A 144,179-nucleotide genomic window follows, 5' to 3' on the forward strand; every position below is an offset into this window, starting at 1 on the left:
CAAATTTGGTTTTATTTCCACAGTTCTTCTTACCGAATTGTTAAGCTAACTAAAAACTTTTGAGTGTTTCTGACAGAAGGGCTTTCTTAAATATTTAGCTTGGCAAATAGAAGCCAACCAGGCATATAATTCACAAATTTTCCAATGGTTTCCACTGCCAAAGGCAATGGCCCTCATTCAATCTTAAGTGAGAACCTATAAATTTTAAAGAATATTAATGACATTGAGATCCCCAGGAAGACGGTTATTTACCCCTTTGACCAACATGAGAATATAAAGTAAATGATTAGCGAAAGACAAGTGGAATGTGTATTTACATGTTATGATATATGCAGGGGTAAAATGAGTGGTACAAATGTATTTTTAATTTGAGTGTATTTATTACTTGTGAAAGGGAAGACTAATTATACTGTCTCCATTCTGGCTTTCTGAGAGGGGTGCCTGGGGAAGCTCGCCACCCCCTTGCATTGCTTCAGACACTGCAGGCTGCTGCTCCGCTGGGGTGGGCTTCCAGAAGGATACTTGAAGGACAAAGGGGAGACAGATTTAGCTTCCCTTCAAATTGCTAAGCCAGGTCTGTGCATAATTGCGACTTCCTCCCGCCACTTCTCAGCCTCCCATCTGAGGCCATAATTCAGATCTTGCTCGGTGGACATCAGAGGGGCAGCCCCCAGGAGATGAACGTTAGGTGTGGCGAATCTGTCCACTGAGGTTTTAAATCACTGGGCTAACGCCGATGTCGCCAGAGTCCTGGGCTGTGCGTAGGCCCCGTGGTATTGGAGTCATGGTGAATTCTAATCACAGGCTCCGACCGGAATCCAAAGGCAGTTGCGAACTTGAGCCAGGGCAAGCAGTGACTGTTGGTGGCTGACACGGATGCCCGATTAGGAGGAGAACTCAGAAAAGAAGCAGAGAAGGATCAAGTGGAAGGATCCCCTGGCGGAAGTTGTTCCCTTGTCTCTAGAAACTCAGGCCTCTAGTGGCTTACTCCTCCTCTCTGCCCTCTGGTCCTTGTCAGCCTGGAGATCTCTGCAGATATGTGTGAGGTAAGGGCTTCCAAGCGATAGTCAGGGTTCACAGGGCACAGCAGAACCCTCTGGGGAGCTCTGGAAAACCCCAAAGCCTGAGGGGTACCCTGGACCATTTATAGCAGAATCTCTGGGATAAGGTTTAGCTGATGCCACTGGGCAGCCAAGGCTGAGAATCACTGTCCTAGGTTGTGGCTGATCTGCACTCTTGCTTGCTTTCTCCTCTTCAGGAGGAATTTTACTAGGGCCTGGTGGGGAGGCACAGGGGCACTTACCAAAGGCAGGATCTCTGGAAACCTTATTGCAGGTTTGATGTTCAAGCCCCCAAATCCAGAAACTAGATTTTATTCAGATTCTGAGAGGGCATCTATCCTTTGGGTACAGACTCCCATTAGTCAAGGTCATGAGACTGATGTATAAACCCAGAAACCCGGTGTGCTACATAACAGTGACCAAGATAAAGGTACAAAACCTGGGCTTCCTTCATCGAGATGAGCTGGTCTTTCTTGGAGCCAAGTTATTTTCTTGCAGCTGCGTTTTCTATCTTCCCCCTAGACAGGAAGCTGCCCCCAGTAGGTGAAGTGGGTCAGGCCATTTGTCGCAAACAACATGTTCATTCAGGGAGGGCCTTTGCAGAATAGTTTGATTTTTAGCTCTGCTTTCCTACATGCCTGATAAAGTCAAATTTGCTTAGGAAAAATGGACCATGCTGGCTTCCTTGGGCTTCCAGGCTGCCTGGATGTCTCCTGGATACCTCCTTGAACAAGTGGCAGAGAAAGGAGGAAGGAGAGAAGTGGGAGAAGGGTGGCTCCTTGGTATATGTGGATACATTCCCGGACATCGCTGTTTCTTCGTGTGGGGAAACCACACTGAAACCAAAAGCAGCGAAGAAGCCACACAGGCGGGTGGGGCCCATGGGAGGTCACAAGGAAGCAGGAACACAGGAGAAGCAGAAGCCAGGAGGCAAAGAAGGCATGCAAACACTCAGAAGGGCGCTGAAGAGAGACCGGTCTGGTGAGGACAGAGCTGATGTGCAAAATGGCAGGCGTGCTCTGCTGGGTCGGTGGCAGAGTCTTAGACTTGACTCTGGAGAGGTCGTTCAATGACAGACAGCACATTCGCCCCACAGCCTGTGGCTCAGGGACGAGTAGAAGGCTTTGCAGGCTTCCCGCGGGGCGTCCCCTGTCGGATGCGGAGCTCCTTCTCCAGAATCTGCTTTCTGTTTTCATGCTTTCTACCAGGACTGCACACGATTTCCACCATCCCCGCTCTGGACGTGGGCATGAGCATGGGCTGTGGGCAGGGCTGCGAGGGGCCCGGCGGGGCCAGGTGTGTTGGGGTTGCATGGTCCTAAGCTGCTTCCTGGGGGTATCCTTGTTGGAGACACCGGCAGACAGCAGCTCCACACAAAATAACGCTGGTGGGCATGGGGTGTGCCGGCTGCCCTAGAAAACAAATAAGAAAAGCTACCTTTTGCATTGTCTCTACACCGATCCTATTCAATAATAGCTATTACTAATAGAATAAATGAAAAATGCATTCCTTTAACACCGGACGCTCACGGAGATGTGCATCTTGAGCTGATTTGCAAATGCGAGGTTCTAAGTGGTGCGTGGTTGGAAGCAGTGAGCTTCTAATGTTATGCTGCTGCATGGGCAGCAGCCGAACCCATTAATGAACTAATCCTAGACTCTCCAGTGGAGGCCGTGGGGGCTCCTTGTGTGCTGCACTTTGCATTTCAGCTAAAATCAACAACGTTAAAAGAAAGAAGAATTTAAATGGATTAGGCTGCTGGTCTCCCGAATCAGACACTGTGCTCGGCAATTGCGCGAGAGGGGGATGCGTGTGGAAGATCTCCGGGCTCTGGGAAAGAGGCTGAAATCTTGCTTGCCATGCACTCACTGGGCAACCTGCCCCTTCCCTCACCAGCAGTGGGGTCAGAGGTTCTGACCCTGTGGCCAGACCTCCCTGTCCTACCACTCACTAGCTGCGTGATCAAAGGCAAATGACTTAGCCTCTCTGTGCCTCAGTTTTCTCATCTGTGAAATGGAGTAGGGATAAAACTTATATATGATGGCTGCACTGAGGGTTAAAACGAGTTATTTCCAAGCAGGACTTAGAAGCGCTTGGCACATAGAATGTGGTTTGTTATGCCAGTTCATGAATTCCACAAATATTTATGAAATATCGGGGGCACCTGGGTGGCTCAGTCGGTTAAGCATCTGACTTCAGCTCAGGTCATGATCTGACGGTTCCTGAGTTCGAGCCCCAGATTGGGTTCTGTGCTGACAGCTCAGAGCCTGGAGGCTGCTTCGGATTCTGTGTCTCCCTCTCTCTCTGCCCCTCCCCTGCTCACACTCTGCCTCTGCCTCTCTCTCAAAAATAAACATTAAAAAAATTTAAATATCTACCACGCACCAGGCAAAATTCTTAGTGGTTGGAATTTAACTTGAGCACGTGTAAATTCTTGCTCGCGTGGGGTTCACATTCCAGTTGGGATGATGAGAAAGAAGTGATTTTGGATTATAATTAGCACTGTGAAGGAACTCCCAACCTTAGACAGATGGGTCACAGAAAGCCTCCTGGGCATAGGACGTTTGAGAGGAAGCCTGGGCGGGTAGTCCCCTGGGGACGGAGTGTGGGCTATCTTGGGAGTGGCAGGAGGCTGGCATGAGGGGTAAGATCAGGCACCCCGGCACCGTCTTGCTGGAGAGGCAGGGGGCCGGGAGACCATGGTGAGGCGCATGTGGCATGCCCCTGTGTTCTCTTCCTTTCCGCTGCATCTCGGAGAAGATCCCAGCAGACGAGCTCTCTGAGAGCCGAGTACACTCCCAGCTCTGGCTCGGGGCCAGGGAACTGCCTGGTAAAATTGCCTTTTCAAATTATCTGTGGGCTTCTATGGAGTGACGTTTCAGGAAGTGACCTGCCAAATACATAATTTAAAACCTGCTGTAGTCCCATGGCGAGGGCACTGTGCACTTCATTGCCTGTTCCCTTGGTGGGGGGACCCACGAGAGCCATGTCTTTCAGGCCTCTGTTGTAGAAAAAGCAGGTCCATGGCCTCGTTGGTTTTTATGGACAAAGTTCTCCTTGATGGCTTTTGTTCCCCTCTTTGCTCTGGCCCCACGGGAAGCTCAGAGCCACATTCTGCATCTCCCTGTGGACACTGCAGATCTGTGTGACCATGTGTTAACCTCATTTCTGGCTCTAGCACTGACTTCCCTACTCTTCTGTTACCCAGATCCTTCATCCATTTACTTCGTCCTTCTGTTTTGTGAGCACCTTTTGAGAAGAGAGTGAGGCAGAGAGGAAGGAAGGGGCACCCGGCCGGGGATGTGGTCAGGAGTAAGATGCTCCTGCCATGAAGGTGGACGCCAGGTGGGGGCATTCATCTTCCAGGGAATTGGCCTGGCATGTGGGGGTGGTGTAGGGGGAAGATCTGGCGGAGAGCTTCCACCCCCGCTTTACCTGCAGCTGGTAAGCCTTGGCAACGTGTACTGGAGCCTCTGACCGGTGCCTTCTGGAGTTGGGATGTCTTGCTGTGTTTAACGGATTGTTCTATGGTTAAAGGTACGCATTAAAAAAAATACAGTATGGCCTCCAGAGCCAGTCAACCGCTTCAGCAGGCATTCAACTGAAGAAAGAGTATCCACCAAAGATGGCAGAAAAGGTGGCTGTGCGGCACTTACCAGGAGAAGGTAGGGTGGTCTCCAATGCTGGGCCTGACTTAGGGACCTTCAAGGATATTTTTGGCCCCACCCCAAATTCCTATGTGTGATGCTGACTTTGAGACCTAACTGCACATGAGTGCTGACCCCGCTGTCTGGGCAGACGGTGGCGGGGTGAGGATGGTAGAAAGATAGAAGGGATGCTGAGTGTGTCACAGCCCCGCTAGGCTTTATTATTCCCCAACGGAGCTGTCCTTAGTGACCCCCTTGGGGGAGGGGTGGTTAGCCCTTGCCAACTGGGCTCTGACGCCCACGATCTTTCCTCCAGGGCATTGCAGGCTGTTCTCAAGCCAACTTGGGTCAACAGGGCATCATAGGGCACTTGTTGGAAGGGGGGCTTGAGGCTGGGGGCTGGGGTGGGTTGTCTTGGCTACAGACTGTGGATCTGATATGGTCTCCTTCTACTGAAGGAACTCCATTATTCCTGTTCCTCGGCTGTGGGTCATTCAGCAAACTCCCTTGTGTTGTCCATGCTAAGCCCACCTGATGTCAGGGTAGAAATGGCTTACAGTGGCACGTTCCCACTGCTTAAGGTATGTTCTTCCTTCCCAAAAGAAGGAGAGGTCACCCCTGGGGTCTTGGAGTCAATGAATACAGCTGAGGCCGGGGAAAGTCCAGAAGTTTGAGTGTCTGAAGATGGGCCCATCAGCCTTAATTTGCACTGCATCACATTTGCAAGTTGCAAAATGGAATTTGCAATTGCTTTTTGGCAATGTTCAAATTAGCACTTCTTAGCATATTAATGAACTACTTTTTTTTTCATTATGTGACCAATTTTAATGTAAATAGCAGTCTCAATACAAGGATTAGGTCAGTGTTTCAGGAGAATAAAGTTCCAGAGCTTTTCGTGGAGGCTAAGAATCTGGCTTGAGGTGGGCATGGCTTCGGCACAGAATGTGCAGAGTTTTTAGACCCCATGGCCTGGCAGGTGTCGGTTCCAGATGAGGTCTGTGGCTTCTGGCTCAAGAGATTGGACACCATGTCTGAAAAGGCCGGGGACTCAGCTCGCAGGGAAGGAGAGGACATTCATCTCCATGTCCCAAACAGAGGTTAAATGTAGGCCGCGTGCACCAGATCCCTTTCGCTGCTACAAAGGGAGCAACTTTCTTCAAAATAGGTGAAAATCCGCAATGACAGGGTTCTATGAGAATTCTTGTATTGATGGTTTCTTGTACCAAAGCTCCTCTGGGATATGTGTCAAGTAGTCAGTCCCAAGTCCGGGGAGCACACTGTCCATAAGTCACCCAAGCATTTTCTGGAGCCTCGTCAAGAGAAGCTGGAAGAATTCCTCCCTCCCAGGATCTTGTAGCTCCGGGGCAAGAGCAGTCCAGTGATGGGACCCAATGCTCAGAGCAGAAGAAGCCAACAGATGGGACTTTGATACATGCCTGGAGACCACAGAACCGTGCACTGTCTGCAGAGCCGGCGGTCAGAGAGATGGGAGGTCTCAGGATGGGCTCCCCAAACACTGGAGCCAGAGAGACAATGGAGCCCGAGACATCTGCCTGGTCGGTCTTCAACTGGCCGCTCGGTGGACTGCAGACTGTGGCCTGGGTCCTCTGGGAGGGACAGTGACCTTCTGTATCAGAGTGACACAGCCACTCCAGGCTTTCAAACACCAGAATGGACCCTGAGTTTTCTAGATGGCAGTGCCTTCTTGGTTCATTATTCAAAATGAACTGATTATTCATCCTTAGCTTGAATTACCAGCTAAATAGTATTTTCCTGCTGAGTGTACATTTGTAATGCTATCCATTTCATCCTGCGTGATAGTATTACGTTCCAGGGGCTTCAGGTACCTATTCTTTACTATCTATAGATGGGTGCGTGGGTGTGCTGATTGCATTTTAAAAACAAGAGCTTGTGTATCTGATGGATCTGGAAATAATCAGTAACTAAGGTAGCAGAGGGGAAAAAAACCTCCAGCTCTTGATGAGTAATTTTAAAACTGTGAATACTTCACAGCTTGATAGATTCCCAGAGAATCTATCCTTCAGTCACAGTGCCTCCCAAAATGTAACCGGGCCAATAGGTGCTTTTTTTTCCCCCCCAGAGACCTTGGGAACACGGTAGACATTTGTTATCTGGGAGAAGCGATACTTCCACCTCTTATCATTCCGGGAACTTCTCAGTAAGCTTTATGTGTCCATCAGTCCATCAGTGAATAGTTTGCCTTAGCCAAGTGTCTTCCAGGAAGACCCAAGTCAGACGGGCCCATCAAACCACTGATTATCATGGTTCACATAACTGAAAAATCCCAGGGGGCCAAGCTTCAGGTAGGGCTGGATCCAGGGGCAAGGACATTGTCAGTAGGGTTTACGTTTGATTTCCTCTCCCTTGACTCCATTTCCAGGCAGGTTGGTCTCCTTTTGTGTGGCAAGATGGCTGCCAACAGCCCCAGACATTTATGTCCTGTCTCAGAGGCTCCAGTGGAAAGATTCTCTTTATACACAATGACCTATTATTGAGTCAGGCTGGCCCTGAGTGGGTCCTACACTCCCCTCCCCCGCCCCCCTGGAGCCAGTCACAGTGGCCAGTGGAATGTGATGTCCTTGTTGTCACCGTCTGGGTCACCCGCATATTCCTGAAGCTGCTGGCAGCTTCAGTTCTACCCAAGACCACACGGATTGAGCAGGGGGGAGGAGAGAGTCTTCAGGGAAAATTGGGATGCTATTTCCAGCCAAAGGAGGGAAGCGGCTGGGCAGGCAAAAACAACAGATGCCCACCCCAACAGCTTTTCAGTTAACTATTCACAGAAGTCCAGGAGCAAGTTATATCCAGAGAACAGAAAAGGAGTCTGATTCTACTGATTTAACTCTATTTTCTCAGTGAGTGGTTGGCCCACAGTCTGTGGGTTTCCTTTTATATGGATGCTAGTAACTTTCACCCTTATTTGCAAGCCCATGGCATCTGCTGAGCTCACCTGGCAGAGGCTGTGAGCTCCCTGGGCTGGGGACAGACTGGACAGGACACCTTGCTCTCTCTGTCCCTGGCTGGGGGTCAGGCCGGGTACCTCCCTGGGCTCCGTCTCCTCCAGCTTCCAGAGTGCGGAGTCCGAACCGGGCTCTAGGAAGAGTCCTCACCAGTCTTTTGAATATTCTTTTTCTGAGACACGGCTGCAATCCCCGGTCTTCATGTCCCAGACTTTGGCTGCCGGGGTGATTTCTGGAACATGTGGCTCATTAGGTGGCTGTGCAGCTAGGCTCTTCTCCTTGGGCTCTGGCAGCTTCGACCATTTGGGTCCTGGCAATGCTGGAGGAAGCCACACCTCCGATCTCTCCATTCAGGGGCCATGGCTGGGAGACGGTCTCTCTGTGTCTCTTACCGCTCCTGATCCAGTCTTGTCTTTCTTTCCCTTCTCTTCTCCATCCTTCCCTCTCTCCTCAGCCCCTCCATCTGATGGGGCTTGGAAAAATTGCTGGTGGCCTCTCAGCCCCTTAATTGGTGCCACTGGGCGGCCACGGGCTGGGGTGCGGCACAGTTGGGTCTGGGGCAGGGGGTGGAAGGAAGAGCTGGGAGAAGGAGCCAGAGGCCGCCCTTCCACTACTGGGACCCCGCAGTCCCAGCATGCCACCTCGGGGCTCCTGGACGGTCTAGTCTTTGGCTCACTGGGCTGCTGGCTCAGCCAGGACGCGACCTGCATGGTGTCCGACCTCCCTTCCCCGCTGCCCATTCAGGGTTCTCCATCCCCTCAGAGGCCGGGCTGAATCCCGTGAGGGCGATTCACAGGCAAAAGGCTGTGGACACCTCCTTCCCACTTATTAGGGCCGAATCGCTCTGATGAAGCAGCAACGGCCCGCCAGAGCCTCATTATTTTGGGCTTCATTGAAATGCGCAGAGAGCCATCCCTAGTACTTTATGTACTAAACTTAACCACAGTAATGTATTCAAATCATTCTGAATTTATCTAGACTGAGCACCCTTTCATCGTCCTCCTCCTCCTCCTCCTCCACACTTTTTTTTTTTTTTAAAGATAGCAAATGTGCTTTTTGAGACAACAGCTTAGGGCCACCTACTCTGTACGGGAGGGGACAGGTGGCCCCTTCCAGCCCCCCTTCTCAGCAGTGGCCACCCAGGGCTTACCTCATGGCGTCTGGGGACCCGTGGTGCTGTGTCCCGGGCCGTGCCCTACCCTAGTCACTCCTTCCCCACATCCCTGCCCTTACCGGAAACCCGTCTGTGAGAGAAGGGAGTGCGGAGGGCGGAAGAGCCCAGAAGATAGACTGTGCCTGGGAGGTAGGAAACTGGTTCTCACCCCAGTTTGGATGCTGATTTTTGGGGGGATTTGGGGACACTCTGCCCTCTTCTCCGGGCCTCAGTGTCCTTGATGTGAAAACTCATGAGGGTGGTGAGGGTGGTATCTTGGAACTGGGTCAGGGGCTTGTAGGCTGGGGTCCAGGCATGAGCCTGGGGTGGTCCTCAGACCTCTTGGGATTGTAAGGGATATTGTGCTTTTCCCTCGGGTGGGGGAAGTCTATAGCTTTCACTGGATTTTCAACAGGCTCTTGTCTAGCAAGGGACTAAGATGTCAACAATTACAGGCACTTGGGACCCAGGCACCTCTGTGTGTATCTGTCCAAAGTCCTGGTTTTACAGACGCCACTATAGAGGCTCAGAGAGGGGATTGGCGCGAAGCTGGGCTTGGTTCTGGGGGAACTATTGGAGACTGATCCCGGCGGAGACCCAGCTAGGCCCTGCTGGACTCCCTCCTAGAACCTTCCAGAAGGGCTCTGGGGGTCCCAGAGGAGAGGGGACGAGAATGTGAGTGAAGTAGGGACCACGTACACACCAAAGCTTTTGGTCAAGGTGACCGGAACTGTGTGGAATTGGTCAGTGGTCATCATCTGTTGTGGGTTACTACCTCCGTGTCTGCCTCCCAGCCACAAAACGGAAGCTGTGGTCCATCCACCAGGGCACTAGGACACAGTCGAGGACACGCGGCTTCCCCTGGATGTAGACTGGACTCTTCATTTCTGTTGCTATTGGCTCCTAGACAGCTGCGACGGACTTCGGTGTCCCAGGGTCACGGCCACGTGAATACGTTGAGCTGCCCTGAGTTGATGGAGGGATGGCACCTGCTCTCCCCTCCCAGGCAGGATCACCTGCTGTTCCTTCAGCGGACTCTGGAATTTCCCTCCTGTGCTCTGTTTGGCCATATCTCTTTGGCTGGAGATATACCACTGTGGACCACGCTGTGTGGTCCTGTGGCTTCTTCTGATGTAAAGCAGCTGAGCCCCCCGCCCTCTTACCCGGGCTCCTCCTGACCTGAATTTGTAAGTGGCTGTGCTGCAAACACCCCCATGGCTGTCTGTGCAGCTGCAGGTCAGCCTGGTCCCAACCAGGGGACCCTGCATCTGTTACCATGCCTGCTTGCCTAGAAGCCACGCGTCTCTGAAGCCTTTGCCAGCCGGAAAGGCCTTTCTAAGGCACCTTTGCTTAGTATTTGTCCCCAGTCCTTGAGCTAAATCATGCTTTCACTTTCCAGTCATGGAGGGAATATTAATATGGAGGTTTTTTTTTTTTATAATTTAGTTAAAAGATGTAGGTCTTACCGTCTTTCAAAAGCCAAAGGCAAGCTTGCTCTCTGGTTGTGGGGGTGTTATTCTCCACAGCAGAGGAAGAAGTTCTGTGTGCTCACCATTAAATACAATTTTATAATGAAAATTTTGTCTTATGAAGGTGAAACTTTGAGAACATATTAGAATTCTCATTTTTTTATGCACAGCAATCAAATGACCTTTCCTATACTGCCACATAAAGTATGGATTTAAAGTTAAATGATCCAGTCAGCCATTGAACATTTTCTTAAAGAGTAATTTCTTCTGTAACTATGGATGTTTACATATGGTTTTCTTTTTGGTATTTACCTTTTAAGAGTTGAAGAAAAACTGACATTCTTTTTTGGAACTGTATTTTAATAGCCTTTGTTTATTTTTAATATGTAGCGTTCCAGGCCCTTGCTCTAATGATTTTTTTCACACTGCATTGATAATTAAATTCATTCATTTTCCCAGCTGCACAATCCCTTTAAATAAAAAGTTATGGGTAATAACACCTCTTACGCTCAAAGTACAGAGGAGAAAAGGGCATCTCAGGAGCTCTCTGTCGAGGGGGAGTCACACACACTGCGCGGGTCACGGGTCATGGCGGAAAAAAAGTGTGTGGGTTCGTGGCTAGTTGGGGTTTTCTTAATTCCCAGATGATGGCCCAGGGGCTTTGATTTTATAAAACTGGAAAATACGATTTTCCCCCCTCTATGCTCACAAAAACGTAATTTATCCCCACGTATCCTGTTCAGAGGGTTCATCCATGGTTTGTATTAATCACGTCATCAAAAGCACTCAACATGTTGGTGTCTCTTAAACGGTCGGAGATAGTTCGCCTGCCGTAGCCAAGTAGCATCTGTAGAAGGAGGCAGTAAAAGTGAGCTGAGATATTTAGTGACACAAAAAGAACCATGTAGATTTGTGAAAATGTGAAACTGTGATCATGGAACAGGCTCTTGAAGTAATGAGAGAAATCCTTCGTTCCTGGGCTGGTGATCACTTACTTGTAGCCTCTGCAATTTCATGGATGCTATAAGGATTTGGTTTTTACACATTTTAATTTAGTCCAGAGATGTTCCTATTTTAATTATCCATACACAAGGGCACAGTATCTTTCTACGGTTATTGCTATACGTTACATTTATATATAGCAATAGCAATTTAAAAAAAAAAACCAACAAAATGCTTTCACCTAGATGACCAAAGGGTTATACTCATTTGTTTTAATGACACTGTGTGGACCTTTGCATTCTTAAATAGGATTTTTAAATACACGGGGTGCAACCGCTCATGGATGTTCACACAGATAGTTTCACAAGAGAATAGAAAGAGAATTTGTTCAATGTCCCTTTTGTGAAGGGGTGGGAGGCACAATCCCCAGATCGTGATGCCTGGGGCCCCCGGCTTTCCTCGTGGAAAATCAGAGGGCACGGGATCGGAGAACTTGAGAGCAAATTGATTCCCACTGAGCCACTCACTATCACCTTTCAATAGAGAAAAAGCCATTTGGAGAAATGTGATATTTTAACTATTGTATTGGGCTCAATCTGTAGATGCAAGGAAAGATAAGAGACAGAAAAATATAGATAATATATAAAATAAATATGTATATCAATACATGCTTCAGTGTATTTATACTTATGTATATTTATAATATACAATAAGTTATATATGTATAAATTTTTGTATACAATATAGTAAAAGTATATCTGTATAAAGAACAATCCAATGGAAGCAAATGTTGACAGAAGAAAAATTGAAACCACCCAGCTCAGGTGCTATCGTAGTGCTGTGAAGCAGTGATTCCCTTACCCCCGAGGGGTGATGCTGCCTCCTTCCCGGGAGAAGCAGCACGCAGAAATGGGTCATATTTAAGTGAATCCCAGCAACCCCTTCTCCCGAGAGGTTGTGGGCTAGAGAGGGGTGCTTCCTTTTCTGGCAATTCTGCAGGAGTGTGTGGAGGCCCTTCCCAGAAGCCCCCGCCCCCCACTGTCACATGCCCAGAGGAAAGTCTTTGGTCCCACAGAGCAGTCCCAGGCCCCCTGGCATGCATAGTTCAGCTTCTCCCTGCTGAAGGCCACTCTGACCTTCATCTCTGCCCACAAGTCCCATCTGTGTAATGGGGAGACACCTGGCTCGGGTAAGGGGAAGAACAGAAGAGTTCATATGTGAGCTGCCAGGACCCTTGGAGGGAGATCCTAAACCAGAATCACAAAATGGACATCTGGGGGTGTTCTAATCTACCCACAGATGTGTTCTCCTTGGTTCTCAGATTATTGAAAACCAACACGAGTTTGTGCTAACATTTAATCATTGGAGATTTTATATAATTATCTGGAGTTTGGGCTTCTTTTGAGCGTCTGGAAGTGCCAGGAACCTTGGGTCCTTATATCCATGCAGATCAATCCATTAGGGATGATCATCTTCCCTTTCAGGTGGCCCGGGTCCCTCGCCCTCACCCCAGGTGCCCACATCCCCTGTTCCCTGGGTCTCGAACCCTTGGGCTCTCCCACCTGGCTTATCTGTCTGGCCCTTCTGCCACAGCAGGTATTTTTTTTTATAACACTGATGTCTGTGTGGGGACAGTTGGCCACCGCCTTGGACCACCCTGCCTCCTCTCCTCTCCTTGTGGGATTTGTAGCAAGTGACAACTGGTTAAGAGTGTCAGCCATGTTGCACGGAGGTGGGAGCTTTCAGATTGTCCACTGAGACCATGCTTTTTCAGCCCAGACGCAACCATACTTCTGAGGATGCGATCCAGCCTTCTGGAAGGACCACAGTGGCTAATGTGTAAGGGGCTTACAGCATAGCTCCCTTGCCATCTGAGACAGCTGAGGTGCAAGGTTAGATCCATGCACCTGCCTTAAGTAAGAGTGCGTTCCTTCTGCGCTTAAAGATGCTGTTGCCTGTGGGGCCCCTGCGTGGCTCAGTCAGTTAAGTATCTGACTCTTGGTTTTGGCTCAGATCATGATCTCACGGTTCATAAGATCCTTGCTGATCCTGCTTAGGATTCTCTTTCTCCTCTCTGTCTGTCTGTCTGTCTTACAAACACACGAAATAAATACAATAAAAATATTAAAAAAAAAAGGTGTTGTTGCTTCTGACATTGGCACTTGCTGAGGTCTGGGGTCTCACCTGCTGTTCCCAAGGATTCATGTTTTTTCTTTCCCTCCAGTGGTGGCACAATGCACGTGCGTGCGCATGCATACTCAGGGGGTCTCCGGGCATTCTTGTCTGGTGCAAAGGGAGGAGCCCAGGACGTGATGGCTCTTTGCAACATCACCCCAACAGCTGGCACATAGCTGGAAGGCCCTGTTTATGGTCACTCTCTCCTGCTGGCCTAGTTCCTGGAGGGCAGGGCCTGTGTCATTTTCATGGGTGTATCTCTAGCACAGACTCAGTAACTGGTGTTGACTAGGTGCCTGGATGGATAGGCTAATGGTGAGTTGCTTCTGTCTTCTCTGCGCAGCAGGGGCAGGAGGTGGAAGAGCAAGCTTGTGAAGCAGGTGCACAGTGGCCTGGGCTGGGGGAGGTGTGTCAAAAGGGTCCAGGGGCCAGGGTCATAGCCTTGACTCTGCTGCTCTTCAGCCACTGCCCCTCCTAAAAGAAGGAGGGCCTGAATCAGATTTTTAAGGTTCTCTTGCCTTTTGAACCTCTTCATTCCCCTCACCTCTCCTGAGCCCCTGCACTGTCTGCTCAACATAACTGCCAAGTCTGACCCTGGAACACAGTTTTCTTGAGGGCCTTCGAGACCTCACACCGACTTGGGCTGGAGGGACTGTCACCTACCTGTCAGTGGGGGCTACAACGTCTTCATATCCGTGAGGACTCCCTATCCTGAAATCGGACACATGTCCTCTCCTCGTTCTCTGCCTCCTCCAGGAAGCGCCCCCACCTGAGTCCCAGTGCAGCCACTGTTGGTGGTAGGACCCAGCTCCTGTAAGAAGGGGCCTGGACCTCAAGGCTCTCCTGTGCAAGTCCGCAACGAGAAGGTGTTTGCCAGGCACGCAAGAGGAGCATCTGGCCTGGGCCGGCTTTGGTTTTACTGGAAATCCACATTCAAAGGCTTTGTTTTTCGCTCATTGTGTCTAAGGGGAAACGAAGACTACCTCGGCATTTGAGACCCAGCAAGGACAGGCTGTCCCGTAACATGCTCAAAAGGGTCCCCGTTCAGGCTACAAAAGAAAAGGATTCAGAGTGGGTTTTGAAGGGACGCACAGGGCAAGGGAACAAAACCCTCTGGCTTTAGACAGAAGTGTGGATTCCCTAACTGTGTCGACAGCACAGGCTTTCTGAGAAAAAGGAATTGGAAAAAGCCGAGTACCAGAATGCATAGGATGAATGAAGTAATTCTTGGCTAAAGGTCTTGGAGGAGAGAAAGCCTTTTCTTGTGTTGAGACTAAAGGCTTCCTGGAAAGGTGTCAGAATAGAAGTTGGAGGGTTACAAACTCAGGTGCTGACCCAGGCCAGATGGGATGTGGTGAGGACCCCAGGCTGGCGGTTTACCGCTCCCGTCTCTGCCTGGCTGGGCTCTACCAGAATGGTAGCTAAAGGAGGAAGGACCAGGCACAGGTTAGTCTCTATGCGTCCTGGGAGGTTCACTTATACACATCTCTCGGTCATCCCCACGCCTGCTACCCCACTCCCAAAACTGTCGGTGCTTAGTTAACCTGGAGTCGTGTCTGTCTGGGCATCTAGGTTTTTCTTGCCTTGTGCTGTTAAGAATTTACTGTGTATTTTACTCCCCACACTTCCCCCCTGCATGCACACACACGCACATAGACTGACCTGACTGTACGTCTCCCGGGGCGAGGCTGAGGCTCACGGTCCCCCCACAGTCCCCAGGACTGGGCAGTTCAGGAAGGACCCGTGCACCCCTCCTTGCAGATGGCCTGGTGAGCTCGATGAATACTTGACCTTCGAGCTTTTGAGGGCCTGAAATTCTCATAGTGAGGGTTATCCAAGACACAGGAGCGACTGTTATAAATACACGGTCCCAAATTTGAAGCAAACATCGGGTCCAAATACTCTGGAGGGGGTCAGAGCTCCAGGCTCTCCAAATCTGGCTGTAGGGTTATGATTTACTGAAACACAAGAATGTTCTGCTTTTACTGCTCAGAGGTCTCCATCCCCAGCTATTTGTTTTACACATTTTCCCCATTAGAAAATGAAGCAATTAGAAGACAACCCGGATTGTTTTGCATTTAGGGTTTTTCACATATCTGCTTGGTAATTTCATTTCTGTTGCAGTTTGGGCTTAACATCTTTAAAGAGCCTTGTTTGGATTTGTCTGGGTAAAGTTTTCCAGTTCAAAGTATTGTTCAAGCAGTAAGCAGATGCTTGGCAAAACTCAGATCTATTAGCCTTGCCGTTCACACCTGCAGTTTCGCTCCATCCAGGTGTGGGGTTAACACAAGCACCTCAGGCATTTGCAAAGATTCTTTAGGAAAAAAGGAAAAAAAAAAAAACCCCAAGATCTTCATCAGAAATTACGTTACTAGTAGTAAAACCTAAATTCACAGGGATTTATAAAAAGAGATGTCTTTTAAATGCCAGGCAAGAGATTTGGAAGCATTTTGGCAGATTGGGATGCATGGGACCAACCTGTTCCAGGTTCTTCTTACATTAATAAATATTCATTTTGTTTTGTTCTGGGGTGTGTGTGTGGGGGGGGGATATTCCGAGTACTTAGGCAGAGGGTCCTTTTTGTAGAAGTAAGATCTATTTCTACAGCAAAAATTGCGGGTTCTTCAGTATCAGGGATTCTTTTCTAAAAATGTAACTCTTTCCTAGCAATTCAATCCTCGGATGGGATGCATTCCGTTATGTCCTCTTCCTCCCGCATGCAGCGAAGCAAAGCCAGGTGTGAACACGGTGCACTCTCTTCTTCTCAGCCACCTTTGTTTCTTTGGAGGGGCACGCAGAAAAAGCTTCATTCAATATTGATAGTGTTTCGATGTGTTAAAATCAACGGCAAGTCAGGAATCTTAGATACAATGTGTATAAATGACATTCCCGCCCCCCCCCCACCCCAGTTTCACCTCTTTGGACCGGAAGAGTCAATATTTTAAAGGGATTTTCTTCTCTCTTCAAAGCCTACCGTCAGCCTAGCTATCACACAGAGCACATCCAATTGGTACCGAAATGGTTCCTCCTGAAATGTCTGTGAAGATGACATTATTATCATTAAAAAAAGTCTATTTTCCACTTGTGTTCAATTTAGAAAATTTGGGGGTTGAAAAAAACCCTTAAAATAATTTTCCTTCATCTGGCAGAGAGTAACACTGCTCGTAATAGGTAAAAATAAATGCTTTGTCATTCTAACAAATATGTTAAACCAGACCAGCAGATATATTCCAAATATATTTCATTTAACTTTATTTGAAAGGCAGAGAGAGAGAGAGAGAGAGAGAGAGAGAAGGAGAGAGAGTGTGTGCTTTAGTCGCAGCTGTCTCCAAAGAGTTTGGGCACAAATATTCTTTCATTCCTTTGCATGATTTCGATAAAATTAGGTCAAAGAAATGTTCATTTGAAAACAGTGCTTTGTCATATTATCTACAACACATGTCTAGCAAATTTATGAATCCAGCATTCATCGGCGTGAAGTTCCAAATCCTAATGAATGGTTTAGACAGCATTGTCATCAATTTTCCGCAGGTGCAGCTGAGGCAATCAGTCACTTCAATCAAAAGCCTCCGTCAACTTGCGTGGCGCTGTCATTTTTTACACTCGGATTGCTGAAATTAACAAAAACCATCCCTCCCTGGATGCCTGTACACCCGCCCGCCTTTGGGTGGCGCTTTTGAGCAGCGCTTTGCTGCGAGCCAAGCGGAAGATTTCACAGCATTCTTTTTTCCTTTTTTCCCCCTTTATACTAACATAATATTTCTTTTGTGATATTATGGAGATAAAATTGCACTGTGTGTTTTAACACACATTACAACAACCTCTTAAGGCAAAAAAGTAAATTCAGGCAAATAAGTTATAGAAAGTGGAAAGATTTGTTGCCCGGGGAGGGGGGGGGGGCGGCGCCCGGTAAGACTGTGCTGGGAAGGCTGCAGTTACCTTTATGGTTGTCAGGATCTGAACTTCTCTGCCAAACAGATTGTAATTTGGGCTCTGAACTTTGCACTGGTTGCTTTAAGAATTAAAATTTAGGAAGCAGGCCACCTTGCATTTCCTTTGAGGTTGCCTTTCCCTTGCTTCTTACAGTGTCTGGACCTCTTCTCCAAGGCAGACTTTATTGGCCTCCGGATAGACACCTTTTATTACAGTATGGGTGATGAGAATTATATTCCTACCTTTGCAACTACTGACCTGCTTCTCCTCAAAGGGTTAATTGTGCCTTCAGATCCTCTCACTTACTTTAAAGGACTCTGAAAGGACCCAAAGAAGGGAACGCTTTGGCTTTTTATATCATTGAAAAATAACCTTGTTTCCAAAACTCTACAGTCCTGGCAATATAAAGAGATATTCTGCGTATGCCAAAGACCAACATTCCTGTCTTTACCCCGAGAACACCACCAGGTGCCTTGTAAATCTTTAAAATATATGGACAGACAGAAAGCACTTAGCATCCGATCTTCCATGATGAATAGAGTTAACCTTTGTAGTTTGCCAAAAGTCAGTAAGTTTTTCTTTCCCATTTGTTTCGGGAGAATCAGGAGTACGAATGCAGGTAGGACCAGATAAACTCACATTGTCTTGGCCTTTTTTTGCTTTACGACAGCAGTCAGATTGCTCACAGCAGCCGGTAGGAGAGATGTGCTAATATTAACTTATTTAAATCACCGGGTTACCTTTATTGGCAGAAGCACTGTGTACTTATTAAACTGGCTTGAAAAATATTTAGGCGCCTCTCCCTTGCAGATGTCACTGATGGTCAATTACCCCAACATTTCTGTGGCCACGCTGAAAAATGACACGTGGTTTCTGAAGAATGCAAATTCTAAGGAATATAATAAAAATGTACTTTTTAATAACTAGTTGTGTCACTTTGCAAATGGCTTTGATGTAGGATTCCTGCCTGCATAAAGTCGAAGTTACATCTGTGTCATCCATACCTGCGTTTATGATCCCTTCCCTGAGAGAGCAATTAGGGGCTGGTGGAGGCTGGAGTGTTAGCTAATATTTGAAACTACATGTGCGTCTGCAGCTAAAGGGGGGAAAAAGGGCTGTGATCATCTGTGAATAGAGAAGAGAATTCTAACAGCTCCCACCTTTTAGACACTTGATGAAAAATGCAGTTGGGGGTGCCTGGAGAGTCTCGAGGGGTGCCTTTTCCACTGAGAAATGAGGACTGGCACATGCAGCCAGCCGGGCTTGCTGGAGGGGAGCCTACCTTGTGGCTCCTTTTGGTGGAGTTTAAAGTTAAATGGTCCTGTCTGCTGCTTCTCTTGTTTTGTCACTTATAAAAGATCCCTTGAAATGCACCGTTACAGTTTCCTTTTAGTTGATTAAAACAGAACCAAACTAGTCAGTGTGCATTTCAGGTACCTCTAATTTCTTATAAGGGCCCATGGAATAGATCTCTTCTTTATTTTTTTATTACCAAAATATAAAAGCATTTGACTTGCTATCACTCTTAATGTAACTGCGGATCTTGTCGTAAAAGGTGACGTGAAATCGAGTGTCCATCAATCAAGCAAACGGATGCACAAGAAAGAACCAACCGCACACAGAGTCACAAAAACGTAGCGTCTTAAAGGAGATGCTTTTGTACCATGCGTGTGTGTTTCAATATTCTGCTTTCCATTAGGGTGTCCTCTGTTTCTACAGAGCAGGCGAATATTTCCATATTTGATTTTTCCTTTCTCTTACAATCCAGAAGAGAATTTCTTTGTTGTTGTTGTTTTCTTTCTAAAAGGAAAGAAATTCACATTGTCCACCCCCCACCCCCACCCCAGGAATATATGTGGGGAAGAGATTCCAGCGTGTTTTAACTAAGCATGCAAAATGTTTTATTAATCAGAGCAATAGAGTAGAAATGAAAGCACTACGTCTTTAAGAGTGCCTGGGCGTCCAGGTACACGGGGAGATGGGTAAAACCGTCGACCAAGCACAATGTACGTAGACAAATGTCTTATCATTGTGTGACGCGTGAAGGCCATGATAGATGGCTTCTAACAACAAAGCGTGGCCACCGAGACAAAATTAGTGTTGTTTTAATTACCAGTGTCTGTAATGTTATCTATCCATAACTGCCTGAAATAGACCGTCACAGAGGGTCAAAAGGCGACCCCAAAAGAACACTTCCGCACTGAGCTTTGTCGGCTCTCCAGTCACAGCAGCGCGCTTAGGAAAAAGTTTAATGCTTCACTCGAAACATTTACTTATGGCAAAAAATTGTTTCTTGTTTAGGAGAAGTGCCTTTATCTTTTTCTTTCAAAGCGAAGAAACAAGCAGATCTTATTAAATGCTATTTGGAGGTCAGAGTAATGGGCAGAAAATGGAACTGGCCTTGACATTCTTCAACGAAAGTTTACACTCTTGGAGCGGTGTTTTTTGTCAGTCACAAATAGCATTATGACACTAATAGGAAGGAAGATTCTTTATTTTTGAAACCTCCTTGAGCTGAGATGGGCCGCTCTTCAGACATTAGTAAGTGTGTATATTGTGAAGATGAAGTATCCCTTAGTTTCTGAGCTTGCGGGAGATGAAAGATAGGCCAGCTTTTGAAAATGGCCTGCGTGGCACATGCTATAAATGAGCAGGGAAAGCAATCGAGCTAATAGATTACAGTAATTATCCAATCTTTGGCTAGTTTGTATTGGCAAACTATAAATACAGTACACATTAGAACAAGGTGCTTACAGAATGTACATGAAAGGTCATTGTAATTTGCAAGTCGCTAGTCATTAGAATATGCTAAAAACCATTGCTTCAGGGCTCAGATTTTAATGATGAATACATTGATTATTAAGTAGCAGAGGAAAAATGTACAAGAGCTGCTGTGGTGTAATGATAGGTCGCTTTATTTTGGGAAGGAAATCAACTCAGCTTCAGAATGCATGCATTGAGGAATATAATTGCAGTGAGGAAAATTCCTCAGAGGAGCTTGGCACATATTAAAAGCAAAAACTTGAGACATGTTTGTGATAAGATTACTAATAAATCTCTGGTAAGTCTTAGACTCCTGACAATAATACAGCAACAGAGTACTTCATCTTCTCCAAGCTTTAGAATTTAAGATCAGTCACAAACAATCTAAATTACGACGGATGCTAGGCAGATGCAGTACTGGACGATGTTGCTCGTCATAAATCTCTCGTTCCTTATATGCAAATTAAACTCCATTTTAAAAGATAATTTTTCACATGGTGATCGCCTTTATTTGCAAAATGCTGGTGATTTTTAATGGGCAGAGGAGAAAGCCAGGCTCCAGATCTGGGAATGATTTCGTGCGAGAGGGGCGGCAGGAGCTCGTCATCCGGACACTTCAGGTGGGGCACCGCCGGAGACTTTGGGGAGAAGTTACCAAACCCGGGAGGCCTGCACACAGCCTCGGGGTGCCCGGCAGCTGCCTCGGTAACTGACCGCAGGGGCTTCCGGGGTTCCACCCTTGCTGCAAGGCTTTCGGACTTTTTTTTTTTTTTTAATTGCAGAGTAGGGTATCAATTCCCGCGAGTTGTGGGAAGGGGGCGTTTTCTCCCACAGCACCCCCCCCCCCCAGCGCTAGCTCTACCCCGCAGAGCGCCTGCGCCTTGCACCCCATGGTAGGTGTCCCAGCAGGCGAGTGATCCCCCACGTGGCCTTCGTAAGCATCGTTTGCACAAAGGGAAGGCGCCCTGGAAATGGGCCTGTGGTCCTGAGCGGTGTGCCAACAGCCATTACTTTCTTGTGTGTGTGTGTGTTTGTTTTTGTATTTTAGAGGGACAGCAGCTTACATCTGTGTCGGGATAGAGGCGGGGGTGGCGGGGTGGGGAGGGGTGGCTTGTTTCTGCGAGTCACAGCCTGCACTCTTGAAATGTTTGTCTCTCCAGCACTGGCTTTGTACCGCAGGGCAGTCAGTGGGAAACTTGGAAAGAATAAAAATGATCGTAGAAGAGTAGGGAGCGCCTGCCTTTTGTGGGATGTGTCATTCTGCTACGTCACCCATCGATGCCTCAGGTTTATAGGAAATGCTGGGCTCTTGGGTGGAGCCAAGGGGCAGTGAGTGTGGAGGCCTCTTCGGGTCCCCAGGGGCAGTGATGCTGCCTGGCGTAGATCTGGTAAAAGAGCGAAGCCAGAGGCTTGCATACCCCACCGGGCTTGCCAGGGCAGCTCGGCAGAGGGGTGCTGGGGACGGTTTCATTCTTCAGGCACCTCCAAAAATTGTCAGGACTGAGGAACAAGGTGTCCAGCATATCCATTCCAGGCTGGAAGGCTGGCAGGTGCCTGTCTTTCCCTGGTGCCGTGGGGATGAGAGTCCCACTTATTTTTTCCATTGTTTTCTTGGATATATACTGGCAGGTTCCAGGGAAGTGTTGTGAAGCCTTTGTGCATCTCTTTGTTTATCTGTCATTCTATCCCCATACCATGCATGTACACACACACACACACACACACACACATACTTCAAGTTAACGGACTTTAAACAAAAACCTAGTGCTGTTGATCCATGCTGATAAAAACCCTTGCCAGAGAGGAAGGGACTGGCGGCTCCTCAGGGGCGGATGCCGTGAGAACCAGGTGGCGAAGCACATCCCTCTGGGTCCTGTGTAGCCAGTGATTTCATCAGCCTGTGCATTAAGCGGCAACACTGCACAAGGGTAAGAATATAAATATGCTTTACAATTCTCAGCTCCCTATCATAAGAATACTTCCTGAGTGGATGTAAATTTACAACAGGTGCTTATCAAATGTGAAAATGCTTGCAAATCAGAAACAAACTTTAGGGCTGCGAACATATTTCAGGGATGGCTTTTGCAAGGGCTGTGCTTGACGCTGAGCAATAACGTTCTTCCTCTTTAGTTTCTACATGAAGTGTCTTTCCATGGTTTGCCACAGGGAAAATTATGATGGCTGTGCCTCAGATTCTGGTGTGAAGATGCAAATTTGTTTAATGACATTCGTATTTACACTGGGGCACAAATACAGCCAATATGTCCTGAATGCACAGGAGAGAAATTTACTTTGGGGACTAATATTTTCATTAATTGCATGTTTCTACCAGAAGGCAGGCATCCTCTACACATCTCTACGGAGTCAGTGATAGAAATGTTTTCCAACCATCCCGTTCCTGACAACTAAAATGGGTTTTCTCCATAAGCAAGGGGATGGCTTCTTTTCCCGGCTTGCCTGCTCTAAGCAGTGAATGCTTCAGTATAATTGGGCTTTGCATGTTTTTTTTTTCCTGAATTGCACTTTTTTTTGTAGCTTTAAAGGAGTCCCCACCCTTTCGCCCCCCCATCTTTAAGGTTTGCTCGCAAGATGTGCTTGTTATGCGCAAAGTAATTAGCCTGTTACAGAGATATTAATTAACATGTTGGAAATGTTTCCTTTATTAATGAGAAATTCACACATTCTATTTAAATTAATTTGTATAGTTTAAAATTAATTTATTGTGGCCTTTGATGACCTCAAATCTACTAAGACAAAACTGGAGTATTGTACTAACTGTTAAACCATTCATTAAACATTTTATGCAAATAGTGTTTGTTTATAAACAAATTAACTGCAAGGATTTTCAAAACAGGTGCTGTGTTGTGAATGCGTACTAAATGATGTGGTACTGAAAGAATTAATTAGACCTTCAGATGTAATTAGTTGCAATAATTTGCGTGATTAGCGGCTTGGTTAAGAAGTAAGACACACGCATTGTGATGCACGAGAGTCACTGCAGTGGTTTTGTCTTTCATATGGTGAGGATGAGCCTTCCCCATGTTTAGGAAATTTTTCAAAAAATTGCTGACATAGCTGGAGTTAATTGCCAAGTGTCCTGTGGGGGAAAATGCTTTTTTTTTCTCCCCTCTTTCTTCCGTGGCTCCTTGCAATGTGTGCCACAGGATGCGCTGCTGTTCGTTTGCACCTTTATGAATTTTTAAAAGAGAAAGTTGTTAACCCCAGATCTCTTGAGCCCCAGAGGAAATGACGACACTTAACACTTTGAGGGTTAAAAGATAGAGCACAATAATTATAAGCAAATGAAACATGTCCTGCATTTCAAGATCGGCTGTTGTCGCTCAGGGAATAGCTGTGGTTATTTTGTTGACGCCGCTGAGGAAGCGTCTTGCCTTTCGTCCAAAGGATGGGTCACTGCGGCGAACAGTTTAGGCTGATGGGCCATGGAAACTGGGAATCGTCACTGCTGATGGCTTGTTTACAGGATGCTGGTGTTACAGAGGCAAAGCCACAGGGATGCCTGGACCACAGCATGCCTCTGGGCTTATTCTCCCGGGCCATGTTGCAAGGAGATGGTTGTCCAAGTCTCAGGGACCCTCAGACCCCTGTCATTTCTGCTCAGGGTTTTTACGTAGCATGATCTTATGTTGAATCCTGGTGACAAAACGGACTAAGATTGTTTCATTTGTTCATTCAAAAATATGTTTTATGTGCTCTGGGGATGTGATAGTGATTGATACAGACGAGGTTCATTTTGATGGGGCTTCATGGAGGGCAGAGACAAACGGATGGTATGCTTCAGCTAAGTTCAGCTGTGATACAAATATAAAGAAAATTAAACACAGTAATCTGATGGCAAATGACCGGGAAGGAGTGAGACTAAGTCTCCATGGGTTCTCGGGGGTTCTGAGTGGGTTCTGCTTGCTCGTAGGGTTTGATCCATTCTGTTGTGGTAGGAAACCTCTATAACCGTTAATACATGTGAACTCATTTACGTGTGGGTGTGTTACATGACACCATATATATGCATAAATACCCAGCATGGGGCATCCTGGAAAATAGTAGGTGCTCAACAAATCACTGATGGATATGAATCTGAATCTTGCTTGATCAGGTTCATGGGCACATTGCTATGATTTCTACAAGTTCTGGAGAAGAGCTTGGATGACTGCTTCCCTTTAAGTCATATAATTCCTTTTGCAGAACCTCTGAGCGGCTGTCATTCCCATGCCCTTTCCTAGGCACTGGGGACATCCTTTGCTGTAAGAGACAGGATAGAGGTAGTGGGTGATTGGTGAAGGCATGGGCCTGGGGTGCATTTGTTAAATGTGTGTGTGTATGTGTGTGTGCACATGTGTGCATGTGCAAGTTGTGCCCTGCTATTCCTAGACCCTATTAAATTGCAGAAGGACTTTCACATTTTGTAGAAGGCTCCTCAAGCAAGGGAGACTTGTGTTAGCTAGCCCCTCCACTACCAGGCCGAAAGTCTTTGAGCAGGGCTGGGTTGATGTCTGAGTTCCCTTCTAACTCTAGGAATCAATGATTCGAACCTTGACCTTGGAGAGATTGAAGATTTGGGGACAAAAACTTAGGCATTTCCCTAAGACCAGAGCTTCCCCTCCTCGGAATCTCTTGGTGGGTTTGATTCGTTCATCCTCATTTTCAGCTGGCGTTTGCAAAGCAGCCTTTGAAATAGGTCCTTTTTGGATGATGTTTGAACTTGAACAAAATTAGCATTTGTGTGTCATCAGTAGCTGCCGTGCATCATTCTGGGCAGTGAAGGATGAAAAGTCAAAGAATGTGGGCCTCTTGATTAAAATGAACAATCAAGGAAAGTTCTGGAAGATGGATACGTATAGCCGGCCTGTTAATTTATGTGGATTCGATTCCAATTGCAAAGGGACATTTTTTTTCCCCCTCTGAAACTTTTAAGAAATTAGGTTTTAAAGCTGAACTCGTGTACCACTCAACTTAAAATAGAAGAGAATTTGATTTTATGTGGTGCCTTTCCCATTCTGGTACTCTATAATATTGCAAGTTGAGAGCTCCTGGTGGCAGGGTGTTGGGTAGGCAGGGCCCTTTTGAATGATTCCTGAGAAGCTGATGAACGACCTTTGCTCAACACTTGGAGAAGCATTTCCTGTGGGGGTTTTATAGCGTCTCTGCTCTGAGCTTTTGTACTTCTGTCCTACACTGGCCCCGTGATCCCTGACAAGCATTTACTGAGGTCTCAGGAGCTCTGTCCACAAATACCACCACATCCTGCAAGATTCAACCTGAATGTTGTCTCCTAGCCCCCACTCCCAGATATCACTAGTAATTCCTCCCTCTGAAATAACCTCTGTGGCAACGTTTGTGTATGATCACCATCTGTTTGTGTGTGTCCTTGGGAGAGTAACTGGCCTTTATTGCACCCATACTGCGCCTCTGCAGTGGGACCGCTATCAGGATCGCCCGAAGGTAGAGAGAAGGGGAGCGCAAACCAAGTGCCCAGCACACAGGCGCCTGACTGAAGTCCGTGTGCCTCCTTGCTTCTTCTTGGGGAGGAGAGCTGACTAGTAGACACCCGACAAATGACATCCATCTCCCTCCCACAGGCTTACCTTCATGTCTTTCTCTTCCAGGTGGGAGGAGGGCTTGGTGACTGTCATGGTTGGTTTTTTTTTTTTTAATACAAATAGTTTATTGCCAAATTAGTTTCCACATAACACCCAGTGCTCATCCCCACAAGTGCCCATCCCTCTTCCCCCCCACATCCATCAGTACTCAGTTTTTGTCAGCATTCAAGAGTCTCTCATGGTTTGCCTCTTTCTCCTTCCCCCACCATTTCCCTCCTTCTTCTCCCCCATGTTCCTCCGTCAAGTTCCTCCTAATCCTCCTATATGTGCAAACATATGATATTTGTCCTTCTCTGTGTCATGGCTGGTTCTGATAATCAGATATTCTAGAAAGTGCACCCGATTGCCAGAGCTATTGCCTTTTGAGATCAGAGACATCGTTCACATGCTACAGGGAAGACCCAAATACTAATCCTATCCATTTTAGCAATGTGTCACTTCTCTGTTCTGAGCCTCAATTTCCCCCCTTGGAGAACGAGCAGTTCTTGTTCATTAGAGTTCCTTCCTTTTCTTTGATACTCTACGGGCCTATATTTGGCTTGAAACAATTATAGAACCAGGAGTTAAATTAGCCCAAGGTATTTCCTTTGCCCTCCTTATGTCCTCTCTAATTTTGGGTAACACATTTATTTTGGTCATTCTCTCTCTCTCTCTTTCCCCCTAAGTGGATGAATGAAAAAAAAAAAAAACCACAGCGTTTAAAATAGACCATGTAGAATATTTGGATTTGAGCAAAATTCTAATCAAATTATGTGCTCAGGTGATTCCTGCTTAAGCATGTTTGGGGTGAAAAAGATTTGGAAGGGGCTAGTCCTTCAGACTTAGGTAGCTGGGGCTGGAGAGAGGCTGCAGTGAAGAAGGAGGTAAGTATCCAGAGAAATCCTGTGCGTCGTTTAGGGTCTGGCTTCTTAGGACACAGAAATGGTGACTCTTTGGTGGGAGGGGTTGGGCGATGTTAAAAATGAGGAAATAATCTGAAAAACTACAATGATTAATACTAACACTCGTCTTCAAAGAGCCATGAGATCTGTAGTATCTACAAAATATATGAGGCTTCGGTTGAAGTTTTTATCAGAGAGATGTATCTGGGGCTCTATTTCATCTTCACTCAGCTGAAGGCAACCTTGAGGGCTGGATGGAAGAGGGTTGAGGTAGGCGGAGAGAGGCCTGATGATAGAGAAGCAATATTCTTGCAGAGGTGCCTGGGAAAACTTGGTGTCCTGTCTTGGCTTATGAAAAAATACAGTAGGGGAGGCTGCCAGCTTGAATGGAACAAATCCTGGGTGTTCATCTCACCCGGACCCCTTACTTGACTGGTTGATGTCTCTGAGCCTCAATTTGCACACCTATCAAGTGGAATGATGAGCTCTACTCTGAAGGATTGTTTCAAGAATAGAGAGATTATATGCAGCTGGTACTTAACCAGTGCATTGTTCCTAAATGGGTTGATGTTATCTCCTTTGGTGTTCAAGTGCCCATTCCAGCTGGGGTTTGTCCTTTCTGGACTCTCTTCACACTCTTTTGAAGAGTTAGTTGCTTTTGAAAGTACTGTAGTTATCAATGGACAGTGGTTCCAGTCCACACATAGTGTAGGTCCCAACCTGAGCATCTCCAGGTTAACATTTTGAAAAAGCGAAGAGGAGTTGGAAGTGTGTGAAGTCTAGCATTGAAGCCAACGTCAATGTCATAAAGAAGCCAAGTCGATTGATCAGTGGAGGAATTCACACACCTTGGCCCAAAGATGGGGTTTTGGGCAACGTCCAGACAGTGCCCTCACCGAGCGGTTTGCTTCTGCTTTTCTACTTGGAAATTCTTTCCACATCTGAAGCATGAGAAAGACTCCCCCGACTGTCACCTGTCATCCAGTTTCTTTTGCGACAGCTCTATGGAGCTCATGTCCCACGTTTCCTACCATTGGCAAGATGGAAGGGATGCTGGAGAAAAAGTTTCTCTGGTTCCTAAGCATCAGCAAATTTGAGTACTTGTCCAAGGTAATTGTATTAGGCAACATGCTGGTCCTTCCCTAATGATCTTTATGAGCCCCAATGATAAAGTGTGTATGTTCCAATGATTATAGGGGTTTTATTTTCATCTGTTTTTTTTTATTGCTATAAATATTTTGCATTTACCAAATAAAGTGGTTGCTATGTAGAGATCATAACTTCTGGGACCTAAATTTGCTTCAGATGATAGGCAAATTATAGACTACAATATGTGATCAAACAGCAGTATGGGGAACTTAAATAGAGTGAGCCCTGAGGACGGAGGCTGCTTAAAACTATGGGGGATGGAATAAATGGGAGTTTTAGCAAAGCTATCGCTGATTCCAGCAGATAAATTATGCTCTGCCTTTTTGTATCTCTTTGGGACTGTACTACATAAATTATGACCAAATATAATTTAGGCTATCAGCCTATATTTCTGAACATCCATCTTGTACATTTTAAGTACAAAATTACCATTTTGCAGAAGTATAAAATTGAGACAAATTTTTTTCCATCTGTGCATTTAACTTCTGCATACTTTATAGCAGCTAAAGGGTTCGAGAGGACCTCATTACCATCCAGAGGGGACGTTAGCCCCGCGACTATATAACTGTATTAAGATCTACATAAACGGGAATAAAGTTCGAGGGACAGTGGAATGTGGAATTATATATTCTTTCTTAAATGGAGATGTAACTTTTATATAAAACTGCTCATCTCTGCTTTCCTGAATAAGGGTAACTGTTTATAAATTCAAACTTGCTGATGAAGGAGTCTGTGTTTGTGAAAAGCCCCCTCAGGACGTACAGAAAAGGGCATGCTCTTGGTGGCTAAGGGGACACCCATAGGGGCCTTCCAGAGACCTCTAGGCTATTGGTCTGGACTTGAACTCTAATGTGGTTCATGGAGACAGCAGGAGCCTCCTTGGATCCCTATTCTCCTGTCCCCAAACACTGCCTACCTCGGATTTCTGAGTGATGTTAAGTGGGGACTTCGGATAGCTTTTGTGCCCGTCCATCATGGATGAGGCTCTGGGCTCTTTGTTGTGACTTCAAGCCACTGGCTTCTCAGGAGGCCGGGTGGGGGTCTGGATGGGGGCTGCACCTGACTAAAAGCGATGGAGACAGGAGTGGGGGCAGGTTAGTTCCCTTCTGTTCTCCTGGTAACTGCAGGTCTTCTGATCTCTGGCAGATCTCTGTCCAGGGCCAGAGCAGCCTACCCCATGATTTCCACAAGACTCTGGGTGACACAGCTCAGATGACCATCATTGCATTGGAGGATGACTTTTCTGGCTATCTGAGTTGGAATGGAGCCTCTTAGGATATGCACCATGGATGATGGCAGACAGGAACAAAGTAAGACTTTAGACCCTTCAGACCAACTGGACAACACTATTCAACCTTTACCTCCTTGCCCTTCACTCCCTTGGATACCATGGATAGTTCTCTTTGAAAGATCTTTTTTAATTTTCTTCCGTCATCTTTCTTTGCTTCTATATAGGACTCCTTGACTTTCCCCCTCTCTTTCAAAACAGTTTTCCTTTTATCCTGTGTCTCTTCTCTCTTAGGAGTGTGTCTCTCCAGTTCCACTTTGTCTGTCTCACTGTCTTTCTCTTTTGTGGCTTCTCTTCTTTCCCACCTTTCCCCTGATGGCCAAGTGGCAGAATGAGTGTATGTTTTAGCCAGATAAGGTGGCTCACTGATCTGTTTAGCACTCTCTACAAGTACTTTCTGTTCAAGGTGCCGTGGGAGGTACTCCAATGTTAGCCCACAGCAGGCTGCAGTGTAGGTAGAGAAAAAAAATGGCCAGGGGCACAGAGAAGACAGTAAAGGGCTCCTGTGCAGCAGGAGGTTTGGGTGGGACTCCTCTGGAACATTCAGACCCAGAACAATGACCCCAGACACTGGTAGGACTTGTAGCATGTGCCAAATAACATATTAGATTCGTTACCTCAAGAGTTTGGGGAGAATCAAATGAGATCAAAGGGAAGAAGGGCTTTGAGGAGAGGCACATACCTGGCCCTGCTTTGTAGGGGTGGCTTGGGGAGGGTAAAAATTCCAGCTACAATTACGAGGGAGCACACTGCTCCAAGAAGGCATCAATAGAAAATTCTTCAGGGATAAGATCTGATCATATCTAACATAAAGGATTTCTCATTTTCCACAGGGGACATAAGCTTACAGAGGTGCTCTTCTGAAGGGACTCAGGGTTCTCTGTAAGGCCTCCCTCCAATAGGTCTTTGGTCTTCTGAATTCAAAGTGGAAATGCACTCATCAGGGGAGTCCCAGGTTTTAATCATTGGTGAAGTGGTTAGAGGAGAAAGTGGTAAGAGGCAGAGCTGGCTGAACCCTGAGAATCAGGCTCTTCAGAGCCCTGAGGTAGCCCCAGCCTCAGGCAGAGGATGCCAACTGAATTATTTGTGTATTCCTTATGGAATAAGTGCTTATTGAGGACTTTGTGCAAACCAGGCATGTGCTACCCCAGCGACTAAGTTAGATCCAAGAGATGCAGACCACTAGATGATAAATAAGAGTTATGATAAAGACGTTAAAAATTCCACTTGGTGAGAATGGCTGTTCATGTTTTCTTTAGAAAATGACACAGAGAAATCATTTGGAAAAAGTGACAGAGTGACAGAGGTTGGTGGCCCCACTAGAGTGGGTGGCGGAAGTCCTCTCTGAGAAGGGGACTGGTAACCTGCAGCATGGAGATGAGAAGGAGGCAGCCACGGGTGGCTGACTGGCAGAGGGTCACTCACGGGGAGGGCCCAGGTAAGGATGTGACACCCCCGTCTTGGGTTACTCATAATAGTTCTGATGACAAACACATTAGAGCCTCGAATGAACCCCACTTTCCCAAAGTCACACAGATAAAAAGTGACAAAAGGGGCATCTAGAGGCAAGCTTCCTGGTCACACTTCCTTCCATTGCCCTCTCTGTGGGCAGACAGAACTTCTAAGAGGTGTGGCAGAAGAAAGCAATGGCTGTGCGTTATCTCCATGAATTTTGACAGCTGACTGATATCAAACCCTTTAAGGAGGGTATTCATTCCAATGGCCACCTCTCAGCACTTGCTCAGGGCTGTGACATCACATAACTGCAGGGCTTGCCCCGTCCCCAGTGGAGTATATGTGAATGGGGGCCTTCTCTGTGCAACAGGGGTGGAGCTACCCCATGGCTCACATGTGCCCTGGAAACAGAGTGCAAAAGAGCCAAAGGCAATTCTCAAATTCTGCTCATCCATCAGTATATTCAGCTCCTCTCCAAATCAATGGCCCAGATTCAGAATCAGTGCAAGTGGAGCTCAGCCTAGAGAAGAACAGGTCGACATGGCCATACTTATTGTGGAAAGGAGGATGGCTGACTCAGATCTTTCCTCAGATGCAAGATCTCACCCTTGGCAGAGGCTGGGTTATCAGAGCTGAGATGGACTCTCACCTCTCATAGGAAAGGGAGGAATGAACCATTGATTTGAAATGAAACATATAATGACCCAGAGATGCACCACTGGTGCTATCAGGACACTCTGTCTCCATGGTCAATTGCCCCCAGAAGCCAGACAGTAATCTGAAACCAAACTTATAAACCACCATGAAAAAGTTATAGACATTGGTCCTTATGGTGATCATATTGTTTTTTTTGAAGGCAACTGGAGATGTTCAGCCAGTTTGTACCTTTGCCTAAAGTCTGGGAAGAGTTTGGGCTGGTGTAGAGAGAGGGAAGGAGGGGGAAATGGTGGGGGAAGCAAAGGGAGTTGTCAGTGGAAACCTGGGGAACACCAAAACCCAGGGACAGGTTGACAGCTAGGATGCCATGGATGGAACTGAGCCCAGTGGTCAGGGGAGGAGGAAAACCAGAGGCCAAGGGGTAGACAGTTTCAAGATGGCAGGAGTACTTGCCAGTGGTAAGTGTCCTGAGATGTTAGCAGTAGAAGGACTGAGAAGTGTCCTTTGGATGTGGCTACAAGAAGGTCATTGGTGACTTGAGCAACTGAAACTACACACAGTCACGGGTGGCTTCTTTGCTTGGGCAGAGGGGGAACCTTGGCCAGTGATGATGCAGAGAGAGGAGAAAGGACTGCGAGAGGCAGGAAAGAGCAGGGTGGGAAAGCTAGTCTTCAACAGAAGGATGATTGTGTGGGGCTGATGGGAATTAGGAATAGCCGTGAGCTTTTCTAAATCTGGAAGAACCAGAGAGGGTCACAGTAGCATTGGGAAGAGTGAGGAGCCATTGGGGGTGCATGGGTGGCTCAGTTGGTTGAGTGTCCAACTCTGGCTCAGGTCATGATCTCATGTTTCATGGGTTCGAGCCCCGTGCCAGGCTCTGTGCTGACAGCTATCTCAGAGCCTGGATCCTGTTTCGGATTCTGTACCTCCCTCTCTCTCTGACCCTCCCCTGCTCATGCTGTCTCTGTCTCTCTCTCTCCGAAATAAATAAAACATTGAAAAAAAAAAAAAAAAGAGTGAGGAGCCATTGGAAATCAGAGATAGGAAGCCCTGTTGGGGGCATCAAGGGCAATACTGAGATGGGAGGAAGGACTTCACTTGGCATGGTGCCGTGACTTTTACCACTAATGCTCAGCCATGTGGGTTTAGGGAAAGGGAGGAAGATTCAGCAGGATTCCACCTGTGATGGTTAACAGCAGGGAGAAGATGGAGGAGGTGAGGGATTGAGCAAGGTCTGAGAATAGTGAATTTAGACCAACCAGGTGGCTCCTGGGCTGAGCTGGGAAGAGCGGCGGCAAGGAGGAGCTGCTGACGGAGGGGAGACAGGGAGCCAGTTCTAAGGGGTCTCCAGGAAGTCAAAACCAGGGTGTCTGAAGACTGGGAGGTGAGCACCTGCGGTCAGACAAGTGGATGCAGGGGTGAGAAGCAGCCGAGGTTGCAGACCACACCCTCCTGGGAAACTGGCTGTGGTGAAGGCACAGTCCAGCTCAAATCCTGGATTTCCTGTGCAAGCTTGAGTGACATACCCTACCTCTTTGATTTCCCCTCTGGACAGGAGTAGAGATGGTGCAGCTCCCATAATGGGCTTGCAGTTGTCATAATGCACAGAAGAAACATGTTGGGATTGATGAAATGACCTGTGGACTGGCCTTGGGATGTGTGATACCTGAGAAATAGGTGCTGCTGTTAGCATCATCATCATGACATAGAACCAGGGCAAGGGCTGGGAGGGTGCTCAACACAGGGAGGATGAGGAGCAGGGTGGTGCAAAGCAGTGCAGGGGTGGAACAGAAGGAGGTGTAGGGACTGGCCTGTGGGGAGGAGGGCTCACAAGTCCTTCAGGCTGGATGTTACAGAGCGGGAGCTTGCACGGCCCAGGGTGTCTGGTTGAGGCCCAGAGGAGGGTCTCTTGTAGAGCCTGGCCAGGTCTTAGGGAGATGACAGTGGTCCTGCTGGGCAGGGCCCTGTGCTGGACGTGTCTGGAGCACAGATGGCATGTGCCTGAGTGTCTTGTGAGGTGGAGATGGGCCGTGGGGGACTACTGTCCCTGTAGACCCAACTGTTTCTTCCTTCCTTGCCTCATGCCTTGGCTTCCCCATATGTGGGATAAAGAATTGGAAAAGTTGGGGTGCCTGGGTGGCTCAGTCGGGTAAGTGTCTGCCTCTTGGTTTCATCTCAGGTCATGATCTCCTGGTTCGTGGATTCTAGCCCCGTGTTGGGCTCCTCACTGTTGGCACAGAGCCTGCCTGGGATTCTCTCTCTCCCTCTCTTTCTCTAAAAAAAAGAGGAAAAGATGACTTCTTGGTACCTTTTTGTACTGCATCCTCTGATTCTGTCTTCCTGTCCTGGTGTTTTGCTGAAAAGCCACCTCTTGCAGGATGGGAAGCTCCCATTGACAAAGTCACGTGGTTCCAGGGGCAGCCTATGTTTCTCCCAACTGGATGATGGTGCTTCGTGGCCAACTATAATTCAACCCTTTGCGCAGATCAAGAATGCCGCAGTATAAAGCACAAACATTTTTGGAGAAGATATTCCCTGAAAGAGAGATGACTCTGTGGTGAATTAGACCCACAGGACAGTGGGGAGTGTTATATAGATTTTCTGAGGGCTCCTAGAGTAGGGTCTGTCTGTTGGTGCTCTTATCTGACAAAACCTAGGAGGCTGGGGAGGGCCAGAGGGCCGGTGCAGGGTGTGGCCTCACTGTCCAGGCTTTTCCTATCAGCGTCCAAGACCTTGACCTCTGCTTTGGATGGCTTCCTTATCAAGTGGGATGTTGTCCTCCCCATGCATGTGGGGACAGCATGGAGGCTGAGAGGTCATTCCTGGCATCTCCCAGCAAGGAGCGGGGAAGTGAAATACAAATTGAAAATACCTGGGTGCTTGGGTGTCTCCACTGGTTAAGGGTCTGACTCTTGGTTTCAGCTCAGGTCATGATCTCACGGTTTCTTGGGTTGGAGCCCTATGTCTGGCTCCGCACTGATTGGGATTTTCTGTCTCCTCTCTCTGCCCCTTCCCTGCTCATGCTGTCTCTGTATCTCTCAAAATAAATAAACTTAAAAAAATTGAAAATACCAATTGTCAAAGCCGAATTCTTCAGAGCTGTGTGGACTGTGCCTGAAGGCTCCACCTCTGTGGGCCAGCGCACAGAGGGCCAGTCCGTGCACTGCATCCAGAAACCAAAGCCCTCTCAATGAGGATGGGGACTACCCGCCTCTTTCTCATGCCACGCGACTCTGTGATTTTGTCTCCCATCCTGTGCTTTGTTGCAGGAGAGGGGGCCAAGTGGAGCGGGGAGCCGCAGAGGAATGCGATCTTGCCCTTGTTTGTCCAGCACCCTGTTTGTTTCCCACACAGAACAATGACCTCTCTCGGAAGCCTGCGCTTTCCAACTTCACTGAGGGTTACTTTGCAGCCCTGATTCCTCCCCTGATTATCTTGAAGCCTGTCAAGCTGTAAGGTTCTCCCTCTCCTCTTTGCTCTTTCTTCCTAATAGACATGAAACAGTCCAGTCAATAATATTTTACTTGTCTTCCCACTGCGTGTCTCTTCTTCTGATCAGTTTAGGCGGGTCTGACTGCAGAAAGTCAGAAGGGAGGTTAAGATCTGAAAAGTTCAGCCAAATGTTATCAGCCTCAGAGATGTTGCTAAGGGAAAGGCCCCCCAGCCCTTGGCGACCGGAGCCAATAATAGCTGCGATTCACTGATAGCATCAACGCCTGTCAAAGAGCCAGGCGTTTGCGGTTCGTCTGTAAACGCAAACACCTGTACCCAGTCAAGCTATGATGGTTATCCGCTCTTTCCCTGTCATTCCCATTGGTTCCTTGAAGGGGCTGCCAGGATGTTCTAAGCTGTGAGTTGATTTATAAAGTGAAGGGTCTCTCCGAAACTTTGGCACGGATGGGGAAATTGACTAACGCGCGCCTCTCCTTCAGGGGGTGACAAGGCGTTTTGACAACGGTTAAATCGACAGTCTCTTTTAATTGCATTTTTGAACCCGTGGCACCAACCGCCCGAGCTGTGGGAAACGGGGGCTGAGGCGGCTTTTACTGCCCCAACACGCTCCCCTCCAAAGGACACTTGGTGCTTGTTTGAGATCTTTGTGTGCGATGAATTAGATCAAAGTGACTAATAAATAGTGTCCGTGGAAGCGCTTCAGAACACAGTCTATACATAGCTGAGATATTTTCAAGATTGAACAAGCAAGGTTCAAACTGTGAGATGAAGAAGCAGACGGCCATGTGTTGACCCACCCAGCGGGGGCGACAGGCCATCTTCAGTGGAAACCTCACTGGCTTCGATGCTTGGGTCAGCAGTCGCGGTGACCTGGGGCCGACGGAGGACCTGAGGTCACGCCGTGCCCTCTCAGGGATTCACCCTCGGCCCTTCCACGCCAACGCTTTCCTGGGACACCAGCTCCGGGAGGAGCTCTGCCCACTTCTGCTGGCAGGGTCAGCGCTTATGCGCTCAGGTTCCACGGGGCTGAGCTACTCATGCAGCAGGGTGAAGGCTAGGCAGTCGGCTCTATCTTCTCCTCCACGTGGTCGTCTGCACGTGACTGTTCATGTGGCAAACCTGTCCACTCTGTTTGCTCATTGTGTGTCGTCAGCAGCTTGCAGCTGACTGGGAGGGACGGGAGAGGGTAAGAGATTGGAGAATTGGGTCAGAGAGGAGCGCCCAAGGGTAGTGGCTAAGGGCAAGTCTCTGCAACAGGCTGGGCTCTATCTACCATATACTGACACATCTTCTTCTCACACCTCGTGAGCTGCTGCAAAAAAATGGGTAAAGATGGTGTCATTGTGCTTGTTGTGCGGATTAGAGGGGCTAATGTATTAGGATGAATAATATAAAATTTTTCTTCGGGCAGTAATATGAGATGCATTAACAAGACACCGAGTACTGGTATTAGTGGTTAGTCCTCAGCCTGAGAGCTGTCATCCTCCACCTTCCAGCACAGGCCTCCAAGATACAAAACTCGAACTTGGACTTGAGATTTGTGTAAGAGCTCAGATATCCAGGTGACATCAATTTAAAGCAAAAAGAAAAAAAAAACAGTGATTTAATAAAAAACATCCAAACCAACTCACCTGCATAACACTCTGCAGAGGCATCTCAGGCTCCCCTTGAAATCCCGGGCAGATGGCCAGGTAATGTGACCAACCTCAAGGCCAACTTCCATGCTGTATATCTTTTGAATCAGTGTGAAGATGCTCATGATACTTTGTTGTTTATTCTTGTTTCAATTTTATTTATTTATTTATTTATTTATTTATTTATTTATTTATAGAGCGCATGTGAGCAGGGGAGGAGCAGAGACAGAGGGACAGATGGTCTGAAGCAGGCTCTGTGCTGACAACAGAAAGCCTGATGCGGGCCTCACATTCATGAACTGTGAGATCATGACCTGAGCCAAAGTCTGATGTTCAAGTGACTGAGCCACTCAGCACCCCATCTATGTTTTATTTATTTTTTAAAATTATTTTTATAGTTTCTTTATTTTTGAGACAGAGCATGAGTTGGGGAGGGGCAGAGAGAGAAGGAGACACAGAATCTGAAGCAGGCTTTAGGCTCCAAGCTGTCAGTACAGAACCCGATGCGGGGCTTGAACCCATGAACCACGAGATCATGACCTGAGCCAGAGTTGGATGCTTAACTGACTGAGCCACCCAGGCATGCCCCCCCACCAACTCCCATCTGTGTTTTAAAAGACTGCAGGCATGATGCTTCTCAGGGCTATGAGGTGAGAAAAACCAAAAGTTTGATTTTCATTTTGGGTTTTTGCCCACAGAGGTATACTGGTTCTATACTTCAATTGTTCCCCTATATTTTAATTAAAAATAAAAGGGCTACCAGGGGACAGTGCACTGGCAACATAGGCTACGGGGAGGATGTCATACTGTGCTGGAGATTCAGGTGAAATACTGTTTCCGGGGCCAGCTGGGGCTGACTGGCAAAATCTGTATGAGTTGCTGGATTGGAGCCATCTACAAGACCTCTGTGGAGGAGGCTTTGCTCTCTCTGCGCATTGTGTTTTTGATCCCTTGACTCAGGCGGTCATTATTCCCATTCGCATTGTCTGAAAGCCCTCAGTCTCCTTCTGGTATGAGGTGGATTTGTTCTCGACAGTGATGGACTTGGGCCTTACCTCTGCTCCGAAACCAAGTAGGACCTATTTCCGCAGCTGGGTGGGTGTGCTATTCTATTGGCCACTATAAAGCTTTGAGCCTATGTTTGATTTGCATATTTTGGGAGGCTTAAACTAAAAACTTAAATGTTAACAAGGGTGACAGACTCAGCTGCCTGCCTGAGACTGTCCTGGTTTTAGCACTGAAAATCCCGTATTCTGAAACTCCTCATTCCAGGCAAACCAGGAGGGTTGGCCACTGCGGGTTAAAGAGAAAAGCACCCTCACTCCTTTACATTTGGAAGAAAAAACCCAGCAGGACACAAAAGGATGAGATAGTAATACAGCCAAGTGCAAACAAAGAGTTCAACAGAATCGAGTCCAATCAGTTATTTGGGGATACAGAACGGTGGCATGAGGCAGAGGGAAACTTCATTAGTGAACTAGGTGGTCGGGGAAATTGTGGTCTATACCTTCTCCACCAATCCCTGTAACACACGCACTTTCATTCTAGACAAGTGTAATTCCTTTACAGACACGTGATTGGAGAGGGAAGGGCCCTGAATGTTCCAAGCTGTGGATTTGCTGCATGAGGGTGGATGTGCTTGGGAGCAGCTTGGAAAGTGAGGTCTCTAGGGATGGCAGAAGGGGACTTTTGACCAAAGCAGGTGCCCCCACTCAGATGTCCAGAGCGAGCCAACTTCCCAGAACGGGTTGTATTTAAATGGCAGGGCACCCCAGCCTTACGTTAGCTAATAAGGAGGTGACAGAGTATAGCCAGAACAGCCTGTATTTGAAAAATATTTTCTCATATTTGAAAAATAGCTTTTTTTTGAAAAATAAAGATTTTATTTTTCAAATCTTTCAATTAATGTCAGTTTCTAAAGTTAACATGTAGATATAAGTAATTAACACATTATTAATATTTATTCTGTGGTTGGTAATTTTTTTTAATTGACTCTTGGGGGAATTTCAAGCCCAGCCCGTGAAGATTTGCCGTGCTGGTGAGGGGCCACACAGGGGAGGCCACCTGGTGCCTCCGGGCCACGGCTCCTGCTGTCACCTGCTCGCAGGGTCACCCCCTCCCCTCCCGAGGATGCAGTCTCTCAGAGTGGAATTCACAGAGACTGCACACCACCTTGGGGGACCCTACCATGGCTGCGGAAAGCACATGGCTCCTTCCCAGAACTAGTCTCCTCGAGAACTGACCTTTGAGACCACGTCTTCCGTAGTGTCTCAGTTTTGCTTGGTTAAACATGGAAAAATGTGCCTTTGGATAGAAGCAACATCTCGTCTCAGATGCGATGCCAGCCCATTTATGAGCCTCGTTGCTCTCTGTTCGGAGTCGAGCGATGCCTGCTGGCACCGCCTCCCTAACCACGAAGAAGGGGCACTGTCCCCGTGGCGCTCCCGGGCATCTGTTGGGAAATAGCTTCCTTTGTGCCAGACAAATGAATGTTCTCCATATTTCTCACAAAAGGAAAAGGGTTACATGACGGAGGTTAAAATAACAATCTTCTCTTATTACAATGATTTATGTGTGTATAACTTCAGCAGCGGAATGTCATCTAGGAGGTCTTTAATTGGCAGACTTCAGGGACCACAGAGGGAGATGACAGAGAGAGAGAGCTCTGGAGAAATGAGAGTGTCGGCTGCCATTCCTGGCTCTTCCCCATGGAGAGGTCTAAATAAATCTCAGGGGGAAGGCAGTCAACTTTTAAACTTTTTATTAACCTGATCCCTGCTAATGAAATACAAAGGGGAGGAGATGATCTCCGACTTCAGATGATTTGGGTCTCGTGATGCGGCAAATGACTGCCTAGGGTTCTCCAGACAACGGAACACGAGTCCTCTGGCAATTTTCATTCAAAGACAACAAGGCTGCAGTTTGCAGTGATTATGACTTCAGTGAGTCACTTGGTCTCATCTTGCCACATAGGATACGAGCATGTATTTTTGGGGATGTCAAAAAAAAAACCCCACCGTATTTTCTCTTGTGAATATATTCTAAGCCCTTGGAAAAATGGGGATATTTTAAAACAGAGTAGTTGCTGCCTTTGGCTCTGTGGGGCATTTTGGGGAATGGGCTTGGCCCTACCCAGGGGCTGCTGGCTGGCTGGGAGGTGAGGAGGCTGCAGCCCCCGGGAGGGGCTTCGTGGACAGCGTGTTTTAGTGTCTGTGTCACTTTTAGGAATGCTGCGGTCTTTCTGAAATCATGACGGGTGACTTTGGAGACATCTGTGTTTATATTCCCTCAGAGGTTGCCTGGGTCTTTCCACGCACTGAACGCTACCACCTGTGACATGGTAGTTCCTAAATGGGGGGCCAGGGTCCTTCATGCAACACTGGGCTTTTGAAAGAGGTCTGAAAATGTGTAAACTTCCATTTTCCCCCCTAACTCCTAGTTTGCCAAAAATACAATGTCCTCGAGATGGATTTCCCCCAAAGCTGACCTCGAGAACAAGAATGGGAGTGCAAGCTATTTATTCGACTGGTGATCCCAGGACTCACTGGCAGGTAGAGGTAAGGAAGGGAGGTGTGATGGTTAATTTTCTGTGTTCACTTGGCTGGGGCAGAGTGCCCAGATATTTGCTCAAATGTTATTCTGGGGGCACCTGGGTGGCTCAGTCCGTTAAGCGTCCAACTTTGGCTCAGGTCATGATCTCATGGCTTGTATGTTCGAGCCCAGAGTCAGACTATGTGCTGGCTGCTCAGAGCCTAGAGGCTGCTTCAAATTCTGTGCCCCCCATCTCTTTCTGCCTCTCCCCCCACTCGTGCTCTGTTTCTCTCTCAAAAACAAATAAACATTAAAAACATTATTCTGGGTGTTTCTGGGTCTTTAATATTTAAATGCATGGAATTTGAGTAAGGCAGATTACCGTTCACCGTGCGGGTGGGCCTCATCCAATCAGTTGAAGGCCTTGGGTAGAACAAAAGACTGAACTCTCCCCAGCAAGAGAGTATTTTGCCAGCAGGTAACCTTTGAACTTTTAACTGCAGCATGGGGTATTCCCTGAGTCTCCAGCCTGTCAGCCCACCCTGCAGATTTTGAACTGGCCAGACCCCATAACATGAGCCGATAAATTTCTCTCTCCATATATACGTATATATCCTTTTTTTTTTTTAATTTTTTTTAATGTTTTATTTACTTCTAGGAGAGAGAGAGAGAGAGACAGTGTGAGCAGGGGAGGGTCAGAGAGAGAGGGAGCCACAGACTGAAACAGGCTCCAGGCTCTGAGCTGGCAGTCAGCACAGAGCCCGACGCGGGGCTCGAACCCACGAACCGTGAGATCATGACCCAAGCGAAAGTCGGACGCTTAACCGACTAAGCCACCCAGGCGCCCCTAAACGTATATATCCTATTGGTCTGTTTCTCTGGAGAGCTCTGGCTGATAGAGGAGGTTGTTAGTCCTGGTCTCTGGTCTGGAAAAGGAAGAGAAGGAAGAGCGGATACAGGTTAGGTTAGTGAGCAGGTTTCTGCCCTGGGCCGTGGGGGCTCAGCTGGATGGGGACTCCAGGAGAGTATAAAGCAAGCCACAGAGTTGCTCCCACTTCGTGGGGAGATGGCTGGAGTATTAACCCCCCAGCATCTGTGCCGTTGGCAGAGCGCTGTCCTGGGAGCATTAACTCTCTGGCACCTGCCTGCAGCAAAAACCCTTGGGACCTGTACTAGAACTCTGACCGCCAAAAAATATGGCAGGCTGTGGGAGAGCTGCATAACAAAGACTGCCATGTTGGGTGTCTAAAACTTGTTGCTATAAAAACCTTTATCCTTCAAGACGATAGACGTATACGTTTGGTGGTGATGGGTTCCACAGTTCAGGAATGCAAAAGACATATTACAGGGTATGTCTTTATGATAGGAAATATTCCATGTGTAACTTTGCCATAGCTTAGCTCTCTCTCGATTTGGCATGGTGGTCAGCACACTTCGGATGCCAGTGAGTGGGAAGGAAAGAGAATCTGTTGATGATTCATCCACATGCCTGATATGTGTGTGGATTCAGAAAAGAGTTAAACCCAATGTTGTTTGTATCTAGAGGCATGTCTTGAAGGATATAGTTCTTGGTTGAAAGCAATACTTAGTTTCTTCTCTGTAGATAAACTGTTTTCATGTTAATTTCCAAATACCTGCAACTGAGTGAACTCAGCCTCCACAATCTCTTAAAACTGACTCTGATTCTCAGTCCTGCATTTCTAGCAGAGGCTCTTCCATCCTTCCCTTCTCCAAGCCAGAACCCTGGGGCCAGGTCAGGAGCCATCATGGCATCCCATTCTTTCTTCCTTTGAAGGCTCTCTTCATCCTCAGCGCCTTGACTGTTGTTAGTATTTGAGAGGAAGAGAAGGTTGCTAGCCCATGTCTTGCATTAAAAAAGTTCCTTTGCCTATAGCTCAGATGTTTTAGGGATCTACTATGGAGAAGGTAGGCTGTTTGCCTGCCTGCGTCTCTGGGGTAATGGCTATACCGTGCCTACCTGTGAAACACTTGAAATAGCTCATACATAAGAGTGGGTAAAATGCACCCAGAGTAATCATTTCACATGTTTAATAACCAATGTGCAGACAGGACCACCAGTCTCTGCCTTGACAAGCTCCAGAGGGTGCCATCTTTTCATGATCTAATGGGCTGGGGGAATGAGACCTTTTAAAACTCAAAGTGGTTTGGGTGTTCTAATGGCCCTTGCTTTCCTTTGGTAAAAACCCGTGTGTGTATGTGTGGGGCTCATGTGCCGGTACTCACAGGGTGACGGCAGTGATCAGAAACATAATTTTCAATATTTATGATTGAAAATGTAATTTAGAAATGAAAGAAAGGGCACTTGTTCCTCCTTAGCTTGAAGTGAAATCATTGTTTTGAGGCGTGTTCTCTATACAGTTAATCTGGCCAGTGTAATTTACCACACCACGGCTGAATTGTAAGTCTGGGTCTCTATTCATCAAATAAGAATTATTTGTGCAAAATGCATATGAATTAGTGGGCGTTTGTGTGGAGCCGTGGTGACTTGATTTGAGAAATCTGGAAACAGCTCTGTGGGAGTGAGTTTAGTGAGTTGAATCTATGGCAGGTTCCATCAAGGGGTCAACAGGTTAGTTGACCACATGTGGGGCTCACATATCAGGTCTTTAGGACCTTCTCTCACCTGCCCATGAGGCACAGCTATTTGGAATTGATCAAGGGATGTCAACAAACTTGAAGGAGAAAAACCTATGTCACACTGAGGTATGTAGTTTTGGATTACACTCCGTGTGTGTTTAACTTTTTATTCTGTAATAATTTAAGATGCACAAAAAGCCGTAAAAATAGCGCTGAGAATCTCTGTTTATTCTTACGCCCAGCTTCCTCCAACAACGAGATCTTAGGTGACCATGGTGCACTGTCAAAACCAGGGGCTGACAAGGGCACAGCACTGTTAACTATGCTGTAGACCTTGTTTGGATTACCTGTGTAAGTTCTTAAATTGCATTGGTCGCCAGCATTTCACAGTTGGGTGAGGTTGCATGGGAGGCAGACTTGTGCACACAGAGCCTGTGTTCTGCAGGGAGACAGCCGGCAAGAGCTGCGTAACGATGGCCCTTCCTGGAGAGGGTGCTCCGTGATTTCCTGTGGACTCACCACTCCATACTGCATACAGCCTACTTCTTCCTTTCCTTTGGTCATTTACTCTGCTTGCTGTTTCACTGTGCAGGCACATGAGTTGGTGACCCTGTAATAATTGTGGGAAGCCCCCCAGTGGGATGCTGAGATGCCGTTCTATTCGAGGAAGGCTTTCTGCTTTAAGGTGCAGGGCCACTTGGTCCTAACGGGTTTGAGAGACTTGGCGTGCACTGGTGGCCAAACTGCAGATGCACAGAATTTTCATTAAAAGCTCTGAGTATTGCAGGAGGAAAGTGCATGTTTTGGTCATTCACAGGATTCTGCCTCTCCCCCCACACCCACTGCCCCGCCCCTGCCCCGGTGCATGCTAGCTCTCTGACAGCTGTATGGCGTTTGTTTTGAGGTTCACCTTTTTGCAAAGCAATGGGATAGATTTGGAGGCAGGCACGCCCTCTCACATTTCTCTTATGGTGGGGTTCAGTCCATAAGCAAACTAGGCACTGGATTTTGGTTCCAAGGACACTTTCCTGTCTTTCTGAGGGCAGGGACAGTGGAGGATTTGATAGAGGTGCCCAGGAAATGCTGTGCCTGGAGAGGTGTCAACAGAGCAGGGACCATTGTCTCCTCCCCAGACTCAATTCAGCCAACACCTGTGGATGCCTGTGATGTACCAGGCTCAGTGGCAGGTGCTGGCGTCGTCACAGATGGATAAGGCACAGACACCATCTCAGAGGGGCTCTCAGAAAGATCCACCTCCATCACTAATTAGACTAACAACAGGGTGCAGTGGGCGCTTTCTGATGTGATGTGACGAATTTGATGTGATGAATACTGCCCAGAATCGGAGTCTGGGGCTCTGCATCCAGCCAGCACTTGGAAAGCATGCATCTCTTGCACCACAAAGAAGGGTAACAAAAGCAGCAGGTATCATCTAGCAGCCTGTGGGGGAAAGGGGCTAGGTGGACGGTGGTGGTGGAAGTGGAGAAGGAAATGAAATGAACATCTGTAAAGTATGACAAACAGAATTTCCTTAAGGGTGCCCCCTTCTCCACAGAGCTGCTCTTCCTCCCTGGCCTCATGGTGTTAGAGGATTAGTTCTGGATTCTCTTAGTAATTAATAGCATTTAAGTTCCGGGGCAGTCAGTTTTGATTAAGCAAACATTAAATTAATCCAATCTGCAAACACTTACTCTCCAAGCACTACTTGGGGAAAGAGGCGGCTGGATGGACAGAAGGATGCATCCTCATTGGATTGCCGGCCACCTCCGAGTAGTTACAGCTGGATCAATACGGCTCCTAGAGCTATAATAAAATGGCTTCGACATGCTCATCTGTGGCTGAGAACACAGTATACACATTGATTTCCTGGCCTGATATAACCCATTTACCTATTCAGCTACTCCGTTCGGGAAGGTGGAGGGGTCCCAAGGCCCAAGGGAGCAATGATGCCTGTAAGTAGGTTAGCAGATGCTTGGGAAATGTCTTAATCGGCTGCACGGCTCTTCTCGAGGAAGACGTGTTTCCTTGAAAAGAAAAGCCCTCCTTAGAATTGTATTGGCTTCATCTGGGGAAATGTTGGGAGTTGAGGTGTCACCTTTCCCGCTCGTCAGGATTTGCCCTTCTCATCATTTAAAACTTGGGTTGTTGAACGATCGCCTTAGCTTTGTGGAGCGTCGGGGGCTTAGGCGCAAGCTCATGCCAGGCACATCTTCGCATCTGACTTAGGTGAATTTGGGGGATCTTCTAAAAAATGCACCCAGCGTTCTCGGACAGGAAGTGTGTCTTTCTGTATCTAGTTGTGCTTTCTAATATGATTTTTTGGAGGCTGTTTAATATAAATTAGTGAGATGGCATGGTGTTTCAGAACTAATACTTAATATGGTTTCATTAAATAAAGAGACTTATGCTTTAAAACCAGTCAACAGGCTCCTATAAATAATCCCATCATCCATAATCGTCAATAAAGAAAAGCTATTATTGTCACAGGCATTTTTAGACCTTCAGGAATATGCCTGCTTTTAAGTGGACACCTTTGGGCTGGTATGATTTTATGCTTTGAAAGTGTTCAGGTGGGTTTCAGAAGTCATCCTGAGTCTCTGGTGTCCCCTGGCTGTGGCCAAGTTGGTTTGGTGGCTTAGGGTAAGAAACTATTTCCTGGAGAAGAGAACAAGATGGTTTGTGGGTTTCTTTTGCCTGTCACAGCATCGGGCAAGTTGTAGGGTTTCCACTTAACACCTGATGAGTAAGGCCTGAGGGTGGAGGAAGAGGCTTGATTGTTGCACCAGAGACCCAATCCCTGGGATCCCCATCTGGGTTTTCAGCAGGTCTCCTGAGTATCACGGTGGGGGCAGATGAGCATTCCGCTGAGGAAGTGTAGTTTAGTTTAAGAGCCATGTAGGAAAATCCACAGATTAAAAAAAACATCACTGGCTACTATTTCCTTCAAAACCTCGCCCCCCCTGAGAGATCAAAACAAATGTCAAGTCTGTACCATTTCCATTCCTCACCTGACATCCTGAGCAATCTTTGAAGATCTTTTCCTTGCACTTGGGCTTCTTTTTTGAGTCGGTTTCTTCATCTAAGCAGAACCCTGCATTTTGCCACTTCAGAGTTTGGAGGTGGCTTAAGTGTTATCCCAGACATGTTCCTGCTTCTGCTTTGGCCTCATGCTGAAGGTCTTGACCAGTCCTAGAAGCCTCTCGAATGTGCTGGACATCTGCCATCTTGGTTAGCTCATCGTTTCCAAATTGTGTTCAGGGAATCACAGTCAGTAGTGAGATAGATACTCACAAACTTCCACTTGTTACAACTGGGGAGAAGGAGAGACCAGGTCAACTTTCTTTACCTCCCTTAACCAACCAGGTAAGTTTTTATTCCCTCTGTGAAGCACCTCTTAACATCTTCATTGTTCCCTGAAATAGAGTTTGGGAAATGGTGGCTTAAGGTGATGTAGAATTTATTCTTTGCCCTAGTGATGAGGGTTGATCATGTGCTGATTTGCACAGACTAACTCCTTGAATCCTCACAAAAATCCTAGGAGGCAAGGGTCTGTTATTGAGTCCCCTGTCACACTGAGGTAAGTGGGGCTCTTAGAGGTTGGTAACATTCCCAAGGTCACATGGCAAGGGTACGGTAGAGCCAGGCTTTGGTCTGCGCCCACCCCCTTCCCACCCAGGAGGTCTGCTGCACAGCCCAAGCACATGGCCACCCCACTCTTCTGCCTCCAAATGGGCCATCCCAACTCATTTCCACATCATCTGACAACCTATGTTCTGCTTAACAAGCTCTGGACACGAGGTTGAATGGCTGACTTGGGAAACCTATTAAAACAGATCCCCAACAACACATTCCTCCTTTGCTTCTAGAAGCCTCCCAAGATATACTGTGAGTGTCTTTTATTGCTGCATACATTTGTTCATATTCTCAGAAATGGCTGGGCCAAGCAAGGACAACATGCATGCTGCCATAGAGACCTCCTGTCTCCACTGTACCTGAAGCCCTGCCATTGTCCCCTGGCTGTTTGGCTTTGTCCTTGGGGACAGAGGCAGTGAGTGAAATGAAGGCTGTGTGGCGGTATCAACCTTACACCAGCTCCTTTCATCCCTTAAATGATTATAGTACCTGTTAGATGTTAACTCTGGCTTTTGATGTGGCATCCTTTTTATTAGGCTGTATAGAATGCAGCTTTTAATATCAGCGTGTGTCTTACATATATGTTCCGAGAGCACATTATGTGAGAAGGTGCTGGAAAGAAAAAAGACACCAGTGATCTTAAATGCGTCCAAGTGGCTTTATGAGATGCAATCAACCATGTATTAATTCCCTCTATCCATCATTAGTTGACTGGTGACAATATATGCAAAAGAAAACGGAACCTGGATAGTAAGGTGGTGAAGAGGTTTTATAAATTAGATTATTTGAGTATATGATTCCTCAGACAGAAAGATATTGTCCAAAGGGCTCTTTAATTATTATTCGCTTCCTTTGGTGCACAAGAGAATATTGTCAGGGCCACAAGAGCGCTTCACTGCAGCTGAATGAGAAGGATGGCTAGCCCTAAGGCTGTGTCCACACTGGCTGCAGTAGGCTGCAGGGAAGGCATCTCTACCCTTCAGTGCGAGGCGGGTACTTTCAAAGAGAAGAGGTGTTTGCTGGTGTGGTCAGTGCCCATTAGTGGCTGGGTGATTGTCCTGAGCATCCTCGGCCGCCCCCAGTCCCAGTGTGCCTCTTCGCTAAGGGCGTGTGCTCCGGCCGAGTGAGCCAACGTAACCATGTCTGCCTAACATTTAGCCTGAAAAAGCCCAGCCATCCAAGACAATTTTCCATTTTTAAAAACACGTGAGTTCTAAGAATAAAACCCGAAGAAAACAGTGACAAACAAGAACACCCTGGTTTCTAGTCCTTAGATTCCTCCAGCAGGTGACTTACTGCTCGTGTTTGCTTAAATGCAAATGCATTGGTGACAGAGGGCCATGCTGGGGTGCCTGGGCTCCCTTATCTGGAATATTTGAAGAATGTGCCCACCTTTCCTGATGAGTGTCTGGAATGATATGAAGAAAAGCTAAACTGAGAAATTCTCTCGAAGGGGCTGTGATAAGACCATCATAGTGTTGCAAAGGGGCAACGTGCCTGAGACCCCTCAGAGCAGGGCAGAAGGAAAAGCAAATTTGGTAGCTTTAAAAATCATAATGGACCTCATGGGGAAAAATTTGGTACCTTTTTTAGGACTCCCTTAAACTTAATGCATGTTTACTATTTAGAGTTTTAATTATGCATTGTGGGGGAAGGAAGCTGGGGGGCTCTGTGCTCTTTCCCATAATCTTTCCAGGCCTCAGCCTTTCCTTGCGTCCATCTGACACCAGGAGAAGCTGGCAGAGGCATCCCTGCACCCCCCTCCCCCCCACTCCTCACCAGGGCTGTCTCCTACTGTTTCAGTTTGTGAGGGTTCTCAGGGCACAGCTGACCAGCTCCTGGTCACTGAAAGGGAGAGAGTGAAAAAGTTTCTGAAAGCCAGTGTTGAGATGCAGGTAAACTGTAATCCAGACTCACTGTATGGTTGTAGTAATTACCACAAGGCTCCCTTGCCCCGAGTGTGTAGGGGCGGAGGACTTGAGCAGAGAGAGGTCTTTGTCAACGCTGCCCCAGAGGGGCTGGTAGGGGTGCATAGCTGCAACATCGGAACACCGGGAGGTATGCCCATGTGATGGGGACTTTAGCTGGGTCCTTGCACCTTTTAGGTGGCTCAGACAGCAGTCTTTATACACATCCTGGTGTTAATAATAACACGGAATTAAAATAAAAATAAAATCTTGATGCATCTAGGGGGTATAATGCTAAATGAAACAAGTTGGTCAGAGAAAGACAAATGCCATCTGATTTCATGCATGTGTGGAATTTAAGAAACAAAACAAATGAATCGACAAAGAAAAAAAATCCAGACTCTTAAATCAAGAGAACAAACTGGTAGGTAGTTGCCAGAGGGGATGGGGGTGGGGGGATGGGGCAAATAGGTGAAGGGGATTAAGAGAACACTTATCATGAAGAGCGCTGAGTAATGTATGGAAACGTCGAATCGGTCTGTTGTACACCTGAAACTAATATAACACTGTATATTAATTATACTTTAATAACAACAACAACAAAATCTGATCAGTGACCAAAAAGTAGGAACAAAATACCTGGAGATTTTACTTATTGTAACTGAGTGCCTCCTCTCCATCTATGCTCCAGGTTTTTAGCTGCCATGTTTACTGACCCTACCCATAGGGGTCATTTATGCAAATCCTCACCCCACTCCCCACTGGCGCTCTGTGCAGGGGTTGGGGGGCTCCATCGGAGGTCTCTGTATATGCTACTGAATGCTGTGATTTGGACAAGGAATCATCTCTTCGACGAACTGTCTATTTTAGCCAGACAGGTGAGGTATTAATCTATCTTACCTATTAAAAAGGATCATTCCTGCCGACCTGTGGGATAAATGGGTGTTGGGCAAGGAGAGGCAGGAAATAACACCCACTTTTGCCACCCTGCCCTGCCCCCACAGCTTCTCCACTGATGCTCTGTGATCCTTGGCCTCTTATTAAAAATCAACATTCTTTTTCTCCATGTTCATAACTAATACACACTCACAATGAAAAATTTAGAACACACACACACACATAAAGAAAATTGTAAAATTAAAATCATCTGTAATCTCAGTATTCAGAGATGGGAACCTGACCTTTTGAAGTACATCATTCCATTGTTTCCTATGCACAGACATACATGCATATCCACATATAGATTTCTGTTTAGAAATAGATCACAGTTTATATTCAGTTCTAGAATGTGGACTTTTCATTTAATCTATCAATGGCTTCCCTTGTGATGTTCAAATTCTCTTATAATATATATTATATATTCACTTACCATGGCATGACTAGGATTCTGGTCACAAATAAAATCTTGATGATTACATCATTATTTAATGGTTAATAGTTGCCTATTATGTGGAAATTCCATTCTTGTTGGGCATTTTTGTTGTATTAAACTAACTTTCTTTGATTTCAAACAGAGGTGGACTATTTAAAAGTGTTCATTAGACCCTTGCATTTCTAGCTTTTGAACTCATTTTTTATTTGACAATTCTTTTCCCATTTGATTTGTAAAAACCATTATGCATTACAAGTATAATTTTTTTTTAAATTTTAGAGAGAGAGAGAGGGAGCATGAGCAGGGGAGAGGGGCAGAGGGAGAGAAAGCTTGATGCTCAGTGTGGAGCCTGGTTTGGGGCTCAATCCCATGACCTTGGGATCATGACCTGAGCTGAAATCAGGAGTCAGACACTCAACCCACTGGGCCACCGGGGTGCCCCACAAGTAAAAAGAAAAATGTTATTTATGTTGCAATATGTTTTTATTTAATGTTATTAAAACTTTGTTATCATCAAATATAGCACACATGTAGAAAAGTACACCACATAGAAACAGGAAGCTCAATAATAATCCCATGTAAGCACCCATATAACTACCATCCAAGCTGGTGATCTAAAATCTTCCCATGCTTCTTCCTGCTCACTGCCCCCTCTTCCCTAGCAAAAGCAAAGCAAAGCAAAACAAAATGCTATACCAACTTTTATGGCATGAAGTTCCTTGTTTTGTTTCACAGTTTACCACTCAAGCATGTATCCCTAAGCACCTTTAGTTCTGTTAGTTTCTCAAACTTTATATAATGAGAACACGCACTGTGTGCTTTTGAGCGTTGTTGAGTTTGTAGATGTAGATCCTTCCTTTTCATTGCTCTGGAGGTTTCCAGTTTTTGACTATGCCACACTGAACATTTCCATTATTCTGTTGATGGGCATTTAGATAATTTCCAGTTTTTTGGTGCAATGGCTAATGTGGCCATCAGTATTCTTGTATGTGTCTCTTGGTGCACACACGTGTGCGTTTCTTTTGGGTGTATAACTAAAATGGTGCAAAAGCTTGGGTAAATTCAGCTTGGGGACATAGTGTCAAGCATTTTTCCAAAATGGTTGTCCAGTTTATACCCTCCTCGGAGTATGTAAGTGTTCCTATTGCTCTGTATCCCTGTCAAAGCATAGTATTGTTAGTTTTTTATTTTTTTAATTTTAAATTCTAGTCATTGAGGTGTGTGTCTAGTGGTATCTGACTGTGGTTTTAACTAGCATTTCCTAGATGGCTGGTGAGGTTGGACACCTTTTCACATGTTTATTGGCCATTTGGATATCCTCTTTTGTAAGAGCCTGGTCATGTCTATTCTGGCTTACCTTTTTCTTATGGCTCTGCTTTTGGTTAAGAGTTCTTTGTTAGTTTTATGTATGACAGATACCTTCTCAGGGTCTACTCTTTTTCCACTCTTCTTTTGGTGTATTTTGATGAACAGAATTTCTTGGTTTTAATGTAGTAAAATCTCCCTCAAGGTTCTAAAGACACTCTCCTATATTGTTTTTTATCAGCTTTATGAGCTTGCCTTTTAACTAGATCTACAATCCTCTGGGGAATTGCTTTCTGTGGATCGTATGAGATAGCCATTATTCGTTTTCCTTAATAAATATCTAGTGGTTACATCACCATCTCCCTTTGGCTTTGAAGTACCATTTCCCCATAAAACAATAGTTTCTAAATACCTGGATCCATGCATGTTCTTTGTTTTGTTCTCTTGCTTAAGTGATCTGTCCTTGAACCAAGGCCTTGCTGTTTCAGTTAGTGTAGCTTTATAATAATATCTTGATATCCAGTAGAGCATATTTTTCTTCCCTTTATTCTTTAAGACTGTCTTTGCTGTTTGCATTTTCACATACATTTTGGGATTAGAATGGTGGACAGAATCCTAAAATGGCCCCAAGATCTTGCTTGTGATATTCACACCCTTGTACAATCTCCTCTCCTTGACTGTGGTCAATGAAATATGGCAAAGGTGATGACGTGTCACCCCCATGATTAGGAAATACATACACACATAACACAGTAGTTTTAAAAATGTTTATTTTTGATAGAGAGTGCACACATACAAGTGGGGGAGGGACAGAGAGAGCAGAGAGAGAGAATTCCAAGTAGTCAACACAGAGCCTGACTTGGGCCTTGATCTCACAAAATGTGAGATCATGATCTGAGCTGAAATCAAGAGTTGGGTGCTTAATCAAGTGGGCCATACAGGCACCTCCAGTCTTGCTAGCAGAAAGTAGAAAGACTCTTCTCTTGGTCTTGAAGAAACAAGCTGCTATTATATGAACTGACAATGGAGATGAATATGTGGCAGGAAATTAGGCCTCAGCTCTCAATCCTATAACTGCGAGGAACTGAATCCCACCAAAAACCATATGAGCTTGGAAGAGAATCCTGATCTCTAGATGAGGACACATTCTGGCCAGCACTTTGACTGGATTCTTGTGAGACTCTGAATAAAGACCCAGCTAAGTTGTGCCTGGACTCCTGATCTACATAAAATGTGAGATAATTAGTATGTGCTTTTGAAAGGCTCCGATTGTGTGGTAACTTGTTTCATGGCAATAGAAAATATATACAACCAGCTTGTCCAACTTCTAAAGACTAACATGGTTGGAATTTTTACTGGGATTGCACTAGATATATAATTTGGGGGAAAACTGACATTTCTGAAAAATTGAATTTCTAATCTATGAACATGAAATGTCTCCAGCTCTTGAAAATTTTTATCAACAATGTATCTTAATTTTTTATATAGAGCTCTTCACCTTTTTGTTAGATTTATTACATTTGATATCTGTTTTTATTGAGGTTTGTTGTAAAGGATGTTTATAAATTTTGTTTTATCTTTGTGACTTAGAAATAAAAAAGCAACATTTTTTATTGACTATAGCAATAGTGCTAAATTCATGCATAGATTTTTACCAATTTGCAGATTCTTTTGGGTTCTCTATAGCCACAACTATTTACTTACTTTCCAACTCATGTATTTTTTTGTTTCTCTTCCTTGACTTACTGTCAGTTTCAAAAGAAAACTTTTCAGTGTTCTGTCTTTGAAAGCTGGTTCTTCCACCCCATCTTTCTGAGTCATGGGCGGTGATCTTTGATTGCTCTCTGAGCCTCCATTTTCCATTGGTCATGGCTTAGTAATTCTTCACTATTTTGTTGGCTTTGTGTTTCCTTCATTAGTTCTCAATTTTTATCACACCACCTAGTTTTTCTTGTTGCTGGAGAGAGTGTAGAACAAATAATTGATTCTACCATTATCAAAAGTTGAAGTGTCACAATAATTTTAAAACATGTTTAACACCCTATTGAGGTATAATTTATATACTGTTGTATCTGGAGAGTGCAAGTGTACAATTCCAATGAATTTTAGTAAATGTGCAGAGTTGTGTGACAATAATCACAATCCAGGGGTTGCTTGGGTGGCTCAGTGGGTTGAGCGTTCGACTTTGGCTCAGGTTATGATCTCATGGTTCTTGGGTTCTAGCCCCTTGTCGGGCTCTGTGCTGACAGCTCAGGGCCTGGAGCCTGCTTCAGATTCTGTATCTTCCTCTCTGCCTCTCTCCTACTCACACTGTCTCTCTTTATCTCTCTCTCTCTCACACTTTCACAAAAATAAAAATAAAACATTAAAAAAAACATCCAGTTTTAGATGATTTTCAATAATCTAAATAATAATAATTTCAGTAATCTAAATAATAATAATTTCAAAATCAATAATTTTCATCCAGTTTTAGAACATTTCCGTCATGCATGACTGTTTGCAATCAAGCCTCATTCCCAGCTTTCAGTCCCAGATGACCACTGACACACTATCTAGCCCATAGATTTACATTTTCCATAAGGTCCATTTAAATAGAATCATACAATATGTAGTCTTTTTGTCCTGTGAGTTTCATGTCACCATAATGATATTGAGGACCATTCATGTTGTTCTACATAATGATTTGTAGTTTTTCAGGGTTCACATTTTGGAGTAATAGTTTTATAGTTACAGTGTGCAAATCTTGCACTTCTTCTTGTACTTCCTAAGTACTTGCTGTGATACTATTATGAATGAAAGTTTTAAAAAATTTTATTTTTGGATTGTTTATTGCTGGCATATAGAAATAACAATTGATTATATATATTGATCCTGTATCCTGTGACTTTGGTGAACTATTTTATTAGTTCTAGTAGCTTTTAATGTTCTTCCAGAAGGAGATTTGCTTCTTCCTTTCCAATCTATATGCATTTAATTTTCTTTTCTTGCTTTATTGCATTGGCTAGTCTCCTGCAATGGTGAGTAGAAGATGTAACAGTAGACATCTTTGCCTTATTCCAGTTCTTAGGGGGAAATCATGAAGCTTTTCATCACTCATTATGACATCAGCTATACGTTTTCATAGATGCCGTTCATTGGGATTAAGGAAATTTCCTTCCATTCCTGGTTTACTGACAGTGATTATCATACATGAATGTGAATTTTGTCAAATTGAGAAAATTGTGTGGGTTTTTGTTGCTTTAATCTATTACTATTCATAAACCAATCTTGTGTTGCTGGGATAAATATCACTTGGAATGTTATATAATAACCCTTTTAAAAATGTAGCTGGGTTAATCAAGGGTTAATTAACATTAATTAATTAGCACCAAGAGTTTTTTCTACTTTCATTCGTAATATTGATCTTTAGGTTTTTTTTTTCTTGTGATTTTTTTCCTGACTTTGATATCAGTGTAGTACTGGCCTCAAAGAATGAGTTGGAAATATTTCCTTTTCTTGTATTTTCTGCAAGATTTTGTGCTTTTTAGAGAACCAGCTTTTTATTCCATTGATTTTTTAAAAATATTTTTCTGTTTTCCTTTTTCTTGATTTCTGCTCTAACATTTATTATTTTATTTCTTCTTCTTGCTTGAGTTTAATTTGCTCTTCTTTTCTAGTTTCTTAAGATGGAAACTTTGAGTATTTAGTTGAGGTCTTTCTTCTCTTTATTATGAACTTTTAATGCTATGAATTTACCACTAAGTGTTTATTACTTGCATTCTACACATTTTCATAGCTTCACTGAAATGTGATTGACATGTAAGAAGCTGCACGTATTTAAAACATGTAATTTGATATTTTGACATGTGTATAAATATCCAAGAATCACATTCAAGATAATAAGCATTTCTGTCACCTTCAAAAATTTAGTGGTCCTTTGTCATCCACCCACTCTTCCTTGTTGCTTCCAATTTTCTGTCTCATTATTCTGTTACTTAGAGTGAATTATTGAAATCTCTAACTATAATTATTGAATTCTCTATTTCTTCTTTCAGTTCTGTCAGGTTTTCCTTCTTGTGTTTGGGGGCTCTGTTATTAGATCCATACACATTTATGATTTTTATACCTTCCTGATGTATTAAGCCTGTTTATTATTATGAAATATCTCTTTTTCTCTAGAAACATATCTTGTCTTCGAAGAGATTTTGCTTTAATTAACATAGTCACTTTAATTGTATTGTTTCCATTCCATACCTTTCTCTATTCTTTTACTTTGATATATTTGTATCTTTGAGTCTAAAGTATGTATCTTAAAGATAGAATATAATAGAATCTTGCTTTAAAAATCCAATCAGATAATCTCTGCATTTTGTTTAGAATTTAGATCTTTCATATTAATATGATTATTGATAAGGTTGGATTTACATCTGCCATTTTGCTATTATTTTTCAGTATGTCTCATATATATTTTTATCCTTACTCTATTACATTATTTTGTGTTAAATTAGCATTTTAGTCGATCACTTTTATTCCTCTGTTTTTTAAAACTGTGTATTATTTTCAATAGTGGTTGCTCTATGGGTTTAAAATACACATATTGAGGCATCATAATTTATTTTTAGGCTAATTAGGCTATTTATTAGGCTAATACTGGCCCAATCAAAGTAAACTGTGGCTATTTTGCTTCAGTATTGCTTCATTTCCTCCTCATCCTTTGTAGAATTATTGTCATATATATTATGTCTATATGTGTTATAAGGCAATGACACAATTTTATCATTACTCTTGCATTCTTATATTTTTGAAGAAATAAAGAATAAAAAATACATTTAAACAGTCTTTTGTATTTACTCACATATTCATTATTTCTGGATTCTGCCTTTCTTCCTATAGATTTGAATTACTATCTGGGATCATTTCCTTTCACCTTGAAGAACTTCTTTTGGTATTTTGGCAGGTCAACTACCAAAAAACTTTCTTAGTGTTTATCTAAGAATACATTTAGTTTGCTTTTATTTTTGAAGTATCATTTTGCTGGATATAGGATTCTTGATTAACAGCTCTAATTTTCCCCCTAGCACTTTGAATATGTCATTCCACCTCCTCTGGCTTCCATTGTGTTGGAGACCAAGTTAGCTGTTATTCATTTTGTTATTCCTCTCTATATGCAGAGTCATTTTACCCTTGACACTTTCAATATTTTTTGTCTTTCAAGAGACTTATTACAATATTATTTATCTTATATTTGGTATAAGCTTCTTGCATCTGTAGATTGATCTTTTTCACCAAATTTGGGAACTTTTTGGAACTTATTTCTTTGAATATTCTTTTTTCTGTATTTCTCTCTATCTCCTCTCAAGTTTTGAATTCCCACTCTATGTGTGTTGGCATGCTTGATGGCCTATAAGTCTTTGAATCTCTATTAAAAAATTTCTTTGTTCTTTGTGTTCGATAAGTTCTATTTTGCTATTTTCTTTTTTTATATTAAAATTTTTCCATGTTTATTTATTTTTGAGAGGGGGGGGGGAGAGGCAGACACTGAATGCAAATCAGGCTCCAGGCTCTGAGCTGTCAGCACAGAGCCTGACGTGGGGCTGGAACTCATGAAATGTGAGAGTATGACCTGAGCCAAAGTCAGATGCCTAACCAACTGAGCCACCCAGGTGCCCCTATTTTGCTATTTTCAAGTTTACTGATTTTTTTTATTTTGCCATCTCAGATGTGATATTGGGGCATTTAGTGAATATTCATTTTGATTATTGTATTTTCACTATAGAATTTTCTTTTATTTTTATTCTATTATTTAAAAAATTTTATATTCTCTCTTTTTCTTCTTGGTTTGAGTCATTGTATTTTCCTTTAATTCATCAAAACAAATTTTTATTGAGATGATATTCACATACATAAAAGTAACTATTTTAAAGTATATAATTCAGTGGCATTTAGTACACTCACAATGTTATTCTAAAACATTTCATCACTCCAAAAAGAAATTTTGTACCCATTAAATGGTTGCTTCCAATTTCCCCTTCCCTTTGTCCCTGGCAACCACCAATCTGAATTATGTTTCTATTAATTTACCTATTCTGGGAATTTCATATAAATGTAATCATATACAATATATTGTGTCTGGTTTCTTTCACTGAGCATAATGTTTTTGAGGTTCATCAATATTATATTTCATTTCTCTTTGTGACTGAGTGATAAACATCAATGGACTTTTGGGTGGTTTCCAACTTTTTATTATTGTAAGTATTATAACTCTTACCATGCATGTCCATGTGTTTGTTTGTGTATGTGTTTTCAATTCTTTGGAGTATATTTCTAGGAGTGGAAAATGCTGGGTCACATGGTAATTCTAGATGTAGCGTTTTGGGGGATCACCAACTATTTTCCACAGTGGCTGTACCATATTACATTATCATCAGCAATGTATGAGGATTCTAATTTCTCTATATCCTTGCCGATTCTTCTTATTTTCTATGTGAAATGTGAGTGTTATCTCATTGTAGTTTTTATTTGCATTTCTTTCATAACTAATGCTGTTGAGCCTCTTTTCATAGACTTGTTGGATCTTTGTATATTTTCTTAGCAAAAATACATATTCAAGTACTTTGCCCATTTTTTAATTTGGTGTTTGTCTTTTTGCTGTTGACTTGTAGGAGTTCTTTATATATTCTGACGTCTAGAATATTATTAGAAACCTGATTTGCAAATATTTTCTCCCATTTTGTAGGTTGTCGTTTTACTTTCTTGACACTCTCCTTTGATGCGCAAAAATGTTTAATTTTTATGAAGTCCAATTTATTTATTTTTTTTCTGGGGGAGAGCACGAATGTAGCCCCTCCACCCCAAATTATGCGGTCAAGTTTCTCGCCTTTGGGACAATTACAGGGGTCAGCATATTTGAGTGCAATGGGTAAGTCTTGCGCTGGGAAAACCACCTTCCTAATCATGGTATCTCTACTGCCAGGTAAGTGGATTTTTTTTTGTTGTTGTTGTTGTTATTCATGCTTTTGGTGTCTTATCTGAGAATTCAAGATCAAAAGGTCCAAGATCATGAAGATTTACCCCTGAGTTTTCTTCTAAGATCTTTATGGCTTTGTTCTTATTTTTAGGTTGCTGGTCAATGTTTGAGTTAATATTTGCATATGGTGTAAAACAGGGCTTTTCCTTTAATTCTTGAAACATAGTGTTCTTTAATTCTTTGAACATATTTATTATAAGAGCTGCTTTGAAGTCTCTGCTAAATCCAAATCCAACATCTGAACCAATCATTAGTTTATAATGATTCCTTTTTACTCTTAGTATAGTTCATTCTTTCCTATTTCTTGACATATCTTGTGTTCTTTTGATTGAAAACTGGACATTGAAAAAAATATATTGAAATAAGATATGAAAACAAAAAAAAATATATTGTAGTAACTCTGGGTTGGCGTTTTTCTCCTGAAGGTTTTTTTCCTTAATAACTTGCTTGGACTTAGTTGGTAGAATCTGTCTTCTAAGCATGTGTAGCTAGATGTACTTTCTTAGTTTTTAAATTCTTTTTTTAAAATATTAATTCATTTTTTGAGAGAAGGGGGAGGGGGAGAGGGAGACACAGAATCCAAAGTAGGCTCCAGGCTCTGAGCTATCAGCACAGAGCCCGATGTGGGGCTTGAACTCACGAACCACAAGATCATGACTGGAGTCAAAGTCAGACGCTTAACCAACTGAGCCACTCAGCCACTCTAGTTTTTAAATTCTTATTTTTGTGTTTTAGCTTGGCTTCCTAAGAGTAGCTACTATATCTGCATAGATTCAAAGTCAGACAGTGATTTGGGAAGATGTTGTGCTTATGTGGCTTGGGCTCTTCCATGACCCCCACTATGCTGATTGATTGGTACTTAGGTTGGGGAGTGTGTTTCATGTCTAGGCAGTTTTCAACTTTGTCTTAAGGTTTAGTTTTCATTTTTTCTGGGCTCTCTTGAGTCTTCCCCACACATGCCAACAGTTCTTCAGGCAGCCACGAATGTGTGGGCAGCTTATTTAGCTCTTCCAGTATCTTCTCCATTAAATTTTTGGGTATTTCACCCCTCATCTCAAGTGGGGCTGCAACCTTACATGAACAAATCTATGTTTTTTTTCACATTAACTTCCTTCTGAGTTTGCACTTAAAATTTTTGTAATGTTTATTTATTTATTTTGAGAGAAAGAGAGAGAGAGAGAGCAAGCACAAGCAATGGAGGGAAAGAGAGAGGGAGAGAGAATCCCAAATAAGCACTGAACTGTCAGCACAGAGCCCAATGCTGAGTTCGAAGCCACAAACCAAGAGATCATGACCTGAGCTGAAATCAAGAGTCAGATACTCAATCAACTGAGCCACCCAGGCACCCCCTGAGTTTGCACTTTCACTGACAGTACCCCAGGTAGAGGTTTGCCTTCCACCCCAAAACAGGTCGGCCCCCTTTGTCAGTAGGGATGATGTTTTTCACAGCCAGCTTTGTCCTGACAAAGTCACAGTGCTGACTGATGTGGGAATGTGGACAGGAGAAGCCCTAGGAAGAAAGCCACAGGCTTCCACCGACTCAAAGTTCTAGCAGGTTTTCATGAAGAACCACTTCCAATTAGTCGTTTATCTTTGGTCAATTCCCAGTATCCTTAGCTGTTTGTATTTGATGACTTTATCCAGTTTTGTATTTGTTTTATGGGGCAAGAGGCTGCTGATCTTTCTTCTCCATCATGGCTGGAAATCCCACTACCACAACTGTTACTTGTAAGTTTGACTTTCCATTTTCACATGGTCAAATATATCACTGTTTCCTATAGTGTTATATTTAGGATTTATTTATCCCAAGATTACATTGTAATTAAGAGAAATTTTATTCTACAGTATCATGGCTTAATTTTCTATTCAAATTTTTAGTCCTTCAAATGTATTTCTTTCTTCATAAAGAGGTAGAGCTCTAGGGGCGCCTGGGTGGCTCAGTCAGCTAAGCGTGCAACCTCAGCTCAGGTCATGATCTCATGGTCCGTGAGTTCGAGCCCCATATCAGGCTCTGTGCTGACAGCTTAGAGCCTGGAGCCGGCTTCCGATTCTGTGTCTCCTTCTCTCTCTCTTCCCTTACCCCGCTCATGCTTGGTTTCTCTCTGTCTCAAAAATAGATAAAAACACTAAAAAAATAAAATAAAAGAAGTAGGGCTCTAGCTTATTTTTCCCTTTGTTGTTAGTTATTTAGCAGTCCCGTCCAATTTTTTAAATAATCTCTTTTTTTCCTGCTGATTTGAAAAACAATTGTTTGAATATTTGAGCGATATGTTTGCTTACTTGACTTTTCATTCCATTCCATTCATTTGGTTCTGTTTTGAACCAAACTTCACTGAAAGTGCCACAGTTTTTTTATTTTAATTTTTTAATGTTTATTTTATTTTTGAGACAGAGCATGAGTGGGGGAGGGGCAGAGAGAGAGGGAGACACAGAATCCGAAGCAGCCTCTAGGCTTTGAGCTGTCAGCACAGAGCCCAATGCAGGGCTCAAACTCAGAAGCCATGAGATCATGACCTGGGTTGAAGTCGGACGCTTAACCGACTGAGCCACCCAGGTGCCCCAAAAGTGCCACGGTTTTAATTATTATACCTTTAGAATAGATTCTAATGTAAAGTGTGACAAGATCCTCCCTCCTGCCTCCAATATTCCTGGTCATACGATGGATTCACATTTTTCATGCTATAAAATTAACGTGCATTCATCCACGCATTTGTCCATTCTTTCATCACACAGTTGTTTTTTGAGCTTGCGCTGCACAGGCATCTGCCACGGTGCCAGGCAGTGCAGCAACTGGGATGTGACAATGAGCAACCGCAGCATGGGGTCAGTCTTGCTGGAACCTGCCTTCTAGCATGGAGGCAGGGAAACAAAGTCAATGGACAAGTTAATAAAATAACTGAAAATCACAACACTGACTATGCAGCAAACCTTTGAGGGGGTGAGCTGGAGGGTGCTCCAGAGTGAGCCCATGCTTGCTGGGGTGGTTGGGGGGGTTCAAAGTCTGCAGGATGGGCAGCGGCCATGCAGGAGCTAAATGTTTTTATGTTTCTGGACACTTGTCCATTTGTCCCAACAGCATTCACTCTAAACTTAATCATTTTCCCATGGGGGTGGGAGCAAATAGTCCGAGCGATGAGAATGGCATGTGCGTACATACACTGTCATGGAAGAGAAGCTGAGGAGCCGAAGGAAAACCTGTGTGGTGGGTACCTGGCGCATAGGAGGGCTTGCGAAGGGGCAGGGGGTAAGCAGGGGACAGGTCTTATAGACCAGAGAGGGAAGTGTGGAGTGTGTTCTTAGTGCAGTGGGAAGCCCCTTAAGCCGCCTGCAGGACAGTGATGGCTTGTGTTTCTAGAAGCCCTCTCCTGCAGTGGGTGGGGTGGAGAAAGGGCTGTGGGAGCTGGGGGCGGGAGGACAGAACACGAGTTAGCAGGAGTTTGCATGGGTGCGAAGGGCCGGTGCTAGTGGTGTAGTCCAAACAGGCGGGAAGCAGGGTGGCGGCCAGGGGCTGGGTAGCAGGTCCCGCTGCTGAACCAGATGTGGGGCAGATGGAAAGGCAGGTGAAAAGCTTGGGGACAGTTCTGTCCCCTTGCAGATTCTGGAAATGAGCTTTTAGCTGTAAACTGGAAAAGGACAGAGGAAGAACTTGTGCTTTGGCAGCTGCCTTTTTTGCAGGCAGCTTCTACCCTGAGGTTGGAGCCTAAGCGGCATCTTGGGGGATGATTGATGCAGGGATGTGGCACACTTCATTGACGGTCCTGCGGTGTGGACAGTGAACGAGTGACTCTGAGCCTTTCAGGGGGCGTCACACACCAGGACTGGGAAGGGCCTCAGATGCAACCGAAAAGCCAATCGGTGTGAGAGGAAGACATAAACAATTGACAGAATGTTATGGGCTGCACAGAAATGTCAGGATATTAAAGTGGGTGTCTGAGAAAACAGAAAGTTGCAATCTGAAATGATGAATAAGCCACTGACAGTTGTCGCAGAATGTGTGAGAGCATGTGTGAGCAGCGAGGAAGCAGAGCTGAACTCTGGGCAGCAGGCGGTGGTGGGCACGGCGCCCAGCCAGGCCCTCCCGCGGCCCGGGATGCAGCCGAGATGCTTGCCTACGGATTCCTGTTGTGAGGCCTCCACCCTTCCGGTCACGTTCTCCAGCTTTGCTTCCCGACTGGAGTGGGAATTCCATCAGGGCAGTGTGCCAGGTGGCCTGAGATTCCTGCTCCATAGGGGTGTGTGTGCGCGTGCCCTGTATAACCCCTCCCCGTGAACGTGGGTGAGATGTGTCAAGGTAATATGCTGCATGGAAAAGGTAAAAGGATTTTGCAGATGTGACTCAGGTCCCACATGACTTGGTTGTGAGCTAATCAAAACAGAGATTATCCTGGGTGGGCCTGACCTAATCAGGCGAACCCTATAAAAGAGGGTAGAGAAGTCAGGGACTTGAAGCAGCAGAGAGGCTCTCCGGTTGGTCTGGAAGAAGCAAGCTTCTGTGTTGTGGAGAAGGGCCACTGGGCAAGGACCTGTGTGGTGGCTTCTAGGTGCTGAGGGCCTCAGTCTTATAACCACAAGGAACTAGATTTCTGCCAATGCCCAGTGAGCTTGGAAGAGGACCCCAGGCCTCGGCGGAGGTCATAGCCCTGGCCAACACCTTGACTGCAGCCCAGCGAGACCCTCAGCAGAAGACTCAGCTGAGCTGCACCCAGAGTCCTGACTTGGGAACTTTGAGATACTAACTGGGTGTTTTAATCTGCTCAGTTTGTGGTAATTTGTGTGAAGTGGTAGACGGTTTACCCGGGCAGGGACGACCTTGCCTTGTTCATTGCCGTGTCCTAGGAGCAGGTGGATGGCCTGGCCCAGAGCACATATTCAACACATGCTTGTTAGATGAATAGGTGAATGGACAGATGTTGGGTAAATGGGAGCTTGCGTGTGCTCTTGCTGATGGGGGTGGGGGGCTTGTGTGCGCACCGGTTAATATGGGGGTTCCGGCTGCCTGTGGGCTCAGCGGGAGGCTCCCTGCAGCGGCGTTCCTGACACACACTAACATGGCCTGAGGGGCATTTGCGCGGGTCCAGGGTGCGGAAGGTCAGGGTCTCTGTGAGTACTTATGCAGTGGAGCACGGAGTCCGTGTGTGGTGATTGACATGGCCCGGGCTAGTCCGAAGGTATCATGAGAGGTGTACCAGACTGGCCTAGGGTGCGGGGACTTCATCTCCAGGTGTGCTGAAGGGGACCTGAAGTTGGGAGGCCTGGGGGTGTGGGCATGGCCCCGTGGCACTGGGCTGGACTGGGGGAGCCGGCCCGCTGTTGAGAGTCTCATGTATGGGGAAAGGATACCAGTCCCGAGTCTGCCAGGAGCTGTTTAAAGTCTTTTGATGGTGGCCGCCTGGGTGGGTCAGTCGGTTAAGAGTCCAGCTGTTGAATTTGGCCCAGGTCATGATCTCTCAGTTCGTGGGATTGAGCTCCACGTCAGGCTCCTGGCTGAGAGCAAGGGAGCCTGTTTGGGATTCTCTCTCTCTCTCTCTCTCTCTCTCCCCACCCCTCCCTCCACCTTTGAAACTAAATAAGTAAACTTTAAAAAAATAAAATCTTTGGATGGCTTCTCAATGCCTTGGAATAAACCCCACTCCTTCTACATAGCAGTCAGGCCTGACATGCTCCCACCTGGCCTTTGGTCCTGGCCTTGATTTCTTCCCCTGGCCCCTGCCCTCACTCTGCTCTGGCCATCCTGACCTTTCTCTGTGTCCCCCCGATATGCCAGGTTGCTTCTGCCTGGCTGTTCCCTTCGCCTGGCTGCTTCCCTCTGGTTCTTCTCTGAGGTGGCTCCTTGCACAGTATCTCTCCAGAGAAGCCTTTAAAAATTTATTTTTAAAGTTTTATTTATTTTTGAGAGAGAGAGAGAGAGAGACAGAGAGACAGAGTGCCAGCAGGGGAGGGGCAGGGAGAGAGGGAAACAAAGAATCTGAAGCAGGCTCCAGGCTCTGAGCTGTCAGCATAGAGCCTGACTCAGGGCTCGAACCCACGAACCGTGAGATCATGACCTGAGCTGAAGTCTGATGCTTAACCGACTGAGCCACCCAGGTGTCCCAGAGAGGCCTTTTTAGACTTGTGTCAGAAGACACTCCTGCCCACTTGGGCACTCCCCACGGGTCACTCATTATTACAGTAACCGTTGGTCTCCTGCACGACAGTTATCACCGGTGACAGTTATTGCCGGTGATCCATCTGGCTTACTCATGATGTACTTCACTTGTCGGCTGGGTCAGCAGCTCAAATGTAAGATCCCTCCAGGGTCTTGTGATATAACCTGGTGAAATGGGACAATTCATAAAATGTTTCAAATTGGTCCTGGTTGAAAACACTATGGACCACACCTGTTGCTAATCAGGTCAGTCACTCACTGGGCCAAGAGTCCTCAACTGACAGCTGTACCTTGTCTTACGCCAGTGTTCTTGGGTGGTCCCAGGGAAGTCAACATCTTCCATTGAGTTAAATACACAAGTGATGCTTCATTGTTTGTTTTTTGTTTTGTTTTTGTTTTTGTTTTGTGACAGATACATTCCAGAGGGAAACAGGAATAAGTCTGGCTATCTCACGGAGGAAGAGATTCGATATGGGGAATGTGATGCCTCTACAACCTGGAAGGGCTGGAGGAAAGGCGGTCCGGGAAACGGCGCTGGCTGTCGGAGAGTCGAGACTTTGCTCGGTACCACAGGCAGTGACCGCAGATGCCTCCAGTGCACAGCCAGGTGCTTTGCGAGCTGCTGCAGAAGTTCTTATCTGCAGAGCCCACGTGCCTGCCCACTGCTATCAGGGGAGCAGTGATAAGCTTTCTGCCTTCGAAATAACTGGGTGAGTTTTTCTCATCGGCAGCACCCAGGAGGTTCCAGAAAATGTAGTTTCCAGGTTTCTCGCCCCTGTGATACAGAGGAGAGCATGGAAAGGGGGGTGGAGGGACAGTGGTGCTGTGTGGCAGTGGACAGCATGGGGTCCTGAAAGCCACAGGAGCTCTGTAAAGACCCAGTGAGTGCTTTGTCACAGAGCTCGCAGTTAACTCTGAGCATCTCTAGGCTCATAGATTAGGAAGTTCCATTCATTTCTCTGGTCTCATAACCAGATGCCAGGGAAACCAGTGTCACCCCCCTTGAAACATTGAGGAGCTCAGGAGGGCACGGGATTCCTTGTAAGTGTTAGATCAGGTCGTACCCAATGTCCTTGGCCTCATAGCGCCTTCCCTGTCACAACAGGAGGAGAAAGGTGGTCCCAGAAATGGAGAAGAGGTGGAGGAGCTGAGAAATGTCCCAATGGAGACGGTAGGCACAGTGGCCATGTGGACTTCTATGGCAACTGGGCGGCCCCAGAGAAAGTGATTCTTGAGTGAATCTTGGGACAACCCTGTGAAGTTTCAGAAGCGCGATCTATAGCCGTGCATGTGGGTGTGCGTGCGCGCCTGTGTGCGTGCACACATGTGCACATTTTAAGTAAAGTGACACAGTGAAATAAGGGGAAATTTTTATCGGGTGGCCACACCCCAACCTCCCACCAGCAAACAGACCTGTTCCAGCAAATCAGCCTCTTCTGCTTGTTTGGCTCCTGATTTAGGGTCTGCCTGCTTCCTGAGAACCTGGGAGGCAGTGCTGATGGGGGTTCAGGAGGAGTTCAGTGTCCCCGCCACGTCCACACAGCTCAGCACTGGCTTCTCCCAAGCACAGGGCCCTGACCTATCAAAGCCCTCAGGGAGGGCTTGAAGTACTTCTGACTCAAGTTCAGGTTGGTGCAAATATGTAAGCTCACTTTCTCCCTGCCCAGACATACAAGCTTGAGTTTCTGCTTCAGGTCAGAGGCTGAGGCCAGGTGAGGTGCATGGAAGTACTGTGTGCTCCCCAGACTGCAGGGGGCTCCACGGGGAGAGGCTGAAGTGGGGAGCAAAGTAAACCCAGAGGGCCTTCCCTGAGAGTCTGGAAGGGGCTTCCAGGATCTCTTCCACTGAGCCACCTTCTTCTCCAGAGCAGAGCTGTGGTTACTGAGCATGGGGTTGTGTGCAGGCAGAGGAGAGAAGCTTTGAGTCTGAGAGCCAAAGCCCTGCCCTAGGTTTTGGGCACCTTGCATGTGAACTTGACTTCAGGATGGAAAAGGTGGAAAATCCACCATGCCTCTGTCGCCTTGGTACAGCCCACGAAGGCAGAGTGTATGGAACCTACCGCATTTGTGAACTTTATCATCTTGTGACTTCCTTTCTAAAAACAAGGTCATGCCAAGTTTGTGTTCTATGTATTAAGATTGATGTCTGCTTTAATGTGCAAGAGAATGTTTGAGCTTGATTACATCCCACGAAGTGATGCCCCCTTCACTCTGTGGCTTCGCAGCTTGATGCGCACAGCCCACCCCATGGGACAGTCCTGTGGTTGGAGAGCCTCTACTGAGAGGGACCTGGCCCTCCTGGCCTCTGTCCTTCCAGCAAGATTCGCAGCAGCAAAGGCTCTGGCTGTGATTTTTCAGGGGAGAGGTTGTGTTAGTTGGGGTTCTCCAGAGAAACAGGCCGAGGGGCGACTACAGACCCGGGAAGAGGTCGTGCTCTCATACGAAGGCCGTCAGGCAAGAGAGTTCTGTCTTCTGCTTGGGAAGGGTCAGCCTCTTCATTGTAGCCAGGCCTTCAGTGGATTGGATGAGGCCATCCACATTAGGGCATGCAACCTCCTTTACTCTGTTTATTGATATTTATTTATTTATTTATTTATTTACTTATGTTTATTTATTTATTAACGTTTATTTATTTTTGAGAGAGAGACACATACAGCATGAGTGGGAGAGCAGCAGAGAGAAAGGGAGACACAGAATCTGAAGCAGGCTCCAGGCTCCAGCACAGAGCCCGAGGTGGGGCTAGAACTCAGGCTGTGAGATCATGACCTGAGCTAAAGTCGGATGCTCAACCGACTGAGCCACCCAGGTGCCCCTATTTTGAAATGCTAATCTTGTCCCCAAACACTCTCCTAAACCCACCCAGAATAATGTTTGACCAAATATCAGGGGCAGTCTGTGGCCTAGTCAAGTTGGCAAAGATGAGCCATCACAGTGTCTGTAGGGAAGGAAGTAGGGCTTCCTGTGGATGATCACTGGGTTTTACTGGGCACCAGAGCCTCAGCCTCTCATCTGTCTGGGGTAGGTAGGGAGGTCCCATTAAGTGAGCTATATTCTCAAACACCCACCTGACCTGGTGAGTGACAGTGTAGGTGTGTAAAGATGAAAGGGAAGGACTTACTGGTTTGTTTCTTCTCCATCCAGGTGGACCAGGCCAGGCCTGTCCCTGGATCTGAGCGGGGGTCACGGTACAAAGCCTGAAGCCAACTGATTTGCCAGCTCTGAGGACTTTTGTCTCTTGTATCCAACAGCAATCCATGCCCACCCCTGACCCTGACTGAGTCCTGAGCCCCATCTTCTCCCAACCCCCAACCCTAACTGACCCTGGAGGACTTACTAACTCCCTCACCCCCCATCCGTACCATTGGCCTGCCGTGGACCCATGCAGGGCAAGAACTGGGTTTGGGGGCCCAGCCTGATAGTCGGACTCAAGTAGGCAAGTACCTGAGTAACCGAGCAGTGAACACAACATAATCAAATGGGCTCTTTTTTTCCTTCTTTCCAGCAAGAGGAAAAGATGTTGCTTTCGCTATGAACTGGTATGGTTTCAGCCACACACAGAGCTGGGCTTTCAGTTGTTCCTCATACTTCGTAGAGCAGCTGGTTGGGAAATAAAACATCTTCCATTTAGATAAATAAACAACAACAGTCGGAAAGTTAATAACCAGAAAGATACACTCATTTTATTATACTCTTTCTGAAACAAAACAAGGCACAGGCAGGCTCAGGATGAGCCAGGCCTGTGTGGGAGAGCGTGGACAGGCCCTGCTGGGGTGAGCTGGGAGGTCCCGGGGGCAGGTGGGGCAGAGGAGACACTGAGGGGGGATGGGGAGCTCATCAGCTCCCCCTTGGGGCTCTGGGCCTGCCTGCCAGTGAAGGGGAAGGGGGTGGGGGGAGGGTGCAAGTCTGCAAAATGGGCTGGGCCAGGCCTCATTGTCCCCAGAGCCAGCCTTCCAGACCACTGTGACCCAATCCTACCCCTAGGACTGTTTTCCCCTGAAACGTGGCCCTTGTGAGGTTGATCTCGCTCCTCAGGTTCAAAGCCCCTGCACGTCCAACCACGTTCCCCACCCCTATTTCTGGCACTGTCTTCCGGGCTCTGCCCATCTCTGCCCGGTGCACATCATGATGTTCATGAGTGCATTCTGTGTTCTGGGATCTGTGAGCCGCAGCTTCCATGTATTGGCTTAGTGAAATCTTACAGCACCTGCACCATGTGGGTGCTGGTGTTAGTATCCTCATTTTACAGGTGAGGACAGGGAGGCCCAGGGGTTACCTGGGGGAGCTGAGCTCCAAACCCAAGCATCAGGCTCTGGCTAGAGGCTGCCAGCTACTGGGTCAGGGACAGAGGCCTCAAACAAATTTTAATAATAATAATATATTAAAAATGAGGGTATCTCAAAATGGGATTAAAAACACAGGTATGGTTGATATGATTGCCTTTAAAATATGGGCACTTTCAATGCACAAAACTGTCACGTGTGGTCACGGCACCAGTGGCAGGATAATGATTCAGTTTGTGGGAATAACATGCTTCCGAGGGGCACTGACTCCCAGGGATGTGGTTCAGGGCTGCCCTGTTAGCAGAGGCTGGAAGAACGCCTGCTCCTTCCGGGGTTGTTTCTGAGCTACAGTCTGTGTGACTGAGCCTCCTCCTGGGAAGTAGCAGAGAAACTCCCTGTCCTGTCCCCGACCCTGCTCGTCTTTAGCTGCAGACACTCAGGAGCTATGTCCATGGCCCAAACCCAACCCTGCCCTTCCCTGCCCCAACACCTTTCCTACATGGACCTCCCTCCCACCCTGTTGTCCCTTCCTCCGTCCCCCAAAGTGACTGTCAGTGTCTCATGATGTCTTGCCCTCTCCCCAGTCTTGCTGGAATTCTAGCCCCTTCCCTGACTCTGACCCAGGGTGCCCCTCCCAGGTGATGTTTTTCTCCAGTGCCCAGTCCTGTGACTTGGAGGTGACCACTCCAGCGGGGCTGTCATCTCCCAGAGGGCAGGGGCATGTGTGCGCCTGTCCTTGCTCCCTATAGTGCCCAATGAAGGGCCTGGCACGCGTGGCCTGGGTGCCCGGCTGGGTGAGAGCCCTGGGACCAGCCCAGCGGGGACTTGTCATTCTGCACGAGTTCTCAGGATGGAGACCCTGTGCACAGCCCTGGGTGAGGGCTCCTGGGAGAGGTAAATATGTAAGGCGTTGGCTCAGTCATCAGAGTGTCGGTAGATACACGCACCCACACCTCGGACAGAAAGATTCCTTAACATTTGTGAGGAGGAGAAACTCAAACCACAGGCATTCAGAGCAAGCAGGTCCCATCGGGCCAGGAAGGAAAGGCTTGTGAAGGCCTCAGGTGGAGGACAGGACTCTGGGTCTCCCTGGACCGGGGTGGTCAGCAGGCATTACTTGCAAAGGTAAGGCAACATTGGCTGCTACTTTGGGGCAAGTGCAGGAGGGGCTCTATGGGCTCTTCCCATAGCAGGTGGGGTGACTTTATTGTTTGGGCCTGGGGTGGGCCTGCAGAGTGCGCCCGTCCCCGGCTCTGCAGAAAGCCAGGGGCTGCTGTGAGTGCGAGTGGGACCAGAGGCACAAGAGTCTCCTGAGGTGGGGACGATGAGGGCGCTGAGCGCTGGGGCCACATCACTCAGGTGGCTGAGCGACAAGGGCTTGAGCCATGGGAAGGATCGATTGTCCTCAACTGAGCTCAGGAAGACTGTAGGAGAAGAGCATGGGGGGGAGCGGTAGGAGTGAAACTTTAGAGATCTGAGTGTTAAATGCCCACTGCTTTAGCAATAAGAATCTGGAGTCCAGAGGAATGTCTGGGGTGAAGGACAAGTTCAGGGACCACGAGTAGTAGGGTGTTCCCTGCAAAGACAGGTTTATTATTTGTGTCCTACAGATGGGAAAATCAAGTCCCACAGAGGCGGAGGGACCCATCGTTGGGAAGTCTCTTACAGCCAGTGAGCAGAGCCTCCAGGATTCGATTGTGGTCCGGGTGACCCCTAACTTGACCACGGTTCTCTTGACCACGGAACCTCCTGCACCTTAATGCAGTTCTCCTGCCCCTTTGCAACAGGCCAAATCACTCCCCACCCTGAGACCTCAGTGTTTGTTTACTGTTTTTGCTTTATTGAGGGACTTCCTAGAAAGGCTAAGAGTAAACCATCAGTATGTTGGCCTTAGAGTGTTCATTGCCTGTAGCAGTGGTTCTTAAAATGTGACCCCACAACCTTGGTGTGGCAGCACCTGGGACCTTCAGAAAATGAGAATTTGTGGGCTTCACCTCAAACCTACTAAATGAGGAATTCTGGAGCTGGGGGTTTAACAAGCCCTTCCGGTGAGAATTTGGAAATCAACAGCCCCTGAGAATTTAAGCATAGTCCTCCGTCCTCCATGAACTGCCCTCTCACGTGGCCTCAGTGGCCTTGAAGGTGGGGAGGGGAGGCAGGGAGAGCCTTGTTCAGCTGTGGCCCTGCAGCAGGGTGGCCACATCGGACAGTATCAGTGGGGAACAGCCTGGCAAGAGACCACAGATCACTGTGTGTCATGGGGTCCACAGAACTACCACTGGGCCACTGTGGTGCTAAATTTCCTTTCTCGGTCAGTGCTGGGCATGGGATCTAGCTCCACAAAGCAGAGATGCTCGCTGAGGCTCCTTCCTCCTGGCCATCACACAGGGTGACGGAGCAGGCTTGATCGTGATGATCAGAGCTGCCCCCAACCAAAAAACATGGACACAGCATCACTTGGGGCATTGTAGACACTTATCTTGGGGACGGGGGTGTCAGTTTCAAAAGACTCCAGGCTCTAGGTATCAAAACCAAGAGTGAAGTGGGATGTGTAGACTTGGTTTGGTTCTTCTCCCTTTTATCTTTTTTTTTTTTTTTAAAGTTTATTTATTTTAGTTTTGAGAGAGATAGAGAGCATGAGCAGGGGATGGGTAGAGACAGAGGGAGAGAGAGAATCCCAAGCAGGCTCCATGCTGTCAGTGCAGAACCTGACATAGGGCTCAAACTTAGGACCCATAAGACCAAGACATGAGCTAAAACCCAGAGTGGGACACTTAACTGACTGAGCCACCCAGGCGCCCCTTAAATGAATTTTTTTTTTTATTCCGGAATAACTTTAGATTTACAGAAAAGTTGTAGAGGTAATACAGGGTATTTCCACACACCCCTCACATCAGCAGCTGACTTTCCCAGAGCAAGTTTGTCAAAACTGAGATACCAGCACGGACTAACCACTGCTTCTGCACTCCTGATTTCACTGGGAGTCCACCCGTTTTCCCAGTAACGTCCTTCTCTGTTCCAGGATCCAGTCTAGGATCCTGCATTAAATGTAGTCATCAGGTCTCTGGGTCCATGATGGCTTCTCATGTTTCCTGTAACTTCGACCATCTCAGTGAATCCTGGTCAGGTATCTAGAACGTTCTTCCTACTTTTGATAGAGGCAAGAGTAGGTCTAGAAAACAATTTCAGAAAGATGGTATATTTTCATGCGGTGTTTCCTAATTTTTAAACGTTGCTGGGTGATAAATGCTGGTCACTGCTAGTTAGGAGGGGTCATTTACATTGAGTCGGTGGGAATGTTTTCCTTATAAGGCTGGGCATGGTTGTCAGGGAAGATCTGTGGTAATAGCTAGTTAAGCATTTTTATTTTTAAGTTTTAAAATTCAATTTAATTTTTAAGTATCTTTATTATTTTAAAATTTTATCTTAATTCCTGTAGGGTTAACATAGAGTGTTATCTAGATTAGTTTCAGGTGTACAATATAGAGATTCAATACTTCCGTACATCACCTGATGCTCATCATGACAAGTGCGCTTTCTAATAAACCATTAAAAATTTAAAAATTTTTAATGTTTATTTTTGGGAGAGAGAGAGGGACAGAGAGAGAGAGTGCATGTGAGAGAAGAGGGGGCAGAGAGAAAGGAAGTAAGAGAGAATCCCAAGCAGGCTCCATGCTGTCAGCGCAGAGCCTGACTCGGGGCTTGATCCCACGAACCGTGAGATGATGACCTGAGCCAAAATCACGAGTCTGTTGCTTAACTGACTGAGCTGCCCAGGTGCCCCAAGCATTTTTAAAAACATGTATGCCATACAAGTCAAACCACACAGGCTCACAGGCCCTGCCCAGCCATGTGGCTGTGGCGCATGTAGTTTCTTTGCTGGAGGGTGTTTGCAGGCTGGGCTACGCAGGATGACGGATTTGGAAAGAAGCAACAGTTTTAGGTTTTGTGTTCAATGACGCTGTTTGATCTGTAACCATTTTCCTGGCTTTCCCTGGTCCCAGTGACCTTGGTCAGGAAAACTTCTGCTGAGATTCTTTTCCCCAGATGTGGATTGAGCCGGTGAGTATCTGTCAGGTTTATAATGAACTTCAGTCCCTCAGGGCAGGACTCTTTTAGGAAAACAATCCTCTCTATGACTGGTTTAAAAGAGACTTGCTTTTAGAAAATACCAGTGGAATGAATGTTAGTGGTGCATTTCCAAGTACGTCTACCGGTGGCGTCTGCCCTCACCCGTCAGAGTTGGAGGGAAAGTTCCCTCGGCCCCGACCCTCGCCAGCTCCTGTCTGTCACCAGGGCATTGGGGATGGTGCCTGGCAAGTCTTCACCGCTGCCACTGTCACCGCCTCCTCTTTACAGATGAGGGCGCTGGCCCAGGGTCATGCAGCTGCTTAGCGATGGACCGAGATCCGTCCCCATCCATGGAGGTGAGGACTCAGACTCATCGCCTCTATGCTCTGCTGGGGGTCCGTTTCACTGTGGCCGGAGAACACTGAGTCTGTCCAGGCAGAAGAAGGTGGTATTTGGATGAGCGCCTGGTATAGAGTTAATATGCCTCGTAAAGCCCTTGCCCAGAACATTCCCAGGTTTTATTTGCACGAGACCAGTCCTACTGCGCAGTATGCGGGACTGGAGGAGCTCGGCCACCCACCTATGTACTCAGCGGTGGCAGCCAAAGTGCAGAGAAAACGGCGAGGCTCAGTGGCTCCCATGAAAAACCAGCTTGTGAAAGGCCTCTCTACGGGCAGCTTTGCGCGTCCCCCACGGCCACTCCTCGGGGCGAGTACCAGACGGAGGACCCTCTGCCCTCATGACGGAGACACCAGACACTCGGCCTGTCCCAGGGGTGGGGGGTGGGGCTCTGAGCTCTGGGCTCCGAAGCTGTTTGAAAAGCCCCGGCTGCTAGCGAGGAGGAAGACGGGTGATGCCCCATCGGTCTGAAGCCTGACGGTGCCATTTTGTCCATGAGCTGTGCTCCGCGTGGCTCGCAGCTACTTTACAGCTGAAGCCCAGTTTCCAGGCCTTCTGGCGTGCTGTAGACATGTCACAGTTGTTATTCTCCTTATCTGCATAAACAACACAACTTTGTCAAAAAACTGAAAATGTGTACTTTGTCCCATCAGCTAAAATGGGCTGTCAGATAAGGATGTTGTGTTTTTTTTTTTCCTTTCCCCCCTCTGTTGCATCTGATGAATGATGTAAATGGTTTTTGGCTTTGGAGGGTGTATTTTTTTTTTTTTTTTTTTGCCAGGCACTCGAGTAAATGATCAGAGTAGTAACATTTTTAACCTTCTCTATCATACTGAAACATTTTTTCTGCCTCCAATAAAACATGTCAGAGTCGATTAAGGACATTTCTCAATGAGATATAATTCACAGGTTTTAGTAGCAACTCCGAGAGCGCTCAAGTATTAAAGAAGCTGTGAATTCTTAGTTACGGGTACGTTACCATCCTACCTTTTGCCTCAATTCCCTTAACGCTTTGGAGCTCTGCTCTTGCAAATGTGCGTTTTGTCTGCTGGCGGGGTCGGAGGAGCGGCAGGTAGGATGGCCAGGGATGTGTCACATTGTATCTGGTGACAGGGCCGTGAAAGATACAGCGGCTCAGTGCGTTCGGCGGTGCTTATCTGGTACATGAGTGCACATTACTTCCCAAAGACCGGGATCACTTTGGACAGTATCATTAAATGCCACGTCATTACCTGTTACGGAGCAGCGCTGTAGCTTCAAGGGCCTCTTGGGAAACGTGCAACAGTCGGAAGAATGATGGGCAAAGATGGAGCTGGCATTAAATTTTCAATGGAAGCAGTATTGGCTTTGACTTTTCAGAAGCCTTATCTGTTAGATGGTGTTTGTCACTGGGCCGCGGAGCTGTGGATGTTCGTCAGTCGGAAGTTGCAGGCAGTTGAACGATATGGACAGGTGAAGGCTCCGTGGGGACCGGCCGGCGCGCCGAGAGCTGGAGGGGGTAAATTGAAGGTTTATTTATCCCATTCGCTGTCAAGGTCAGCTTGCTAGAGAGCTGTCCTATGGATGCTTACAAATGCCAAAATCCTGGCAAATTGTCGGAAAGAGCCTCCAAATCACTGACCTTTGTACAGCTCCCATCAACGTGCCCGTGTGTCTGAGCGGGGTCCTTAGAGGGAGTTAAATGGTTGGTAAAATGAGGCTTATGCTGTTGCTGTAATGTCAGCTGAGCTGCTATGTATTTTTTATTTTTGTGTTTTCAGCAGCAAGGATGAAGTTAAAGATATGACTGATGGAAGGCAGGGGTGTCCGTGCAAAATAATTAATTGCCGGCGTGGGTTTTGGCAAACGGGTGCGTCTGCGGTTCTCCGTTTGAGCGTAACTTGGGCTTTGAGCCCCGAGACATTTCAGCATCTCCATTGTTATGCCCCTGACTGGGAGGGGGTATTTGGGGGGTTCTTGCGTTGTCCCTCCTCCCCACTCGGGGCGCCTGTGTAGCCATTGGGGTCTCACGGAGGCTGGCCGCTCTGAGCCTTGCATTCTGCTCGGGACCCGCGGTCTGCCTTTGCCACAACAGCTAATTTAAGGAGGCCAATCGTGTTGTCTTGTCTCTCTTTGGCCAAGGGTGGGGATTTACTAAAGCAACAGTGCCGTGACAGTGAACCGAAAGTAGAGGTAATCAGTCGCCTGCGGATTGAGGAACCCCCCACCCCGGAATATTATGCATCCATTAAAAAGAATGTCTAAAGGCTGTACCTGTTGGCTTGGAGATAAATGCATGGCACCCTAAGAGAGAAGTGTGTGGGTGCTGCTGTTAGATTTTACAAAAGAATTAAACCACCCTCTGCCCAGGGGTGCTAGATAAAACACCGGCTGGTCAGTAAACCCGAATTTGAATTTCAAACGGTAAATATTTAAAAATAGTTCAAAAAAGTGATCTGGGTGTCTGAAATTCAAATGTAACTACATGTCCTGTATTTTTATTTGCTGCATTTGGTCATTCCTCCCCTACCTGCTAACATGTAGTCTGTGTGCACACGGTGTACTTGTATGTGGTTTTGTGGGCGTGAATAACTAAAGGAACACACAGCCTGGATCATTCACAAGGGTTTTCTGGAAGGGGCCGCAGAGGGGTTGATATGAGAATGTGGGGTAGAGGACGCAAGTGGAGGGGAGAAGGAGAGGGTGGGGCAAACAGAAAGGACTTTCTAGGTTTCCTGTGTCAGGGCCTGGGCTGGACAATGAGGGCCCTGGGAGGATGTGGCCGGGGCCCTGGGGCTGATGAGCTCACCTCCTGGAGGGCAGGCCTGACAGGGAGCAGGCTGTCACGGGGCGAGGGCCGCCGTGGACCCTGCGGGGTTCCCCGGAGTGGTCTTTGCTCGGGCTGGGTGGTCAACAGTTCCGGTGTTGCTGGTTTGGGATACAAAATGCAGTTGCGTCTCATCAGGTCTGCTTCTCCTCTCTGGGAATTGCTGCTGGTCTGATCTTCCTCTTTGGCCCCCATGAGCCCAGCAGTGACGATGAGGGCCTCCCAGTGCGCATCTGGGGCCCAGGGGCGGGTAACAAGGAGCTGCCTTTGGGGGGACGCCATGTTCCCATCTCCCTCTGTCTGATGCTTGCAGGCAGTCACTACGGAGGCCCGTGCATCCGCTATTTACAAGACAGTTCAAAACTCCTTCTTATTTCCAAATTCAATTAAAGAGCTGTTAATATGTCCCAGGTTTGTTGTAATGAGCCCATAACCGAAACTGACATCATTATCAATTCAAACAAAACACAAATGCTTCGTCTTCTGCTTCCTCAGGGAGCCCCCCAACTTCCCGAGCCGGCCCCGCCCTGACAGGGGGAGGCCGGGAGCCTCACATGGTCTCTCTCCTGCACAGATGAAGGAGGGCCCTCTCATCCTACGGCACCCTATTCCCTTTGGTCAAAGGAGCCTTATATAATTGTGATTCTGGAATGTTCTTTCTATAGACGACGTCCCTTTCCAAACTCCTTTTGGGAGAGGAGCAGCTGTGCAGAGCCTGGCGAGTGGGAATTTTCTGTGTCCTTATGTGGCCCAGATCTCTGATGTTCTGATGTGGCCTCAAATATCAGCTTCTCATAATGAAAGCTTTTTGAGGCTCCAATATCCACTGCCTGGAATGAGGGAGAAATGGGCCAGCAATCCCACCTGGGTGGTAATGCAGGGGAGGATCAGGGCATGGAGGTTGTGAGAGAGGGTGGGGGCAGGACAGGGGCAGAGTGGGAGACTCAGGGGGTCCCGAACCTTCAGCCAGGGCACAGTGTGTCCAGCCGGGGTCCCTCTTCAGATCTAAGAACTCACGGGGTTTCTGCTGGCCGGGGCCCTAAAGATAGGCCCACGGGGTGCTGGGGAGAAGGAATGTGAATAGCACTGAGCACAAACCGAGGGCCAGGAATTGCTGAGATCCTGAGGCAGGTGACCTTGTCCACTTTTCTCAACAATCCACAGGCGTGGGTAGTGACTGCCTCAGTGTTTTAGGTTGGGACACCTGCTCCCTGAGAAGTCCTATCGTTTGAGCCTAGTGGTTCAGAGATCTGTGTTTAACACTTCCTCGGTGGCTGAGAGGCCTGAGTATTGGCGGACACCTCACCCCACAGGTGGTCCTGTGAGCTGTGAACTCCTCCACGGGGGACCCCCTCCTAAAGCACAGGGCGACTCGTCTTCTGGCCTTCTGGGTCCTTGGCGACTTGTGCAGACAGCTGTGGTCTCTCTTGTAGGTCTTTCTCTGTATCCTGAGTGCCTTCCTCCTCCGAACGGGCTCTGTGTTCCAGAGTCTCACAGGGCGCTCTCATGGGCACTGGGAATCTGCCCCTTGGCGCTTACACGGATTTGGGGTGTATGCCAGTTCTGTGAGGCTGTGAGCCGGAGCCCTGCCACGAGGCCAGCCAGCACTTCCCTTGTGCCATGGGGTTGACACAGAACCTGGGCGGCACGCCTTGGCCCCGGCTGAGCTGTGCGCTAAAGCCTTCCCTGGGAGGCTGAGACACAGCTTGTTCTCCAAAAGGCTCTGGTGCCTGGAGGCCTGGCTGAAAGACCCCATGAGCAATGCCTGGGTAGAATATTCTGTAGAATTTGTCGTGGAGTGAGCGCAAGTATCCTCTCCCGTGTCTACCAGTTGCCCTGCTCCAGGGTCTCAGGGACTCTCCGTGTAAGGGGGTCCGGACCATCCCTAGTGGAAGATGACTACTGTTTTCTGCACATAGCCCATTAGCTTTGCCCTGGCTGGCTCCCAGCTACCTGAGCTGTGTTCCTCATGCTGTTTTAGCAGCTTCTAGGAGGATGGACAGTCACAGATTTCCACCAATCGGTGCCCAGACCACAGAGAGGCCAAACCATGCCCTTCCCTCCCTCACTCACCAAATCTCCCTTAGCTCTTAAGGGTTTATCATGAGCTGACATTGTCCTCATCTCTGGAGATAGTGGACAAAACAGACAAGATGCCTGCATTCGTGGAGGTTGTAGACTTTGGGGAAGCAGAAGATGAACAAATAAACACACAAAGAAGCTAATTTCAGAGAGCGGGAAGTGCTCTCTGGAAAGAAAATATCACAGGTGAATATGATGGGCAGCTTCATTTAGGCCCTTGGGATCTGAAAGCCAATCAAGGGAAGGCCTAACAAAAGAGCATTCCTGATGCTGGGCAAGTCACATGCAAAGACCCTGGGGTCAGAGCCGCTGGCAAGATGGAAGCTGAGAGAACACAGAGGCCGTGATTGGAGATGAGTCAGACAGGCAGGCCTAACTGGGTGGTGCAAGGCCCTGCTCCTGGAGCTAATGGTCAGATTGAATTCTTAGCCTCTCATGGGGGTACATGAGGGTGCAGCTTCCTGTCATCCCTGTGTCTTTCTTGTGCTGCTGCCTCCCTAGGAAGGTCCCCTCTTCTCAGCCTACTGGACTCTTACTTTTCCGAGATGTGGTCAGTCCCACACCAGGTCCAGAGTTGTCACTAAGCAGCCGATGGGAAGGTGCATCTTTCTCACTACGGGCAATCAGAAATGCACTCAACCTTGAGCAGGAGTTGCTGGTGGGGGCAACTTATTGCAGCTTGGCGCCGTGCAGAGCCCTCTGTCTGCACTGACCCAAGATCGGGGCACCCTGAACAGGCCCTTGGCCTGTGATGGGCTTTCTGCATGGTGGAGGTTCTGTTTCAGTGATGGCTGGTCTGGGTCACCTCTAAGCTGGGAGATGTCCCCCAGGGGCCTGCAGGAGGTGACAGTCACTCCATCTACTCAGGGGGCCCTCCTGAGATGGGATCTGGCTGGGGTTTCCTTGTGTGCACCCCATCCCCACCTCTAATGTCCTGGCTGGGGACAAGCCCAGCCACCCGAGCCCATGGTCTGCTCTGACTGCAGGGACTTGATGGGAACCGGGAAGCAGCTTGCTTGCCCCCTGAAGTCTGAGAGGATGTGTCCTCCCTGTTCCAGGGTCAGCTTTCTCCTATGCCTGCCCCCACCCACCAGCTCATCCGTGGGATGCACGGACCAGTGGGGACCCTCACTATGCCCTCGGAGAGACATAGAGGCCTGTCTTCTTCTGTTTGGTGACCCAGCCTCCTTCCTTTGCTCCTATTTTTTGGTGTCAGATGTGGTTTAGTCAGATGGCAGAGAAAACATGATGGTGGCAACCATGGATCCTTGACCCATTCGGGGCCACCAGCTAACAAACCGCCCTTACATGTGATGGCAAGGGGTGGGGGGTGCGGAGATTTTTCAGCTCCAGTGTGGAATGATCTTGCCACACCATCCCTCTGCCCCAGCCACTGACTCCTTGTGATGGCCGAGCTTCAGGACCAGGGACCAGCGTCCTTCAGCAGGCTCTGAAACCCCAAGCCCAGCACCGAACCTGGCAGTGAGTCCCTTCTTTTGAGAGGAGATGTTCTCTCTCAGCAGTCAACTTTGCTAAAGGAGGTGAAACTGTGACCTTGACCTTGAGGCAGTGCCATCATCAACAGAGCCTAAAGGCTGTGCTCAGCGCTGCCTACCTGTGCCACATACACCAATTTGCAAAAAGTCTTAGGAATATTTATAGTCGGTCTTTAAACAGCAGTGGGTATGAGTAAAAGAGCCATATCTCACATCATTAGTCCATAAATATGCAGTTTGGTTTTATTTGTCAAATAAAATAACCTGAGATTGAACTGCCGGGTTGAAAGACACAGACATACATACACCTTGCTCTGTCTCCTTGCTCTGCCCCCTTCCCTGGCTTCATGTCTGCCGCCCTTCAAGAATGTTCTTTCCCCAAGTAGGTCCTCCTTTCTCCCTTTTCTAGGATTCCTGGGAATGGTCGTTTGGGTAGGCTTCCCTCCCCCCCTCTTGAGGGAAGCCAGCTGAAGGCCCGGACCATCATAGTGCCCCCCCTGCCTCAAGCTCTTCAGGGAAGGGGCAGTTGAAACCCCCTCGCCCATTTTCCTTATTTAAGGGGGCCTCCTTCATTTTCATTCTTTAAAAGGCTTGGAGCCTGTACTGGGCTGGAAGTTGGCTCTGCTGGTGGTGGGAGACTGTGCCGTGTTTCTCTGCGGGAGCAGAGTGGGGAGGGCTCCGTGACACCCCAGCCTGGGTCTCAAGCTGTCCCATGTGGGAGTGTGGAACTGGCGAGGGTCCTGGATGTGAGTGGAGAGGCAGGAACACATTTCCTTGGGGATCTGGAACTTGAGGTCGTAGAGTGCACGTGTGACATCCTTGTATGCCCTGCTCTGTCTGGATCTGGGTACGAGAGACCTGGGAGGCAAGTGTGCACTGAGTATGGCTGGTGGAGTGGCCTGGGTGCCCCAATTAGGTATCACAGTGAAATGGGGATGGTAGGCTGGGTGGGCGCCGGGGCTCCTGGTTGGTGGGTGTGGCTGGGTGACCTGGTGATGCCTCTCAAACAAGGCCACCTGTATTTCCTGAGTCTCGTCAGAGGACACTTGAACTTGATCTAACTTGGTTCCTACCCAGACAGAGCAAACCATGTTCTGGTCGGAATTCTAAGGGTTGTGGGTGACTTTGCAGCAGGGGTGCTCACGATCACTCCTGTCAGCACACAGCATCCCTGACTCAGGTACGGAATCTGAACTTTATCTCAGAGTGCCGGTTCTTTTGCAAAAGGGACTTTGACTTTCAAACTGATGTTCACCTTATAGGCTCAGAGGCTGAGCTCCATCAGGGACACTGAGGGGCGTGAGAATGAGTTGTGAGGGTCTCAGGTGGACTGTCTGACACTCAGCTGCCCACACTCAGGGTGCTGCCAGGTCCAGGGCTTGAGTTGGTATTGCCCAGACAAAACCTTCTAGGCTCAGCTTTGACTTCTCCTTGTATAGTTGTGGATTTACCAGCACCCTGTAACGTGCAGGCTCTGACACATAAATAAGTCCTACTTTTCAGCTAATGTGACTTTTTCTTCCTGTGCCTCTTCAAGATAATTTTTTAAAAGATTTTAGCTTTAGGTAATCTCTCCTCCCAACGTGGGGCTCGAACTCACAACCCCAAGATCAAGAGCGGCATGCTCCAAGGACTGAGCCAGCCAGGCACCCCTGTGCCTCTCTGAGATATTATGCTCACAGATGTCATGTTTGTTAAACAAGCCTGTGTTATGAAGTTCAAAGCCATTGTACTTTTCCCCATGAAAAATGCTCTCTCTGAAAGGTACTCCAGAAGCATAAGGCTTCTGTGCTCCAAATTGAGAAGTGATACCCTGAACTGAGAATTCATTCTTTTTTTTTTTTAAAGTTTATTTATTTTGAGAGAGAGAGAGAGAGAGAGAGAGAGAGCGTGAGCAAGGGAGGGGCAGAGAGTGAAGGAGAGAGAGAATTCCAAGCAGGCTCTGTGCTGACAGCACAGAGCCTGAGTCGGGGTTCAAATTCATAAACTGTGGAATCATGACCTGAGTCACGAAACCAAGAGTCAGATGCTTAACCGACGGTGCCCCCTGGGTGCCTGGAGAATTCGTTCTTCTTAAAGATCGGGAAGTAAAACAGAATTAGACAAATTATAAAAAGTGGAAGAACGAGTAAGGTTGTCCCTGGTCTGGCTTTCCAGTCAGTTGGCTGTGGCCTGAGTGTGTGTGGGATTGCTAAGCACCGTCCCTGGGCCAAGCGGTCGGTGTGAACCCAGGGAGTTTGACGAGAGCGGAACAGCTCCGGCATGATTTGTAGGGGGGTCTCCGGCACATGGGAGGGGCTGGCTTTTCTACTGAGGCTCTCCCATGAAATCTTACCCTTTTGGTGTCCTTGAGAGTTTCATCTTTTAAAGTGATGGTCATTTTCCTGGTGCCAAGATGCTGTATTTGTGCCGGAGCACTTGTCAGAGACTGTGACATAAGACAGAGACTTACACTACTTGCCACGAACAGAAAGGAATGTGTCTTGTTAGCGGCACAGGCAGGATACACAGCCCAGGCCAGTGGCTTTTATTGCTTTGGCACAGGAGAGGAAAATATCAGCCAGTTCAGGGATGCTCTATCCTTGAAGGAACAGGCAGGGTGTAACCCGAAGCACCAGAACGATAGGTTTCTGATGGGCCACCCCTGCCGACCCCAGATGAGCTCTGTGGGGGCTCGTGCTCAGACTCTGGGGGTGAGATAAACAGCCTTCGGCGCTTTGCCGCGCCCTGTGTCAGCCCCAGGGCCGACAGCCTTGTGAGGTACAGACATCGCTGTGGAGCCTGCTCAGTGAAGCCACTTCCAAGGCCAGAGCTCCCCTGGGAGACCTTTCTTCTTGGCTGAAACAGCCTTTGTACCATGAGGCATTGAGGAGTGGGGGCTGCCATCATTGGTCAGATAAACCGGCTGGACCAAGATGATCTGGGGTTGGTGTCATTGTTTCTCATCGACACAGCTGAGAACTTTTTCCCTCAAACGCTTAGTCTGGGCTCATCCGAAGCACCGTGTCCTAAAACAGCCGAACACAAGTTCCATGAAAAATATTCTCAAAGGTGAGACAGTAAGTAAAAGTGTAGTAAAAGGTTTAAAACATAAAACCCTGTAGCCTGAGTTTGTTGTCTGTAAGGTCCCTCTAGGGCAAGCTGACCTGTGCCCCCCATTCTCTAGGGCAAGCTGATCTGTACCCCCATTCTCTGGGGGAAGCTGACCTGTACCCCCCATTCTCTGGGGGAAGCTGACCTGTGCCTCCCCATTCTCTGGGGCAAGGTGATCTGTACCTCCATTCTCTGGGGGAAGCTGACCAGTACTCCCCATTCTCTAGGGCAAGCTGATCTGTACCCCCATTCTCTGGGGGAAGCTGACCTGTGCCTCCCCATTCTCTGGGGCAAGGTGATCTGTATCCCCATTCTCTGGGGGAAGCTGACCTGTACCCCCATTCTCTGGAGGCAAACTGACCTGTACCCCTCATTCTCTGGGGAAAGCTGACCTGTGTACCCCCATTCTCTGGGGCAAGCTGACCTGTACTCCCCCCAATAATCTGGGGCGAACTGACCTGTACCCCCCCATTCCAGGTGACAGGCAGCCCTTTCCTGGGCAAGGAGCAAGGGTGTCATGACCGGCTCTGCTTTACCCACAGGCCTGCTGTCCGTAGAGAACAGGGTGGACTCCCCAGAGGGAGCAGGCTGTGTCTCTGCAGCACGTATTTAAAACATTTATAAAACATCCTTAAACTTCTTCCAGGAACGAAAGTTTTAAATGAGGGAGAGAGCCTCCGCTATTTCAAGGTCTTGGATTCCTTCCCTTCCTGGCAAATGTGAGCAGCCATGCAGATTTTGAAGTTCCCTCCAGAAATGGAGGAAGACGGATTTAGCAAGGACGCAGAAGAGCCCACGGGTGTGAAACACCTTGATCCTCCTTGAGCTGAAGGCCTTCCCGCAAGGAGAAGAGGCCCGGGTCTGAGGCCTGACTGCATCGTTCCTGGCGTATTTCATAATCCTTTTCTGTGTCGGTTACTAGTGGGCGTTTAGGAGTGAGACCAAATGAAGATAGGAGGCCCCCAATCTTTGCTGCCTTTGCTCTGATCCTCAGGTGCTTATTATCATTTCTGTTAACCTGAGGGGCTTCCAGAACGACCGTGCAGTTAATGTGTCTTGCTCTCGCTGAATTCCTAGGGAGCGGGAAGATACCTTCTGTTTGCATCTCCAGCCAATAGCTGCAGTGCTTGGTTAGAAAAGTTGATTAATGGATGCTGATTGGTTATTTGGTTCACTTTAGTTGGCTACCTGCTCTGTCCCATCCCCCCGCCTCCAAATAAGACCGAGCGAAGGTATGATAAGAAATGTTTGGATGGTCAGATTTTAAGAACCCCTCAGTGGTTTTCTGAGCAAGCGGTCCACAGTGACCGTGCTGCTATGCATGCCTTCACTCTGAGATCGAGTTGAACCACCCCCTTCTCTGGAAGTCTTCCCTGTGTCCTGCAGGGTGGATATGGACCCATAGCACACATGTCTCAGGCTGTGACGGCCGAGGGGCAGGAAGGACACCAGGAGGGCAGGTCTGGTGAGGCAGGCGTGAGCAGCCAGAGGAAGTGGGCGAGGGTTAGGGCAGCTCGTGTCTGTGGCGGAGAGAGGGAAGGGGGCACTTCATTTTGGAAAGACACGTGTTATGAAGTCAGGGCACAGTGATAAAGAAAACCTATTTGACTACTGGATGCCAGAATTGCAGCCCCGGCCTTCCATGGCAGGGACAGCCAAGGCTGTGTACTTCTATGCATCAATTAAATCAGGAGAGAAGCTTCAAAAAGAAGTCCTTCCAGTAAAAATTTAACAAGCATGGGGCTAACTCTGAGGATGTGTGTGCAGTCACAACAGAACCATTCTTTTTCTTCCTGGGATAAATTATTTTGGTTCTCGGTGGGTGTTTGGAGGTAGGCTGGTCTTTCCCCTAAAGGTAAAGCCTGGAGTTACACAGAGAGAGTCCTTCAGAAGATTCTGGAGGGAGAGGCCTCAGAGGGAAGGCCTCCTTGGGCAAGAAATCCAGTGCTTCCATCAAGGTTCCCAGTGTCCATGATAGGCGGGTGATGTCCCCACGCCGCACAGGTTAGAACAGAGAGCGTTAGGAACCTCTTTGACCATTGAGCACTGTTACATTTCAGTGATCCTTAGCAGGTTTGTTGGAGAACAGAAAAATGTCAAATAATAATAACAATAACAAAAATAATAATACCAGAAGAAAGTTCAATGTCACTGGTTAGGTTCCCAGGGCACGGCATCTGCTGATGCCATTGACGACACAGTGCCAGTTTTTTGTTTTTTGTTCCAGGAACAGATAGAAAAGAAAAAACAATCACAAACTGCCTGTCCCCTGATAACACAAACACAACTGCAAATAAACATATCAATGTCTACACACAATGCAGCTTTATGCAGAATCCATACTCCTGGCGATTCTTTAGTTATCAAGCAAGTGCCCTTTGGAGGCTAAGAAATGATGCTGTTAATTCAGTCTCGGGGTTTGGGGTAAAGTTTGACTGTCTGAATAAAAAGGTGAGGCCGATTAAGTGGTGTTCGTTGGGGATTGGGGAAAGAAGAGGTGTTTTTTTTTGGCGGGAAGGTAATTATATCTTCATTGACCCTCGCATGGCTCCCCCAGCCCGGTGTCGGGGGCTCTCTGCCTCAGGTGTGACATCTCCTTTCGAGATGGGCTGTCGTCTCCTTCCCGAGGCCCCCTCCCCGGATGCATTTTCTAATCAGTTCACATGATTGAGCTTCCACCAAGTGATGCTTTACTTAATTCCTTTCCGCCTGTAGGGGTGTGAGGCTTGGAGGGCCCCTCGTCAAAACTTTGGAGGGCTCTGTCAGTTTGAAAAGAACATGACCTTTAAATTGTATCAGTATGTTTGCTGGTGCATAAGGGAAAGGAAAAGGTTTGTCCTGATGGAAAACCACTCGGAGACCAGAGAGTAATTCAGAGGGAACCAGCCCAGGAAGTTAATTTGTTTATACATAATTTGCTAAGTGGGGCGAGAATGGGGTCCACGCACCTGCTGGCTACAAAGAGCCCACAGCCCGGGTCTGGGGATGGTTAGCCTATTTAGACTATTTTTCTTCCCATGGTTTCTCCCCTCCGAGTCACCGGTATTATAGGACAGGTAAACCAATATAGTCCCATTGCTTATGACTGAGGGACAGATTTTAAGAAAGAATTTTCTCCTATATGGCTGACAGCTCTGGCGCTGAATTATTAACTTCCTGTGAGATTAGCAGGGATGCTGTGTGACGGAAGTTGGAAAGTGAGGACTGGTTTTGAAAGTTCACTGCAAGATAGCTTTTTAGAAATCAAGGCATATATTCTGATTTTATTTACTTATTTTTTTAAGTTTATTTATTTATCTTTGAGAAAGAGAAAGAAAGAGAGAGAGCATGAGCTGGGGAGGGGCAGAGAAAGAGAGGGAGACGCAGAACCAGAAGCAGGCTCCAAGCTCTGAGCCGTCAGCAGAGCCCAAAGTGGGGCTCAAACCCAGGAACAATGAGATCATGATCTGAGCTAAACTGAGACCCCTTAGCGCTCCTATTCTGATATTTTAAAAAAAGTGTTATTAGAATAGGAAGAATTCAGGAAGCCCATCTCTTTTACACACACACACACACACACACACACACACACACACACACACACACGTGCGCGCATGCACGCACACACACGATTACGTGTATACTTTTTGTATACTGTGTACTGTTTTCATTGTTCATTTGTGTAATTTTTTCTTTCTTTCTTTTTTTTTTTAAGTTGCGTGACTTGGATTTAGCAAACCTTTAAGTGTGACCCTATGTGTCAGCCTTGCTGCTACTTTTCTCTCTCTTTCAGTTACAATATTTCTCTATGTAATGCAGAAAAAATTAGAGGTGACGAAAATGGGCATTTCCTGCTTTAAAGCAGTGACCAAAAAATAACAGAATTTGAGTTGGGAGCAGACGTATACTTACTTTTATTTTATTTTTTTTCATTTGAAACATGTTCATCTTTCAGAAAGGAGCAAGCTGGTTACATTGTCATTCCTGTCCACCGAGGGGAGAGAGAAGGGCCCTCGCCGGTGGAGTGAGCAGTGAGCGGGCTCATAGAGACAGGGAGTCCGTAAGAATGTCTGGCTTGCTCGGCTCAGAGGCTGGGATAGAGCACCTTGCTTTCTTGTGGAGGAAGAGAATTTTGGAGATTGAGAATTTTGGAGGAAGGAAAAGGGCCTTCAAAAGGCACTCCCAGGAGTAAGATGTGTGGTGGCCTCTCTCTATAAACACATTGTATGCAGACAATATATTTGCTCTTTGCAGGGAGAGAGAGCAGGGAGCGGGGTCCTGACTCCGAGCCCCGTTTATCCTCGTGCTGTGAAGCATAAACATTTGTCAGGTTAGGCGAAGCCCCTGCGCCCGACCGCAAGCCTTGGTGCTGTGAAGTATTGGCTGAGTCTAGGTTCCTAATGCAAAATGCAAAATGGGAATTGAAACATACTTGATAGAATTAAAACATTAGTATTGGCTTTCGGCTCTTGCCTCTCTGGCTCCCGTAATAAATGCAGAGCATCTTAAAAATAAAAGCCAACAAACCAAGAGAAAACAGCCAGACACCTTTGCAAGACAGAGGAGGCACAAAACCTCTCTGTGAGATTTGAGAATTGATTTTCTCCACTGTGAACTCTGGCAATGATTCCATCTCTAACTTTGACGTATACTTTTCATTTATTTTAAGTAGAATGCTTTTATTTTTACCAGGGGTGTATGAAGACGCTGTGACATGTTGATAAATGAAATAATCCTGATGACCACGTTAAGCCACATGTCAGGAATTTTAGAAGGAAAATGCCGGAAGAAACTCAGTGTATATATGTTTACCCTCATGTCAGTGTTTAAACATGTGTCTACACCAGGTGTCTCCAAATCGGGGTTCGGTGACTGATCTCTTTCAAGGAAGTTCATGGGGGCATTTAATCAGGGATAGCCTCCTATTGTCTGAGGACTGGGCATGGTCCCCGGAATCTGGTCCTTTACTGAATAGGTTTGGTATTGGCCAAAATGGCAAGACCAGTATGTGTAGTTCTCCACCCCTGACGATGTCCAGGCTTATCTTTAATCCCAAACCTTGGGACTCTAAGTAAGCTGGGATGAGCAAGTCCTTTAAGCCCCAGTGAATCCAGGTCCAGTGCCTTAATTCTAGTTCCACGAGACTTGAGGACATCTGTGTTTGGGTTACCACCCTGACACTCACCCAGGGGCAGGACACTTGGACCAAGGAAGCAAAATGCCCAAAGGGCCCCCGTCTGGGCTCCAGACATTTCCATTCACTTATGCTCATGACATTTCCAGCAGTCTCAATGGAAAGCTAAGAAAGCCATGGTCATCTTTTCTAAGGGGTTTCTTTCTCCCTGCCATCTCAAAACGTGGCGCTTCAGACATGTGTCTGGTGTGGAGCCATGGTCCCCCAGCCTCCATTCCTGCTCAATCCCAGTTGGTCCTCAGCCCCGGGAAAGTGACAGGGTAAACGGGGGAGGTTTAGGAACCAGTGGTGACCCTCATCTGTCCCTAGTCAGTCCACCCAGCTCGTAGTTATGGAGGGAAGCCTCCAGGGGAGCCCAGCACTCGCCAGTCCTCACCTCCCATGAGTCTCGGGCTGGCTTGGGGCTGGCTTATCCTGATGTAACCCAAAGAGTTCAGATTCTCCTTCATGTCCCAAGTAGGCTGCTCCTCTGAGGAGCTGAAGAACTAAGCTGCTAGATCTGCTCTTTTTAGTCCATAGATTTGCTTGGCTTCACACACTCATTCACTCAAGGCTCTGGACCCCTGAGTTTCAGTGATGGTGTCTCACACCCCAGCCCTCTCTTCTCCAGAGTTTGTTTCAGGGGCATTGCAGGGCGAAGCCCTTGACTTTGCCCTGCAGATCCTCTGGCCTGAAGAGCTCGGGTTGATTTCTGGCCATTTTCCCAAGGGGTGCAGTGGTGCAGCCTCCCCAGTTTGGCACCTGTGGATGGCACACCCTGCTTTGGTTGGGACCGAGCAGCTTGGCCCGTGGAGCTCGGAATGTTGTACCAGGGCCTGAAACTTTCCTAAGACTTGGGCCTGTCTGGGCGAGGTGAATCTATGACTCTCCAGACAGGTTTTGAGTGAATTGGTTTCAGCTTTCACAAAATGCTAATGTTGATATTGTTTACGTCTGGCTGCATTGTTTTTCACTTTAAAATTACAGCTTTAGTACATTAAGCTAATTTCATAATACTGTATTAACTTAATATTCCATAAATCACACGTGTCAGATTGCATTGTTATGGATGCACAAAACCCAAATTTACTACTCAAGCTCTCCAAACACATGTATTCATAATGTGCTCCAGCGAGCCTGGTGCCACCATATAGGGTTAAGGAATTACACATTCCAGTGCCAGGCACAGATCACGCTGCTCTCTCCCTCTCTCTCTCTCTCTCTCTCTCTCTCTCTGCAATTGTTCTCCATACAAATTGAAACAATATATTTTCAGCCATTTTCATAGTTGTAATTAGTAGCAAAAATCGTAATACCGCGAACATATTTTAAACACCTGCACTTTTGGGTCCAACTCATTTTTTTTTTCTTTTAAGCTGAGTGTTTCCATTTGAATAAGGTTGAGAAAGCTCACTGGTGGTAGCAATCGCCCAGTCTGTTTTCTCCCAGAGGAGGATGATAACTTTTGACTTGGAAGGAAGAGGTAGGGAGAAAATGGCAGAAGCTCAGAGTGCACCCTCTCTCTCCCTCCCCCTCTTTGCTCTCTGTCTTTCTTTTCACCTTGGCGGAAGGGCTCTAATTGTGGCGAACCTGGTTCTCGCATGTGCTGCGCGGCCCTCTTGCAAGGGGGCAAAGTTCTATGCCTAAGCCTGGCTCACTGGTTCCAGAAACAAAGGGATGCTCTCTGTGGGGGACATGGAGGGGGGCTGGGGCACGGAGGAGCCTCTGTAGGTTTTTAACCACACACTGTCTAATCGGGCTCTGACAAGTCCATTGTAAATCAAAGGTCTGGTAAGTGGGGATGCCAGAAATGTTTGATCTCCTTCCAAGCCTTGAAACAACTTGCTTATTTTTTCTGCAGTTTGGCCCCTCACTAAAATAAAACATTGAGAGATGAATGTTCTGACGGGTCATTGTGTGTCAAGCTGTCACTCTGTAATGGTTACATATTTCAGCTGGATTGAGGTGGTGCTGGTTGGGGGAGGTCTGTGAGAAAGAGAGAGGCAGAGAGATAGGGTAGGGAAGGAGACAAAGAGTAACAAGATTTCTGCTTTCTCCTTGTGGCTGATCTTCATTTAAACCAAACACTTGTCATGTTCAGGGGAAGTTTTATAAATTTTTAATGATATTGGGTACAACTGGTGCTTTGAAATTTGCTGTACTTTAATTTTTTCTTCGTTAGCAAAGGTTCACTAATGCATTGAAGTGCTAAGAGCGTATCCTAGGGATGCCACGATAATTGTGTTGTTAATAATATTGTGGCACTAGCAATGTTCTCCTGGTAATCAAGGCATGAGATTTTTTTTTAATATATTCAGTTATTACACTGCATCTCGTACAAATCATGTCAATTACAATTGCCAGCCTGTGACAGTTAAAATAATTGTATACGTTTTCTAGAATTTTCCATTGGCTTGGCTAATCAAGCTAAAAAAAAATCAACACATTATTTGCATTAATTTTGTTTCTAGTCTATTCCCACTCCTAAATCATTTGTCCATCTACTTCAAAAGGCAGAACAGTAAGTATTTTAATAATAAATATACGCACACATTCACACCAACCTAATTTAAGAATACTTCTATAGGTCTGGCAAGACGGAATCATCTGGTAGGGATGTTTTGTGTGACTGGGTTTATGACTTTCAGCGGTGGGCATGCATGCTGAGATCGAGTTCACACTGTGTACACTTGGGATATGTAGAGTCTATGTTTATATAGACAAACCTTGTAAGAACATCCACTTTAGCATTTTCTATTTCGGTATTCAGTCCGTAGTTCTGTCTAGGTCAGGGAAATTACAGGATTTTGGTTTTTCCTTTCTGGCTTCACTGAAATAGCTCAATATCCCTCTGCACCAGGAAATGATGTATGTAATACTTTGCGGAACGGCACTGCAAATTTGCAGCTCAAACACTAGTCTTCTACTTCTATGAGCTCTGCCTCCTGACCGGCACCGAAGCTTGCTTTATTTGGAACTAAAATAGCTAAACACTCAAAAAAGTACTGAACATGTGAGACTGGCTGCACACGGAGTCCCTGAAGTGTCTCAGCAAATTTCCCAGAAGCCTGGCCTCTCTTTCCATCACCCAGAGTCCTTCCCTCCCCCCCCCCCCATCACAGGCAAGAATGGGGAGGCGTTTTGGTGACATGGAGGCATTTTAGAATGAGGACCCCAGGGTGCACGGGAGGAGGAGATGGGAGGCTGGCAGTGGTGTCCTCTGCTGCCTGGCTGCCAGCAGCCACACCCCACACGGGGACGGGGCAGGGGGTGCACCGGAAGACGTTCTGGGGTGGACCCTGAAGAGTGGGTCAGCCTGGCCTCTTCCATCTGTGAAAGGAAGAGGACCAGAAAGCAAGCGGGAGCATAGTAATATCACGAGGGTCCCTCCAACGGGAAGGAATGGCAATGGCAGATCCTACAAAATAATAGCGGCAGAAGGATCTGAGGAACGACAGGTGGACAGACAGGATTACGAGAGCAACTTTCGGACAGCTTGGCGATATTATCTGGACAATAATAAATAAGCTCCCCAGTTTCCGAGGTCCTCCACAACCCCCTTGCTCTCCGTACCCTTCCAGACCATGTCTATGATGTCAAGATTTTGCATGAGGGTCAGCGGTCACGGGTTGTGAGGGTCAGGGCAACAAAATATTTTTTCCCTTTTTAATGCAATCATATTCTCTTAAACATGGCTTGAACAAATCATCTCTCAAAACGTAGAATTTATTTCTCAACTTTGCCTGGAGGTACAGCAGAGAGAACAGATTTTTTTCCTCTCTCTGGCCCTTTGAGTCCTGACCATGCAGAATGGATGGCTTTAGAACTGTACACGGACAGGAAAATCAATGCGTCATACCAGGAGGCTTCAGGGGTTAGGTTCCCATGTCCGTGTCAACAAGGCTATTGGTTTTTTTAATGCTCCAAAGTTATCACTTCCCGCCTGCTAGAGCCACCACTGTGACTTGTGTGGTCAAACCTTAACAAAAGAATTTCCCTTTGCCCACCACTCGGTGGCATGGAATTTAATTACTGTGCAGGGAGAATTTTTCCAAGTATGACGATCGAAAACAAACAGGCAGGCCCCCAACGGCAGATGTCCCCAGGGCACCTGGCTGGGAGGTATCGGAGGGGGTCATGATCTCGCTTGAGGCCAGGACACCGCGTCTGCAGCAGGCCTCGGCAATGTGGGGCGAAGGCGGGGGACCCTGTGGGTCTCTGCCATCTCTGGAGGCTCCTGGAATGCAGCTGGGAAGGAGGACATCCCTTCCACCCCTTTGGGTGGGTCATCCCAGTGTCTGTTGAGATTTGGGGTGTAAGGAAGGGGGCCGTGGGCGTCTCTCCTGCTTTAAATGCCACTGTTCCAGGAAGGCTGCTTCCATGTGTCGATAGGATTATGTGCCATCGGGTGAAGACCGTGTTGCTTCAAAATAATACTTGTTGTCATTAGATTTTAAACCGAGTATCCGAAAATGAGGCCTCGGTTAAACCTCTGTCAATTTAATCAGTCCGACGACTGCATTTGGTTTATTGAGCCGGGAGGAGTCCCGGGCCCAGGCAGCAGCCCTGCTGTACGCAGACCTAGAATTTTTCAGATTCACTGCGCCTGCAGCCGCACCGGCTCCAGACACCTCCCAGAAGCTGGGCCGGGCAGGCCCTGTACCCTCCGAAAACGGCCCTTTGATGTGGTTTAGTCCTGGCCGCCCCCTCCCCCACCGCTTTCCCCTAGGCCGTTCCTGTCGGCGGTGACACAGTGCTAACGCCACAGCGCTGGAGGCCACGGTGAGCATTGCTCACTCGCAGCGGGCGGATGAAAAGGCAGTGCAGATGTAATTTGTTTTCAATGGCTGTTTCAAAAGAATAATTGTGGTGACATTGCGGGATCAATATTATAGATTTTTGTTTTCAAGTACACTGTATGTGTGGTGCTAAGGGGAGGCAGGAAATACAACACTGCAGCCTGAATACAATAAAAATGGATTGAGGTCTGCGGGTATTTGTCGGCTGCTAGCCATCACGGGTTCGGAACATCATTGGTGGGATTACCGAGTTTGTCCTCTGGGTTGGTATTTCATGGTGAATGTGTGCACCTTTCCTGTAGTTTTCGTCTTCTTCGTGCTTCTTCGGGGAACTATTTTCCTGAATTCGTGTAAAGTAATTGGAGATGAGTTTCCAGAACCCGAGGCTTGGTTGCGCTTTCTACCAAGTGCAGTTGGCCCGGGCTGCTGTGTCCCCGTGTGCAGCTTCGCCGTGGGCAGATCTGCGGAGGAGGCTGGACGTTTCCACGAGGAAGCGTCAGCCTCCAACCCGGGGCAGGTGTGGGATGATTCCGGCAGCGGCGTGTATATCCTCCCGCTCTTCGTACAGGCCACGACGGTGTTGTTGGTGGGTCCCCGAGGAAGCAGGGGTTCCTGTGACTGTGGGAGCACGTCCCCAGGCTCCCCTTCGGAGTGCCGTCCGCCGCAGCTTCGTCCTCGGACAGCATGCTCTTCGGAGAAGCACTTTGCTCAGGAAGCTTGTCTGAACCGAATGGCTGCCTCTTGAAAATCCACGAACACCAGAGGAGGCGGTCGGAGCCTCCTGAGTTCAGGCAGGTTTCCTGACTTGGGGTAACTAGGCCAAAATGCAGATCCCAGGGTGAAAATTATATGAACAAAGAATTAGTAATAAAGCTGAGTAAATGTAATGAGCTGTGAAAGGGAGCATGGTGCACCGTTTTCCTCCTGTCTTTTGTAATTAGCCCTTCAAAGAAATGGAAATTCCGGCAAAATACCTTTCTAGTGGCTGGCTTCAAATTGCAAATGAACATGATGTGTTTAGAGGTGAGAGCAAGAGCAGGATTCAGGACACCCAGGAAAAGACAGCTGGAACATCTGGCCCAGTGGGCTCGTTTGACAAATGGGGAAACTGAGACATGGGTATTCCTGGAGCTCTGGTTGGTCTTCTGGTGAGATCAAAGAGGCTGCCTATTCTGACTTCCAACCCAAAGCTTGCCAAAGCCCATGAACTTGGCTCTTCTGTGGGCTTATTTTATCTGGAGAGCGCAATGTCTTTTTTTGTCTTCTTTTTCTTTTTTTTCTTTCTTTTTTAAAATTGAGGATAAATATAAAATGGAGAGAGTCCCATATAAGCCCAGTTTTGCATTCTTTTGAAAAATCCGAATATCTAGCAGCACCGGACCCATCTCCTATGTGGTGGTATCTGCCCAGAGCAAACCTTTGCTGCCTCCTTGGATGGTACCTCCTCTGTCACACTCAGCCCAGTGAGCATTTGGGTTCCCTGGCCCTGCGCTGAGGCTGTCTGACAGGATCCGTGGGACCTGAGACCTATCTGAAAATTTTGTCTGTTTGGCAGAGTGAATTGTACATTTCTCTTAGAGTTGGGATTTCCTTAGTTCTACTTAGAAAGAATAGGGTTGCCAAATATGAACCGATCAGCACGCTCTGACCCTCTGTTAGCATTGTGCATGCCTCTGTGATATTAACTATCTGGAAGAAATAAAAACCAAGGGTCGTCTCACAATAGGCAGATGTTTACCTTCACCCTTCCTGAGGATTCCATTCAATCAACATTTGCTAAGCCCCTTGCTTAGCATTTAGATAAGAGGGAACTCCTTCTCTCAAGGAGCTCACAGTCTAACAGGAAAAAAAAAACAACTCACTGCTTAAGATGTAAACATAAATTCAGGTATTATTTACTGAGGGCCTATTATGTACTAGGCCCAGTGATTATCTTTTAAGTCACTGGGAAAGGAAACTACCTATGAAAGACAGCCTCTAGTGAATAAGGCTGAATTTATGTATTGGGTTTGAATCTTGTTTAAGGTGGAATTAGTGTCTTAATTTAACAGATATTTATTGTTGGCTGTGAGTTAGGCATTGTACTAGATGCTGGAGCTATAACGATGAGGAAAATAAACAGTAATCAGATGATGACACAAATATATAATTCAAACTAAAAAGTGTCATGAAGGAAGACCAAAGAAGATCAAGGGCTTCTTTAGATGTTTGGTTTAAAACTTAAGGGCACATAGAACAGAAGACCTTTCAGTGCAAAGGGATCAGCACATACAAAGACTCTGGGGCAAGAGAAAGCATGTCATAACTCAGGAACCCAAGGCAGATGAGTGCAGCCAGAACACAGAGACCAGAGAGGAGATGTGTATGAAGAGGAACTACAGAAATGAATTGGTGGGTCTCAGACCAAACAGAATTTTATGGTCCAGGGTAAGACATTTGGTCTTTGTCCTCAGCAAAACAAGAAGTAAGAATAGTTTAGGCAAGTGTGTCTATATACACATGGTAATGTAAACAGGTCTGTATTTAAAATAAGAATTTGTCCTAAGTTGGGTTTCCCAGGAAGCACCTTCTGAGATTTCGAGGTTTGTGTATAGAATGTTCACCAGGGAAGTGCTCTTAGGGACCAACAGCTGTAAGGAGAGCAGGCAGAGGGAGAAGTTAAACCATAATGGAGTTGCACCAGGGACCTCAGCAAATCCTCTGGAGCATTCTGGAGCTGGAATGGCTCTGTAGGAACTTGCTTATACTACTATTCCCATCCTACCAGCCAGTCACTGGATATAAGCTGGCTGTTGGGAAAACGTACAATCTTGAATAAGGCTTGGGTGAGTCCCAAGCAAGAGGACAGCTTGCTAAAGAGGAACCTGGCTGATAGCTCTCAGCCACCAATACTCTCAGGAGTGGGACTAAATCACATACAGACCACTACAGTCCACCCCTTGTGTCACACAGATCTACCTGTTTCATGAGTTTTATAAACAGCCCTTCCAGGATCTTAGCTGGTCTCTTTTCCAGCAGAGGCTTAGAAGAGGCGAGTTAGTGGGACAAGCTACCATCCCTACCACTGAAGCTGGCTTCAGCCACATCTGTTACTCATCATATCTGTCTGACTCACTTCGTGCAATGATCATCTCTAAAGGGAGACTTGAAAGTCACCCCACTCGTTTCCAGCCACGGCTGCTGCATTCATCCATTTGTTTCCAAAGTAGGGCTCTGGTGACAAGAGATGTCCTCTGGATCACCTGGCTGCCTGCATTATGTAACAATGATCCTATATCCTCTTTTCCTTCCTTGCTAATGCTTAGAATGGGAAGCCTTAAATAAACAATTATAACTAAAAATGTAATGGGACTCTTGCTAAGTCCTCTGGTGGAAGAGTTCCTGATCTGGGAATCAGGACCTCTAGATATACTGGGCTTAGAGTCACAGGGACAGCAAGCACAAATTCCCCAAGTTAACTCCCTCCGCCCCCCCCCCCCCATTAAGAGGGACTTCCGCCTTTGGTTCCTGCCCCCACATATGCTACCTGTTGGAGAAACAGAATCATATAATTTTCAATGCTTTAGAGTGGATATTGAGTTCTTGAGAGGGATATCCTATTCTTTTAGGATGCCACCTCTAAGCTGGTGCCTGGAGTAACACTTCAAAGGGCCATTGTATTCCTCTGTCAAGCCAGAAACTTCCTTTGTAGTGTGGTAATTGAATTTTTAAAATACTTATTTTTGAGAGAGAGAGAGAGCAGGTAAGGGGCAGAGAGAGGGGGAGACACAGAATCCAAAGCAGGCTCCCAGACTCTGAGCTGTTAGCACAGAGCCTGCCGCAGGGCCTGAACCCACAAACCATGAGATCATGACCTGAGCTGAAGTCAGACACTTAACCAACTGAGCCACCCTAATTGCAAGGGCCAGTGAATTCCATGGTCAGTATTATCATGTGTGTTATGAAGTGGGCCCCTTGGTAGAATGCAGCATTATATGAGATCCAGTATTCATGTAAACCCTTGGATACTAGTGCTAGCTGAAGCCCTGTGGACAGGAAAGGCAAACTTTTATCCAGAATATATGTCAATTCCAGTTAAATTGAATCACTCCCTTCTTCAGGGTAGAAGTGGTACAATGTAATCAAGTTACCCCTAAATGGATGGTTAACCGTCTTGTGATATGATGCCATGTCAAGGATTCAACATTGGTCTCTGTTCTGGCAAGTTGGACATTTGGCAGTGGTAGTAGCTAGATGTGCCTTAGAGAAGTAGGAACCCATGATATCAGGCTCATGCATAATCTCTGTACTACCGTGTCTATGCTCCATTCAGAGGCTGGCTGACCTCACCTGGCTCAGTCATTCATTCTATTTGATTGCTTAGTGCTTCTTTTGTGCTCCTTAGTAGGCATTATCCTGAGATACAAATACCCTCACACTCTGCTTTCCCATAGATCCACCTGTATACCTCTCTCCCTCATCTCTTTCTCCATAGTCTCCCAATTATTTCCCTCCCAGGCCTCTTGACCAACAAACCAAGCCATTCGCCCCTGCCCATGATTCTATATATATTAATGTGTCAAGCCACCTTTTCTCCATCTACAGACTGAATTAAATTACTAGGTTCACCACCTAAATCTCAGGCTGTTGGGAAAATCTTCCCTTCCTGCTGTCTTTTAAGGCCATTGTTATGTGGGACTGTGGTGCACCAGTGGTATATTTGAAGCTTATATTCACATACTGATCTGAGAACTGAGCTCACCCTTTTTCCTTCTCCATCAGCTGGTCATAAGGGTAGCTGTGATATAAGAGGTGTTAGCTAGGGGAGACAGTGGTGCAAGGGTAGTGGATGGTGCAGGGTCTGGGATCCCAGCTCGTGCAGCTTACTTGTGCCATCTGGCCCTGCTTATGCCAACCCTTACTGAAATTCTTCCATCTCACAATGGATTGCTGCTGGATTTGCCTGATCTTTTGATTTGGTAAGTCTGATGTGAAACCCAGTTCACCATGGCTAGCTCTGACTGCATGGTAACTTGTCTCTACCAGGGCCCAGGAATACATTTGAGTTGTTGTTCTTATGGTGTATAGTTCATTGCTACATAAACTCTGCATACTCTTTTCCCACTTCTATCACCTCTAATAACACTGTGTGTTCTGGGTCACCAGGGATTGTTTGCATCCTGGACCTGCTGCAGAGCCCTTTCCTTATGTAGGGCCCCTCTCCAAGTTGGAAGACACTCTCATCACTCAGTAAATGAATCGATGCAATATTCTGAAATGTGGAACAACCCTCTCTACCACCTGGGGTAGGGACGGGGGTAAACAGAGTGTTTTGTTTTTACTTGTTAAGAAATGTGAGGTGCAATAATTTAGACTGGGATGTCCCTGTGTGTCTTTAACCCCTGGATCCCAAGAACCAACACTGATTTGATGGGTTTCTGAATTTTCTTAGGGTTATCCTCCACCCTCTGGAGTATGTGCATCTTACAAAGGTTGTCCATCACCATCTTTCAGGCTCTGTCTGATTTCTATGGGGATCAGACTGGTGAATTAAATGAGAGATGACTGGAGCCATACCCTTTCATCACACACCATATTTACTCTTTTGGCTGGGTACAAGAGCAGTCTCAGAGACTTCCACTTGGCTTTCTGCACTACGATAGTTCTTACCCAAAGACCCAAGGAACCAATTTAGAGATTTAATAACTTCCAAGTATGTCTATTTCAATTATACATTTTGAGCACTTGGAGATTGCCACGGGGTGGACCTACTTACCCAGAGCTGGATCTGGGCCAAAATTTAATTTTTCACCTGGCTCAGGTCATTTTGCTAGTAAGCAGAGAGGGTGGTTATGGAGAGAAGTTGGAGTTATTGAGTGGTAGGCGCTGAGTCTGATTTGGGTCCTAGTTTAAGAAGACAGTGAAGGTTTGGTGAAGTATCTTGGGGTTTCCCGATGTGTGGGATATATGAATGGTATTAAATAGTATAAGGGCATAGGATTGAGTTAGAGTGAGTCACAAGGTGGGTAAGTGATTCCTTTTTTAATTCAACATGTTTGAATGTTTGCTGGTTCCAAAATGGACAGGTTGAAGCCTCTTGAGTGGGAGTTGAGACAAGAATAAACTTCACATGCAAATATGGTGTGACAATTGGCTGATATTTGTAGTATTGTCTTTCCTCCAGCTCTGAAATAGGGCTTATTCCCTCATTCTGAGACAAGAAATATTAGTGAGGCATTTTCCTGCAGAGAAACTAATGAGCTTTGCCCTCTTAGCTTATTTCTCCAGCCAAGTCCCCACCTTGGATATGATATGATCACTTCTGGGTCTTAAGGACTCATGTGACTGTGTGAGATGTGAACTCAAGGGAGTCACCCAGATTTCTCCAGTCTAAGCAGGAGAGAAAAGGGTTCACCTTTGGGTTGTGAAAATTTTAATTTATGTGTAGTAGAAAATACTTTCTAGGGTTTAAATGGATTAAATATTGAGCTCTCTTGGGTCAGAATATCCCTTCTAAACTTGGCATATCCTCTCTGTCATCTTCAGTTACTGTGCTCAGCTTAGGGTAGAGACCCACCTCATTGGAACTCATTTATCTTGCACTGGAGATCAAATGGGGCGTAACCTTGCAATTCAGGGTTTTCTGATCAACACTTTTTCTTTTATTTGGGCAAGACATCAGAAGACCGTGTATTAGTTTTCTATTGCTGCTCTGCCAAATCACCACACACTCAGTGGCTTAAATGATAAAAATGTATTATCTCACAGTTTTGTTGGTCAGAAGTCTGACACAGGTCTCACTGGACTGAAATCAAGACATTCCTTTTGGAGGCTTTAGGAAAGAATTCATTTCCTTGCATTTTCCCAGCTTCTAGAGGCTGCCCTCATGCTCTGGTTTATGACCCTCATCTTCAAAGCCAGCAAAGTTACATCTCTCTGACCCTGTTTTCTTCCTCATATCTTTTTTCTGTGATCAAAGTCAAGAAAGTTTTCTTTTCTTTTCTCTTCTTTCTTTTCTTTCTTCCTTCCTTCCTCCCTTCCTTCCCTTCCTTCCCTTCCCTTCCCTTCCCTTCCCTTCCCTTCCCTTCCCTTCCCTTCCTTCCCTTCCCTTCCCTTCCCTTCCCTTCCCTTCCCTTCCCTTCCCTTCCCTTCCCTTCCCTTCCCTTCTTTCTTTCTTTCTTTCTTTCTTTCTTTCTTTCTTTCTTTCTTTCTTTCTTTCTGACTCAAAGTGGTTAGTTTGGGCCCACTAGAATAATCCAGAATAATCTCCCCATCATAAAGATTTGTATCCTTAATCCCATCTGTGCAGTGCCTTTGCCATGTAAGGTAGCATATTCATGGACTGTGGGCTTAGGATGTGGACATTTTTGGGGGTCATTATTCTGTCTACTACAAACCACAACATTTAAAAAGGAATCTTAGATTCTAATCTCTGACCTCCCACTAGTTTGGAATTCCTTCTGAAGCATTCCTGATAGATGCATATCACCCTCTGATTGCACATCCAACCACAGTGAGCTCACCACTGCTCTGAGCTCTGAAGATGCTCTGTTCCCCATTCCCTCAGCATCTCTTGACATTGGTGTGTTTGTTTGCCTGTCTATCTTTCTGTTTGTTTCAATCAGGCTTGGATCTGGAATGAGTAGAACCAACTCAGTAAAAAAGGTGCCTCAACAGGACTTTTGATTGGCCGCCTAGAGCCATGTCCCAAACGATGCTATGTGCATGTGGGTTCTGGGTGTGGACTTGGGTTCTTCCTTCTAGGACACAGAATGTAGGGTATGCTTTTTGTCAACTAGCATCCACTTTGTGTAGCCTCTTTGTCTCAGGACAGCCTGGGAATTGACAGTGCCCTATTCACAGGGGTCCATCTATTTATTTATTCACAAATATTTATGGAGCCATTGCTATGTGCCAGGCATTGTTCTAGATACTGAGAACGAACAGTGAACCAGGCAAAGTCTTTTCTGTTATGTAGCTTCCATTCCAATCCTGGGGGTGGGAGGCGATGAGAAATAATAAACAATTAAGTCCACATTGTAGTATCTCAGAGAAACAGATGCTAAGAAGAAAAATACAGCAGAGGAAAGGGAAAGGTAGAGACCAATGGAGCTGTGCTATACGACACGATCAGGAAGCCCTCTGTGGGGAGGAGGCATTGAGCAAAGTGGTGAATGGAATCAGTGGTATCTCATCTAGAATTAGGGAGACTTGTGGCATGAAATTCTGAGACTTTAACCAAGATTTGTTTCCATTCTGCATTTCCTTACACGTTCTCCTGGCCCCCGCCAGGCCTCCCTCTAGCTCAGGAACTGTGGCATCCTGCCGCCCCACTTCCAGGAAAGTTGCCAGGACAGAACCAAGGGACAAGGAAAGCAATATTTTCAAGGTTTCAAAATAGGTTTTACAGCTCATGGCAAAGTTTTCACTTTGTCAGAGCCAGGCTTTGTGGACAACAGAGTCCTTAAGGCCTCAGGGTTTGAATTTTGTATCCTAAACAGAAGGTCTGGAAAGACAGAGAAACAGAAGACGTCCCAGGTTCCAGATGAACATTCTATGGCATGTGTGGAAGGGTAAGCAAGGGCAGGAAGAGTGGACTACGTCCCCTGCGGTCCTTGACAGTGATGTGCTACAGATATTTTTAGCTATACTTTTGGGTAGTGCTGAGAAAGGAAATCTCTTATGGAAGGTGCTGTAGCCAGTACGTTGTGTAGGTAAGAATCTCTTTGCCCCAAGTCTCTGAGCCCAGATTCTAGTACCTCTGAGTTTTCCCTTAATTCCTCCACTAGTATACGCAGGATGCTTTGTTCCCAACCTCAACCCCTGAGGACCCCACATGTCCACGTGCCCTAAGAGGAACATCAGGATTAATTTGAGCCAATGGAATCTGGCCCACGGGGAGGATGGCCTGGTTTCATTTCTCTGCTCGTCACCTAGTAAATGCTTCTGAGACATTTCCTTTGGGCTAGTTAACTTCAGAAACCAAGGTGCTTGTTGAGTAGGAAATAGCTGAATATTTCCAATTTGGCATGTTCCCCCTGCGCTGGCCCAGGAATCCCGAAGCATGGTGGCCGAGCCCCTGGGGCACCCTTTTCCTGATCCCTTCTAGTGGTTCTGCTTCTCTTACTCACTGCTTGGGGGTGAAGGGAGCTTTGCCCAGAGCAGGCTGAGCCAACCCCAGGTCGAGTGCTAGACTATCAGCCTCACCGTCAGGGCAGTGCAAGACTTTGCTTCCTGAGCAAGTTTCTAATATAAGCAAGCGGCAGAGCCTGGACAAGGCTGCTGCTGTCTTGACTAATAAGGATCGAATCCCAGCGTGGCCGTCAAAACAGCTGGAAAAAGCTGTAACCCCCCGTTAAATGGGGAATTGGGCAGATATCTTGACGCAGAAAAACTGCGTGTGTGCCCTGGTAGAAATTATACTTTTATAGTTATTTTTACATCCAAACATTACTCTTTGAGTGCCGTCATATTTTATGAAAACTTTTATTAACATTTCAAAATGACCTTACCCTCATGGTGAGGCTATCAGTCCCGGGAGCCATAACCTATTTAAAACATTTTCATCTTTACAAACACAATAAAGTAAGCTGTCTTCAACGTAGATTTGTAGATCTCATTAGAGATACTTTTTAAAAAGGTAGTGTGTCTCTGGGGAACATAATGACAGGTTGTAATGTTTGCATGCAAAGTTTTCAAACACGGACACTTGGCGCAAATGGCTTGTTCCATCTTTGTGTCGTTGTTGCCACCAGATCTGCTTTGTAGTCACTCTGGTATCCGGTGGGGATGGTGAGGGCTCTGGCTGCCCTCACAGGGTGGGGAACGTTGAGCAGAGTGGAGCTGGAGGTCCCCACAGGGTAGCTCCAGACTTGGCTTGGCCTTGGAGTTGAGGTGAGGGGCTGGGGACCCTGGGGGTGCCAGAGACTTCACACAGAGACCAAAGACAAACGATGCCTTTCCTTTGATTAAAATCTACTTGGTCTTCTAGGTTGTAAATGAGGCTTCCCCCTTGGGTAGTGACTGGCTTAGGTGGCAGTTGAGGGGGTAATTTTTCAGAAATGCTGCCTCCAGCAGGCCAGTGTTCTAGACGCTGCCCTGCTTAAATGGTCTTTTTATGCAGCGAGATAATGGCAGCTTGCACACTGCTAAATCAGGCCTATTTTCTGAGGAATGGTTGCATTCAGGGCACTTCTAATTTGTCAGAAGAAATGCAGACCATCTCTCCAGGAGGCTGCTGAAGAGGACATCATTTCTCTGCAAGCTCTGCCTTGGGTCAGTGTGTGGCTCGCCTAGCAGGCCGTCCCCTGTAGCTTCTACCTCCCAGGGACACACTGATTTATTAGGATTAAACAAGCCATGTCCTCCTCCTGACTCAAGCTACAGGATGAACATTGCCTCTTTCCCCCTACTCTCTTGCCTCTTCCCTCCGGAGCCACAAGACAAGGGAAGGGGTCATTTTCCAAATGCTCCTTATGTCTTGTGGGAGGCAGTGCCAAGGAAGTCCCACTCTGCTGGGGCCGGTGATAGCGGTTGAGGGGCACAGCTGGCCCACACGGAGGGCCAAGCCACTGGGCTGCAGGCTCTGGGAGTGGTTTTCTCACCGTGAAGGACCACAGGGCTTCGCGGGCTGGAGAGATGAACCAATTATTGAATTGCAGTTGTTTTCCCCAGGACCCAAGTGGGGAAACAAATCCCAAGCGAATCACAGTGCTAACGCCCTTGAACCATTTGAATCGCATTTCCGTTTGTGCCCCTCCAACTGTGGAGCTCGCTGAATGAGACACTGCTCTGGCTTGGCATCCATTTTGAAAGTGTTTTGTTTGGCACACATTTATTATATTGCTATTGTCATCCTATAAGTAATGCAGATGTGGTCTGATCCCCACAGGGGTCCGATCTCTGTCATCTCACTTCCTTGTGATGGCCTTCATCCTTGGCCCCCCAGACACCCTGTTCAGCAGCAGAGCGTGAGGGGGTCACGGCATGGACTTCCTGCTGATTCCATGAGTGAGACCCTGCTCTGTCTCTCAGCAGCTCTGTGGGATACTAGTGAAACCCCCTCACAGGGTGGTGGTGAGGATGCAATGAGTTAGTGCATCTACGACCCCAGGGATATGGTCCCCTTGGGACAGGGTCCACTCTCCATAAGCAGAAGCTCTATTATTGTTGTGGTGTCCTGGGCTCTTTCTGGCCCCATTGACTTTTCTGCCCTGGCAGCCCTGACTTGCTCTTTGGCCTCTGGCAGGTTCCATCTGATGAGACCCCGGGACCTTTCTCTGTCACTCAGGTTATGTCACAGAAGTCCCTGTGGATGAAGCACCCGGCCGCAGGAGCAGGTGAGGTGAGGACCGTGGATTTGGGGCTTGGGGCTTGAGAACTCTCTGCCTGCCCTGCATCATGAGGCATGCCCTTCCCCATCAAGCCTGCTCTCCATTCTGCCCAGGGAAAGGGAGCTGTTGGCCTTTGCCTTCAAGGCAGGTTTGGGTGTTTAACCTCTGACCCAGGCCCTGGTGCCCTGAGCAGTCCCTCATTCCGGTAGCAGGGCGTGCCAGTCTGCAGCCTGACGTGTTTGGAGACTGAGAACCTCCTCCGTCTCTCCATTTGAATGATGTCGCTTTACCTCCCTTTCGAGTCTGCTGTATCCAATTTCACTGTCCTCCCAGTTCATCCATCCATGTGTCATTGGCTGATCCAGCCCACGAGTCCATCTTTTTTTTTTTAATGTTTTATTTATTTCTGAGAGAGAGAGGAGAGACAGCATGAGCAAGGGAGGGTCAGAGACAGAGGGAGATACAGAATCTGAAACAGGCTCCAGGCTCTGAGCTGTCAGCACAGAGCCCGATGTGAGGCTCGAACCCAGGAACCATGAGATCATGACCTGAGCCGAAGTTGGTGGGTTAACCAACTGAGCCACCCAGGTGCCCCCCAATGCATGAGTCCATCTTGAGGGCTTACTGTGAGCATAAGGATTTGGGAGGCAACACCTACCTGCTTCCCCTTTTTTTTTTAAAGGTGGAAGCTGGCAGAGAATGGGGACTTGTTCATTTAAATCTCTCCTCCCCTGACTTTATTTATTTTGACTAAATAATGAGTTTGGCTGAAGCTTGTCTTGTTAGAAAGGTTGGTCCAGTCAAAGAACAAGAGCATGAGGCTCAATTCTTACGTTAAGCTCATGAGAAAGGATACGGCCGCCCCCACCTCGCCCGCACTGCCGCCATTTTTATTTGTCTACCAGCATTTCCATCGGAGAAGCTGGATTGAAAGTTTTTGACTTGGTTTTATGATCCAGCAGCTGGAAACCATTGCCCTCCTAACCCAGACTCCATTTCAACTCCCGCACTCCGGATTCTGCTCCAGGATATCAGCCCTAATGCTACACGGATGCAGGGTGGTCAGGAGAGCTCTGTCATGGGGTTGGAGGCAGAGATAGGTCCTTTTACCCCATCGTGTGAGCGTTGAAGCCATGGCGATGGCACAGAAGGCAAGAGGCTGTCAGCATTCGCATCAGAAAGAGCAGAGACACCTTTCTCAGGAAAAGAGCTGACAAGCCTTCCCCCTGGTGAGGGAGGGGCATCCTTGGAAAGCCACGGGATGCAAGGCTCAAGCTTGCATTGATCACAGCTCTTCCGATGCTCCCAGAATTGTGCTGTCTAGGAAACCATTTACACTGGTGAGAAGAGAATACAGCATTTGACAATGGTTGTTTTGTTTTAAGACACATGCATTAAAAATACATCTGAAATCCAGGGCACAAAGAATCCAAATAATGTTATTAAATTTCTTGTTGAAGAAGGTCCCTTTGGGACAGCTGGCTGTGCTCTTTTACAAAAAACTTGCAGAACTCAACTTGTTGCACGAACAAAGCATCTTCATTTCTTTCTGCTTCTTTCTCTCTCTCTCTCTCTTATTTTTTTTATTTTATGCATTTTCCTCTTTCCTATTTCTCCTGAGGAGACAAACAAATCTCCGAGGGACTATTAAGCTGCAGATACACAGGAGCCAAAAATAGAAGATGCAGCCTTATAAACATTTTGCATATTTTGGTGTAATTTGTTGAAAATAGCACAAAATATGCTCACAGTTGGCATCTAGAATGCAAATATTAGGAATCCAGTCCCCTGATACATTATGGTTTTTCAGCAGTACGGCACGGGCTTGTCCAATAGCTATTGTGTGGCTTTGTAGTTTGTTGAGAGTGTGAATAATATCTGTGACTTGTGCATACAGTAGATGAGAGAGAGACATGTTGCCAAGTGATATTAGCTTCTTGAGAGGTTCCGAGGGGCAAAAGCCCAGAACTCAGGGAACACCAGACACATATATTTTTTTAACATCCCTGATGCTGTTTGTTTCTAGGGGCCGTTTCCTTAGAACCTGGGGCCGGTATCTGAGTGTGTGAAGGGGGTGGAGGGTGGGGAGGGGGCTGGCAGACACATGGCCATCTCCTTTCGTGTTCCAGAACATAGGGGTTAAGCGGCCAGGCTTTCGGGAAGGAAACCTGCCGTTCCTGTGTGAGTGGGTGGAAGTCTCTCCCATCCAGAGCTTAAATGAGGCTGACTGGTTTTACGGCTGACGGTAAATTCGTCTTCCTTCTCCTCTGACAGGTGAGAAGCCGTCCTCTTTTGCATGCCCCCCCCCCCCCCCCCCCCCCCCCCCCCCCCCCCCCCGCTGTACATCTGGCACCCACCTCACAGGTGAACCTTCCCGCTCCTACCTGATGACTGGTAAGAAAAACAAGATGTCTTTCTTGGTTATAAATTTAACTCTTCTATGATTAGTCTGGGCAATTAGGACACCCCTGGGGTTGAGTCTATGGCTGAGGCACAAGCTGAAAGTCTGATTAGCTCAGGTCTCTTGATGCTTGTTCCTGGTAGTAAATGCTTGGCACATATAGTATTGATTTTCATTTAGATATCTTAATGTTTCCAGACAATCCCGGCAGATGTGGGCTGAACTCAGATCGGCGGGAGCGCCGGTCTGCAATCTGCAAACATTTTTCTTGCCACTTTGTTTCATTTTTCCTAAACTTAACTGATTTGGAATCGGGAGATATAAATGAAAAATGCCGCGTTGGCCTATCAATCACGGCATGCACAAACATGGCCACTGCCCTTTCCTAACATCCTATTACCACCGGGTAGTTGGCTAGTCAAACAGGAATAAAAATTACACTGCAAACATCATAAGTTAGGCTTGATTTGTTGAGCAAGTAGCCTGACAATTCGGTAAGAGTTATATACCTCAGCTTCGCTGAAAATCAGGCTTGTTATGGCTCTGGTACGTCTATAAAGATTGTTCATTTCATATAAAACAGCTACCTGCACTGAACGCCCTAGAAGGAAGAATGATGCGGGTTATAAATATAGAGGAAAATCTATTTGTCTGCCCCTTCATGCTGTTAGCGAGTCACATGGAGCGGCCCTTCCATGTTTGTTGGCGGCAGGGGGAGTTCTGCACAACCACCTTCCCCTGCGCCGGCCTGGCCCGGATTGAAGTACATCATCTCTCTTTGTCATATGAGATAAAGCAGTGAAGTGTGACCGGTGCCACCGCCTTGCTCTCTGCCCACCAGGGGGACGCTAATGATATTGAAAAACTAGACGGCGTTGCATTTAAGCCAAATGCGAGGGGAAGGCTGTCTGTTGGCCGGCCCGGGCTGGCTAACAGTTAACGTCAGGAAAGATAAATAGAAATTATTAGAATGGGTTTGGAAGGGATATTTTATAGGGCAGGGTTGTGTTCGTTTAAAGATACATTATTGGACTGTTATATCTGATTTCAAGCTGCTGGGTAATTAAAATGATTAACATCCCTTACTCATAGGGTTCAATTCATTAAAGTTTTAAGCACCCATTGTGCTCAGAACGCAAGGCTAGAGAATCCTTGTTGACTCGCGCCAGGGATCCCTCGATTCGGCCCCGTGTTTATCTTCCCGGACCTCGCAAGCCACTGTGTCCATTTCTCGGCTGTGGGAGGATCTGTGGGAGGAAGAATTGGCAGTGAGCACGCACCCCTCTTACTCAGAGAGAAGGAAGGGACAGAGATCAGAGGCTGGAGAGTCCTACTAAGGATGGCCTCCTCATAGCTCTTTCCAGATGCTGGTGTCGGGAACTGGTGCCTCATGGGGCTCAGTAGTGGCCACTCCAAGACGTGTCTCGCTGTCAAGTTCACGGCATCAGCAGGGGTCTGAGCAGGACGGCTCCATCTTGCAAACATGGTGCAATAATCAGCAGACACAGTTCTCGTGGGTATCTCAATGGAAATGCACTAAAAATATTGTTTCTGGCGTTATAGTTCTTCTTTGTCCATTTATAACACATTCTAGCAATGTGCTGGTGAAAAATTGAGACCTTGGAAAGAGCCCACTCAGGTGATGGCTGGATAAAAATGCTGTTGTCTTTAGGGTATGCACGTTTTTGCCACCTTGCTCCCCAGCGTTTAGGGAGAGAGAATGACATACCCTCTCAACTCACCTCCTATGTCAACCTTAACCAGCAGCAGTAGGGTAGTGATTTACAAGACCGCTTGAGACGCAAACTTATTTTTTAAGGCAAAGGTATGGCTCGGAATTTATCATCTTTTGGTGGATTCTGGGGGAAGTAATACGGCGCTGCCCAGCTGTGTGACCTTGAACAAGACAGTTAACCTCTCTGAGCCTCGGTGTCTTTAACTGGAGGATAAGATAAATATCGTATCTGGAGAATAAGATAAATATGCAGATAAATATATCTTCTTTGTAGGATTGTAAGAATTAGAGAGCGTTATAAGTAAGTTCCTAATATAATGCCTGGCCCAGAACAGGGGCTTTGCGAATGATAGCTAATGTTCTTAGCAGCCAATACCATGTGAGTAACAGTATTATTATTTTATGCATGTCTGAATGTTGTAGCTACTGAGAACCACAAGCAGATACGCAAATCAGAGCCAGGCTTTCCTAGTCAGGGGCCTCAGGAGTGTGGCCCATATGGTGAGCTGTCATTTTATTAGCTGGTTAGAAGTTCCCCAGCCATCTCTTTGCCTACACCATTTGTTGACTTGGAAAAACTAGACACAGTCTGTATTTCATTTAAGTGATGTCAAAAAGCACACACTTGCATGAAAGAGAGAGGGGGAGAGACAGAGAGAGACAGAGAGACTGTGAAAGACAGTGATATCATAAATATGGCTCCAAAAGTGGGTTTCAGGTCACTGTGTAGGGAGATGGGCTGATAGAGGGATATCAGGGAGTATGAGGTGGGCCCTCCCCTTGTTTCAGGGTCCCAGGCAGCCTCCATGACTCTCCAGTTACCCTGCTCTCCCTGGAATAGGGAACTGGAGGCTGCGGCCAGCCCATCCACGACTAAACATTTCCCCCTCTTTTCCCTGCATGGTGGCCCTGAGCAAAGAGGTCTCCAGCAGCTTGGCAGAAAGATACAACACTACTGATACTTCCGTCTTGTTGTCAGGTAGGCTGGCCATCCACCGGCGACTGGCCCAGGTCAGTCATGGTTCATGCCTGTTTCCCCTAGTGTAACAGCGCCAGTTTTAATCTTCAGACTGGCCCAGTTGGTGTGATAAATTATGCAATCACTCTAGACCAGCAGGGGTTTGGGGGAGCAAACATTTGAGAGGTTGCCCCAAGTCAACCCCTAAAAGCCCCCTAAAACTATAGGCCCAGAGGAGTGAGAAATCAAGGAGTCTGTCCCCAGGGTCATCTGGGTGAAGGCAAGGCCATGATCAGAGACTTGTTGGGACGGCAGCAATGGTGATGCATTTGCTCTCAGGTGTGGGATCCATGCTCGTCACAAGGAAAAAAGGGATGTGATAGAAAATGTCATTCTAAGTGTTTATGACAAGTGTTTACTTCTGCAGAAATGTTCATTTTAATTCTGAGACCAAATTATTGGTCAAGTGTTTTGTTTTTTTTTTGTTTAAGCCAAGGCTCCCATCCACTTCATGACTTGTTACCTAAGTGGCTCTGCTCTGAAATTCTTCAGAACAGCTTTGGTGAATGTCAGATCAAAGTCTATTGTTATTACATCAGGACAACTGTTTTATTTTGGATTTGGCAGGAGTCTAAAAGAATATCAGAAATTAAGAAGGGAGCATAAGTAAATAATGATTGTCTTTCGCCCTTTGGAGGCTTGCTTTTTTATTTTTATTATTATTAATTTTTTTTGGTTTGTTGGGTTTTTTTTTTGTTTTGGGGAAAATGTGGTTGTCCCATATTGATGTCATTCTAATCAAAATCACAACGTGTTGTGTGTTGTGCTTCCAAAGTTAGTTTTCCAAATCAGGACACAGCTGGGCCAAGGCTGTATGGTGGTTGGCCCTCGGGGGGTTTGTTACCAGGAGAATGAGGAATAATTTCCCATGATGTGTTATCCCTACTTCTCTTTAAATGCTTCTTTTTCTAAAAGTGTTGGGTTTGTAGGGTCGTTTCCTGTTTCATGGTACCTTCTTTGGTTCCCTGAGCATCAGGGGGTGCAAACGGATGCCCCACCCCATCAGTTTCAATCAGAAAACACATTTGATTGTCCACAACACACACAGACACGCACACACATGCACATGTATGCACGCACACACATTTAAATGGAATGAGCTGCCTACATTTAAAAAAAGATCAAGCTGGAAATCTGTCTTTTTAGGGAAAGAAAAAGCAAGGAAGAGGAGGAGACAGCAGTGCTGGACCTGCGTTTCTGCAGAGCAGTTTTCAGCTACTTCAGCAGGAGCCACCTTCTCTAAAGGAGAATGTTCTCTCCCTTCAGCCATGGCCTCACCTCTTGTTCCTTGTACTAGGGCAAATGCTTTTGTTTATCTTCCTGGCTAGGCTCCTATGGTCATGAGTTCAAACCCTTGCTGTACCTAGTGGGTGCTTAATGAATGCTTAACAAATGAATGAGCACATGAATCTACAAATGAATGCAAGAACCAAGGAGTCACCAGCTGGGGGCTGGTGTTCTCTAGTGCTAGGTAAGGGTGCTGGAGTCCCAGTTGCCTTGCGTGCTCATAATACAAGACATATGATGCCAGCCTGGGACTTAATAGCTGGGAGCATCAGTGTACATGCTGAGAAGCATCTGTTGGTGGCCCCACCTGAATCCTTCAATCAAAACAATTGGTCACTAAGAAGGGAATGAAGACGACCCAAGCCAAACTTTCCCAAGTCCAGAGTAAGACCCCAGGTGAGTGGGTTATGTCATGTGTTTGTTTCCTTGCTCAACACATCATTGAGTGTAGACTGCTGAGCACTTACTATTAAATACTGGGGTACAGAGATGCAGAGCAAAGGCACTACTCTCATGAGCTAGGGCTAAATGAAGTCACACATGATTACTATAAACAGTGGAAGTGACAGTCTGCATCTGATTTCTTCGTTTGCCCATCCACATGGATCCTTCCCCTTCCCCCTATTCTCAGCCTCAGTAGGGTGACATGCATTCGTTTTATCAAGTGGTCCTGTGTCCTCTGGATTCTGGTTTGGTTTTCCCTGGAAGGTGATTGGAGAGGAGGGCTGGCAGGGAAACTGAGGTCTAAGCATTTAGGCTGCTGGGTCTTTCCCTCTGTGGGTGCTCCCTTGACTGAAGATCTGAGCCATTCTCTAGACAATGCAGGACTCTTCCCAGGAGCAGGGAACTCGCCTCCCTCTACGTTTCTTTAGGCCTAGACACTGGCTCCTACACTATCCTTGAGGGTCCTCTACAGCCACTTCCCACTTTGCAATTTGCCTCTTTGTCAATAAACCTTCCCTGGAACATGCTCACTGGAGTGTGCCGACTGCTCTCTGATGGGACCCTGACTGGGAGAAGGCCACAAGGGAGGCAGGGACGTAAAACGCCCACAGAACATCTGAGGTAGGAGAGAAAGAGCATTCCACGTGGAGGAGGCAGTATGGTGCTGGCACATGGGGCTGGGGCAGAGAGAGCAGATGTATTTTCTGCAGGAATAAAGAAGATAAAGAGATAGGGATCACGATTAGAAAGTCAGGCTGGGCTTGTTCTTGGAGGGACTGGTTTCTAAGTTAAGGACATTGTTCACGATGAGCTGGAGAGGTCCAGAAGGTTTTTGATCACGGAGATGAGGTGACGGTGGCTCACATTTTTTTTTTTTTTTTGGTAGGTGGGGGAAGGGAGCTCACATTTTTGATAGAGAATATAAGAAACAAAAATTTCTAAATGTACACTTGGCATGAGGTTTTCCATGGAAATAGCCAAAAGAATGTAAATATAGGGGAAAATCTGTGTTCATACTGGAAACCAGGGAAGACAGCCAGCCATATCACAGCATTTGGAGAAGATTTCTATGAAATATACGGCCAAGAGCACCAGTCCAAGGGGAGGACCCGTCCACGACTGGCTGTATGCAAATGAGCAGCTTACCTAGGAGGACTTTAGGACAATCCCACAGGGGATCCTGTAGCAGAGTGGGGCACCGAGCTGAAAGGCAGGAAATTTGGGGCCAGTCTGAGGTCCCAGCAGTGCAGAGAACAAGACAAGAAGCTCAGAGTTGGATACCAGCCTGACCATTGGGGCTGGGGCAACTGCATATCTGACTTGTTGTCTCAGTTCATTGTCTCTAAAATGCAGTTAGTCACCATCCCAGCCTAAGAGGTGTGATATGGAGGTTGATAGAGGTGATCCTGAATACCCGCGTAATTAACGAGTAGAGTCCCGCAGAGACATCACCTCATGCCTTTTTTGAATTTCAAGGATAGACAAAGTAAGTTAGGTAGCAGGAAGAAGGAAGGGAGGGGAAATTCAGCTGCCGTGTGAGTTTTCTCCTGTGAAACTAAATGACCAGAAGGCGACAAAGGTGTTTACAGAGGTTTGGACAAATAAGATTGTGCCTCCTACAGGACACACAAGTGGATGAGCAGACGTATCTAGAAGATGGCACATGTCTCCCAGTCCGTGCAACAACAATCCTCATGAAAAAGGGACCATTTCTAGATTGGAAGTGATTTAAAGAAAGAAGCATCTGGATTGTATCTAATTGGGACAAGCCACCGGTGAAAGACAACTGGGGAAATTTGAGTACAATTTGGGCACTAAGTTACATTCCAGTTTAATGCTATGAAAAGGTAAACATTTATTTATGGAATAAAAGCATGTTACCAAACAGTATACACTATCTTACTTGAATAAACAGACATGTACATGTATGTGTATAGAAATAGATCCAGGAGGATACAGTGTAGGGTGTAACAGTAGGAAAATGATTATTTCATTTTCCTACTTTTACTTGTTCATATTCTCTAATTTTCTAGTGTACATATACTGCCTTAGCAATAATGAAAGGTTATTTTGAAATGAAAACACAATTCTACATTCTTTCAACCTATCATCCCTGAGACAGCCTTGCAGATTTGGAAATATGGAAGTACTTAGGAAATATACCACCCATGTGCCCTCCATCAAAAAAAAATATTCAAAGAATTGCTCCAGCTGAAAGAAGGGCATATAAATAAAAAAGAACTCAAGAAACAGGAAGAGGCAGTATCAAAGAGATGGCATAAAGCACTGAAAAGGAAACATTTATTCTGATTAATTGCTTAAAATGGAGCTACAGAGTGTATGACAAGGACAAAAATAAGATTTTTAATGGAAATATTTAAGTTCCATAGTATATCAATTGAAATTGGGAGATGAGATGCAGAGAAGATGCCTGAAGAAAGCATCCACAGAATGTATCCTTTTATGCAGGGGATAGAATGGATATTGTATCATTTTCAATACTGGTAGAGAAGAATCAAGGTGTTTTCTCAAAATTTCAGCCCAATCAAGTGAGTATAAAAATAAAATGTTTAACTTCCATATCACTAATTATTTAAAAAAGAGCAAACAAAACTAGGTCATCAAACAAATGCTAAGGAACAAAACACAAACAATAATCAGGCAACACTTAAATAAAGTGGTGGAAAAAAGATCAATATTAGATATGATGGAACCCATGAACTGGTTGTTCTTTCTATAAGAATCTCTCCGAAGATGTTTCCCAGTTGAACGAGAAGTGAATCAAAATCTGTGAGTGAAAAATAGAGAATATAAGCTATAAAAAGCCTAGAATAAGAATTGGAATCCAGTGAAATATTTAATTAAATAAGTCTGTACAATTGTGGTAAATATAGCTATAGAACAAAATGCAAAATAATGCTGAAAACATAAAATAATTTAACAGCTGCTAAAAGCTGCGGCAATAGTTCGGGCCTAAATATTTCTAATTGTATTAGTAAAATTAGAAAGAGTGCAAGGGAACAATATTAATATTCTCGTTTTACAAAGAGGTAGCGACAATTATAAAAATAAAGACGGGTGAGTTGTCTTTTTCTTTTTTTTGGGTGTGACTTCATTCAAGTATCACATACATGCAGAGAGGTGTTCTATGTTCAGTTTGGTGAATATTTCCACAAATGACCACCACTGTCAGTATGAAGACCATGGCTAGACCCCAGAGGATACCTCCTGCTCCCTGCCAATTATGGTCACCCCCCCCCCCCCAGGGGTGGACTTGTCCTTCAGATAAATGGGATCCTACCATATGTATTCTTCCTGCTCACTTCTACTTCTCAACATTATCTTTCTGAGATTATTGCTGTCCCTTTTCTTTAGTGGGGAGCCTTTTACTGTGTGAACGCATCACAATTTACTAGTCAATTGCACTGTTTGTTGATGGCATTTGAGGAATTTCCAGTTTTTGACTAATAGGAATGGCACTGCCATGGATATCCTAATATGTGGGTTTTGTTAAAAAGATGCATGCATTTTAGTTGAGTCTGGAGTTAAAAGTGGAATTACTGGGTCAAAGAGACACACATGTTCAGGTTTCTTAGACACTCCCAAGCAGTTTTCCCAGCTGCTTGTACCAATGTACACCACCAAGTAAAGGGCGTGTGAGTTTCTGTTGTTCTATATCCATTGGTATTTTCCATCTTTTCCATTTTAGCCATTCCATATAGCAGCTTTAACTTACATTTCACAGATGACTGGTGAGATTCCTTTTCATATGTTTCGTGGCCATTTTGGGATCCTCTTTTATGAAGTGTCTGTTCCTGTCTTTGAACCATTTTTCCATTTAAAAAATCTTATTCTGGGATACCTGTGTTGCTCAGTTGGTTAAGCATCTGACTCTTGGTTTCAACTCACGTCACGATCTCATGGTTTGTGGGTTCAAGCCCCGCATTGGGCTCTGTGCTGATGGTGTGGAGATTCTCTCTCCCCCTCTCTCTGCCCCTCCTTTCTCTCTCTCTCTCTCAAAATAAATAATCTTTAAAAAATCTTGTTCTTATTTAATTTATAGGAGTTCTATGTATATGTTTTGATAAGAGACCTTTGCTAGAGATGGTGTGTGTGTATTTTCTACCATGTTGTGGTTGGCCTTTTTACTCTTTTTTTGTGTGTGGTCTGTTTAAGAATATTTATATACTTCCCATGTCCTCAAGATGTTGCAGTATACCTGGAATTTGTTTTTATGTACGGTGTGAGATGGGGGTCAAGATGTATTTTTTCTCATGTGGATATTCAGTTAACCTGGCATCATTTATTCAAAGGAATGCAGTATGGATTCAAGTTTTTAAAATTAGGTGACAGAACATAACGTGGTTTTTAGACTGTTTATTTCATTGAGTGTTGTGGTCTATCTTTGCACTAACATTACAGTCTTATCACAGCTATATGGTAAGTCTTCATACCTGGCAATGTGTCTTTCAGCTTTGCTTTTCTTCTTTACAATTGCCCTGACTATTTGAATTTTCACAAAAATTTAAGATTCATCTTGTACATTTACATATACACACATATGCACACACAACTATGCTTGGATTGTGATTGTGATTATAGAAAAAATTTAGAGCAATTTGGGAAAATTTGATTTTATAAATCAAGTCTTCCATTTATTTAGTTTCTTTTTACTTTCTCTTAATAATATTTTGTAATTTTCAACATGTCTTACACATTTTCCTATTTTGTCTTAGATTTATTTCTAGGTATATGTTGCTCCTTGATGCTAATGTAAATGTTAATAATTTTTAAAATTTTATTTCCTGAGTGTTTATTGTGGATATATAGAAATAAAATTTATTTTTTCATATTTTCTGGTGTCCAGCGTCTTTTGCTAAGTTATCTATTAATTCTAATTGTATATAGATTCTTTCGTACTTTCTTTGTACACAGTCATATCATCAGAAAATAGAATTGTTTTCCTTTCTAATCTAGCTCTCTTCTTTTTACTTTTCTTGCTTTGTTGCACTGGTTAGAACCTTCAGTAAAATGTTAAATGGAAGTGACGAAACTGTACATGCTTCTCTCATTTCTGATTTCAAGGGGAAATTTCCACATGCCAGATGACAATATACAGCATTTGTCTTTCTCTGTCTGAATTATTTCACTTAGCATAATGCCCTTGTGTTCCATTCATGTTGTTGCAAAGGCAAAATTTCTTTTTTTAATGACTGAATAATATTCCATTGTGATTTGTATGTCTATCTATATCTATATATCTCATATTTTCTTTTTTCATTCATCCTTCCAAGGACACTTAGGTTCTTCCCCTATCTTGGCTGTTGTGAATAATACTTCAGTGAATATGGGGGTGGAGATATCTCCACATGATAGTGATTTCATTTCCTTCAGACATGTACCTGGAAGGGGGATTGTTGGATCCGATGGTAGTTCCATTTTTCATTTTTTGAGGAACCTCCAAAATAATTGTCCATAGTGACTATACCAAATTACAGCCCCACCGGTGGTATATGAGGGTTCCCTTTTCTGCACAGCCTCCACACCACTTATTCTCTTTTGTCTTTTTGGAAACAGCCATTCTAATGAGTAAGAAGTGTTACCTCATAGTGGTTTGGATTTGCATTTCCCTGATGATTAGTGATGTTGAGCATCTTTGCAAGTACCTTTTGTGGGTCTTCTGTGGAAAAATGTCTATACAAGTCTTCTGCCCACTTTTAAACTGGATTTTTTTTCTATTAAGTTTTGTTGCTATTGTGTTTCTTATGTACCCTGTTTATTAACCCTTCATCAGATGGATGGTTTGCACATATATCCTCCCTTCCATTTTCATTTTGTTGATTACATTTTCATTTTGTTTCATTTCATTTCCATTTTCATTTTGTTGATTGGTTCTTTTGCAGTGCAAATATTTTAGTCTGGTGTAGCCTCACTTGTATATTTGTGTTTTGGGTATCATATCCCAAAAATTTCTGCCAAGACCAATGTCAAGGAACTTTTTCACTATTTTTTTTCTGGTAGTTTTATTGGATTTTATATATAAGTCTTTAATCTATTTTGAATTAATTTTTAAATTAATTAATTAATTAAATTAATTTTTTATTTCATTCTTTTGCATGTGGTTATCAGTTTTCCGAAGGCCATTTATTAAAGTGACTATCCTTTCCCTATTGCGTCTTCTCATCTCCCTTGTCAAATATGCATGAGTTTATTTCTGGCTGTCTTCTGTTCAATTGGTCTATGTGTCTGTTTTTATGCCAGCACCAAGCTTTTTTGATTACTATAGCTTTGTAATAAAGTTTGACATCAGGAATTATGATGCCTTTAGCTTTGTTCTTTATCAAGATTGCTTTGGCTATTTGAGGTCTTTTGTGGTCCCATACACACTTTAGGATTGTTTTTTCTATTTCTGTGAAAAATGTCATTGGAATTTTAAGACGGATTGCACTGAATCTCCAAATGGCTTTGGGCAGTATGGACATTTTTAACAACATCATGTCTTCTAATCCATAAGTACATAATATCTTTCCATTTTTTTTGTTCTTTTTCCATTTCATTTCATTCTTGTAATTTTCAGTGTACAGATCTTTCACCTCTTTGGTTAAATTTATTTCTATCTATTTTATTATTTTCGATGCTATTATAAATAGAATTTTTTCTTTATTTCTTTTTCAGAAAGTTTGTTGTTAGTATATAGAAATTCAACTTATTTTTTTTAATGTTGATTTTGTATTCTGCAACTTTACTGAATTTGTTGATTAGTTCTAAGTGTTTTTGTGGTGGAGTCTTTAGGATTTTCTATATATAAGATCATATCATCTGCAAATAGAGATAATTTTGCTTCTTCCTTTCTGATTTGAATACCATTTATTTCTCTTTTTTTCCCCCTAATTGCTCTAGCTAGCACTTCTAGTACCAGGCTAAATATGTGTGGTGAGAATGAACACCCTTGTTTTGTTCCTGGTCTTCGAAAAGAAGCTTTCAACCTTTCATCATTTATAGGCAGGTGTTTCAATCAATATTCTTTATCAGTTTAAGGAAAGTCTGGTTTTAGTTTGCTGAGATTTTTTTTTAAATCATCAGTGAATATTGAATCCTTATCTTTCTTATTTCTCCCTCTTTTGATTAAAAGGTAAGGGCTCACAGATAAACGAAAAAAGCAAACAGGTTGTGTATCTAAATAGTTAGAGAAAGTAAGATGTACAAGAATTTATAATGACTTGAACCATGTGTGTTCTGTTCTGAATATCAGATCTAATACATAGTATTTCCTCAAGAAATATTTGTCGAATGAATGGGATTAAACTCCTCAATGGTTCAAAAAATAAATTGATATTTATGCTTTTTACTGCTTAAGAGAGACACTGAAGTAAAATTTCAGAGCAAATATAACAGTAAAGGGATTTTTAAGGGTGTGTTAAGAATATACAAACCAAAAGAAAGCTGCATCGACAGTATTAGTATCAGAAAAAGTAAAAGGTAAGATGAAGTAATTAAATAGAACAATTATCTTACTTTGATAAAAGGTTCACTTCTTCATGAAGCTAGAGTAGTCATGAACTTTTATGTCCCAAATAACAGCACCTAAGTATATATGTATATAGCAATTTTTAAAGTTGTTATTATAAAACCAAAATTATGGTGAGAGATTTAAACAAACCACTCAGTCTTTAACAAAATCAAAAAGCATATTAAATAAGGATATAGGAAAATTCATCTAAGTTGCATAAATACATCTTTGTTCTTATAAAATTAATCTTGACTTACTTGACAAATGTATAGAACTTGTGAAAAATACACAAATGGTTATTGTGTCTTTAAAACAGTAATAGGGCATTTAAGGACATCTCATCATTGTTAGCAGGAGTGGTTTTTGATGGGCAAAAGATGAAAGGTGAAGATGGTTTTTATTTTTGAAGAGAATAGTTTATCTAAGCGTTTATACTCTTTGCTTTCTAAGATCCTATGGTGCTGGTAGATGGAGGTACAAAGAAACAAATGAATCACAAACACCAAACACCCATATGAAAAGAAGCATCAATGAAAGAGAGCAGGGAGCAGGTCTTCAAATGGAAAAAAAGAAATTTCAAATGATCAAAGGTGGGCAGCATTAGGCTTGAGGGTGACATAATGCAAGGACAGGACAGAGGAGAAGATAGGCCACTTAGGAGGTGAGGGCTGGGTGCCCTTAGAGATTCCTGGCTTAGCACAGTCCGTCAGCCAAAGGACGGGGCAGGGGAGTTTCTCTAGGAGCAGGTGGAGTCCTTGCAGGTCACGACGTGGCATAATGACACTGGCTGACAGCATGATCCCTTTCCCACTTTGACATGCTGAGCTGAGTTAGCTTGTTGGAATTTAATTCTATTGGAGGGGAGATGGGGGCCTTTATGCCAAACAAAACAAGCAAACAAACATAAATATGATCTGGGAAATGCAAAGTCTTCTGCCTTGAATGATAATACCTGGAACCGAGTAATCTCATTTTGGTAGGTATTAGAGTCTTCTTCTCCCCAACACCTCTCCTCATCTAATCCAAAGCCTGCCACTCAAAAGTCCCTGCCATTTTCTGCTTCTCAAAAGAACACTAGTCGGAACTCAGCAATGAGGCAAGGGGGAAGTTGTGAGCAAGCTCATCGATAAATGTATGAATGGATAATGAAGGGTCACCTGATAGATGTGTGTGTGTGTGTGTAGCAAGATAAAAAGCAAGACAAAAAATATATTCTAAAAGCACATTCTGTGACATCCAAGGTATTACATTTGAAGACCAAGAACACTAGTTGAAGGATAAGGATCACTCAGAAAATAAGAAGACTCTCAGAGAGTAAAAACATGGTTGTCAAAATAAAAGAAGCAATAAAAGGTTTGGAAAGAGGAGAAGATATAAGATAAAAGAAAGAGAAATAAAGGATCAATCCCCAAAAGATCTAATCCCTGTTATTGGGACTACTAATAGCGGAGAACAGAGGAGGCTGAGAAGGGGGGAAATGGCTAGAAAGCAACAGAAGAAAATTCCCCCAAAGGATAGGAGTCTTTATATTGAAACAGTTCTCTGAGTTTTTAGAACAGTAATGAAAAAGACATCACAATTGGATTTATCACTGAGAAATTCCAAGGCACTGGGAATATTGTAAGTAGAGCAAGACTTGAAACACTATAAGCTCTTGGTAATGATATGTTAATACCATTATCATAAAAAATTAAAGAAAGAGGAAAAAGTCACCGTATAGGAAAGAGATTCACACCGTTGATTGCTTTTTCATAAGCAGCACTGGATTCTAGAAGGTAATACTTTCAACATGTGAATTAGAAAAACCAATATGACCCAGAATTCCATACTCCGTTGAACCATCCCTTGAAAGTGGAGGTTGGTTTAAGGGCTTAAGAAAGCTTATCTGCTGGGCACACTTTTAGAAAATTAGTTTTACTGAAGTAAAATTTGCATATCATCAAAGTTTCCATATTTAATCTTATAACTCAATGAGTTTGAGATATGCATGACCATGACTCAGAACATTTCTGTCACTCCAGAAAGCTCTCCCTGCCTCTTTCCAGTCATTACCCTTCCTTCTACTCCTTTGCTTTTCTAGAATTCCACAGATATGGAATCTAACAACATGTAGTCTTTTTGTGCCTTCTTTCCTTAAACATAATACTTTAGAGATTCATCCATATTGTTTAGTGTATAAGGAGCTGATTCCTTGTCATTTCTGCATAGTATTTCATTGTATGAACACAGCCTATTGTGTTTATCTGATCCCCAAGAAGGGGAGGGGATATTTTGATTCTTTTTTGGGTTCAGATATCCAGAAAACAGCTACTGTAAACATTTGTATTCTAGTCTTTGTGAATTAATGCCTTCGTTTCTCTTCAGTAGATACCTAGGGGTAGTACTGCTACATCATACAGTAAGCGTATGTTGAGCCTTATAAGATGTTGCCAAAGTATTATCCAAAGTGGCTGTGCCTTTTGTATCCCCATCAGCGATGCATAGGGATTTCAGCTGCTTTACCTTCTTGGCAGTGCATTCCAAGCCATTTTAATAGGTGCACAGTAGTATCTCTATCTCACCATGCTTTTAGCTGGCATTTCCCTAATGACTAATGATGTGGAACGTCTTCCCATGTGGTTATTTGCCATCTGTCTATATCTTCTTTTGTGAAACAGCTATTCAAATCTTTTGCTTATTTTTTCTCTCTCAGTGTTGGAGTTCTTTATATATTCTGGATACAAGTTCATTCTCAGATACTGTTTTGCCAAATTTTTCTCCCAGTCTGTGTCTTGCCTTTTCCTTTTCCTGATGGTGACTTTGAAGCACAAAACATTTTAATTATAATGAAATCCAATCTATTGGTTTTTTTTTTCTTTTCCAGGTCTTTTTTGTGTCTTAACTTAAGAAATCTTTGCCTAAACTAGGGTCATTATGAGTTTCTCATAAAAGCGTGGTTGCTTTCAGAAGCATATAGAATTATGTTACATTTAGGTCTGTAATTCATTTTGAATTAATGCTTGTGTCTGATATGAGGTCAAGATTTTCTTTATTTCTTTTTTCTTTTTCTTTGTATAGAAATGTTTGGTTTTTCCAGCACATTTATTGAAAGGACTATCCTCTCTTCACTGGATTATCTAGGTAATTTTGTCAGAAATCAGTTGACCATGTTTGAGGGGGTGTAGTTCTGACCTCTATTCCTTTATGTTGAACAATAAATTTATCTTTTCACCAATACCCACTGCCTTGCTTGCTGCAGATTTACAGTAAGTTTTGGAATCAAATAATGTGCCTTGTCCAACTTTGTTCTCCTTTTCCAAATGGTTTTAACTAACCTGGGTCATTTGAATTTCCATACAGACTAATACATATTTCCATACATAAACACTGAAGTCCTATCAATTTCTACAAAACCCTGTTGGGGTTTTGATAAGCATTGCATTGAATCTATTGAGTGATTCAGCAAGAATTGACAACACTGTTGTGTTAACACAGAATGTTATGGACATGGGATCCTTCTCCATGTATTTAGGTTTTCTTTACCTTCATAGCAATATTCTGTAGTTTTTAGCTTTTAGGCCTTGCACATATTATGTTAAATTTGTCCCTCAGTGTTTCACATTGTTGATACTATTGTATTTGATAATCCTTAAATTTTAATTTTGAATTGCTTATAACAAGAACATGGAAATGCAGTTGATTTTATACACTGAGCTTTCTTGTGGCTTTGCTAGCTTCCATAGTAGCCAGTTCCTTTTTTGTAGATTCCTTACAGTTTTCTACGTAAATGATCATACTATCTTCAAATAAAAAGTTATATTTCTTCCTTGCCAACATGAGTGACTACTCTCCCCCCCTTTTCTTACCATATCTCACTGGTTAAAACCAGTGTTGAATAAATGGTGATATTCAACTCAATTATCTTTTCCTTCTTACCTTAGCAAAAAAATGTTTGGTGTTCACTACTGAGAGGTTGAGAAAATTTCCTTCTGTTCTTGTTTGCTGAGAGATTATTATTATTATTTGTTTTTAGCATGAACAGGTGTTGGGACTTATTATTTTGCATGTATTAAGATCATCATATGATTTTTATTTTTCAGTTTGCTATGAATTACAATGATTGAACTAAAAAATTAACCTATTTTGCCTGGGTGGCTCAGTCGGTTGAGCATCCGACTTCAGCTCAAGTCATGACCTCACAGTTCGTGGGTTCAGGCCCTGAGTCAGGCTCTGTGCTGCCAGCTTGCTCAGAGCCTGGAGCCTGTTTCAGATTCTGTGTCTCCTTCTCTCTCTGCCCCTTCCCCATTTGTGCTCTGTCTCTCTCTGTCTCTCAATAATAAATAAATGTTAAAACAAAACAAAAAAAGCATCCAAGTTCACCTCAGATCATGACCTCACGGATCTTGAGTTCAAGCCCCACAATGGTCTCTGTGCTGACAGCTGAGAGCCTGGATGGAGCCTGCTTCAGGTTCTGTGTCTCCCTCTCTCTCTCTCTGCCCCTTCCCCACCCATACTCTGTTTCCCTCTCCTTCAAAAATAAATAAACATTAAAAAATTTTAAAAATAACCAAGTTTGAATTTCTGGGATGAATCCCACTTTGTTATGATACATTTTTTGTATATTACTGGATTCCATTTGCTAAAGTATTTATCATTTTTGAGTCTGTCTTCATGAAGAAAGCAGCCCTGTAGTGTTCTTTGCTTATAATGTTTAAACACTATACCTCCTTCTCCTCTACAGAAAGTATTTGGATATTTTCTCCATGAAGGTGAGGGACTAAATCAAGAAGAGGAAAACAAAGGTCTAGGGAACATTGGCTCTCCGAAGGAAGGCACAGGTCTACATTCCCACGGTGGTAGCTGAGCAGTAGTCCAAGTCAGCAAGTGGATTATTTTTTTTAATGTTTTTTATTTATTTTTGAGAGATAGAGACAGTGTGAGCAGAGGAGGGTCAGAGAGAGAGGGAGACACAGAATCTGAAACAGGCTCCAGGCTCTGAGCTAGCCGTTAGCACAGAGCCCGATGCGGGGCTCGAACCCACGAGCTGTGAGATCGTGACCTGAGCCGAAGTCGGACGCTCAGCCGACTGAGCCACCCAGGTGTCCCGCAAGTGGATTATTATAGGGATGGAGCAGAGGGACCTGGGAGGGAGAGGTTAGGATATGATAGAGTAGAAAGTGTGATCAAGAGTTAAAAAAAAAAAAATAGGATTTGACAAAGGCAAAAGGTGCCTTGAGAAAGAAAAAAAATACAATTAAAAGCTCTACCAGAAAAACATTAGGCTTAAATAAAACAAGAAGAATTCTTGCATACTTTGCAAGAATGCCATGTGTATCCTAGGAACTAAACAGCTCCATTATTTTAAACAATTGATGCAAATAAATGAGACCTCACTAGACCTTAACACCAGGCAAATTCTTCTGAGTGCCCCAGGAGTCATGACATTGATGTTCTGAGAAGGAAACCGAATTCTTTTTTCTTTTTCTTTTTTTTTTTTTAAGTTTACTTATTTATTTTGAGAGAGAGAGAAAGAGTGAGTCAGGGAGGGGCAAAGAGAGAAAGAGGGATAGGGGAGAGAGATTCGTAACCAGACTCTGTGCCGTCACTGCAAAACCTGATTTGGGGCTTGAACCCATGAACCATGAGATCATAACATGAACCAAAACCAAAAATTGGACACTTAACAGACTGATCCACTCGGGTGCCCTGGAAACAGAATTCTAGTGTATTCTGTGGCTACCACTGACTAGTTGTACAGCAATGATATTCGTGAATAGTTTTTAGGTTATGGAGCCAGTCTAAGGGCAAAGTATAGAAGGCTCTACTGATTGCAGCATGACAATATAAAGTTACAAAATAGTTGACTCAAGTTGGGTGGTAGAGGGGTATGTTGGGGTACAGGGGGTTGGGGAAGAAGATACAGAAAGAAATCTTAGGCCATGACATCCTGACTTTATGAAGTAGGGACTCAAGAGATAACATCAAACATTGATGAAACGGAAGTAAAAGTTTTAAATATATTATTGAAATGTCTAAAAGTAACCAATAAAAAGACCCAACAGTGATATAATGAAAAAATATGAGAAGGAGAATAAGAATGGTGCCTGAATAAATTAAATTAACGTTGAATTCACTGGTTGCAAAGTGCAGCCTTTAATAACACGGATTCTGTGTCATGTATTGCCAGTGGGAATATAAAATGTTGCTGCCACTGGGGAACACAGTTTGGTAATTCTTCAAAAGTTGAGCACAGACTTACCTTAGGACCCAGCAATTTTACTCCAAAGTATATATCCAAGAGAATTGAAAAAATAGGTTCACTTAGACACATGTACAAAAATGTTCCCATCGGTGTTATTCATAATAACCCTGCAATGAAAATAATCCAAATGACCATCAACTGGTAAGTGGGCAAGTAAAATGCGGTCTATCCATACAGTGGAATATTGTTCAGTCTTACAAAGGAAGGATGTACTGATACTTGCTACAATACAGATGAATTTTAAAAACATGCTAAATGAAAGAAGCTGGACACATCTGGTAGGATTCCATTTATATGAAATGTGCAGGAAGGGCAAATCCACTGGGAGGGGAGCTTGGGAGTAAAGGTTAGGGCTGACTGCTGTGGGGTAGGGGGTCCCTGTTTGAGGCAATGGAAATGTTCTAGAATTAGACAGTGGTGACGGTTGTAGCATGTTGTAAACAGATGAAGACTCACTACACTGTATACTTTAAAGGGGCAAATGTTATGCTATTTGGATTATATTTCAATAAAAAATAATTGAAAGAAAAACAGAAACCCTGGAGTCTGGAGTTGAAGAGTGTTTCTGGATTCATCTCTGTGTGGCATAAGGCAGGTTAATCGATCTCTGTGCCTCAGTTCCTTGTTTGTACAATGAGGATAATACCTACAGCGTAGGTTTTTGCAAGGATTATATGACTTACTATTTTTAAGATACCACTATACACAAACTGTTAATGTAAAGATTTTAAAAAATAAATGGGGCACACCTATTAGAGTGGCCCAAATCTGGAATTCTGACAATACCAAATGCTGGTAGGAATAAAAAATGGCACAGCCACTTTGGAAGATAATTTGATGGTCTCTGAGAAAACTAAGCTTCCATCTGCAGTTTAACCCAGCAATTGCACTCCTTGGTGTTTATTCAAAGGAGTTGAAGACTTATGTCCACACAGAAACCTGCACATAGAGGTTTATAGCTGCTCTATTCATAATTGCCCAAATTTGGAAGTGACCAAGAGGCCCTTCAGTGGGTGAATGGATAAAGTGTAGCACATCCAGACACTAGAAAATTATTTAGCACAAACAAGAAATGAGCTATCCAGCTATGGAAGGACATGGAAGAGGCTTAAATGCATATTACTGCATGAAAGTATCCAATCCGAAAGGCTACATACTGTATTAGTCCAACTATATGACATCCTAGAAAAGCAAAAGCTATCCAGACAGTAAAAAGACCAGTGGCTGCCAGGGACTGGGGAGAGACGGAAGACCAGACAGAGCAGCAAGGACTTTTACAGAGGTGAAAACAATCTGTCTGATAACCATAATAACGGGTACATGTCATGGATATATGCTAGTCCAAACCCAGGGAATGTACAATGCCCAGAGAGAAGGTAATGTAAATATAAACTTTGGGTGGTAATGATGTGTCAATGTCGGTTCATCAACAGTAACAGTGGAACTCTCTGGTGGTGGAGGCTGTGCACCAGCGGAGGCAGGGAATAAGTGATAAATCTCTGTACCTTCACTCAATTTTTCTGGGAACTGAAACCACTCTAAAATAATAGAGTCATAATAAAAAAGTTTAGAAAAGGGTGTAGGAGGGGGTCTCAAAATTGATGCAAATCACAATTTAAAAGAAGTGAAACTAACATGATCTTGTATGTCAATTATATACTTTAATACAAATGATGCAATCAAAGCCAAAAGAATGAGTAACACCATGGATAGTTATGCACAAAATTACAAAGTACTAATTGTACAAAGGAATAAAGAGAAATGAACAAAAGCACAGCTGTAATGATGGGACCTAATCTTTCAGCCTTTGATCAAGGAAACCAAAGCAACATTAAGTCTGTGCCTTGAGTCCCATCACAGTGCCTTGACCTCTACTGGGGAGCCCACTCCCTTCTCATGGAACACAAGTAAGCCATCAAAATGTTGGCTGATCAAAAAGTAGATATGCTATAAATTACATACTTTGACCATCGTAAGAATTCTATCAGATGGCAATAGAAAAATCCCCTCTTCACCTAACTAACCTTTTGGAATTTAAGACAGTAATACATGTCATCAGAAAGAAAACCAAACCAAACCATACCCTGAGCTAAAGATGAAGCCAAAACAGCAATTACAAGATATCTTCCTCTCAGTATGGTACTGAAAAGAAAATTCATATTCTTTACCCTTTAAGTTAAAAAAATGAAAATAAATTAAGGATTCAACTCAAAAGCTTGATTAAAAAGCCACATGTTAAATCCAAGCAAAAACACATTAATAGCCAAGCACATTAATAATAATGAAAGCTGAAATTTGATAAATTGGGAAGAGGAAGAACAATTGAGCCATAAAATAAAACAAGAAGCTGGGTTTAGTAAAATAGTATAAATAGGTAAACTTCTAGAAAACTCAATAAGGAAAAAAAATGCTAAAGCACAGAATTAACAAGGAGAACACAGAACAACAGAGAATTGAAAGGATACACCACTTTGTAAAATTCTGATACAAAAACTTTAACCATGTGGATGAAATGGATAATTTTATAAGGAGATATGAAGATTCATCTTGATAAAAACCGAAAGCTAATACACAAATACTTATGGTATAAATTGAAAACTTTGTTAAAGAACAGAATAGTTAAAGGGTAAATACTCCCTTTTTCCTCCAGCCTTCAAAGAACATCTATGAAATCAAGAGTATACTTGGGGCTCCTGGGTGGCTCAGTCTGACTTCGGCTCAGGTCATGATCTTCCAGTCATGGGTTCAAGCCTTGCATCAGGTTCTGTGCTGACAGCTAGCTCAGAGCCTGGAGCCTATTTCAGATTTTGTGTCTCCCCCTCTCTCTGACCCTCCCCTGCTCACGCTGTCTCTCTCTCTCTCTCTAAAATAACGAAAATTTGAAGAAAAGAGTATTCTTGGTAACAGAATGATGATAAATATATGCATCAAAATCAATAACTAGCATTGGATGTAATGGGAAAACAATAAAAACATTTACAATAAAATGAGTAACAGCTCAAGGGTGCCTTCTATCACTACTATTACTTAACCTTTAACAAAATATAAAATGCTCCTCTTTCTTGATTTTCTCAGTAACCTAGACAAAGGAGCATCCTTCCTTAACATGATTAACAAGTTCATCTATCTAAAATGCAGCACCAGGTGAGATTCTAAAAGGTTTTTAAAATCAGTTACACAATGAGCTTGTGCTCAATCATTGCTCTTATGTCACATAATTCTGGAATTGTTAGGCAGTGTAATTAGACAGGGAAGGACGTTGAAAAGGAAGAAGTGTGTGTCCCTACTTGCAGATGATAAGATTATGCTATTTAAAAAAGTTTTTTTTAATGTTTATTCATTTTTGAGAGAAAGAGAGAGAAACAGAGTACATGCGAGGGAGGGCCAAAAAGTGAGGGAGACACAGAAACCGAAGTAGACTCAAGGCTCTGAGCTGTCAGCACATAGTCCAACGTGGGGCTCAAACTCACAAACCATGAGATCATGACTTGAGCCAAAGTCGGATGCTTAACTGACTGAGCCACCCAGGTGCCCAGGTTATGCTGATATTATGAGCACTTAGCCTTATTGTTTTTGAGTCAATTCCCTTTAAGTGTTTCAATATATAATCATATCACTTGTCAAGAACTCGATTAAAGAAGTATTTGTTGAGCACATACCTTACGCCAGGCCCTGAAGATGCAGTGTAAGCAGGAGAGAGTCCCTGTCTTCATGAGCACATATTCCAGCTGGGGACATGGACAGTAACATACAAAACCCAGTCAGCGTATAATGGAATATTAGGTGTTGATAGACCTAATGAAAGAAACCCAACTGAGGACAAAGCATGAATAATGGGGACTCCATGCCAGGTAAAGCGGGCAGGGAAGGTGCCTTCCCCAAACTACTTACAACATTAACACAATGCTGGCCAAAACCCTAATGGAACCCCATCCTTTCCCCATCTCTCCCTTCCTTACTTCTTTTTGAATTTGACACCATAATCTTAAAGTTTATCTGGAAAAAAAATGTGAAGAATAAACCCAAAACTTTGACAAAAGACTAATAAGGGTAGGAGGGAGGGGATGTTAATGTATTCCATTGACATATTTTATAAATTACATTATTAAGTGACAAATATCACAGTGGTGTGGAACACTTTACATATATTCAAAGTGAGATCAATGAGATTGAATATGAGGGCCAAGTTTCTAAATGAGCTGAGTATATAAAATCTTGGTGTATTAGCTGTAGCAGGCATAACAGAGTTTATGTTATTTCAGCAGACTGAAAAATGTGAATACATATGAACACAATTTTATTTATTCAAATATTTCATTTTAAGTACAATTGGCAATTTTGTATTTTTTTATTGAAGTATAATTAACATACAGTGTTATGTTAGTTTCAGGTTACAATTTAATCGTTCAACACTTCTATATATTTCTCGGTGCTCACAGTAGTAAGTGCGTTCTTAATTCCCTTTATCTGTTTCACTTATTCCCCCACCCAGCTAGTAGTTTCCTATTTCTCAAATATTTCACTTAATGAATCCAGGATCCCATCCTTGAACAAACAATATAGTGGTCTTTGAATGTATATACAAGTTTTAGGAGGCAAGTACACACTTTTTAAGAAATCTGTCCTCAGAAGAACATGCACGATGTATAATAGAACATCAGGTATTGATGGAGACAGGTGTAATTCTCATAAGAAGTGTTACATATTTTTTAAGGTGAAATTTAGTGATGTGTGCTTAATAATACGTACTGTAAAAATTGCAAAATTGATTTAAAAATGGTAAGTAAATAATTGCAGAGAAATGTTGATAATGTTTTTAAAAAGAAGCCTTATAATCTATACTGTTAGCATCAATATGTATTAAAGAAAAATGTTTTTAATCATTTATTTATTTTTGAGAGAGAGAGGAGAGCGCAAGCAGGAAGGGACAGAGAGAGAGGGAGACACAGAATCTGAAGCGGCCTTCAGGCTCTGAGCTGTCAGCACAAAGCCCGACAGTGCTCGAACCCATGAACCATGAGATCATGACCTGAGCTGAAATCAGATGCTTAACCAACTAAGCCACCCACGTGCCCCTAATGAATAGAATTTTTAAGAAACCTTTGGGGTTTTAGAGTTTCCATAAATGAATGGAAACTATATTGAGCCAAACCTTGGGGGGGAATACTTAGTGTTTTCTATGCATAAGACTGATAAATTTGATTACCTAAATTTTTACGAAGTGTATGTCAAACTGCACTTAAAATGAAAATGTAAATAACAAACCATGAACAAAAGTTTTCACAATACAGAGTAAACCATTAATAAAATTACTATTTAAGGTTCTTAGTTGAGAAAAAGACAACACTAGTAGAAAGACAGCCACAGGTGTAAACAAGTTGCACTAGGTCATGTTTGGTCCCTTATTTATTTTATTTGCTTTGGCTAATCAAGTGTTTAAAAGCAGAGGATTAGTGGGGCACCTGGGTGGCTCAGTCAGTTTAGTGTCTGACTTCAGCTCAGGTCATGATCTCATGGTTTGTGAGTTTGAGCCCCACGATGGGCTCTGTGGTGACAGCTCGGGGCCTGGAGCCTTTTTTGGGTTCTGTGTGTGTGTCTCTCTCTGCCCCTCCCCTGCTTGCACTCAGTTTCTCTCTATCTCTCAAAAATGAATAAATGCTAAAAAACATTTTTGAAGCAGAGGATTAGTAATATTGATTAGTGTTCTGTTTATATTCTGTGCTTATTTTTTAAATATGTGTTAATAATTTTTTCTTTTTGATTGATACGAGAAAGGTCTTTGTCGTCTGTTGCAAAAGCTTCATGATTTGTCATTTTTAAAAGTTGCTTCATTAGTGTTGTGTGCTGTAGAGAAATTTTAATTTTTTATGTGGTTAAAACTATCATTATTTTATGATCTGCTAATTTGAATTGTGTTTACATTTCCATATTAAATTTACTTAGAAAACATATCCATTACTCTTACTTAGAAAAAATAAGGTTAAATAAAATGGGAGAAAAAGTTTGCTGTGCCATTATTTAACATTTTTTTATTAATAATACAAATAAAAACATTTGTTTTTAAAGTAAATATAAATCACAATTCCAGATAATAGAGTATAAAGAATGAAAAAAGATTACTAAGAGGTAAAATTTATGGGATGCTGTCCCATAAGCTGAACTTAGGAAAATTTATAGTCTGTAGACTTTATTGTTATTATTGTTAATTTTTTTGTAAGGTTATTTTTTTAATGTATCTAAGTAGCCTCTATACCCATCATGAGCCTCGAACTCACCACCCCGAGATCAAGTGTCACTTGCGCCTCTGATTGAGCTAGCCAGGCACCCCTATATACTTTATTATTAAATGTAAAAAGGTAAATGTAAAAGAACTAATTATCAGATGGAAGATATTAGAAAAGATAATAATAGATATGAAAGATATCTATTATAAAGATATAAAAGATATTAATGAAAAGATATACTAAAAGTAAAAGCATTAATAAATATTAAGATTTAGTATATGTAATCAATATTTAATATGTACTTAATTTAAAAAACTTTTACATGAGAGATATATGTATATATGTATTATATGTACATAGATTATGTGTCTATATCTATATTTTCTTATAAAGATAAAGAAGCAAAGAAGATATATAAACCACAGGTAAATATTACTATATTACAATTTTTTTGTTTTGAACATTAAATTAACCAAATTAAAATAAATTATTTTCAAGAGCAAAAATAAATGAGTAGCTGGATTAATAAAAAATCAAAGTCCTGTTTTTTGAATTTCTGATATATATTGAACAAGAAAATGAGGAGAAATTTCCCCCCTCAAAGACATAAAACAAATTATCAGAAAAATGAGAGCAATCGAATCCTATAAAATAGTTTTATAATAAATAGTTTTACAATAAATAAATTGTAAAATAAGGTTTCTAATAAATATATAAATAAGTTTTACAATAAACCAAATTCTATAAAATAGTTTTACAGTAAATAAATTTTACAATATATATATATTAGTTGGTTTTTATGAAAAAAAGATAACAAGAAATAGCCAATGACTACAGAACTCCTACATAATTAAGATAGATGTGTTTAAAAGTTATTAGACATATACTTCCAATGGAAGAGCAAACATAAGATGCTTTTATTGCAAGTGTATTTTTAAAAATATAAGCAGTTTTAGAGCATTAATAATCCTTAAAAATATCACCTAATTCATTTTATGAAGCTATGATAATTCTAATACCATAGCTAGGGCAAGATAGTTTATAAAAGGGCAACTCACTTTTGAACATAATATGGAAATGTGAAATAAAATATGAGACATAACCTGTCAGGAGAATAAAGAATAATATTCTCTGACTAAATAAATTTCTTTTTTCCATCGAGGGGTTCAAGGATAATTAACATATTTAAATATATTAATATATAAGAGAGAAAATGTATACCCAACTCCTATTGAAATGGTTTATGAGAATATTCAAAACCCATTCTCAAGAAACAAAATTCAAAGCCTAATACCTGTTAGTATAGTAGAAATTACTTCTTCTTTATCAAGAAAGATGCTTTCACTTCCAAAAAAGCAGCTGAATCACACTTTAGAATGAAAAACTAGAGGCGTTTCTATTTAAGTAAGAAAGGATTCTCAAATCCATGCCATCCATACTTAATACAGCTTTTTAAATTTTGACCAATGGAATAAAACAAGAGTAAAAAATTATAAGAGGTGACAATTTGAAAGTGGATGAGACAGTTATGGTCCTTTACATTGGACTGAATTCTCTAACTGGAGAATCCAGGTGAGTATACTAAAAAATTGCTATGCTATTAAATGAGTTCAGTACAAAGTTTGGTCCAAAGAAACTCATAAATTAAAAGCTCTCATCTTTCTATATGGTAGTGAAATGATGCTATTAAAAAATACCTTTCCTGAGAGCAACAACACTGTGAGATATCAGAGTTAGAGTTCACAAGAAGTGTGTAGGAATATGAGGATTAAAAAAAAGGAGTAATGTGCATGGTATTGAGTTAAAATAAAAACGAAATATAAGGGCACTTCAGGTGGCTCAGTCGGTTAAGTGTTAGGCTCTTGTTTTCAGCTCAGGTCATGATCTCACGGTTTGTCGGTTCAAGCCCCACATCGAGCTCTGTGCTGACAGTGTGGAGGCTGCATGGGATTTTTTTCTCTCTCTCTGCCTCTCCATTGCTTGTGCTCCTTCTTTCAAAAATAAATAAACAACCATACAAACATTAAAAAAAGAAATATAAAGTTATCACTTCTCTCTATAGTATGTAGAAGTTTTGTGAGATCGAAATAAAAAAAAAATATTTGGAGGGGCGCCTGGGTGGCTTAGTCGGTTAAGCGTCCGACTTTCGCTTAGGTCATGATCTCGCGGTTGGTGGGTTCGAGCCCCGCGTCGGGCTCTGTGCTGACTGCCAGCTCAGAGCCTGGAGCCTGTTTCAGAGTCTGTGACTCCCTCTCTCTCTGACCCTCCCCTGCTCACGCTGTCTCTCTCTCTCCTAGAAATAAATAAAACATAAAAAAAAAATTAAAAAAAAATATTTGGAGGGCACAGTGCTGCGCAAAATTATTCAGAAATTCATCTGGAACTTTAGATTGCCAGGAGCCTTTGATAAACCAGAAAAACGACAAGGGACTTGCACTACTAGCACGTGAGCAACGTGCAAGGGCGTGCTTTGTAGCTCTGTGGACATCCCGTCTGGTTTAATTGCAGGAATAGACAGATTAATCAATGAAACAGTACAAAGGGAGCAGAAACAGCCTCATGTAAATATGAATTTCGTAGAAGATAAATGTGGCATTTCAAATCAGTGGGGAGAAGATGAAGAATTCAGTAAGTCAAATTGAGTCAATTTGCTGACCACGTGAAAAAAAAAAGGAGATCTTTACAGCAGAACATGCACTAACAAACTTCAGGTTGATAAAATATTTAAATATGAAATTTGAAACCATAGAAAGATTTAAAAATGCATGAATATTTATCTGATGGCATGTGAGCAAGTATTTTCTAAGAGCATATGTAAAGGCATGCCCCATAAAATAAAAGACCGATAGATGAAATGCTTTATGTCAAAGTGATCATGGATAAAACTGGATGTTAAGCCCCAAAGTTGGGGTTCATACCCTTTAAGAAGGGTGCTCCCAAAGCAGTAATTAAATGACCAACACAGAAGAGAAAATGGGCAAAGAAAATTAGCAGGAAGCTTTATAATGAAGTGGCCAATGAACGTAAGAAAAAAACCTTCAACCTCACTAGAAATTAGTTACCATTAAAAGGAATAACATATGTTATGCAGTTATTTAAAACATTTTAAAATGTTTATTTCTTTTTGAGAGGGGGTGGAGCAGAGAGAGACACACACACACACAGAATCTGAAACCAATCTCCAGGCTCTGAGCTGTAAACACAGAACATGATGCAGTGCTCGAACTCGGAAACTGTGAGGTCATGACCTGAGCCGAAGTCAGATGCTTAACTGACTGAGCCACCTAGGTACCCCTATATATGTAATATGTTGAGCTCAGTGCTAGGAGCATCGAAAGTTCTAGACAAGTATTAAGTCTTTGTAACTTGAGGAGGAGGAGGATTATAATGGAGATGATAATGATGATGTTTCCTTCAGATGATTATACCATCAGCATTTAATAATGGCATAGGGATGATTTTCTTGGTAGAAGAATAAAAATCATACATCTCTAAGGTCTGATCTTGCAATGCATAACCAAAGTGTTGAACAAATATCCTTGGATAGATTATTCTCACTTGCATATTTATTCTAATAACATCTAATGAAATCCTCTTTAAGGTTTTATTTCCAGGATGTCCATTGCAGCATTTATTATAATAGTTTCCATCAAAGCGGGTACAGTAAAAGACCAGGTAAGTGGAGGAACATCTACGTGATGGAGAATGATGTGGTGGTTAGCAATGATGTAGAAGACAATTTGCTGACATTAACTCAGACCCAGTACATTAGGTGAAGATGGACGTTACAGTTACAGCATGTTTGTATATATCTAGAAGAAATGTGCACATGTATTTAAAGATGATCAGTGTTAGGACCATACTGTTCCTCAAAAAATTAAAAATAGAACTACCCTACAACCCAGCAACTGCACTACAAAGTATTGATCCAAAAGATACAAAAATGCTGGTTTGAAAGGGTACATGCACCCCAATGTTTATAGCAATGTTATCAACAATAGCCAAATTATGGAAAGAGCCCAAATGTCCATCAACTGATGAATGGATAAAGATGTGGTGTATATATACAATGGAATACTACTCAGTGATCAAAAAGAATGAAATTTTGCCATATGCAAAAAAACTTTGGATGGAACAAAGTGTATTATGCTAAGTGAAATAAGTCAGTCAGAGAAAGACAAAAATGTCATATGATTTCACTCATGTAGAATTTAAGAAACACAACAGGTGAACATAGGGGAAGGGAAGGAAAAATAAGATAAAAACAGAGAGGGAGACAAACCATGAGACTCTTAAATACAGAGAACAAACTGAGGGTTGCTGGAGGAGAGGTGGGTGGGGGGGTGGGTCAAGTGGGTGCTGGGCATTAAGGAGGACACTTTTGAGGATGAATACTGGGTGTTATATATAAGAGATGAACCACTGGGTTCTACTCCTGAAACCAATATTACACTGTATGTTAACTAACTTAAATTTAAATGAATAAATTCAAAATTTAGAAACTAGAAGAAAAAGAGATTATCACTATTTACGTTTAGTGGAGGGACCACAGTGATTTTGGTTTTCTGTGTGTGTTTGTGCTTGCATGTATTTTTCCAAAATTTTCTGTAATGAGCAGTAGTAATTTGTAAGTGGAAAGATAAAATTCCCACTGGTAAGTACGACTTTTTCATTTTTGAGGAGAAAACTACTGGGAATCTGAGGGTAGAGATTTGGAGCAACTATTTGGGATGGACTCTGTAAAAACGCCCCACCACAGCCCTTCATTAACAGAGGTGATGGGACATGGCTCACAGGGCAGAGTGGCAGGAGCACAGGGCTGACACGTGCTGAAGGGGGTCAGGAGGCAGAGTTGGGCTGGGACCCACGATGAGCTGCGTGGCAAAGGAGCCCAGTGCATTGCTTTTAATTGACACTGTGTCAACAAAAGCAGGGGCATTAGCTGTGTCAACAGAGGGCTTGAGTGGCAGCGCCCTAAATGCTGAGCAGATAGGTCAGGAATTATATACAGACCCACAGACTAGAGCTAGAAGACTCTGTCCAGCTCTCACATCTGCAGGAGTCTCCATTGTGATTCACAGTTTGTGCTTCCTCCTGGGATGGCTGACCACCTTTCCTGTGATCTCAGTGATCTGCTCCTGGATGGAAGGCAGGGAGCCTCACACATCCCTTTCTGCACTGGGTGTTGCTATCTCAGTGGGCAAAGAAGGTGCGTGGAGATATGTGATGGAAACAGATTATCTTTGAAGGCTGTCCTAAGAGGTGGCAGCCAAGACAGGTGCCTGTGAGGTTGACCACGTGTGTTTTCGGTAATAGGGTGAGGAAAGCCCCGGAAGGTGCCACCCAGGGAACCTGCCCATTTTATTCTACCTCCTTTAGCTTCACAGAGAGCAGCCATATGTGCCGGGCTCTGTCCTAAGGTTGGGCACACCCAGCCCCTGCCTCCTGGCTTTTGTCCTCTTGGCTCCATTCTCTGGCATAAAGCCATTAGGGACTTCCTGTTACCACGGAGACAAAAGACCTGAAAAGCCACTTGTAATTCACTCAGTTTCGTCTCCTCCACAGCTCGCTGACTCCTCCTCCATCATCTCCCCTCACAGACCATTACATTTTGACTTCTTGAACACCTACTCATACCTCCTTCTTTGATTTCTTAAGACTTGGTCTCCTCACCATGTTGCAGCACTTTACGTGTGGTCTGAGCCCCAAGGTTTCACTCTTAATTTCTCAGTTAGTTGTCTCTTTGTCTTAGTTGACTCAGTCCTGGGATGATGGGTCGGTCTTGGCCATTTGGTGTACCTAGTGGCTCATGGCCTTTCTATGAATGATTCCCTTATACATGAAAGACTGAACACTATTGCAAAAGATGCAGCTTCTCTTTGCAGGAAATATAGTAGGGGAGACAGACTGATGGGGGTGCCTTGAAGAGATGTGCATTCAAGGGACAGTCATAGGAGAGGAGAGATGAATGGTTAATGCAGACTGAAAGCAGGTGTGTTCTGTTACCACGGGCCTAGTGTGGGAAGCCTGCCATCAGAACACACCCGGCAGGAGAGAGTTCTGGAACGTATGGCTGCTATTTCAGACTCAGTGGCAGTTGCAGGGCTCCTACCGTGTGTCCAGCTTTGGGCACTGTGGAGCCTCAGTGAGGCCCCAGCCCTCCGTGCCCCTGTGTCTGTACCCTCGGTGCACCGGGAATCTTTCACAGCTTCCTGCCAGTCAGGTGTGAGGATGCGGGCAGCACTTGCTGGGGAGGAAGGGGCGGGCTGGCCTTGCCCACCGGCAGCACCATATGCCCACGCCTTCGCCTATTCCTGTCATGTCCCTGGGCTGCCCAGCTGTCACCATCATAATTACCACAGCTACGGCCGAGGGAAGTGTGTGGTTGCGGGGACCCTCCGGTCTCCTTAGAACTTTACTACTGTTGTTATAGCTTATCAGGACATGGCCTGCCTTCTGTTGGTCTCTTGAAAACGGCTGTAATTCCCATCCATCATGGGGGCAAGCCAGCTGCTGCAGGGGCGGCTGTCAGGGAGAGGGCTTCGCACGCTCCCTGACGTGCTGGCCCTGACCTTGGGGAGGTGTCAGCTCCAAGCCAAGTGCCTTTCTTGGGATGGCATTTGGACCATCTCTTTTCTCTCTTAACCCCGGGTGGCTGCTTTGTGCTTTGTGCTGTGGCCCTACCTACTGGTCTGTTGCCTCGTGTCTGCCCTGGATCATGAACTTCCCCATTGAAGGGGTTGCAGGCAATCTTCTGCTTTGAAAGCCTTTATCTTATATTTTAAAGTGTCATTTCCCACATTATAAAAGGAATATACAACTATAGTTACAAGATAAATACATAGCACTTATTGGCTATTTACCATGTTCCAGACATTATAACTTTATAAGAATCTTCTAACTCACTACTCAGGACAACACCATGATAGGCACATGATTCCCATCATTTAGGTAAGGAACCCTGTCCGGGCAGTTATGTAACTTGTCCAGTGTTGCAGAGCTAACAAAGTGGGCTTTCAGGGTCCATGAATATGCCTCCTTTTAGGAAATTTGGAAAATAGGGGCACCTGGGTGGCTCAGTTAAACATCTGACTTTGGCTCAGGTCATGATCTCACAGTTTGTGAGTTCGAGCTCCGCATCAGGCTCTGTACTGACAGCTTGGAGCCTGGAGGCTGCTTCGGATTCTGTGTCTCCCCCTCTCTCTGTCCCTCTCCCACTTGTGCTCTGACTCTCTCTGTCTCTCAAAAATAAATAAATGTAAAAAAAAAATAAAAAGGAAATTTGGAAAATAAAAAAGTAGAAAAAAGTCACCAATAATTTCACTTTCCAAACCCAACTCGTTATGATCTTGATGTATTTCTTTTCTTGATTTTTCTATTCATTGTTTTTTTCCATAATTGTGATTATTTTGTGTAATCAATTTTGTCTTATTCTTTTAAAATTAATGTTTACATAAACATTTTCTCACAATTCTATAATGCCCATTTCGGGTTTACTGCCCTTTACTAGTCCCTGTTTGTTGCTTATTGCCTTGCCTCCAGCTTTCCTATCTAACTAACAGTGATATTGTGAGTTACTTGTCCATGTTACTTACTATATACTTAGCTTCTTGTTAAGCTTTGTATATTCAGTATCTAGCTTATTCTTGATGTAACCCCATGGGGTAAGGAAATATTAACTCTTTCATGTTACAGATAGAAAAACTAAGGTTTAGACAGTTAAATAAATCACCAGACAACATAGCTGACAACGACCAACACCAGAATGGGAACTGATGTCAGTTTGACAAAAGCCATACTTTTGGCCATTAGTATATACTTTGATCATAATGCTTTTTCCATATTATGTTTTTAGTTGAAAAAAATGTTTGGATATACTACCACAAGTGGAGTTATTGAGTCAAAGGGGGTCACCATTTTTAAAACAAGTTAGGAATGTGCATTCTGTCCTATTGTTATCTTTTCTTGCTGTCATTGCATGTAATCATTGAGCCCGTTGAGCCTCAGTTCTTTAAAAAAATTTTTTTAATGTTTTATTTATTTCTGAGAGAGAGAGAGACAGACAGCATGAGCAGGGGAGGGTCAGAGAGAGACGGAGATACAGAATCTGAAACAGGCTCCAGGCTCTGAGCTAGCTGTCAGCACAGAGCCTGATGTGGGGCTCAAACTCACAAACTGTGAGATCATGACCTGATCTGAATTTGGACACTTAACCAATTAAGCCACCCAGACGCACTGAGCCCCAGTTCTTAATGGCTTGTGACAACTCAAGCTTACTTCTTGCTCATGCTCCATGTCTGTCCTGTGTTGGCTGGGCTCTGCTCCAGGTGTTCTTACTCTGGGATGACTGATTGAAGAGTCACCATCTGGAATGCTACTTGGTCACTGTTGCAGATGGAAGAGAGCTCTGTGTGTCTCCCACCAGCAGGGAAGTGATCTGGCCCCAAAGTGACAAATGTCCCTTCTGCTAATAACTCATTGGCCAAAGCTGGTCACATGGCCCGCCCACACGGAACTGGGGAGCACAGTCCTTCCTGTGTCCTAAGAGGAGAGAGGGCTGGGAGTGACTGCTGAAGGCCCTATGACTAACACAGTCATAAAAGTTGCTCATTTGATAGTTGAAAATAGTAACACATTGTTGCTTTATTTGACATTCGTTTTCTTGGTGTTAGTATTTCTTCATATTTTCTTGGCCAGTTGGACCTTCTCTTTTGTAACTTGTTTGTCCTGTTCTTAGCCCATTTATCTGCGCTATCTTAATGCTTTCCACAAATGGTTTCCTGATGTGTTGATATCCCTAAATGGGTCTTTGATGAGTGAAAACACATGGTGTCTCAAAAGCCAATTTCCCGTAGATATTTTTAAACTTATATATGTAAATTACCCTATTAATTTCCTTCTGTTTTCTCAAAGAGGTGGCCCAGAATTTATGTTGATTTCAGGTTAAGCATTAATGTAAGTTCAGCTTTTTGCTTACTCCATGAAACCTGAGGGAGTTTCCAGAGTTTTAATGGGTTTTAGCAACCGGGTTTCAAAACCTAGTGTCTTCTTGGGCTCCTTCCTCTCTCTGGACCCACACAACTCACTGGACACCTGACTGTGAGTGTCCATTCTACAGCCATATTGGTCACTGTATCTACCTTCTCCTCCCCAGGTGATGGGGGACAGCTGGACCATTGAAATAGCTCTCTCACTGGTGTCTTAGATGGAGGAGAGCCCATTCAAATTATATTATCTTTCCACTCAAAGCTCTTCACAGTGGCTTCCTTTGTCTAGTGGGACCCATTTACCATGGTTGTGCACAACAGATTTTTAGATGGGGCACAAAGGAACAGTTTGTATAGACATAAGTAAATTTTCATGTGTATTGGAAAGGTAATTATGCAACATCATAAATTTGTGCATTGACAGGCATTATGGCTTATGATGAGTCTGTAAGTAAAAGTGAGTAAAGGGTAAACATTTAAAGGAAACTAATAAGCTGGTAATATAATAGGGATCACATGGATTTGGCAAAGATACTGGGGTAGTGTATAAGTGACAGAAGTTTGGGAAAGATTGTCTTGTAGTCTAGCATCCGAACATTACAGTTTCCATGATCCACCTCCAATCTAGCTATTTAGCCCCAGGGCCCTCCTCCCACTCTATTTCCTATTCCTAGAATTTACAAATACTGGTCTTCCTTCAAGGGTCTTCAGCTGAAAGACTTCCTCTTTGTTCTTAGCAAAGGTAGAATTCTTCTGTGCCTTTTGGGGGGGGAGGGTTTGGCTCACTTTTTACTTATATTTTCCTTAACTGGAATAATTGTTCAATACAATTGAACAAGAAGAACAATTGAACAATTGAACAAGAAGGGTCTTACTTTCCCTTCTAGGTATTTATTTAGAAACACAGTCTGCCCTTTCTTTCAGTGGCCGGGTTTTTCCTGTGAAAGGAAAAACTTAGAAAGTTCATTTCTGCTTATGATGTAATGACTCCTCATGACAGCTCCATTTTACAGTTGAATTAGCCAAGGCTCAGACATAGTCAAATGCCATTCAGTTAGTCATTGTGGGGATTAAACCTCAAGAATAAGACCTAATACCATGATTTTCCTACTCAATCACATGACACTCTTGCTTCCCTGTAAGGCATGGTGCCTCCATACAGTAGATGCTCAATGAAGGTGTTTGGAGTAAAGGAACCATGAACACATTCTTATTTCCATGACTCTTATTCATGTGACACATGGCAACACTCCCACAGACTGATTTTTGTGGGCTGGGAATTTTTGAGTTTCCTAAAGGCTGAGAATCCAGACATGTTCTGATTTCCTCACCAGGGAACTTGGTATTACTACTGCGCAGTGATGTTCTTTCCTCTCCCCCAGGTACTTATTGGTGAGTGGAGACAAAGGCATTTCTCTCAAAGTAAGTATGGCTTGACTGGATGTTCAGGAGGAACAGAATAATACTTTAGAGTCAATATTCTTAACTATGGATTGACAACCCTTGAGTGGGTTCAGCTATGTCGCCAGAGGTAGGTAGCCAGGAGCACCTTTATACTTATGTGGAAGATAGAACGTTGACTGATATTTTTCTATATAAATATCATTACCACTGACACCTGCCAAATCAACAAAGGCATGTCAAATACTTAGAATTAATGAATTAAGACACCCTCTTTTTGGGCAACGATGTATCAGAGAGAGCAGGGAGTGTTCTACTCTGGGCTTTGCTACTCATTACTGTGAGCTCTTGTGTAAGCAATGCAGCTGTGATGTGCTTAGCCTGATAGAGGGAGGAAAGGGCCTAAATATCCCAGAACCTAGGCAGAAGGTACCCATAATGGTTGGAGGGGCATGACAAGACTTGGATTCTGAGGGGCATTAAGGGGACCAGGTTGGTGGGTTTGATAAGGGAGAGTTTTTGCAATACTGAAATACTCTCCTAGGGATGCCAAATGCCCCAGCTTGACAAAATCCCCAGGAGATGGAAGAAATGAGGTTGATATGCCAGGTTTTCATGAGAAGTGTTAATACAGATTATTAAAGAATTCATAGATATAGGATAAGACCTCTAGGGGATTATTTTCTTATTTATTATTTCCATGGGAACACTCAGGGTGCACACAGTTTTCCCAGGCCTTCAGGAAGGTGCTGGTGGGGAGGGGATCACCATTGTCAAGAAGTTCAGTGGTGACATGTCTATGTTGGCCAGCATTGACTTTAGGAGAGGCATTCTAGAATAAGGCTTATTGATAGTAAAGGGGATAATAGGATCCCTCAAAACAATAGAGACAAGATGGCCATGCTTAACTAGTATATAACTTAAAATAGTATTATTCCAAGATGAGAGAGATGGTGAAAATTAGTTCCACTCTTAAAGATCTAAAGGGTATGTGTCATATCGCCATCTGATTCACTAGTATAACCCCTGTTAAACACAGATGGATCTTAAAAAATGACAATGACTACCACACACTCAACCATGTAGTGACCCTGATCACAACTGTCATGCCAGATGCGATATCTTTGTTAGAACGGATTAACATGGGCTGAAGTTCATGATATGAGCACTGATTTGGCAAATGTGTTCTACTCTGTCCCTATCAGAAATGATCAGAAAGTTTTTATTCACATGGAGCAGACAACAGTATACATTTATAGTTTTTCCCCAGGGCTGTGTTAACTATCTCACCCTCTGTCATAATATGGTCCAAACTAATCTGCCCCATGTGGACATCCAGCAGAATATCATATTGATTGACTATATTGAGAACAAGCTAATTGGACAAATTAACAAAATGTATCTAGCATGTTGGAGGCCTTGGTAAGACATATGTGTTCCAGAGGTTGGGAGGTAAGCTCTACAAAGATTTGGGAGGCTGCCACATCAGTATAAATTTGAGAGATTCAGTGGTCATGGGAATGTCTATCCAAACAACATTCCATTCAAACTATAGGAGGAATTGTATTCTGCATCTTTCACTATGAAAAAGGAAGCACAGTATCTTGTAGGCTCTTTGGGTTCTACAGGCAGCAAAATCTGTATCTAGGAGTACTGAGCTGACTCATATACCAAGTGACATGAAGGGCTATCATATTTGAATGGATCCTAGAATAAGAAAGGTCCTGGATATAGTGCAAGTAGCCCTGACATTTGGCCTGTAAAACCCAGTGAACCCAATGGTATTAGAGATATATCCCAATGCTTGGAAAGCATGCTATGTGGAGTTTATGGCAAATTCCAGTAAGAGAATCAGAGTGTCCACTTGACCCTAGGGTTCCAGGTCAAGGCCATGTCATTTGCCAGGGAGAATATACCAATTCAAAGAACAGCTCCTAATTGTATTGCAGGCCTGGGTAGAGATGAAGCACCTGACCAACGGGGCATCAGATGACCGTGTGGCCAGAGCTGCCTGATGTGAACTCATCTGTCAGACTCACCAACTCATAAGGCTAGTCACACTCAGAAACAAACCATCATCAGGTGGAAGTGACACATCTGGAGTCAAGTCTGAAGAGGACTTAGAGGGTATGAGTCATTTACATGAGCAGGTAGTCCAGGCCCACATATCATTCTCCACTGTTGTACCAACATTTCTCCCTCACATTGCTCCTCTGTTTGTAAAGGGGATCCTTTTTGTCCAACTAATGGAAGGGATAAAACAAACAAACAAACTCTGAGATTGGTTCATGGAAAGGTTGGTCTGCATGAGGGCACAATAGATGGTAATCACACTATAGTCTGTCTCGGGAATGGCTCTGAAAGATGGTGATGAGGGAACACTTAAAAAGAAGAATTTCAGACAATGTTGGCCTTCTGTTGTATGTGGAGATGTTGACCAAGTTTGGAATATATATGGATGGTCTCATGGGCTGAATGATGAATAGTTTGGCTGGCTGGTCAAGGCCTAGAAGCAGCAAGAGTGGATGATAGGGAATGGGAGGTCCAAGGTGGAGTCATAGATGGGCATATTGGAGTAGGCATAAAGTATGAAGATCTTGGGATTGTATGCTAATGCCAAAGGGAAAGCTTTCATCATAATAGAGGTGCTTAGTGATCATGTAGACAAACACTCAATCAGCTGGTGTTAGCCACCTCTATCATCAACCACCCCAAGACTGGCATGATAGAACATGAGCAAAGTAGCCACGGGGGCAGGGATGGTGGTCATGTATAGGCCCAGGAGCATGGGCTCCCACTTACCAAGAGAGTTGTAGCTACTGCTGCCATTGAGGTCCAACATGCCAGCAACAGAGATGAATGCTGTGTCCCTGATATGGCACCATCCCTCAAGAACACCACTTAGGTACTTGGCAAGTCGATTATGTAGGCCTCTAAAAGGATAAGTAGGCTCATATTCCAAGTATAGGTTCATCTTTATTGTTGACAGAGCCTCAGCCTCAGCCACTGAAGGCTTATAGAATGCTCAATCTACTGGAATAGGATCCCATATAATATCACATTGGGCTAGGAGTCCCACTCTAGAGCAAAGGAAGTATGGGACTGGGTCCATGCCCGTGGGATCCACTGGTCATGTCAGATACTATACCATCCAGAAGGTGCTAGCCTAATAGTGTTGAAATGGCTTCTAAAAGGCACAAATTAAGTCACTAGCATAGAGGTGATCATTTATGACCCATCATCAATCATCCTCTAGGATGCAAAATATTCTTTGGTGCTTTGTCCCCATACATGATTATACATAACTCCTAGATAAAAAGAATCCATGGGCCCAGGATCCATGGGGTAGAAGCAGAACTGTCCTGCTTACCATCAGGCCCATTAACCCACTTGGGAAACATAGGCTTCCTGTCCCCACATCTAGGGGTTCTGCAGGTTTAGAGGTATCAAAGATGGAAGACTTCAGCAGAGAGACAGAGCAAAAATAAGCCATAAGTGCTGCCCGAACACTTTGGGTTCCCTGTGCCAAAGGGCCAGCAGGCAGAGAGGAGTCACTCTGCCAGGAATAGGTGGCTTGTGTTGGCTATTGGGATAAGTTCTCCACATTCCCCTTCAATGGAGAATGGCTTGCCTCTCCTCCTGGGGGTGCCTCTGTCACTCCCTTCAGGGATTGCCTCAGCTGCAGA

The 144,179-nt window shown here is 44.8% G+C and overlaps 1 non-coding gene across 1 annotated transcript; it reads right to left on the reverse strand.

The window, feature by feature from the left end:
- Positions 1-57,404: 57,404 nt before the first annotated feature.
- On the reverse strand, positions 57,405-57,565 carry LOC120231741. Its single transcript, XR_005528399.1, has one exon. It is a non-coding gene; the product is annotated as a U1 spliceosomal RNA (small nuclear RNA).
- Positions 57,566-144,179: the final 86,614 nt, after the last annotated feature.

This window comes from Hyaena hyaena, unplaced genomic scaffold, assembly GCF_003009895.1.
Source record: "Hyaena hyaena isolate Hyena2069 unplaced genomic scaffold, ASM300989v1 scaffold_61, whole genome shotgun sequence".
Taxonomy (NCBI): Eukaryota; Metazoa; Chordata; class Mammalia; order Carnivora; family Hyaenidae; genus Hyaena; species Hyaena hyaena.